The 144,179-nt window shown below is 44.8% G+C and overlaps 2 protein-coding genes, 2 long non-coding RNA genes and 3 pseudogenes across 4 annotated transcripts; 6 read left to right on the top strand and 1 right to left on the bottom strand.

Moving 5' to 3' along the window:
- Positions 1-21,647: 21,647 nt before the first annotated feature.
- Positions 21,648-23,979, top strand: LOC148341859 (uncharacterized). The gene has a single exon (XM_088283977.1). The coding sequence runs from the start codon at positions 22,030-22,032 to the stop codon at positions 23,977-23,979; it is 1,950 nt and encodes a 649-aa protein (XP_088140103.1). The 5' UTR covers positions 21,648-22,029.
- Positions 23,980-30,550: 6,571 nt separating this feature from the next.
- LOC148341860 (uncharacterized) lies at positions 30,551-36,171 on the top strand. The gene is made up of 9 exons (XM_088287969.1): positions 30,551-30,595; positions 31,143-31,354; positions 31,449-32,367; positions 32,452-32,621; positions 33,946-34,018; positions 34,249-34,308; positions 34,885-35,016; positions 35,209-35,283; positions 35,326-36,171. The coding sequence occupies exons 1-9, from the start codon at positions 30,551-30,553 to the stop codon at positions 36,169-36,171; spliced, it is 2,532 nt and encodes an 843-aa protein (XP_088144095.1).
- A 17-nt stretch (positions 36,172-36,188) lies between these two features.
- On the top strand, positions 36,189-36,816 carry LOC148341861 (uncharacterized). The gene is made up of 2 exons (XR_015842380.1): positions 36,189-36,380; positions 36,475-36,816. It is a non-coding gene; the product is annotated as an uncharacterized LOC148341861 (long non-coding RNA).
- A 22,181-nt stretch (positions 36,817-58,997) lies between these two features.
- On the bottom strand, positions 58,998-64,547 carry LOC148341862 (uncharacterized; annotated as a pseudogene).
- A 37,856-nt stretch (positions 64,548-102,403) lies between these two features.
- On the top strand, positions 102,404-110,599 carry LOC148341863 (uncharacterized; annotated as a pseudogene).
- Positions 110,600-111,229: 630 nt separating this feature from the next.
- Positions 111,230-112,474, top strand: LOC148341864 (uncharacterized; annotated as a pseudogene).
- A 533-nt stretch (positions 112,475-113,007) lies between these two features.
- Positions 113,008-113,816, top strand: LOC148341865 (uncharacterized). The gene is made up of 2 exons (XR_015842377.1): positions 113,008-113,304; positions 113,337-113,816. It is a non-coding gene; the product is annotated as an uncharacterized LOC148341865 (long non-coding RNA).
- Positions 113,817-144,179: the final 30,363 nt, after the last annotated feature.

Consider the following 144,179-nt stretch of genomic DNA (forward strand, 5'->3'; position numbering starts at 1 on the left):
TAATCCTTACCTCCCGGCTAATCCTCACCTCCTCCTCCCACCCTCCCCCTCTGTCTCGCCACGAAATAATAAAAAATTCATGTTCAGAAGAAGATTGGGCTGCCAGGATGGCCGAGTGATCTAAGGCGCCGCGTTCAGGACCCAGTCTCCCCAGGAGGCCTGGGTTCGAATCTCGAATTTCCCCATTGTGGGACTAATAAAGGGAATATTATTATATTATTAAAGAACTCTTAATACAGACATTTGACTCATTATTATTATTATTATTATTATTATTATTGATTACTGATTAATTTGATTAATTCCTTATTTATTTTCTTATTAATTCCTTATTTATTTTTAAATCTTATTTTGTGTTAAAAAATAAAAATAAAGACATTTGAGAAGATTAGATATTTTTAATTTTTTTCTTGCGGAAAACCTGATGCGGCCCAGCCTCACCCAGAGTCTGCCTCTAGTGGCCCCCAGGTAAATTTAGTTTGAGACCCCTGGCCTAGAACAACATTTGTTAACATTATGCTTTTCAGTTGTCTTTTTAATCGTAGTTAATGGAAAAGGTGTGAGAAGAAACTGTGCTTATGAAATCGGTGCCTTCCACAATCATCAATAAAATCACTTGTTCCATTTGCTCAAGTTGCCTTCATTATCCATCCATCCATCCATTATCCGCCGCTTATCCGGGTCGGGTTGCGGTGCAGCAGGGAAGCCCAGACTTCCCGCTCCCCAGCCACATCTTCCAGCTCTGCCGGAGGGATGCCCAGGCGTTCCCAGGCCAGCCGGGAGACGTAGTCTCTCCAGCGTGTCCTGGGTCGTCCTCTGGGCCTCCTGCCGGTGGGACATGCCCGGAACACCTCACCAGGGAGGCATCCAGGAGGCATCCTAAACAGATGCCCGAGCCACCTCATCTGGCTCCTCTCTACGTGGAGTGGGAGCGGCTCGACCATGAGACCCTCCCGGATGGCCGAGCTTCTCACCCTATCTCTAAGGTAGAGCCCAGACACCCTGCGGAGGAAACTCATTCCGGCCGCTTGTATCCGAGATCTTGTTCTTTCGGTCGCGACCCACAGCTCGTGACCATAGGTGAGGGTAGGAACGAAGATCGACCGGTAAATCAAGAGCTTCGCCTTTTGGCTCAGCTCCCTCTTCACCATGACAGACCGATACAGCGTCCGCATCACAGCGGCGGCTGCACCCATCCGCCTGTCGATCTCTCGCTCCATCCTCCCCTCACTCGTAAACAAGACCCCAAGATACTTAAACTCCTCCACTTGGGGCAGGATCTCCTCCCCAACCTGGGGAGGGCATTCCACCCTTTTCCGACTGAGAACCATGGTCTCAGATTTGGAGGCGCTGATCTTCATCCCAACCGCTTCACACTCAGCTGCGAACGGCTCCAATGAGAGTTGGCGATCACTGCTTGACGAAGCCAACAGTACCACATCATCTGCAAAAAGCAGAGATGAAATACTGAGTTCACCAAACCGGATCCCCTCATCGAAACGAATCCGACTTACTGCCGGCAATGCGGACCAAACTTTGACATCGGTGGTACAGGGACCCAACTGCCCGTATCAAGGAGCTCGGTACCCCGTACTCCCGAAGCACGCTCCACAGAACTCCCCGTGGGACACGGTTGAATGCCTTCTCCAAGTCCACGAAACACATGTAGACTGGTTGGGCAAACTCCCATGAACCCTCAAGGACCCCGTAGAGAGTGTAGAGCTGGTCCACTGTTTCACGGCCAGGATGAAAACCGCACTGCTCCTCTTGGATCTGAGCTTCAACCTCCCGACGGACCCTCCTCTCCAGTACCCCTGAGACCTTACCAGGGAGGCTGAGGAGTGTGATTCCTCTATAATTGGAACACACCCTCCGGTCCCCCTTCTTAAAAAGGGGGACCACCACCCCGGTCTGCCAATCCAGAGGCACTGTCCCCGATGTCCACACAATGTTGTAGAGGCGTGTCAACCATGACAGCCCCACAACATCCAGAGCCCTAAGGAACTCCGGGCGGATCTCATCCACCCCCGGGGCCTTTCCACCGAGGAGCTTGTTAACCACCTCGGTTACTTCAGCCCCTGAGATAGATGAGTCCACCACGGAGTCCTCAGGCTCTGCTTCCTCAATGGAAGGCGTGTCGGTACAATTGAGGAGGTCTTCGAAGTATTCTCCCCACCGACTCACAACGTCCCGAGTCGAGGTCAGCAGCACCCCATCTCCACTATAGTGTTGATGGTGCACTGCTTCCCTCTCCTGAGACGACGGATGGTGGACCAGAATTTCTTCGAAGCCGTCTGGAAGTCGTTTTCCATGGCCTCACCGAACTCCTCCCACGCCCGAGTTTTTGCTTCGGCAACCACCGAAGCTGTATTCCGCTTGGCCAGTCGGTACCTGTCAGCTGCCTCCGGAGTCCCACAGGCCAGAAAGGCCCGATAGGCCTCTTTCTTCAGCCTGACAGCATCCCTTACCGCCGGTGTCCACCAGCGCGTTCGGGGGTTGCCGCCATGACAGGCACTGACCACCTTATGTCCACAGCTTCCATCGGCTGCCTCAACAATGGAGGCACGAAACATGGTCCACTCATACTCAATGTCCCCCGCCTCCGCCGGTACGTTGTCAAAGTTCTGGTGGGAGTTGAAACTCTTTCTGACAGGGGATTCTGCCAAGCCTTCTCAGCAGACCCTCACAATACCCTTGGGTCTGCCGGGTCGGACCGGCATCGTACCCCAACCTCGGAGCCAACCCACCACCAGGTGGTGATCAGTTGACAGCTCCGCCCCTCTCTTCACCCGAGTGTCCAAAACATGCGGCCGCAAATCCGATGACACGACTACAAAGTCGATCATCTAACTGCGGCCTAGGGTGTCCTGGTGCCAAGTGCACATATGGACACCCTTATGCTTGAACATGGTGTTCGTTATCGACAATCCATGACGAGCACAGAAGTCTAGTAACAGAACACCGCTTGGGTTCAGATTGGGGGGGGCCATTCCTCCCAATCACGCCCTTCCAGGTCTCACTGTCATTACCCACGTGAGCATTGAAGTCCCCCAGCAGAACGAGGGAGTCTCCAGGGGGAACGCTCTCTAGCACACCCTCCAAAGACTCCAAGAAGGGTGGGTATTCTGAACTGCCGTTTGGTGCATAAGCACAAACAACAGTCAGCACCCGTCCCCCCACCTTAAGGCGGAGGGAGGCTACCCTCTCGTCCACCGGGGTGAACCCCAGTGTACAGGCGCCGAGCCGGGGGGCAATAAGTATGCCCACACCTGCTCGCCGTCTCTCACCTTGGGCAACTCCAGAGTGGAAGAGTTTCCAACCCCTCTCAAGAGGACTGGTACCAGAGCCTAAGCTGTGTGTGGAGGTGAGCCCGACTATATCTAGTCGGAATTTCTCTGCCTCGCACACCAGCTCAGGCTCCTTCCCCGCCAGAGAGGTGACATTCCATGTCCCAAGAGCTAGTTTCTGTAGTCGGGGATCAGAGCGCCAAGGTCCCTGCCTCTTGCCGCCGCCCGACTCACACTGCATCCGACCCCTTAGGCCCCTCCCATATCTATATTAGGCCATTTAAAAATACATGACTTTTTTTTTTATTTCAATGTAAATTTAAGCTTGCTTATGTAATACTACAATATTTATTAAATTATTTTAATATGCAAAATTATATCAATATTAATTTAAACCTTTTTATTTCACACTTGAATATTTCTTAACATATTTGTTCTTTTGAATTTGGATGCAATTTAAATCATTCCATCCATCCAGCCATTTTCTGCCGCTCATCCGGGGTCGGGTAATTGAATTAATTTAATACCTAAGTATTTTTTATATTTCAATATTTATTTCAAGATTAACTCTTCTCAATGTGTTCAATATTTATAAAATGTTTCTATATTTCTTATTAATTGCATTAAGTCTGTATTTTGGTTTCCAATTTTACATTTTAATATTTCCCGATTTCATTATATAAGCAATCCAAAGTATAAAAAATATAATATAGCATGAAAAAAGTATTTTGTATATTTGACAAAATTATAGTTTTTCCGAAGTGAGATTCTGCTTCGCAACAAACCCCAAACGCTTGATAGAGCTCAACCTAGAAAGAGAAACTGAGACTGCTTGCGTTTCTCTTTCTTGTTCTTTTTATAGTTCAACTTCTACATCTGTTTTTCACCTTTTCACACAGCGTAATGAAGGCCAGTTGAACAAGGGATTTTATTGATGATTGTCGAAGGCACCGATTTCATAAGCACCGTTTCTTCTCACACCTTTTCCATTAACTACGATTAAAAAGACAACTGAAAAGCATAATGTTAAAAAATGTTATTCCAGGCAAAGGCAATAAATTTTATTTACATGTTTGATGTAAACACCAAAACAAATCATCATCACTCAGACACAATTCACTGATCACATTGGCCTTGTGTCAATAAAAGAGCTTTGCAAAATTCAATTTCATCATATTTTATTGAAAATCACATTTACATCTTACCACAAAGAGTCGGATCTTTCATTTTTTTTTCTTTTTTTAATCTTCAAGGATCGCTGCAATTCTCGCCAGCACAATTGTGTCTCTCAGCTCCCTGTTTAGTGACAAATTTTTTAGAACAAACGCTGCAACTGAATGGCTTGTCTCCACTGTGTGTTCTTGTGTGGTTTCGTAAATGCGACTTTTGAGAGAAACTCTTGGCACAAACTGAGCAGGAAAAAGGTTTTTCTCCAGTGTGTGTTCTTGTGTGATCTGTTAAAATTGACTTTACATTAAAGCTTTTGCCACAAACTGAGCAGGAAAAGGGTTTTTCACCACTGTGTGTTCTTGTGTGTTCTGTTAAATATGTCTTTTTCGAGAAGCATTTTCCACAAACTGAGCAGGAAAAAGGTTTTTCACCACTGTGTGTTCTTGTGTGTTCTGTTAAATATGTCTTTTTCGAGAAGCTTTTGCCACAAACTGAGCAGGAAAAAGGTTTTTCTCCAGTGTGTGTTCTTGTGTGGATTGTTAAATGCGACTTACGCAGGAAGCTTTTGCCACAAAACGAGCAAGAAAAAGGTTTTTCACCACTGTGTGTTCTTGTGTGGCGTGTTAAATTAGACTTGTCAGAGAAACTCTTGCCACAAACTGAGCATGAAAAAGGTTTTTCTCCACTGTGCTTTCTTGTGTGATATGTTAAACCTGCCTTTTGAAAGAAGCATTTTCCACAAACAGAGCAAGAAAATGGTTTTTCACCACTGTGTGTTCTTGTGTGGCTTGTTAAATTAGACTTGTCAGAGTAACTCTTGCCACAAACTGAGCATGAAAAAGGTTTTTCTCCACTGTGTGTTCTTGTGTGGATTGTTAAATGAAACTTTCGAGAGAAGCGTTTGCCACAAACCGAGCAAGAAAATGGTTTTTCTCCACTGTGTGTTCTTGTGCCCAGTTTTAAAGACAGCTTTGAAGTTAATGAGTCAGTGTGACATGCCCTTTCACCTTTAGCTTGCCCATTATCATCATCATCGTCATGAGCGTCTGATAATGTGTCCTCATTATGTGCTGGCCCCCAGTGGTCTTCATCACCTTCTGTTGTCACGTGATGACTTGAGCTGCTGCTTGGAGGCTCCGCCCCTCTCTTGTCCTCACTCTGATCCTTGTTTTCATCGTCAGTCTTTATATGGACAACGTTCACTGGTGACTTGTTGATCTCCTCCTCCTCCTCCTTTTTGATGTGATTCCAGTCTGGCTCCTCTATCACAGAAAGGAGATCGTTTTCACTGACGTCTGCAGGACACAAAAAGACTAATTTGGTTTGGCCAAGTCAAACCTCAGGCGGCGACTTTGTCTTATATTGTTTCTACCCTGCTACCTTGACTTGTGCCTGCCGAACATGAATCAATGCGTGCGACCCCGATTTGGACCGGACCATGGGGGCATTTCAGAAAATTACGTCCTACGATGTAAACCTCCCTTTAGCACAGACATGTCCAAAGTCCGGCCCGGGGGCCAAATGCGGCCCGGGGTCAAACTTCATCTGGCCCGCAGTCTCTGTAATAAAATTAATACATTCTGGCCCGCACATATACAGTGCTTAGTTCGCTCTCTTCTTAATTGCTGTTCCTAATTTACCCACTAGAGGCAGTACCACTCTGCGACATCACCCCGGGTGACCTTTACCCCCAATTTCTAAAATGGCGACAATAAACAAAAAAAGGAAAGTTGACTGAGAGCAATATCAGTGCGCAAACAAAGTACGCATTAGATATGAAGTCTTTGGCTGAAGAGTTCACACGACGCTTTCGGGATTTTGCAGCTATTGAGAAGCATATCTCTCTTTTTTCATCACTTTTCTCCGTGGACACAGACAATGTTCCAGCCCAGCTGGAGCTCATTGAGCTGCAGTGTGACGCCGAGAGCCGCAGTCGGCACCGGCAACTTTCTCTCGACAACTTTTACCAACAGATGGATAAAGGCAGGTTTCGAGAGATTCGAGAGTTTGCTAGGAAAATGCTGAGCTTGTTTGGGTCGACGTATTTGTGTGAAAAGACATTCTCGGTTATGAACTTAAATCAGAGTCGCGTGAGGACACGGCTCACAGACTCTTATCTGCGAGACATCTTGCGCATCAATACCACTGCCTTTGAGCCAGACCTGGCCTTTGTGCTGCAGTCCAGATCTCAGTATCACCCGTCACATTAATGCAGGCAAGTCATTTGTCATTTAAATAACTGACTTAATTTTGTTTTGTTCAGTCACAAATTTAGACAAGTTGTCGGTTTTCATTCCAGAATAAAATGTTCATTCAACATTTATATTTGATGATATGTCATATATATCAAATTAGCCCTTGCACTTGTGAATAATCATTTCTGTAATTCAAAAATTCTGTGAACATTGAACTCCCATGATGAATAATTCATGTTCAAATATTATTTGCACTCAAGACTATAATTAGTTCTGTTTAAGAAAAAAAGTTAAGCAAATATTCAATTGCATGTGATGTTCATGTTTCAAATGAACCAAAATACATGTTTGATGGTTTAAATGAAAATAAAAAAGCAAATGTGAAACACAGAATCACTTGCTAAAATGTGTTTGAATATATTGTTCTTTATGTAGTTAATGTCAGCCGAGGTCGGCCCTCCCACATTTTACAACATCAAATCCGCCCCCTTTGCAAAAAGTTTGGACATCCCTGCTTTAGCAGCACAACTGTGATAAACGAGCATTTAAAAAGGAAGCACGTTGCGGCTGATGCCCGATTTCATTCCTGACATAGTCACAGACGTTTCTGGAAGCGAGCTGAAGTTAGCACACACAGGCTATTGTGTGCGTCTGATGGAACACCTGTTGTGGGACCCTAACTTATTAATGGGGGCCACTGGGGGCCATCGCAACATAATGACATCGATAAAATAGGAATCCTTCAAGCGAAATATGTTTACAAGTATTTCATTTTGCATTTATGGATAGTTTCATCGTGGGTACTTTTTGCTTTCATGATAATCTGGATACCTAAAAAAATTAAAGGGGCCCTGGCATCAGAGTCGCTATTTATTGTATGATTTACGTTTGGGGTTTTTTTTTACCCAAAATGACATTTATCCTGCGAGTAAGTTCCGACATTACCCTTTTTATTTTTATAAAATTTCTGTTTTGAAATAAATTTTAAAACAAAATTACGTTTGAAGAGTAAAAGTTCTTACACATAAGCATTAAGCAACAACACTTTCACTCTGACTTTCATGTTGACATATTTGAATAATGACTGTATATTTTAACGTTATCCAATATGTATTCAAATTCGACGAAGATACACCAAAATATTATGAGTTCACTGAATTATTTTGTAACCGCAATGATGCATAACAGCCAGACGGTGTCAGTAATGAGTAACAAAGTAACACAACACCTCCCACTGATACGTCATCATTGTCATTTGGATAAATTACCAGGAACTTTGAGTTGTGGGGGAGATGCAAACCACCTGGGCCACAGGAACTTTATTACCAGGAACTAAATGTTCCTGGGCTTGTTGGTAGAAAAGGGGGTTGTGACGTTCTCCCTTTTTAAGCCCATAGTAAGCCAAAGATGCAGATGCATTCCTTGCAGCATGCGCTTGTTCACTGATGAGATCCGTGCAACCCTGGATGGATGCCTTCAATGTATTTTAAATGTTTGGATGGGGTGAATCTACGCACATGTGCACAAAACTGTGCAGATCCACCGGAGGTTCATTGACTCTCACCCGACGAAGCCAGTACAAACTTAATAAATGAATAAGACCATTACGTTCTTGATTTTTTTTTAAAAACTTAATATTTTGTGTTTTATCCACTAACATTGATCAACCGCCATTGATGTATTCGCCGCAGTGTGCACATTTTTTAGAGTCAGGCAGAATTCCTTCCGGGAGAAATTGCTTGAACAAGATATAAATACCAGAAAATGTAAAATGTTCAATCAGTTCAAATTTTATTAAAAAAAATACATGGAGTTCACCCCCCCTATTGGTTGTTCTTTGGCATATATTTTCTGCACTGATTTCATTTGGCAAAAACAAATGTTCAGCAGACCTGCAAGTAAAAGGCAATATTTAAAAATAAAGCGGAAATAACCTTGGACGATTTCCCCAAACAACTTAATGTTGTGATGCATATGTTTAACGACAGAAAGTCGTTCTTTACAACGCAAATGAGAGTAAGACGTGTACAAACCTGCTTTGAGTGGCACTACACGAGGCTGGTTGCAAACTTCGTCCAGCAGTTGAAGATGTTGCTCGTACTCTTCTTTTATTCCACAAAGTTCCTCTTTGTACTTGGGTGTCGTTCTTTCACACATATTCAAATGATAATTCCCCAAAATCCGAACTTGATCGCTGCTTGGCGATGAGTCATGTGCCTCTTTTTGTTAGCGGCTATCTAGCTAACAAGCGAAGCTAACTAACGCCGAAAAGCATCAACGCGCGAAGATGAGGTTATCGGGACACAAAGACTTAATGAATTATATCGACGTCCTTTAGAGTAGCACTGAACATCCTGTGAAAAAATTACAGTCAGTTCCACACTAAACCAGAAGAATTTAGCGGTGGGATTTTTTGTTCCGGCGTGGACGGGTCGGTGGATGTGGTCGAAGTCCTTCGGAAGCTGCGCGCTTGTTAATGACGTCATGCTAAAGCACGTATTTTTCAAATATCTTTCTTTGCCTCTGTGTTTGTTTTTGACCCTGGCTGTTCTATTTTAATATATATTTTATATAATATTTTAATTCGGTTGATAAAAAAAAAAAAACGAAATTAACGCCACATTTGCGCGTCAGCTCTTACGTCACTTCCGCCGATGCCTCGAGAAGCCGCTGCTGCAACAGCAGTGGGACGTTTACGTTTCTCCTACCGAACTTGCAACAATGCTGTGGTTCACTCGGGCTGCAAGATTGTATGGATATAATGTCTGCATATACTAGCAGTGCTTCTCAATTATTTCACGCCGGCCTCTACCGAGAAGAAAAAGATTCGCTCCACCCCACCACCAATTTTTTTTCTGTCTTTGTATAGTGATGTTAGATTGTCAATAAAATATCCCTTAACTAAGCTAAATTGATAAGAAATATAATTTTGAGAATTATTATTGTGAGGATCTCGAAACTCAGTACTCTGTTGTGCAAATATTGATGAGATGATAAATATTTACTCAAACGTTTTTTGTAAAATCTTTATTCACAAAAGGAAAACCAAACACATTTATGAATACCAAAATCCATGCGATGCATCTAATTTGAAGTACTTAGCACCTGCCATGTCACTCAGGATTTTTTCACGCTTGGGAATCTGATAATGTTCTCTTATATGAAACAAATCAGTGCCTACCTTCTGCCAGGGAGTTGTGGGAAGGTCAGCTACCAGTATTGGCTTTTTGACTTGTTTGTGTTGATGTTTTTGGCAAACGTGGCATTTTTGAATCATTTCTTCTATGTCTTTGTTAATGCCCGTCCAGTAGATGGCTTCTCGTGCTCTTCTCTTACATTTCTCCACTCCCAGGTGTCCTTCGTGAAGACGCTGAAGCATGTCCTTGGGCATAGCTTGTGGAACTACAATCCTGTCCGTCCTCAGCAGGAGGCCGTCCGCCATGCACAACTCCGCTCTCATCGGGTAAAACTGAGGGCAGTTCCCTTTTGACCATCCATTGTTCATACATTGTGACACTTTGTTCAAGACTGACAGCATAGCGTCAGTAGCAGGAAGTGCGTCTGTGACCATGTTAATGTGAGCCTCAGCCTCCTCCGCCGTAACGCAGTCCTTGATGTCACTGTTAGGGTGCGACGCTCGGGATAACGCATCAGCAAGCACTATGTATTTTCCAGGCGTGTATATTAGCTCAAAATCATAGCGCTGCAATGTCATCATCATGCGTTGAATTCTGGGCGTCATGTCATTGAGATTTTTCTTCCTAATTGAAATCAGTGGCTTATGATCAGTCTCTGCTATGAACGTGGGCAGTCCATAAACATACGTGTGAAATTTGCCAAATCCAAACACAAAACCCAGTGACTCCTTTTCGATCTGAGCATAGCGTTTTTCAGTCTCTGACATTGACCTGGATGCATAGGCAACAGGTTGCCATGTGTCTCTCGCCTTTTGCAGCAGTACGGCACCTAGCCCATCTTTCGACGCTTCAGTGGAAATTTTGGTTGGTTTTGATGGATCAAAGTAGGCAAGGACTGGCTCAGCTGTCACAGTTCTCTTTAGATCTTGCCATTCTTCGTCATGTTTTGTTGTCCACTCAAAGACTACGTTGTGATGCAGCAGCTCTCTAAGGGACTTTGTCCTCGACGAGAGGTTTGGAATGAACTTGCCCAGGAAGTTTATCATCCCCATTGCTCGCAGAAGTCCTTTTTTTTCGGTTGGAGCTGGCATGTCCAGTATTGCTTGCACTTTGGTTCTGCCTGGCACCACTCCATCTGCCGTGAGCTTGTCTCCCAAGAATGTCAATTCTGTAACTCCAAACAGACATTTCTCTCGTTTTAGTTTAAGTCCATTCATTTGAACTCTTTGTAGCAGTTCCTCAAATCTCTCATTGTGTTCTTGTTCCGTGTTTCCCCAAACAACCAAATCATCAATGAACACACGGGTTCCTTCCAGACCTTCTATGATTGACTCCATAGCTCTGTGAAAGATCTCAGGCGCAGATTTTATGCCAAATGGCAGTCTCAGAAAACAGAAACGCCCAAATGGTGTGTTGAAGGTGGTGTACCTGCTGCTTTCGGTGTCCAGCTTCAGCTGCCAAAATCCATGCGATGCATCTCATTTGCTGAAGAACTTAGCACCTGCCATGTCACTCAGGATTTCTTCACGCTTGGGAATCTGATAATGTTCTCTTTTAATGTTCTCATTCAGATCTTTGGGGTCGAGGCAAACACGTAACTCTTGGGAGTTCCCCTTTTTAACACACGTGATGGAATTTTCTTCCACTTTCTCGCTGACTCTGATCGGTGTCATTCTGCTCAGTTCCTTTTTTAATCTATCTTTGAGAGGGGCTGGGACTCTTCTCGGGGGCATGTACTACAGGTTCAGCATCTTCCTTGAGCTGTATTTTATAAGTGTAAGGTAGCGTCCCTTGTCCTTTGAAGACAGAAAAGTATTTGTTCACTATACTCTTACTACCTTCACTCTTCAACATTTTGTTGTTCTTATTGACATCCTTGCTGTTGATTTGGTAAATTCTTTTTACCAGTCCAAGCTCTTCAGATGTCCTGTCTCCAAGGATTGACTCCAGTCCACTTGGCACAATTGTGAACGTTAATTTGTGTTGTCTTTCCTTTGCTGTCACTTTTAGCCTACAACATCTCTTTGTTTTTATTGGCTGATTGTCGTAGGTTTTCAATTTCACGGGCTTGTCTGTGACTCTTTCCGGTTTCTCTTCAAGTGATTTCAAGTCTTTTTCATTAATTTTGTTTGCTTTTGCTCCTGTGTCAATTTTAAAAGTAACTAGTGTCCCATTGACAGGCAGTGGTGCAATCCATTTATCTTCTTTTACTGCATTAACAGCATGCTCTGGGTCTCCTATAGTTTGTTGTTGCACATCGCTTTCGTCATATGACACGATTTTTGTGATGTCCTGTGCTTTTAATGTTTGGTGGAGTCTATGACTTGTCTTGCAGGGCTTGGGCAACTTTCTGGTTCTACGCCCAGGCACGCCCTGCAATTTCTGGCGCCGGCCCCTGTGCACCTGCAGCTCATCAGCAACAGCATAAAAGATCAGCGCAGCCAGGAGTCAGGCGCCGGATTATCCCGTTATACCCGTGGTACTTTGGCCGCAGTTGCACGACACAGAGTGGCATTGTTGGCGCTGTCCTTGGTGCTCGTAATAACTCCGTTCTCTTATGTGCTTCCTCAAGCCTTCTTCCTGCCCGCCCAAGCCCGTGACACCACCGCCTTCCCGAGAAGACCAGACCGCGTCTCTCACCTCATCGCCCGACCTGCGCCCTCCGGACCCGCTGCCTGCGCTTGCTTCCCGCCGCGTCTACCGCCCCCTCGCCTGCCCTGCAGAACTCCGGACCCGCTTCCGCACAAATAAAATCCCATCTCATATCCAGGTTGCTCTTGGGTTCCTTTTCTCTCTCCATTACGGTTCCTCAACCCGTGACAGAATAATCCGGCCAATACAATGGACCCAGCGACCCCGGATCCCCTCAAAGAAGCCCTATCTATCCAAGGTAGGCAGCTCGGCCGCCACGAAAAAATGTTTCACGAGCTTATGGAATCGGTCCAAAATCTACACCATAAGATCACGCACCTCTCCACCCAGGTCCTATCTCTCTCTCCCTCCACCCATCCTCCCGTAAACACTCCCCCGGTCCCTTCTGCTTCCGCAATGCCCGCTCTTGGCAGCAAGGAACCTTTTGTTCCTACTGCCGAGCCGTTTACCGGGGATCTAGGATCATGTAGTCAGTTTCTCCTGAATTCTTCGTTAGTTTTTGACTTACAACCGCTAAGCTACCCCTCTGATCGATCCAAAATAGCCTTTATGGTTAACCTGTTACGCGGAAGAGCCGCAAAATGGGCTACCGCGCTGTGGGAGGCGTCTTCGCCAGTGATGTCCTCTTATGCAGATTTTTGCCAGGAACTAAGGAGGGTTTTCGATCACCCAGTCAAAGGACGCGAAGCGACCCGCAGATTGCTAGCCCTTCGGCAGGGAACACAATCCGTAGCGGATTACTCCATCGAGTTTCGAATCCTGGCGAACGAGTGTGGATGGAACGAGCCCGCTCTGAGAGGTATTTTTGTGAATGGTTTGACCGAACGATTAAAGGATGAGCTGGCGGTCCGTGACGAGCCCACCTCCCTCGAGGAGTTGGTCTCACTATCCATAAAAATTGACAATCGGCTGAGAGTGAGAAGCGCAGAAAAATCGCGGAGGGGGGACGGAAAAGCCGTTCCGCCTGTCTATCATTCTGAGCCGTCATCACCCGGCCAATTTCTGCCCTCTGCTCGCCAGGAGGAGCCTATGCAACTGGGAAGGACTGGTCTGGACGCTCAGGAACGCCATAGACGTTTGACTAATCGCTTGTGTATTTATTGTGGAAACCCCGGACATTATCTTGCTGCCTGTCCATCTAGGCCAAAAGACGGGGCTTGCCAATGAAGGAGAGCACATTGGTGAGCCAAATTGCATCTCTTCCCCTCGCATGTCTGTTCCCTCCAGTATCTTATGGCAAAGCAAATCCTTCTCAATCCCTGTTTTAATCGACTCCGGAGCAGATGGCAACTTCATAGATCAAGCCCTGGCTAAACAGTTGGGGGTTTCTTGGGAACCCCTTACTTCCCCTCGAAGAGTGGTGGCCCTGGATGGACATCTCATTTCCTTGGTCTCCCAGCAAACTATACCATTTACACTCATCATCTCAGGTAACCACAGAGAAACCATTCAGCTGTACCTCATCAATTCACCCCATGTTCCCCTAGTGCTGGGGTTCCCCTGGCTCCAAAAACACAACCCCTCCATCGACTGGAGAAACTGCTCCATTACCAGCTGGAGTGTTTTTTGCCACTCGCAGTGCCTGTTGTCCGCTGACCCGGCTCCCCGATCTTCCCCTCCGGCTACGACTCCTCCGGATCTTTCCTCGGTGCCCTCCAACTATCATGACCTCTCCCGGGTGTTCAGTAAGGACCTCGCTCTCACCTTGCCTCCTCACCGCCCTTACGACTGCGCCATTGACTTTCTCCCTGGAGCTTCCCTCCCCACCAGCCGACTGTACAACATCTCTCGTCCAGAGAGGGATGCCATGGAGACGTACATTCGAGATTCCCTCGCCTCCGGTCTCATTCGGCCCTCTTCCTCACCCCTCGGGGCAGGATTCTTCTTCGTTAAGAAGAAAGATTCCTCACTCCGCCCCTGTATAGACTTCAAGGGCGTAAATGATATCACAGTTAAAAATAAGTCCTCGTTTCCACTCATCGATCCGTCATTTGAACCTCTCTGCGAGGCCCAGGTCTTCTCCAAACTGGATCTCAGAAACGCCTATCATTTGGTCCGGATTAAAGAGGGTGATGAGTGGAAAACGGCATTCAACACTCCCTTGGGTCATTTTGGCCTTTTGGCCTCACAAACGCCCCTGCGGTGTTCCAAGCCCTCATGAATGACATCCTGAGAGACATGTTGAACCGGTTTGTTTTTGTCTACCTAGATCAGGGGTGGGCAATTATTTTTTCCATGGGGCCACATAAGAAACATAAAATATTGTGGAGGGCCGGGCCAAAAGGCTGAACTCAATTCTGCATAATATTAATTGTATTTCTTTTTTAAAAAGCAGTAAATAGCACTGTTTTGACAAGCTGGCAAGAGTATATATTAAAGTTAAGCAATGAAACTAAATACCAAATAAACTGAAAAAATGAGGTTGCCTTACAAAAATTTATTCATTCAAATTTCTCAACACAATGGTAGACAAAATATTAACATTTTTTACTATTTGTGACTCATATTAGTAAACATATTCTGTCACATTCACTTCAAAACACATTTTGAGTTCCATATACTGTTGGATAGTTGTGTAAAGGTTCTGAGCATTTTAAAGACATCACAATATTGTCTTTTTGCACCAAACATTTAGCAAGATACAACATATTGACTGTCACTGAACTGTGATTTTGAGAAAAAGTGTCCCAGTTCATTGTTATCTGGTGCCTTACAGTAACATGCCTACATTTGTGGTCTAACTGCCTCATTTGGTGTTTCAATGTTCATTTTTCTTGTTCAGTGAGAACCAATCAGTCAGAACCAAGACTGGTCACTTCTGTGAGCTCCAGTCCCTTCATAGTTTCATAAAGAGAATTACTTCCCATATCTAAATTAGGCCATTTAAAAATACATGACTTTTTTAAAATTTATTTCAATGTATATTTAAGCTTGCTTATGTAATAATACAATATTTATTCAATTATTTTAATGTGTAAAATTATCAACAATTTAAACCTTTTTATTTCACACTTGAATGTTTCTTAACATATTTGTTCATTTGAATATGTATGTAATTTAAATTATTCCATCCATCCAGCCATTTTCTGCCACTCATCCAGGGTCGGGTTATTGAATTAATTTTTTAGTATTTTTTATAATTCAATATTTATTTCAAGATCAGGACTCTTCTCAATGAGTTCAATATTTATAAAATGTTTCTATATTTGTTATTAATTGAATTAAGTCTGTATGTGGTTTCCAATTTTAATATTTCCCTATTTCATTATATAACTAATCCAATGTATAAAAAATATAATATAGCATAAAAAAAAAATATTTGGTATATTTGACAAATGATTTAAGTTTTTCCGAAGTGAGATTCTGCTTAACAACAAACCCCAAACGCTTGATAGAGCTCAACCTAGAAAGTGTATTTAGCCAGTCAGAAATTTATTCAGAAAGTGTAATATTAAATGTATGTGAGGGCATATTTGAAGAGTTTGAGTTTTGTTCAATGGACCATTCATACACGAGCCAGCCTAACACAGCAAGTAAACCAGCGCTGACTCCAGTCGCCATCAAGTTGCCAACTCCTGACATTCCAAAACCTTTGAGAGAAACTGAGACTATTCGCGTTTCTCTTTCTTGTTCTTTTTATCGTTCAACTTCTACATCTGTTTTTCACCTTTTCACGCAGCGTAATGAAAGCCAGTTGAGCAAGTGGAACAAGTGATTTTATTGATGATTGTGGAAGGCAACGATTTCATAAGCACCGTTTCTTCTCACACCTTTTCCATTAAATTCGATTAAAAAGACAACTGAAAAGCATAACGTAAATAAATGTTATTCCAGGCAAAGGCAATTAATTTTATTTACATGTTTTATGTAAACACAAAAAAAAATCATCACTCAGACACATTGGTTATTCTGGCACTCATCCCATTGGCTTAATGTCAATAAAAGAGCTTTGCAAAATTACATTTTTCAAAATCACATTTACATCTTACCACAAAGAGTCAGTTCCTTCAGTTTTTTTTTTGTCCATTTTTTAAGCTCCAAGGGTTGCTGCAATTCTCGCCAGCACAATTGTGTCTCTCAGCACCCGTTTTAGAAAAGAATTTTTTAGCACAAACGCTGCAACTGAATGGCTTGTCTCCACTGTGCGTTCTTGTGTGGTTTCGTAAATGTGACTTTTCAGAGAAGCATTTCCCACAAACTGAGCAGGAAAAAGGTTTTTCTCCAGTGTGTGTTCTTGTGTGACTTGTTAAATATGATTTTAGAGAAAAGCTTTTACCACAAACCAAACAGGAAAATGGTTTTTCTCCAGTGTGTGATCTTGTGTGTTTCATTAAAATTGACTTTACAGAAAAGCTTTTGCCACAAACTGAGCAGGAAAAAGGTTTTTCTCCACTGTGTGTTCCTGTGTGTTTTATTAAATTTGACTTTGAAGAAAAGCTTTTCCCACAAACCAAACAGGAAAATGGTTTTTCTCCAGTGTGTGATCTTGTGTGATTTATTAAATCAGACTTTCGAGAGCAACTCTTGCCACAAACTGAGCAGGAAAAGGGGTGTTCTCCACTGTGATTTCTTGTGTGTTCTGTTAAACTTGCCTTTCGAGAGAAGCATTTTCCACAAACTGAGCATGAAAAAGGGTTTTCTCCAGTGTGTAATCGAGTATGTGTTTTTAAATTCCACTTCAAAGAAAAGTTTTTGCCACAAACTGAGCAAGAAAAAGGGTTTTCTCCAGTGTGTGTTCTTGAGTGAATTATTAAATGAGACCTTCGAGAGAAACTCTTGCCACAAACTGAGCAGGAAAAAGGTTTTTCTCCACTGTGTGTTCTTGCGTGGCTTGTTAAATGTGTCTTTTGAGAGAAGCTTTTTCCACAAACTGAGCATGAAAAAGGTTTTTCTCCAGTGTGTGTTCTTGTGTGATTTGTTAAAAATGACTTTACATTAAAGCTTTTGCCACAAACTGAGCAGGAAAAAGGTTTTTCTCCACTGTGCTTTCTTGCGTGCCTTGTTAAATGCGACTTTTGAGAGAAGTTTTTTCCACAAACTGAGCATGAAAAAGGTTTTTCTCCAGTGTGTGTTCTTGTGTGACTTGTTAAACTTGAATTTTGAGAGAAGCATTTTCCACAAATTGAGCAGGAAAAAGATTTTTCAACACTGTGTCTTCTTGTGTGGATTTTTAATTGAAACTTTTGAGAGAAACTCTTGCCACAAACTGAGCAGGAAAAAGGTTTTTCACCACTGTGTGTTTTTCTGTGCCCTTTTAAAGACAACTTTGAAGATAATGTGTCAGTGTGACATGCCCTTTCACCTTTGGCTTGCCCATCATCATCATAATCATCATTAGTATCATCATCATTGTCATGGGCGTCTGATAATGTGTCCTCATTATGTGCTTGTGATGGCCCCCAGTGGTCTTCATCACCTTCTGTTGTCATGTGATGACTTGAGCTGCTGCTTGCAAGCTCCGCCCCTCTGTTGTCAAGTCAAGTCAAGTCAATTTTATTTGTATAGCCCTTAATCACAGACAGTCTCAAAGGGCTTTACATAGCCACAATCGACATCCCCGATCTTAACCCCCAGGAGGGCAAGGAAACACTCACAAAACCTCATTAGGGGAAAAGTGAGAAACCTTGAGAAGGGACCACAGATGGGGGAATCCCCCTTCCAGGATGACCAGGCTGCAATGGATGCCAACTGGGCAACATTTGACACATACAATGATGCTATGCAATAATAGATGAGATAATATAAGAGTCAATTGAATGAAGTGCTGCAGGAAGATGACTTCAGTGGAGTGGGTCCTCATCCAGGGCCGTAATATCCATGGCAGCATATCCGAAGATGAGCCTTCGATCTTGTACCGGTCAGTTGGTGTAAATTCAGTACAGCCACTTCCAAGTGAATCGCCATCACCTAATTCGGGGAATTGGGAACAGAAAAGAAAGAACAGAAATAGCAAACAGGCCAACAAGTAGTTCAATGAAGTGCTGAAATATAAGGAAATCAGAAAAGGCGCTGCATGAAGACGACTTCGGCAGAGCAGGTCCCTTCCCGGTTCGTCAGTGCCGTAATCTTCAAAGCATGTCCCCATCACCTAATTCCCAAGCAGGGGAAGGAGGGGGCAGAAAAGAGAATAACCGGCAGTAAACAGGCCAACAAATAATTAAATTAGATGCTAAAAGTATATAAATAAATTGATCAAATGTCGCGCTGCAGGAAGACGACATCACTGGAACAGGTGCATGCCCAGTTGGTCAATGCCTTAAACTTCCTAGTGGGTCACCGTCACCTAATCCCCCAGCCGGGGGAAAAGGGGGCAGAAAAGAAAACAAAAGAAAAAAAGCGGCAGTAAACAGGCCAACAAATATTTCAGCTAAATGCACAAGAGTATAAATGCGTCTTTAATAGTGTTTTGAACATTTCTACTGAGGTGGCGCCTCTAATATCTGAGGGAAGTGCATTCCAAAGCATTGGTGCCCGAATAGAGAACGCTCTAGAACCTGCGGACTTCTTTTTGGCTCGCGGGATCACTAAAAGACCAGCATTTTGTGAGCGAAGGTTTCGGGACGGAACATATGGTACCACGAGGTCAACGAGATAGGAAGGTGCTAAGCCGTGCAATATTTTAAAAGTAAGTAGCAGAACTTTAAAATCACATCTTCCGAGGACCAGAAGCCAATGCAAATTGGCTAGTATCGGGGTAATATGATCAAACTTTCTCGTCCTCGTCTTTTAATACTAGACATGGGGAGACCCGAGAGCAAAACGTTACAATAGTCGAGGCGAGACGTAACAAACGCATGGATTAATCTCTAATCCTCTAATCTCGTTGCACACCTGAGTACAATGACAATAAAGGGATTTCTATTCTATTCTATTCTAAGATTTCCGCGTCACACGTTGATAGAATTGGGCGAATTTTAGCAATGTTACGCAGATGAATAAACACAGTTTGAGTAATATTTTTTATGTGCATTTGAAACGACATAGTTGCGTCAAATATAACGCCGAGATTTTTTGTTGAATCCTTTTGGGCAATATTATATTTATCGATACTCAGAGTGGTGTCTTTGAAAAGGTACCGATGACGCGCTGGTCCAATGATGAGCATCTCGGTTTTATCTGAGTTAAGACGCAAAAAATTGAAAGACATCCATTGTTTAATTTCGGCAAGACATTCCTCTAATTTATCGCAATCACGCGGATTCGTTATATCCAACGGCATGGATAATTGCGTATCATCAGCATAACAATGAAAACTAATGTTATATTTCCATATAATATCACCAACCAGTAGCATGTAGATGCTAAACAAGAGAGGTCCAAGTACCGATCCCTGCGGAACTCCACGTGATCTTACAAAGATCAGAAGTCGCATTGCCATGAATTACACGGTGCGTCCTCTCCGACAGATACGAATTAAACCAAGAAAGCGCTGAACCTGAAATGCCAACACACGTTTCAAGGCGTTTTAATAATATGTTATGCTCAACGGTATCAAAAGCGGCACTAAGATCGAGTAAGAGTGTTAGAATAATATTAAGAGGTTATTATACATTTGCCGTGATGCAGCTTATTTTAATATGTAGTGCATATAACATGTTGCAGTTTAATATAGTGAACTATGCTGAGTGTTTGCAGTGTGACGGGGTGATACAGGGAGACACCTCTACTGCAGGGAGGTGTCTGCAATTGGCGGGGCGGTGGCACTTCTTCAGAAGTGAGGTTGAAGTAAACAACATCTTGAAGAGCCCTGATAAGTTGGCATCGAAGTCTGAAGCAAGCAACTGGGTCCTGATAAAAGATGTTGACGTCAAAGTCAGCTGCGATCCATGGCGACACCCCAATGATAAACCGGACTGAACCAGCTTTTGAGAAGACGAACTGTACCACCCTTGAGTGTAATCTGATTCCCCGATGTTATAAAAGGGAATGTGTGAAAAGCATCGAGGAACGGGAGGGGAGATAAAGTTGTCAAATAAACTTTGTTTAACCTTTCTGTCTCCACAAGAGCTGTTTGTCTCTCCTTTTAGCTCACGAACACTATATGTCAAATTGGCGAACCTGACATACAATTGGTCCTTCAGAGCCGTGGACCCAACATACTGGAGGCGTCCAGGGGCGAAGCCGACGACCGAGGACAATCGTGGCCACAACAAGGATTTATTTTTTATTTTTTTCCAGGATTTCTTTTCTTTTTTTGTTTTTTGTTTATCTTTTTTTTATTATTTTTTTGGACCTGGTCCTCGACTTTGCTACTGGATGCTGAAAGTTGAAGGGCGGCTGCGGAGAGAGACGTTCAGCTCATCTTGGGTGAGTGTGTGAAGTCCGAATGTGATGAATGAGTGTGATAAATGTGGGCATTTGAAGGGGTACGTAGTTAAATTCTGCGTTAACAGGAGGGCGGACTCCTCTGCAAGTAAGTAGTTAAATTCCGTGGGGATATTGTGGGGACTAGACAGAGTAAGTCTTTAAAACTGTGTAAAACCGTAAGAATACTAGTCAATGTTACGTGAAGAGACAGAGATAGTCTATAAAACTGAGAGAGGATAACAGGGGTGTATCCTCCACGCGCGTTTGAAAGGGGAAAAAAGAGAAATAAGGGGAAAAAAGACGAGGGGAAAAAAAATAAATAAATAAAAAGGGAAAAATAGTGTGAATGTAAAAGGGTGCATGGAGGCTTGCAACCTCATTTTGGAACAGGAAATTTAACTGACAACTGTCTGGGAAGCAGAAGCTTGGGAATTACCTAAAACAGAGTAATTGTCAGCCTGTTCAGGGATTGGAGAACAGTTTAGGGAAAAATGGGGAAATCAAACAGTAAAAAAAGCTAGCAAAAACGATCCGAAACAACAATTGACGTGTAAGGACTAGAAATTTATAGAAAGCCAATGTCCGGAAAAAGTAAAACATTTAAACTCATGGATAACAAAATATAAATTCGCTGGTCAGCTTAGTACACAAAAAATAGTCGACTTACAAAATAAAACGAAGAGAAGAAAGAGAAAAAAAAAAGAGGTGAAGAAGCAGCTACCAAGCCATTCATAGGTGTGGCTGTGTGTGCGCTGATAGATAACGTTCTGCGAGGCAACATCCTTGCAGACATGTAACAACAAAGTCTTATGCAAGAGAAAATCTATGGCTAGAAAAAGGAGCTACTTTGACTAATGGCATATATGTCAGTTCAGATAAAAAAAAAAAAAAAAAAAACAATTCTTCCCAAAAATATTTTTCGCAATATTGACACATGTTGTCACACACATGTCAAACAGGAGGGATGGTATGGTAAGACAAACCAAACCAATTTTATACAACATATGGGTTTTAATTTTTTCTCAAAAGATTTTTTGAAGAGCCTGTATGATCTGTGCTCGACACAATTGTCAGGGAAACATAAGCCCAAAACGAGGACAGTTTCCCCAAGCAACATACACCTTGCGCATTGTAAGAAGGTCATCTCAACCGAGACACCCGGCAAGGGGAAGGTAGGCAAGCCTGGTGACTAGGTGGGGGCAGATCAATAGGATCTGAAAACATTTTAGGCCAGTGAAGAACTATAAGCCACCCTACCCTATTAGGGGTCTCTCGGCCGATATGACTTTCGCGTGGATAAAGTTTGAGATTTTGTGTTGTGCAGCCTTGGTTGCAGTGAAAGCTTTGTATACACCAACATATACACCGATAAATAATAATAATGGACATTCAACTAAAAATCTTAGGTTACCTGATAAGATGGACTTTACATCATGCGCTAGGAGCAACAGCATTGCTGACTCAGCAACAATGATTTGTTTGCCGACTAACAAGGTGACAACTGCTATTATACCATGGTCTGAAGTTAAATTGAGTGAAGCATCCGTTTTCAAAGTAGGACAACATGCGTATAGTGCGCAAAGTTATGGACGCCGGTACACATGGTACTTAACTGTGAGAACTAGAAGATGGGATGGACTGGTAGCAGAAACGGGACAAGACTGGTCTGACTGGACGACTGAAAAATGTGCAAAAACTTTGCGGAAGAAACTTTCATTAACACACGTAGCGATAGGAATTCAGTTAACTATTAACTCGACAAATTGGGGATGCGACAATAATCCGTGTGAAGAATTAGATTTAAGCCCATATTCTCAAGGGGTAGATCCTTATCATACTATTGTAATTTGTGTATCTACCATTTTAGAGAATCCCGTTGAGGCTACCCCTATAAAAAATATAGAGACCAAAACTTCGATGAAAAAACGATCTAAAACGGTGCTAAAATTTAAAGGAAAACTCTCTGTAGATGATCACTTTTTGGCTGTTACAGGAGTTACCCAATTAGGAAATAATTGGCTACTATTAATGGAATCAGCTGCTAAGACTGCAAATTCTAGTTGTGTTTCATGTATGGGCCCGAGACCATTGCTACGAGTAATTCCAGCAGCTCTTCCATCGACATGCCTTTTAGAAGTAATGACAAAATTGACGCCTAATGCGGATTGCATTGCTTGGAATGATGTCTACCCGGCTACGAAAGCAACGAAAGATAAGCCTATCTTTTCGACCGATGTGGCAGTGGCTAACTTTACTTGTGTTAATCTTACAGGAACACAAAATAGAGTGGGAGGCTTATCATCAGCGTGGTGCAAAACAACTCTGCTCCAATCAGGTACACTACTGCCACGCAGCGATGTGTGGTGGTGGTGTGGGGGTACTAAATTATTTGATTCATTAAAGGACGCAGTTGGAACTTGTGCATTGGTGTCACTTCTCTTACCAGTGTCTATTTTTCCATCCACAGCAGGGGACATTCAAAGAGCAGTTGAAGCCCACGAATCCCCCTATTATTACGCCAGGAAAAGACGAAGTGCTTCCTGGAGGGATGGTGATATGACCTATTTGGATGCAATTGGCCAACCAAGGGGCGTACCAGATGAGTATAAGTTGGTAAATCAAATCGCAGCGGGGTTCGAGTCCATTCTCCTTTGGATTACACCGAATAAGAATGTGGATCGAATAAACTACATACACTATAACGTGCAAAGATTGGGGAACTTCACTGAAGAAGGATTTATAGCTATTAAAGAACAATTGGCAGCAACATCACTCATGGCATTTCAAAACCGCATCGCGGTGGACATGCTGTTGGCAGAGAGAGGAGGGGTTTGCGCCGTGATTGGTGATCAGTGTTGTACTTTCATTCCTAACAACACTTCTCCGGAAGGGTCCCTCACAAGAGCCATTACAGGCTTGCGCGCCCTGAACCGAAAGCTGAAGGAACACTCAGGTGTGAGTACCTCTGCATGGGATGAGTGGTGGAACAAAACGTTTGGTAAATATAAAAATTTGGTATTTTCGGTAATGATTTCTATAACAATGTTCACCTCAATCCTTGTACTGTGTGGATGTTGTTGTATTCCCTGCATTCGCGTTTTGATTGTCCGACTTATCTCAACAGCTCTCGCTCCAACAAATTCCAAACTACAGGAAATATATCCTTTGATTGATTACAGAAGTGCTGGTGATGGAGGAGACAGTGATGACCAAGTTGATGACGACGACTGAATTTACCTGGGAGATACTATTCGTTAATCCAAAACGCTCAAATAAAAAAAATAAAAAAAAATAAATAAATAAAAAATAAAAATGCACAATTATTAACCATATAACTGTGTATATCATAAAGCCATCACAATTAACATTAGTTCGGAAAATATCCCCTTCTTAATCACAACTCAAAGGGATGATTCTATAAACATGCGAACCTTCAGAACACCCATGAACACGTCAACTATAATTTAGCTATTCTTTTTTAACTAACTAAGACAGTGATTCTCAAATAGTGGGGCGTGGTGCGATGCGAAGGGGGGCGCATGAATTGATGACAGTGCTCCACACAGCCAGTAGCTAATCATATCACAGCGGGGCGTGTCCTATTTTTCCACTTTTGTGCTGAACAGACTGCAGTTTTCACCCAGGAAATCCATTCAGCACGACATTAAAAAACGACAACGCCGTTCATTCTTCTCGTCTAACAAAAAGAAGCACACGAGTTATCGCTAAGCAGAGATCAAGTGCGGATTTGTTGAGATTGGCGTTTGAAAATGTGTGAAAGAACGACACCCAAGTACAAAGATAAGATAAGATAAGTTGTCCTTTATTAGTCCCACAATGGGGAAATTTGAGGTGTTACAGGAGTAAAGATATAGATCACACAGAGTCGGCGGCGTAATGTAGCCGTTAATGTATAACATTAGCAGCAGACATTCATAAAAAGCATGCAAATATACACAGTATAAACGTATCTAGTGTAAGGAAACACTCCTATTGCCTGTCCATTATACAGAGGGGGAAAACACTGTAATGATAAAAACTACTGAATGATTGGAAATACTGCAATGATAAAAATATTGCAATGATAAAAGTACTGCAATGGTAAAAGTACTGCAATGATAAAGTATACTGTAATGGTAAAAGTACTGTAATAGTAAAAGTACTGCAATGATAGAAAAATACTGTAATGATAAAAGTGATAAAAGTACTGTGATAGAAAAAGTACCGCAATGATAGGAATACTGCAATTATAAAAGTACTGCAAGGATAAAAGTACTGTAATAGTGAACATCCTGCAATGGTAGAAATACTGCAGAGATAGAAGTACAGTAATAAGAATACTGTAATATAAACAAAATACATCATTGGTCAATATTAAAGTACCCCTTGGGTGAAAGTGCAGTAGCGGTTTATATTGCATCCTAGGACTGCACAATTGCACTAATGCCCTCCTGTTTGTAGGCCTGACCCAATGTTCTTGTTAAAAAGTCTGACAGCAGTCGGCAGGAAGGAGCGGCGAAATCTCTCTTTGGTACAGCGAGGGTGTAAAAGTCTGTCACTGAAGGAGCTGTGGAGTGTTCTCAGAGTGTCATTGAGTGGGTGGGCTGGGTTGTCCAGCATTGATGACAGTTTTGCCGTCATCCTCCTGCCCCCCACTGAGTCCACAGAGTCCAGGGAGCAGCCCAGGACAGAGCTGGCCCTCCTCACTAGTTTGTCCAGTCTTTTTTTGTCCCGGCCCGAAATGCCTCCTGCCCAGGAGACCACTCCATAGAAGATGACTGAGGAAACCACCGAGTCATAGAAATTCCTGAGGAGTGTTCCCCAAACGCCAAAGGACCTCAACCTCCTGAGTAGGAAGAGTCTGCTCTGACCCTTCCTCCAGCTTGTCTCCCAATAAGGCGGGCTGTATGGTGTTGAAAGCACTTGAGAAATCAAGGAACATGATCCTCACCGTGCCCCCCGCCTTCTCCAGGTGGGAGAATGAAGTGTGGAGCAGGTAGATGATGGCATCATCCACACTGATGCCAGGCTGGTATGCGAACTGGAGTGGGTCCATTAAGGAGCTGACCAGGGGGCGCAGGAACTTTATTACCGGGAACAAAATGTTCCTGGCCTTGTTGGTAGAAAAGGGGGTTGTGGCGTACTCCCTTTTAAGCCCATAGTAAGCCAAAGATGCAGATGCATTCCTTGCAGCATGCGCTTGTTCACTGATGAGATCCGTGCAACCCTGGATGGATGCATTAAATGTATTTTAAATGTTTGGATGAAGTGAAACTATGCACACGTGCACAAAACAGTGCAGAGCCACCCGAGGTTCATTGACTCTCATACGACCAAGCCAGTACAAAGTTCATAAATGAAAAAGACCGATACGTACTTGACTTTAAAAAAAAACAAAAACTTAATATTTTGTGTTTTATTCACCAAAATTGATCGACCGTCATTGATGTTTTCGCCACAGTGTGCACATTTTGTAGAGGCAGGCAGAATTCCTTCCGGAAGGAATTGCTTGAACAAGATATAAAAACCAGAAAATGTAAAATGTTAAATAATCAGTTCAAATTTTATACTGGGAAAAAACACGGAGTTCACCCCCCACTATTGGTTATTCTTTGGCATACATTTTCTGCACTGATTTTATTTGGCATAAACAAATGTTTAGCAAACCGACAAGTAAAAGGCAATAATTAAAAATAAAACGGCAATAACCTTGAACGCATTTCCCCAAACAACTTAATATTGTGATGCATATTTTTAACGACAGAAAGTCGTTCTTTACAAAGCAAATGAGAGTAAAACGTGTACAAACCTGCTTTGAGTGGCACAACACGAGACTGGTTGCAAACTTCGTCCAGCAGTTGATGATGTTGCTCGTTCTCTTCTTTTATTCCACAAAGTTCCTCTTTGTACTTGGGTGTCGTTCTTTCACACATTTTCAAATGATAATTCCAAAAAATCCGCACTTGATCTCTGCTTGGCGATGAGTCATGTGCCTCTTTTTGTTAGCGGCTAGCTAGCTTACAAGCTAAGCTAACAAGCTAAGCTAACTGCACCGAAAAGTATCAACACGCGAAGATGAGTTGATCGGGACACAAAGACTTAATGAATTATGTCGACGTCCTTTAGAGGAGCACTAAGGATCGAGAGACCTCATTGTTGGGACAGAAAAGCGACTGTCCTCAGCGAAGCCGGACCGAGATCTTACATAGTAAAACAAAGCATGGACAAAGAGTGAGGAGGAACAGGAGGAGTCTTCTGAAGGTTCCCGAGGACTGTAAGAAATCTTCTGATACGGCTGAGGCTGCAAAGCAGGTGGATACATCGAAGGAGCACAGACCAAAACCACCAGCAATTTCTGGGATTACTGAACCTCTTCGAAGATCAACAAGAGTTAGACGACAACCGGACAGGCTGATTGAAAATGTTTAATGTTGTGTGATTGTTGCTAAAATTGTTGTAGAGCTGCTTGTTGTCATAAAAAATGGATAGATATTGTTAAGAAGTGAAAATAATTGATAACAAAACAAAATTATTATAATAATAATAAAAAATAATAAGAATGAAAAAAAAGCTTAGGCATTGTTGAACGTTTGAAAGGGAGATGTAATGATAGCAGTTATATCATTGGCCACTAGTTGGCAGTATTGCCCGATGTGTGTTTTGGTTACCAGACGAACAAGTGTGTCTGCACATTGACGAGAATGCAAGTCAGTAAATTAAGAGACACAAGCTTGCAGCATCACGTTGCCTGCGTGACTTCTGAAGATAGAAGACGGAACATTACAGTAATCATTTAAAAAAAACGTATAGTAACCATAAAATTATTTTAAAAAAACGTATCGTAAACATACTAAAGCTGTTGCTTTTTGTTATTTACAAAGAATTTTTGTTTAAAATTCCCCTGGCTCTTCTTTTTGTGTTTTCTATATTATGTACGTATTAGTAGCTTCCCACAACTCCCTGGCAGAAGGTAGGCACTGATTTTTTTCATATAAGAGAACATTATCAGATTCCCAAGCGTGAAAAAATCCTGAGTGACATGGCAGGTGCTAAGTACTTCAAATTAGATGCATCGCATGGATTTCTGTATTCATAAATGTGTTTGGTTTGCTTCTGTGAATAAAGATTTTTAAAAAAAACGTATTAGTAAATATTTATCATCTCATCATTATTTGCACAACAGAGTACTGAGTTTCGAGATCCTCTCAAAAAATAATTCTCAAAATTATATTTCTTAGCAATTTAGCTTAGTTAAGGGATATTTTATTGACAATCTAACATCAATCTACAAAGACAGAAAAAAAATTGGTGGTGGGGGGGGCGCGAATCTTTTTCTTCTTGGGAGGGGCGGGCGTGAAATAATTGAGAAGCACTGCTAGTATTTGCAGACATTATATTCATACAATCTCGCAGCCCGAGTGAAACACAGCTTTGTTGCAAGTTCGGGAGGAGAAACTTAAACGTCTCACTGCTGGAGCAGCAGCAGCTTCTCGAGGCAAAGGCGGAAGTGACGTCAGATCTTACGCGCCAATGTGGCGTTATTTTAGTTTTTTTTTTTTTATCAACCGAAATAAAATATTATATAGAATATATATTGAAATATAACAGCCAGGGGTAAAAACATACACAGAGGCAAAGAAATATATTTGAAAAACACGTGCTGAAAGCATGACGTCATAAGCAAGCGCGCAGCTTCCGAAGGACCTTGACCACATCCACCGACCCGTCCACACCGGAACAAAAACCGTCCACCGCTAAATTCTTCTGATTTAGTGTGGAACTGACTGTAAATTTCTCACAGAATGTCCAGTGCTACTCTAAAGGACTACGACATAATTAATTAAGTCTTTGTGTCCCGATAACTCATCTTCGCGCGTTGATGCTTTTCGGCGTAGTTAGCTTAGCTTGTTAGCTTGCTAGCCGCTAACGAAAAGAGGCACATGACTCATCGCCAAGCAGAGATCAAGGGCGGGTTTTTTGGAATTATCATTTGAAAATGTGTGCTAGAACGACACCCAAGTACAAAGAGGAACTTTGTGGAATAAAAGAAGAGAACGAGCAACATTTTCAACTGCTGGGCGAAGTTAACAAGCAGCCTCCTGTTGTGCTACACAAAGCAGGTTTGTACCCGTCTTACTCTCATTTGCTTTGGAAAGAACGACTTTCTATCGTTAGAAATATGCATCACAACATTAAGTTTTTGGGGGAAATCGTTCACGGTTATTGCCGTTTTATTTTTAAATATTGCCTTTTACTTGCCGGTTTGCTGAACATTTGTTTTTGCCAAATGAAATCAGTGCAGAAAATAAATGCCAAAGAATAACCATAAGTGGGGGGTCAACTCCGTGTTTTTTTTTCCCAGTTTAAAATTTGAACTGATTATTTAACATTTTACTTATTCAGGTTTTTAAATGTTGTTAAAGAAATTAAGTTTGTCATGTCATCATGTTTCAAAACTATGCTGCCAGATGTAGTGTATGTTTATATCCACTGTTGGAGTTGAGCCACCGAGAAAATGAGAAACATTTTGTAAATGAATCTTAAATGCCAAAGTTACTCCAATGCGTGATCGTTTTTTGTACTCAAGAAGAATAGGGTCAAATAAAGACTCAACAACAACTGAATAGAGTTCCAACATTTAGTTTCTTCAATTTCTGGCGTTCAGGAAATAGTACAAATACAGATATCTGGGCGGCTTTTTCTTAATCTGACGAGAAACTGTACTCAGACGAGTACAATCGAAAAATGTCGCGATGATCTCCTCCCAGCCTCACATTTTCTAGGTTTCCTATGTCAAGGGTCATGTAGATTGAATCGGTCGTCCTTGCTCCTTCCCCCGTCCACCTTCCACGTCCAAGGCTGACCTTCTCAGGCAGGCGGCAGTCTCTCCGTCTCTCCTGCTCACATTCCTCTGTAATCACGTCAGTGTACAGATTGTGTGGTGTATCTTTTCCCAGATCAAATTGTTATGTTTTTGGTGTTCTTGATAGCGTCCCTGTGACGTCCTCCCCGGATATGTTTGTATCTTCTATGGCCTATGTGGAGAATGTGTTTTATTGTATTTGTCCATGAAGTGCTATCTGGTTTGTCATCAGTTTGACCTGAGCAGACTGAATCTGTTTGTTCTGAATGAGAGTGTGGGTCATGAAAATACCATGTGTGCAATTTTGAGGTCTTACATTTAAACTTAGTCATATAAATTTAGCATATGAATGCATCAGTAAACACCATGACTACAATCCCAGTCAATCTTATCGATGCACTGTACTTCTACTTTCATTTGAGAATTTTTTTCCATCACCAATTCTGCCATGCTCGGCGACCTGTCCGGAGGGAAGCTGAGCCAGACCCACACATCAACAACAAAATATACCACATTTTTGGCGTCATAAACAGGATTCTTGCTCCATTGAGGGTCTCAGGGTGCTGGGGCGCAGGCGTTCAACAGCCGGCCGGCTGAACTTTCGGTGAGATGCTTTTAATCACAATGGGTGTTGTGCGCCTGTGTCCAAGCGGTCGGGGCTTTTGGGGTTGTTAAAGAGAGCTTGTGCGTGTGGGTCTGCTGGCTGATTGGTCATGGAAAATGTCCCTGTGTTAGTTTCAATTATTGTTTTAACAAGAGGCCTCTATAATGATTAAGACATTAAAATATGTCAAAGTAAACACACTATGAAAGAACATTAGAAAAAGTACAAAAAAAATAAATAAATTAAAAAAATTATGATAGGAACTAAGTAAATGGAGACTAGTGCGGGAGAAATGTGCAGAAGATTAAGAAAAGAAAGGTCTAGTGTTTAAAGAGATGAGAAATAAGAAGTGTACAATTATAGCTATCGACAACATAGTCGTGAATAAGCTCAGTTTGAGCACAGACCCTGGCCAGGGTGTAAATTTTAGCAGGACAATTATGAGCTAAAAATAGAAATAATGAAGAGAAGCGCGCTTCCACGTATCGTATTGGGCACTTTGTGGCATGGAACACAGTAAGGATCGAGGCGTACCGTTGTGTGGAGGGCCTGGGGCTGAGCCGACGGTTTCGCTGGTACGTAGCAAGAATAATGCATTAAGTCTGGGCCGGTTCGACTCCGCTGTTCAGATACGTACCCTGTGATTACTCATGTTCTGGTAAAGGCCACACAAAATCAAAAACCTGGCTACCATCTACTGTGGGACCAGGAAGTCAGGCAGCCCCCACGCAGGAGATAAGGGGTGATAGTTATCAACCAGTGCCAGTCCCTCCTTTGTAGAAAGAAATGCCCCTTCTAAAACCCAAATGTTATTGCATTAATATTCCGTTTTATCAGTTCAACTAACGCGTGTGCATCTTAGTGTGCATTGAAAGATGCAGCATAAAAAATGTTTAAAAATGTGGATAAGAACTAAAGCAAAATTAGAATGAGAAAGATAATGTGGGGGTTCGGGTTAGGGGGCCTGCCAAGCTTTTTCCCTTTTCCCTAGGTTCCGGCTGTTTTCCGCCAGGCACGCCTCCGACCGGAGAGGGCGTCGGCTCCTGCGCACCTGCTGCCCATCATCAGCAATCACCGCGGGGGTTTAAAGCTCAGCGCTGCCAGGAGCCAGACGCCGGATTATTCCGTGACCTACCTCGGTACCCGGTCCACGTCGACGTTCGCCTCGTGCACGTCCGCGCTTTGTGTTATGCAACCCGAGTTAACCATTGTCTTTCCTCGCTCTCCCTCCAGCCGCCCAGCGCCAGCCCGAGCCCGATCCTCCGCCGCCAGCCGCAAAGCCCCGGAGCGTCGATCGCACCTCGTACGCCCGTACGCCGCCTGCCTGCCCTTCTCAGCCCCCGCCGGCTCGCCGCCGCCTTCGCCTCCACGCCGCTCTCCGCGCCCGCGCTCCTCCCGCCACAGCGCCGGTGCACACTCAGCGCGCCGTCTCCGCTGCACCTCCGCGAGCGCACATCTCGCCACCCCGGCGAGCACCCCGGCGCTGACTCGCCGCTCCTCCACCTGTCCTCCTGCCCTGCTACCGGCACCCGTTCCTCTCCCCCCGAACCCTTCAATAAATCCTCCTCAACCATCCTCGCTTGCTCTTGGGTCCAGTTCTCCTTTCTCACGGTTCCCTGAACCGTTACAGAATAATCCGGCCCCAATGGACCCAGCGAGCTCGGATTCCCTCCAAGAGGCCCTCTCCCACCAAGGCAGACAGCTGGGAAGACACGAGAGGATGATGCAGGAGTTCATGGACTCCGTCCAGGCTCTCCACCACCAACTCGCGCTCCTTTCGAAGCAGGTCAGCTCTCTTCCCTCTGCTTCCGGCCTTCCGGAGGACACCTCCCCGGTCCCTTCTCCCCCTCCTCCGCCCGCCGTGTTCCCTCCGAGCGGCAGGGAACCCCATGTTCCCACGCCGGAGCCATTTTCCGGTGATCTGGGCTCTTGTAGCCACTTCATTTTGAGTACCTCGTTGGTGTTCGATCTCCAACCCCAAAGTTACCCGACCGATCGAGCTCGAATCGCCTACATGGTGAACCTGCTCCGCGGCCGCGCAGCGAAATGGGCTACCGCCTTGTGGGAGGCATCGGCACCGGCGATGGCCTCCTACCCCGATTTCTGTCTAGAGCTGCGGCGGGTGTTCGACCATCCCATCAAGGGACGCGAGGCCACCCGCCGATTGCTCGCACTCCGGCAGGGTTCCCGGTCCGCCGCCGACTTCTCGGTGGAATTCCGCATCCTCGCCCACGAGTGCGGGTGGAATGAGCCCGCACTCCGGGGAGTGTTCCTCGATGGTCTGACGGACCAGCTCAAGGACGAGCTGGCCGTCCGTGACGAGACCACCTCCCTCGAAGACCTCATCGCCCTGGCCATAAAGGTGGACAACCGGCTGCGGGAGCGGCAGTCTGATCGGACGCGAAGGTCGCCCCGTCCAACGGCACGCCCCGCCACGCCTCCCGCCGACTCCCGTCCTCGGCTTCCGGTCTCGCCTCCCGTCGGTCAGGAGGAGCCCATGCAGCTGGGGAGGACCCGCCTGGATCCCCAGGAACGCCAGAGGCGCCTCTCGAGCCAGCTATGCCTCTATTGTGGCAACCCCGGTCACTACATCGCCGATTGCCACGTGAAGCCAAAAGAGGGGGCGCCGCTGATCAGGAGTCCCGCGGCGAGCCATAACGTGTCAGCTACGGGCTCCTCTTCACGCATGTCCATCCCAGCCCGCCTCCTCTGGCAGACCCAATCCCTCTCGGTCGCCGTACTGGTGGACTCCGGAGCGGATGGAAACTTCCTGGACCTGGCTCTGGCTCGCCGGCTGGGTGTCCCCCTGGAGCCTCTCCCTTCCCCACGGCGCGTGGTGGCTCTGGATGGACGCCTCATCTCCCAGGTCTTCCATCAAACGGGACCCCTAACCCTTATTGTTTCCGGTAACCACCGGGAGACCATCCAGCTCCTCCTAATCCACTCGCCACAAGTCCCCCTGGTCCTGGGTTTCCCGTGGCTCCAGCTACACAACCCCGCGATAGACTGGAGGAGATGTGCAATCACCGGGTGGAGCGAGCTTTGCCACTCACAGTGCCTTCTGTCCGCCGACCCTGCTCCCCGATCGGTTCCTCGCTCCCCGGCTCCACCCGACCTGGCGTCCGTCCCCACGGACTACCATGACCTGGCCCAGGTTTTTTGCAAAGACCTCGCCCGCACCCTTCCTCCCCATCGGCCCTATGACTGCGCCATAGACCTCTTTCCCGGAGCTCCGCTGCCCAGCTCCCGGCTGTACAACATCTCCCGTCCCGAGAAGGAGGCCCTCGAGACCTACATCCGCGACTCCCTGGCGGCCGGTCTGATTCGGCCCTCTTCCTCGCCTCTGGGAGCGGGTTTCTTTTTTGTCAAGAAGAAAGACTCCTCCCTTCGCCCTTGCATTGACTTCAAGGCTCTCAACGGCATCACCGTCAAAAATAAGACCTCTCTGCCCCTCATTGACCCCTCGTTCGAGCCCCTCTGCGAAGCCCAGGTCTTCTCCAAGCTCGATCTCCGGAACGCCTACCATTTGGTCCGCATCCGCGAGGGCGATGAATGGAAGACGGCCTTCAATACCCCCCTTGGACATTTTGAGTATCTCGTCATGCCCTTCGGCCTCACCAACGCCCCCGCCGTCTTCCAAGCCCTCATGACTGACATTCTCCGGGACATGCTCAACCGTTTCGTTTTCATTTACCTGGATGACATCCTCATCTTCTCCCGATCCCTCGAGGACCATCGCCGCCACGTCCGTTCAGTACTCCAGCGCCTCCTGGAGAACCGTCTATTCGTCAAGCCTGAAAAGTGTGAGTTCCACGTACCATCGATCCACTTTTTGGGCTACGTCATCGCCCGGGGTCAACTCCAGCCGGACCCCGCCAAGATCCAGGCGGTGGTGGAGTGGCCTACTCCCACCACTCGCAAGGAACTACAACGCTTCCTGGGGTTCGCCAATTTCTATCGACGCTTCATCCGTAATTACAGCAAGGTTGCCAGCCCCCTCACGGCACTCACCTCCACCCTTACCCCCTTTCAGTGGACTCCAGCAGCGACACAAGCTTTTGGGCACCTCAAGGAAGCCTTCACCAGCGCCCCGGTCCTCAGACACCCCGATCCCGCACTCCAGTTCATTGTGGAGGTGGATGCCTCCGACACGGGGGCGGGAGCTGTTCTCTCCCAGCGGGATCCCGACACCCACAAAACTCATCCGTGCGCCTTCTTCTCCCGACGCCTGTCCCCCGCGGAGAAGAATTATGACGTCGGAAATCGGGAACTGCTGGCAGTCGTCTGGGCCCTCCAGGAGTGGCGACACTGGCTGGAGGGTACCGCCGTCCCCTTCCTCGTCTGGACCGACCATAAAAATCTGGCCTACCTGCAGGCGGCCAAGCGGATGAACCCCCGTCAAGCCCGTTGGCACCTTTTCTTAAGCCGATTCAATTTCACCCTTTCCTTCCGTCCCGGGTCGAACAACGGCAAGGCGGACGCCCTATCCCGGATGTTCGCTCCACCTGCCAGTCCGGAGATCACACAGACCATTCTCCCTTCCTCCTGTCTCCTGGGGGCGGCCTCCTGGGAGATCGAGCGCACGGTTCGCGAGGCGCAGAAGACCCAACCCGATCCCCGACCTGACCCCTCGGATCTCCTTTTCGTCCCCGATGCCGTACGCTCCCAGGTACTCCAGTGGGGGCACTCTTCCTCGCTCACCTGCCACCCAGGCGTCACGCGTACCCTTCGCTTTCTTCAAGCGCACTTCTGGTGGCCCAGTATGGCAAAAGACACACGGGAATTCGTGCTGGCCTGCTCGGTCTGCGCCCGCGGTAAGGCCTCACACTCGGCCCCGGCAGGTCTTCTCCACCCCCTGCCTATCCCGAGCCGCCCCTGGTCCCACATCGCTGTGGACTTCGTCACGGGCCTTCCTCCATCCAACGGACACACAGTCATCCTCACTATCATCGACCGCTTCTCCAAGAGCGTTCACTTCGTTCCCCTTCCCAAGCTACCCACCGCCTTGGAGACGGCCACGCTCCTGACACAACACGTCTTCCGGCTCCACGGCCTCCCGCAAGACATCGTCTCAGACCGGGGTCCACAGTTTTCATCCCAGGTATGAAAGGAATTCTGTAAGGCAGTGGGCGCCACAGCCAGCCTCTCGTCAGGTTACCACCCTCAGACCAACGGGCAGACCGAGCGGGCCAATCAGGATCTGGAGGCAGCGCTGCGGTGCGTGGTAGCCCGGAACCCCGAGACGTGGAGCGAGGCTCTCTCGTGGATCGAGTACGCCCACAATTCCCTCTCCTGCGCCTCGACAGGTATGTCCCCGTTCATGGCATGTCTTGGCTACCAGCCCCCCCTTTTTGCTGAGCAGGAGCGCGCAGTGGCAGTTCCCTCGGTGGAGGAACACATCCATCGGGCCAAGGGAGTCTGGGCGGAGGTGAAGGCTTCCCTCACCCGCTCGGCGCAACGCAACAAGCAGCTGGCGGACCGTCGTCGAACCCCGGCCCCAGACTACCAGCCCGGTCAACAAGTCTGGCTCTCGACCCGCGACCTTCCCCTCCAGACCGAGTCACGTAAGCTGTCCCCGCGATACATTGGTCCCTTCCCCATCACCAAGATCATTAACCCCTGTTCCGTCAGGCTCAAGCTCCCCGACTCCCTCAAGATTCACCCCACCTTTCACGTTTCTCTCCTCAAGCCGGTCTCTTCCAGCGTCCTAAGCCCTCCGACCATCTCCCCTCCACCCCCCCTGATGATCGACGACCACCCAGCCTTCACGGTCTCCAAAGTGTTGGACGTTAGACGTCGGGGGAGGGGGTTTCAGTTCCTCGTGGACTGGGAGGGGTACGGTCCGGAGGAACGTTCTTGGATCTCCCGCAAGCTTTTCATTGACGACTCCCCGATCCGGGAGTTTTACGCCACACACCCGGACAAACCAGGAAGGACGCCAGGAGGCGTCCGTTGAGGGGGGGGTACTGTGGGGGTTCGGGTTAGGGGGCCTGCCAAGCTTTTTCCCTTTTCCCTAGGTTCCGGCTGTTTTCCGCCAGGCACGCCTCCGACCGGAGAGGGCGTCGGCTCCTGCGCACCTGCTGCCCATCATCAGCAATCACCGCGGGGGTTTAAAGCTCAGCGCTGCCAGGAGCCAGACGCCGGATTATTCCGTGACCTACCTCGGTACCCGGTCCACGTCGACGTTCGCCTCGTGCACGTCCGCGCTTTGTGTTATGCAACCCGAGTTAACCATTGTCTTTCCTCGCTCTCCCTCCAGCCGCCCAGCGCCAGCCCGAGCCCGATCCTCCGCCGCCAGCCGCAAAGCCCCGGAGCGTCGATCGCACCTCGTACGCCCGTACGCCGCCTGCCTGCCCTTCTCAGCCCCCGCCGGCTCGCCGCCGCCTTCGCCTCCACGCCGCTCTCCGCGCCCGCGCTCCTCCCGCCACAGCGCCGGTGCACACTCAGCGCGCCGTCTCCGCTGCACCTCCGCGAGCGCACATCTCGCCACCCCGGCGAGCACCCCGGCGCTGACTCGCCGCTCCTCCACCTGTCCTCCTGCCCTGCTACCGGCACCCGTTCCTCTCCCCCCGAACCCTTCAATAAATCCTCCTCAACCATCCTCGCTTGCTCTTGGGTCCAGTTCTCCTTTCTCACGGTTCCCTGAACCGTTACAGATAATTGGCTACATAATCATTGGGGTGAAATTAATCTTCATTGCAAGAAGCAGTCATATAAATAGAGAAATCTAAGATCATAAAAGGATGAATGCATGTTCCGTGGAATGTGATTTGTCAACACGGAAAAGCCCTGAGTGATGAAAACGTTAAGATATGGTTCAGGAACAGGTCTCTTTGACGGCAAAAGTCTGACTATGGTAAACAATTGATAATTAGACCTCAATGAAGTGATTGTGCAGTTGAAAAAGTTCATATATTGACCGTGAAAAGCTAAAGTGAGAAACTAGGATTAACTATTTGGCAAACACTAGAACATATTCAGTCTCGAGGAAGACTGAACGCAGTAAAATTGCAATAAGAAGAACAATAAACCAGCCCAGAGTGTTACAATGTCCTGGAAACAAAAGTTTGGGATTGCCCTGAGGGTGAAATTCCTCTCTGAACTCCTCCTTTTTGCCCCCGGCAGCAACTCATAAAACAGGGAAACTGATAAAAGATACAATTTTGTTTAAACAGAACATGCAAGGTTAAAGGTCATGCAAAACGAAAAAAACCCCATCTAATGTTCCATACTTCAGTTTTGCGACCGATGTACTACGGTAATTCAATTAATGGAACGACATTTTGAGATGGAAATGACAGGAATGTCATGAATTATCATGTTATGAGGGGACTTTTGAGATACAGTAAATTGATTTAAATTAAATTACAAATTTTTAGTCTGCGGATATTCAACTTCAAAGAATACTGACTCATTGGTTGAGGAAAACGGGGTTTCATTAGTTAGTGAAAAAAGAATAGCTAAATTATAATTGACGTGTTCATGGGGATTGAATATGAATCATAAACGGAAGACAAAACCAATTGGCATTGGCATTTGTAAAATATGATGAGGGATTAAGTTGGTGAGCTCTTATGGGAGACGCGAATGGATTGAAGCTTCCGCCAGTGACCCGTCCAATAGTGTCACCACCACACAGCTGTGCCGGGTGGCCGTCCTCGAGGGCGTGCGCCTCCCAGTTACTGACATCATGCGAAACAGTCCGTCAATGAGAAACTGCTAATCAGTATGAGTAGAACCCCCGTTTTTGCATCGATGAAAGAAAATATTGTATTGTATGTAGAATAAGAATTGTTACACTTGCGGGTCCAGGGCGCCAAGAGTGCTAATTCACCGGGAACGGAAAAAAGAATATGGGGAAAAAAAATTAAATAAAACGGGGCGGAAGCAGCTAATGCAGCAGCCGACGCATGCAGCTCCCATTGCGTCTGCTCTTTCCGTTTCCGCTGCTCCTGGGCCAGGTTCTGGTGACGCAGTGCCACAGCAGGCTTGTTGTCCGCACCGGCCAGTCAACAAGGTCACGTAACAGAAGTAGGGGTGGTTATAGACGGGTTGTGAGTGGGACGTGCTTTTGCTGTGGGGTCACTGGGTGATGAGCGGTCCAAACCGAGCCACTTCCTGAAATGTGCCATCCTGTGGTCCAGCGCCATGCCTGTCACAAAGAGGTCCACTAGCACTGGGGCGCCACCGCTACCCGCTCCTCCGACAACGCTTCTATGGCTTCCAAACGCACAGTTGACGCCTCAACCCGATTGGGAACACATTCCACGATAGGGGTGCCCGCGGAGCCTTAGCATTCAACGACCGGCAGGTCTTGGCATTCCGGTGACGATTGATGGACAACAGTTTTTGATGGTGGAACAAGATATTCCAGGCTTTGCAAGCTCCTTCTGCATATCCCAGTGAGCAACAACACTGTTACGCTTGTAGGACTCTTGAGATTGGCTGAGTCACTGCCAAGGACCGAACCCGCACCTGTGAAACAAACACTGGAATTCGAGTGGGACTGAATTTCCAGAAGGGACTGAATTTGACTGCGCGTCCGCTGGGAGAAGCTTATGTTGTCCTCCGTTCCAGTCGACTGGGCAGCTCTGAGACCAGGGTCTCCATCCTCCCGCAGCTGGTACTTCCTGTTCCTGCTCTGGTCTGCGTGGTGGAGCCGCTTCCACCCCTTCAAACCACCAATTGGGCTTTTGCATTGAACACTGAGTTCTGATGATTTGGTTTGTCAGGATGCATTCACCCAATTTCGAGGGTCAGAAGTGCATCTTGCATTAGGATTATGTATTTGTGATGTCTACCGGTGCTGCCTCGCATGTGTGCCTTGCCCCAGAGCAGAGGAAACGCTATGAATTGTCTCTGTTCGCTGAGCCACAAATCACATTCACTATCGTGCGCATCATCATACTCAAGATTTCAGCCCATTGGTGAAGACTTTTGGTTAATTTCAGATGTAGAATACCCCATGTCACGAGCAGGGTGTGGTGTTTCAGCACCCATTCCGAATTCTTCTGTTTTCCGAATTTCTCGGCACTATGGTAGGCAGTGAATGGGTCACTCTGAAGCAAAAGCTTTGTTTGCGTCTCTGCCAGAGGGGTTGTGGACCCGGGGTCTGACTGATGTTGTGCTCTGCTCCACAGCTTCTGCAATTTGTTTTTGCTATATCTGCGAAAGTTTTTATTTTATTGTGAAAGAAATTAAGTTTGTCATGTCATCATGTTTCAAAACTATGCTTACGGGTTAATAGAAGGTCACAAAAACATGGACCTCTTAAACAGGAAAACGTGAGTTCAGTGGTAACAGAGTTGTGTCCATGCTGGCAGTTTAAGATAAGATAAGATTCCCTTTATTAGTCGCACAATGGGGAAATTCGAGATTCGAACCCAGGCCTCCTGGGGAGACTGGGACCGAAACGCGGCGCCTTAGACCACTCGGCCATCCTGGCAGCAGGAAGCCACAAAAACAGATGCACGTCTTGAACCGTGTTTGACAGGAAACCGTTTAGCTCGCATTTAACAGAAGTGTGACCCAAACATGTGTTGTAAGCTGAAACCGTTCGAACAACAGGAAGAGTGTGGATGGGTGTGATAAAGTCAAAGTGTTCATGTTTTTCCGTTCTTTATGAGTTTGCATATTCAAAATGCTTTGCTGTGCTTCAATAAAAGGCTGCACAGGAGCGGGAACGCTTTTCTCTTTGCCGGACTGCTCCTCGCAAGTGACAAAGACAATCTTGGCTGGATGATTCATTTGTGCAGGCTTGTCTCGTTTTTGACAAAAACTCTGACATATCATGTTCAAGCAATTCCTTATGGAATGATTCAACCGGACTCTAAAAACTGTGCACACTGCGGCAAAATGATCAATGGCGGGTGATGAATTTTAGTGGATAAACCACAAAGGATTAAGTTTTTTTAAGAAATCAAGTACGTATTGGTCTTATTTATGAAATTTTTACTGGCTCGGTCAATGAACCTCCGGTGGCCCTGCACTGTTTTGTGCACATGTGCGTAGTTTCACCCCATCCAAACATTTAAAATACATTGAATGCATCCATCCAGGGTTGCACGGATCTCATCAGTGAACAAGCGCATGCTGCAAGGAATGCATCTGCATCTTTGGCTTACTATGGGCTGTCAAGGGAGAATCGCCCCAATGTGGAGGAGCGTCTCACTCCTCGGCAAGTAGGAATTTGGACACGGACTCCAAACGGCAAGTTTCCGGCCAGGAGAGATGGAACCCCAGTGAACAAGTCTGATCTCTGAACCTCCAATTCTCCCCGGGCCTTTTATTGAGAATCATAAGTCACGTCGACATGTGCCGACACATTACAATTAATACAGAAATCAATACAGACTTACACAATCGTTTCAAAGGTACATGAATTCTCAAGGGCATGTTTATCCTTGGTCTGGCTGGTGTTTGTCCGGTCCACATCCGCCTCCCCTCATGTGTATTTAGAGTGGAGTTTGTTCGGTTGCCCTGACCTAAGTGGTCGCCTTAACCTAAGTGTGGTGATGTTTTTGTTAGTTCCCAGATTTGTTAGTTAATGAATGAACCAAGGTTAGTAACAATATTCCATATTATAGTGTTGTGTGGTGTTAGTCTTTATTCTTTTGTAATGTTGAATGATATTTAGACTTTGTGTGATATTAGAGTGTTGTGATATTAGACTGTGTGTGACATTAGGTTGTGTGTGACATTAGGTTTATTTCTGATTACATTCGATAACATGATTACTCTTATAATATTCTTCACATGGGCTTAAAAAGGGAGAACGTCACAACCCCCTTTTCCACCAACAAGTCCAGGAACATTTAGTTCCTGGTAATAAAGTTCCTGTGGCCCAGGTGGTTTGCATCTCGACTGCAACTCATAGTTCTTGATAATGTATGCAAAAGACAATGATGACGGAACAATGGGAGGTGTTGTGTTACTTTGTTACTCATTACTGACACCCTATGACTGTTATACATCATTGCGGTTACAAAATAATTCAGTGAACTCATAATATTTTGGTGTATCTTCGTCGAATTTGAATACATATTGGATAACTTTCAAATATACAGTCATTATTCAAATATGTCAACATGAAAGTCAGAGTGAAAGTGTTGTTGCTTAATGCTTATGTGTAAGAACTTTTACTCTTCAAACGTAATTTTGTTTTAAAATTTATTTCAAAACAGAAATTTTATAAAAATAAAAAGGGTAATGTCGGAACTTACTCGCAGGATAAGTATCATTTTGGGTAAAAAAAAAAACCCAAACGTAAATCATACAATAAATCACGACTCTGATTCCAGCGCCACTTTAATTCTTTTAGGGATCCAGATTATAATGGAAGCAAAAAGTACCCACGATGAAACTATCTATAAATGCAAAATGAAATACTTGTCAACATATTTCGCTTGAAGGATTCCTATTTTGTCAATGACATTATGTTGCGATGTCCCCCAGTGGTCTCCATCAATATGTTTGGGTCCCACAACAGGTGTTCCATCAGACGCACTCAATAGCCTGTGTGTGCTAACTTTGCTTAGCTTCCAGAAACGTCTGTGACTATGTCAGGAATTAAATCGGGCATCAGCCGCAACGTGCTTCCTATTTAAATGCTCTTTTATCACAGTTGTGCTGCTAAAGTTTAGCAGCACAACTGTGATAGCAGCTAAAGGAAGGTTTACATCGTAGGATGTAATTTTGTGAAATGCCCCCATGGTCCGGTCCAAATCGGGGTCGCACGCATTGATTCGTGTTCGGCAGGCACAAGTCAAGGTAGAACGGTAGAAAATAAGACAAAGTCGTCGCATGAGGTTTGACTTGACCAAACCAAATTTGTCTTTCTCCAGACGTCAGTGAAAACGGTCTCCGTTCTGTGAAAGAGGAGCCAGACTTGACTCACATCAAAAAGGAGGAGGAGGAGGAGGAGATCAACAAGTCACCAGTGAACGTTGTCCATATAAAGACTGATGATGAAAACAAGGATCAGCGTGAGGACAAGAGAGGGGCGGAGCCTCCAAGCAGCAGCTCAAGTCATCACGTGACAACAGAAGGTGATGAAGACCAATGGGGGCCATCACAAGCACAAAATGAGGACACATTATCAGACGCTCATGACGATGATGATGATAATGGGCAAGCTAAAGGTGAAAGGGCATGTCACACTGAATCATTAACTTCAAAGCTGTCTTTAAAACTGGGCACAAGAACACACAGTGGAGAAAAAACATTTTCTTGCTCGGTTTGTGGCAAAAGCTTCCTGCATAAGTCAACGTTAACAATCCACACAAGAACACACAGTGGAGAAAAACCTTTTTCTTGCTCGGTTTGTGGAAAATGCTTCTTTCAAAAGGCAGGTTTAACATATCACACAAGAAAGCACAGTGGAGAAAAACCTTTTTCATGCTCAGTTTGTGGCAAGAGTTTCTCTGACAAGTCTAATTTAACACGCCACACAAGAACACACAGTGGTGAAAAACCTTTTTCCTGCTCAGTTTGTGGCAAAAGCTTTAATGTAAAGTCAATTTTAACAGTTCACACAAGAACACACACTGGAGAAAAACCTTTTTCCTGCTCAGTTTGTGCCAAGAGTTTCTCTCAAAAGTCGCATTTACGAAACCACACAAGAACACACAGTGGGGACAAGCCATTCAGTTGCAGCGTTTGTTCTAAAAAATTTGTCACTAAACAGGGAGCTGAGAGACACGATTGTGCTGGCGAGAATTGCAGCGATCCTTGAAGATTAAAAAAAGAAAAAAAAATGAAAGAACCGACTCTTTGTGGTAAGATGTAAATGTGATTTTCAATAAAATATGATGAAATTGAATTTTGCAAAGCTCTTTTATTGACACAAGGCCAATGTGATTAGTGTCAGAATAAGCATCATGTCTGAGTGATGATTTGTTTTGGTGCTTACATCAAACATGGAAATAAAATTTATTGCCTTTGCCTGGAATAACATTTTTTAACATTATGCTTTTCAGTTGTCTTTTTAATCATACCTAATGGAAAAAGTGTGAGAAGAAACGGTGCTTATGAAATCGGTGCCTTCGACAATCATCAATAAAATCACTTGTTCCACTTGCTCAACTGGCCTTCATTACGCTGTGTGAAAAGGTGAAAAACTGATGTAGAAGTTGAACTATAAAAAACAAGGAAGAGAAACGCAAGCAGTCTCAGTTTCTCTTTCTAGGTTGAGCTCTATCAAGTGTTTGGGGTTTGTTGCTAAGCAGAATCTCACTGCGGAAAAACTGTCATTTTGTCAAATATACAAAATACTTTTTTCATGCTATATTATATTTTTTATACTTTGGATTGCTTATATAATGATATCGGGAAATATTGAAATGTAAAATTAGCAACGACATACAGACTTAATGCAATTAATAAGAAATATAGAAACATTTTATAAATATTGAACACATTGAGAAGAGTTAATCTTGAAATAAATATTGAAATATAAAAAATACTTAGGTATTAAATTAATTCAATTACCCGACCCCGGATGAGCGGCAGAAAATGGCTGGATGGATGGAATAATTTAAATTGCATACATATTCAAATGAACAAATATGTTAAGAAATATTCAAGAGTGAAATAAAAAGGTTTAGATTAATATTGATATAATTTCACATTAAAATAATTGAATAAATATTCTAATTCTAATTATTACATAAGCAATCTTAAATATACATTGAAATGAATTTCAAAAAAAGTTGTGTATTTTTAAATGGCCTAATTTAGATATGGGCAGTAATTCTCTTTATGAAACTATGAAGGGACTGGAGCTCACAGAAGTGACCAGTCTTGGTTCTGAAGTTCCGATGTAACCAGATACTGCCCTAAGAGAAAATAGGCCTGAGCATTGTTTATGGTGGGGGCAATTCTCTCGCCAGGTCAGTGACCTTCCAGGGTATGAGAGTAATTTAAGGTGGTCACGAGTAGACTGGTCGTATCAACGGGGAGACGCATCTGCTCTCCCTCTGGGGGACTTTTGGAGGGAAATCCCGAAGACTAGCGTGATGGGAATGCATATGCAACAAGGGAAAATTAGATATTCATGTCCTATTTGGGCATTCCGTAGAAGAAGGGAATGTCTGAGAGGGGGCTCACACGTTTTTGGGGAGACTTCTTTTGACATCAGCATGTGACGAGAAAAAAATCTTTTTCGAACCAGTTCTTTTCCATCACCAATCCAGCCTTGCTCGGCTGCCTCTCAGAAGGCAGCAAGGACCCACACTTCAAAGACAAAATATACTACATGTTGAAAGAAAAATAATACTCAAATATTGAAATAAGTATAGAATTGAATGAATAAGCAACAAAAAATATATACCTCCTGGAAAATATCATTATTTTCAACATTTGTCAAAGCACAACATTTCGATCAGATTGAGTTCTTGCTTGCACATTCTTCAACAATCGAAAATTTTTTACTTTTAATTTTTAAGTTACTTCAGTGCATTTCACACCTGAGCCTTCAGTGAAGTCCTACTTTCTCCTTCTTGAAGGAATCCCCATCAAAACACCATCATTTATGACACCACGGCTGGACAAATAATATCCAGAAACACACTTACGCACCACTGAGTGAGTGTAGACGCCAAATAGGGGTCAAATGTATGTGTGTATGACCTTTGTTGAGCACTGTGTGGCGCTCTGACTGATTATATAAAACGGAAGTGGAAGAAAGTGTGCTCAGGTACGGACTTAAAGGGCATACAGGTTTTTGACGGCTTGGGCGGAGCGTGTACAACTTTATGGATCGTGTTTTAGATTGATTTTAAGATTGACGATTGATAAATAAACCTTACCTTTTAACAAGCTACTCATGGACTCTTTGTTGAATAACATAGCAAAGCAATCACAGGTAACAAAGCCGCCAGCGCGTCAAGCCAAGCCAATCTAGGCGAACAAGCAGTCAATACCTCACTAGCCTACTAGTATACTGGCTAGTACACTGTCAAAAACCTGCCCAAACACAGACTGTGTTGGAGAAAACGACGGATCAGTTGGAGTAACGCAGACGGCGTGGGACGATCGGGGAAGCCGGTGTGTGGAGGAGCAGCCGGCGTTGATCGACTTCGCAACCAGACGTGATGGTTGCTAACATGGCTAATCCAGAGGAGTGCTGCTGACCACCAAGTGGATTGGAGCACCGACGCCATCGTGTGGATTTACAATTAAGGCGCCCAACGAGAGGTATATGTAGCGCTACACTGTCGATGGCCAATTGTGTGCACACTTAAAAAAATTAAAAAATCCAATGCATTGGTAACGCTGCGTGCGTTAAAATTACTTCGAACGTCGCGGTTCTACAAATTGCGCTGGATCACGTGACTCACTGACCAACCTTCGCGTGATCACCTGAGCTGAACTTTGCGTTGCGTTTACTGCCAGCACGTACAATGGAAGCCTGTGCAGCGGACATGGACACAAATAATGAAAATGAAGTACTTAATGATTCGGGAACTCAAAAACGTATTGTTAAATTAACAGAAAAGGGTTTGGTTGATAAACTTGAAAGGTTACAAAACAATAGGAAATGTAAACTTAACAATGTAAGTAAAATTAGAAGCGATTTGAATGCATTCATGTCTCATGGTGATAAAACCAAGGTGATAAATGGTCTTGATGAGTTGAAAGGGTTGTGTGTTGATGCTAAAAATGTACATGATTCAATGATGGGTTTGTTGTCTGTTGAAGAGGGTGAAAAGCACGAAATATGGTTTCAAGCCAAAATGATCCCAAACAATGAGTGTTTTTCAAGGGTCAATCTATGGCTTTCTCAAGGTTCAACACAAATACAAGAAATCATAAAAGAAACCGATAAAGGTTATGCTAATGATGAAATCTCTCCTGAAGATAGTGTGTCAAACGTGAGCAGCAGGGTTAGCAAAAAAAGTACCAAGTCCTCTGCTTCATCTGCTAAACTAAAGGCAGCAGCGGAAAGAGCTGCAGTGCTGGCTCGTGTGAAAATATTGGAACAACGACATGCTATTGAAGAAGAAGAAGCAAAACTAAGGAGAAGAATGGAGATGCTTAATTTGGAGGCGGAACTGGTGGCATTTGAAGCGCGGATGGACATTTATAATGCCATTGAAGAGGGCCAGTCTCAAGCGCAGTCAACTGTAAAGAAAAATGGAGCAATGAATGGACAAGGTTTAAACCCCACAGTCCAAGAGTTTAAACCTCATCATGATGATATGGAAACAGCACAACAAAAGGAGAGATTCAGGATGCCACAAATGGAAAACAAAACAACGAATGTGAGGCCAAAGAAATTGATTGCATCAAATATAAAGCAACAGCATAACCTCCTGGAACAAAGGAAATGGAACACAAATCAGGAGCACCCTTTGGTGGAGCAAGATGGAAAAGCAATGGAAGTAAAGGTACGGTCAACACAAAGTGATGCGCAAGCTCATTCATCAACCACTTCACAGGTTCCTGCAGACCTTTTGACCATTATGAGTAGACAAACTGAGATTACAGCAGCCTTAATGAACCAACAGCGTTCAATGACACTTCCACCAAGAGACATTCCAATATTTGATGGTGATCCATTGCACTACAGAACTTTCATTAAAGCATTTGAGCAAGGAGTGGAAAGTAAAGCAGCCGCAGCAGACAGTTTGTATTATTTGGAGCAATACACCCGAGGGCAACCTCAGGAACTTGTGCGAAGTTGTCAACACATGGCTTCAGATCGTGGTTATGCCGTGGCCAAGGCTTTGCTCCAGGATCATTTTGGAAATCCTTACAAAACGGCCACTGCATACATTAGTCAGGCTCTGTCATGGCAAGCAATAAAAACAGATGACACAAAGGCACTGCACAGTTACTCCTTTTTTCTACGCGGCTGCTGTAACATCATGGAGGAGCTGGAGTATGTGCAGGAACTGGACATGCCTGCGAACTTGAGGGCAATCTTGGCCAAGTTGCCCTATAAATTACGAGAACGTTGGCGTGGCAAGGCTCATGACATCATGGAATCGACAGGATACAGAGCTAGATTTGTTGACTTGGTACAGTTCATAGAGCGGCACGTAAGAATTCTTTCGGACCCCTTCTTTGGAGATCTGCATGATTACAGCCCTAACTCAACATCGATAAGTCAAGGCAGGTCATATGTGGGCAGTCGAGTGAAGGGGAACGTGGTGGCCAGTACCGTGACTGAGACAGATCCTCCCAAGGTTAAGCAGCCACACTCCTTCGAAGACTATGAAAATGGCCGTTGTGTTTTTTGCTCACTGGAACATTTGCCGGAAAATTGTAAGCAGTTTGGAAGAAAGAAACACACTGACAAGCTGTTTATTTTGAAGAGAAGAGGTTTATGTTTTGGCTGCCTTCGTCATGGACATATTAGCCGTGACTGTGATATGAGATTGAAATGCGACATTTGCAAGCAAAATCATCCAACAGTGTTGCACATAAATAGACAGGCAACTGCTCCTCAACAAGAGTTGGAAACACCAGAGCTTACTCCCATTTCTCACACGACTTGTGGACATACAGGGGCCGGCAATTGTCGCACCATGTTGTCAGTGCTGCCTGTTAAAGTAAAAGCTGCCAAAGGTGACTGTGTGATCTTAACATATGCATTCTTGGATCCAGGCAGCACCGGAACATTTTGTTCTGAACAACTGATGAATCGCTTGAACCTCTCTGGAAAGAGAACCCAAGTCCTGATACGAACAATGGGTCAAACAAAGATGAGTCATGCCTTTTCACTTTTTAATCTCGAGGTGGCCGGCCTGGAAAGCTCTCAGTTCCATCCACTGCCGGAAGTGCTTACACAGGCGCAAATGCCAGTCACTACAGACGATATGGTAACATCTCAAGACCTCCTTAAATGGCCGTATTTGTCAGGTATACAGGTACCGACCATTCAAGCCAAGGTTGACCTGTTGATCGGGATCAATGCACCCAAGCTATTGGAGCCATGGGAAGTTATTAATAGTCAAGGTAATGGTCCGTATGCTGTCAAAACTGCGCTCGGCTGGGTGGTTAATGGCCCACTGGATGGGAATAGTAGGATGGAAGCTTCTGTCGTATCTGTGAATAGAATTGGTGTCAGCAGGCTGGAGGAGCTGCTAATGAACCAGTATAATCATGATTTCTGCGAGAAGCACATGGAAAGCCAGGAAATGTCAAGAGAAGACCAGCAGTCTCGCAATATAATGGAAACATCTGCCAAGTTACAGGATGGAAAGTATACTATGAACTTACCTTTCAAGAAGAAAGATGTCTTCTTGCCAAACAATTTTGCTGTGGCCCAACAACGGTTACAAGAACAAGTACCTGATGATCAAAGAGACCTTGATTCAGGAAGAGTTTGGGATATTCCCCATCATGGTGTCCATCATCCCAGAAAGGGAACACTGCGTGTCGTGTCTGACTGCGGTGCCACGTTTAAAGGCTTGTCCCTGAATACGGAGCTGCTGCAAGGGCCCCTTCTCACAAGCACGTTGATGGGCGTCCTCATGAGGTTTAGACAACAGCCAACAGCCTTCATGGGAGACATTCAAGCTATGTTCCATCAAGTCCGTGTGCCAGAGGAGGATCGGGACTTTCTACGTTTTTTGTGGTGGCCTAATGGAGACACAACACAACAACCAGTGCCTTACAGAATGATGGTGCATTTATTTGGAGCCATCTCATCACCAAGTTGCGCAGCTTATGCTCTGAGAAGAATGGCTCAAGACAATCAGTCTAAGTGCCTACCGGTTGTTATAGAAGCTGTTCAACAGAACTTTTATGTTGATGATTGTCTGAAGAGCACAGCCACTGTCACAAAAGCTATCCAGCTGATACAGGGCCTCATTGCTCTCTGTCAACAAGGAGGCTTTGCCTTGGAAAAGTGGATTAGCAACAGTCGTGTTGTTTTGCAAGCCATCTCTGAAGAATGGAGAGTCAAAGAGCTGAAGATGTTGGATTTGGACAACGATAAGCTTCCAGTAGAAAGAGCGCTTGGTCTTCAGTGGTGTGTGGAGACGGATGCTTTCGTCTTTGGATCGGAAATAAAGCATCAGGCTCTGACCAGACGTGGGATGCTATCAGTCAACAGTTCTGTTTACGACCCATTGGGTTTCCTGGCGCCAGTGGCCCTTCAGGCCAAAAATAATGCAACAGGAGCTGTGTAGAAGGGGCGGTAGTTGGGATGATCCATTGCCACAAGACATTTTAAAGCGATGGAGAAGGTGGTTGGAGGACTTGGGCCAGCTAGCTACATTTAAAGTTGACCGGTGTATTAGACCAGCTGGGTTTGTAGCTGTAAAGCAGGCACAATTACATAATTTTTCTGACGCCAGCGAAGGAGGCTATGGAACTGTCACAGATGTGCGTTTAGTGAGCGACGAAAACCAAGTTCACGTATCCTTTCTCCTTGGCAAGGGTAGAGTAACACCCTTAAAGGTTGTGACTATTCCCCGACTTGAACTGTTTGCAGCTGTTCTTGTTGTGAAGATGGATGCTATGATCAAGGCTGAGCTTGGAATGCACCTTAATAGGTCTGTGTTTTGGACCGATAGCACATCCGTGCTGAAGTATGTTTGCAATGAAGATCGGCGATTTTATACAGTTGTTGCAAATCGAGTTGCCGTAATACGAGACTTGTCTGAGCCTGCACAATGGAGACATGTTGGTACAAGGGAGAATCCAGCTGATTATGTGTCGCGAGGTCTGAGTGTTTCTGACTTTTTGAAAAGCAGAAGATGGCTGGAAGGACCAGAATACCTGTGTAGGGAAGAGGATCAGTGGCCACAGACACTGCTGGATGTCTCTTTGGACGTGGAAGATAAAGAAGTCAGGAAGGAGGCAGCAGCTCATGCTGTCAGTGTGTGCACTCCTGTACCAACAGATCATCTGATCCTATTCTTCTCAGATTGGAGAAGGCTAAAAAGAGCAGCGTCTGGGTATTCAAAGTTGAAATCATGGTTGAAGGAAAAGTGCAAGGGGAACAAGCAGGTGCTTCCCTCAAGAAATGTCACCGTGTTATGTGATAAGCCCATCAGAAAGCCACAAAGACGCATTTTAGCATTAAAAGATTTACAAGATGCTGAAATTTCCATCATCCGTTACTGTCAGCATCAGAGGTTTAAGTTGGAAATAGAAGCTCTTGCAAAGGGTTCGAGTGTGAGCCGCCATAGCCCTATCTGTAAATTGGACCCTACCTTAGATGATGGGCTGCTAAGAGTTGGAGGTAGGCTAGGCAAAGGTGCAATGCCAGAGGAGGCCAAGCATCCAGTCATCCTTGGTAAAGGTCTGCATATTTCTAGCCAATTTGGATCAGGCAGCGATAACAGGACATCTTGCGCAAGTTGGAGTTAATTGGACTTTTAACCCACCTCCGTGCTCCCACTTTGGCGGCGTTTGAGAGAGGATGATTTGTTCAGTGAGAAGGGTCCTAAACTCTGTTTTACGTCAACAAACCTTGGATGATGATGGACTGGCAACAGTGTTATGTGAGGCAGAAGCTATCTTGAATGATAGACCAATCACCAAGCTGTCAGATGACCCCAATGACTTGGAACCACTCACGCCCAATCATATTCTCCTGTTACGAGGGAAGCCGTCAATTTTGCCTGGTGTCTTTTCGGCTGAGGACCAGTATGGGAAAAGGAGGTGGAAGCAAATCCAATTCCTTACTGATTTATTTTTGAAGAGATGGGTTCGTGAGTACTTGCCATTGCTTCAACAAAGACAGAAATGGAATGACAAGAAAAGGAACCTGGCTGTCGGAGACATTGTGACCATTATGGATCCATCTGCTCCACGGGGATCCTGGCTTCTAGGGAGAGTCTTGGAAGTTTATGCAGATGCACTTGGGTTAGTGAGATCCGTAAAATTGAGAACAAAATCCAATATAGTTGAAAGACCAATTTCCAAATTATGCTTAGTCTGTGAGACCTAATTTATTTAAAATGTTCGGGCGGGGGGGAATATATTTTAGGAATTGCCATGTTTGTGAACCATGTCAATTAGGGGCCGGTGTGTAGACGCCAAATAGGGGTCAAATGTGTGTGTGTATTACTTTTGTTGAGCACTGTGTGGAGCTCTGACTGATTATATAAAAGGGAAGAGGAAGAAGGTATGCCCAGGTACGGACTTAAAGGGCATACAGGTTTTTGACCGCTTGGGCGGAGCGTGTGCAACTTTATGGTGTTTTAGATTGATTTTAATATTGACGATTGATAAATAAACCTAACCTTTTAACAAGATACTCATGGACTCTTTGGTGAATAACATCGCAAAGCAATCACAGGTAGCAAAGCCGCCAGCGCGTCAAGCCAAGCCAATCTAAGCAAACAAACAGACAGTCAATACCTCACTAGCCTACTAGTATACTGGCTAGTACAACCTTTGAATAATATGTTTATTCGGTTGATATTTGCCCTTTTTGCAAACATGTCTGGACATATTCCCAGCGACATAAGTTTAAACATGGTATTGTGCATGCTTGGGGGGTTGTCCGGGCAAGACGCCGGCCATAGACACCCTTCAAGCCTGCAGCAGCCTCAAGGTGTTTCAAAAGATAGTGAGTGGCGGGCAACTGTCGACATCCGGTCGTCAGACCACTTGCCTTTTTTGTAAAATCTGCCTAGTCATGTTTGCATGTCTGGACATGTATTTGTTGGCTACATTTGGACAGTCAAACGCCGTCATTTATCCCGCCCCGGGCGAGAAAAATGAAGGGTGATGTCTCCACCCCTCCCGCCCCTCGCACCCTCCTATTTCCCTGTACGTCACAGCCTTCCTACTGCCGGCAGCCCCCATGTTTGTAGTCCTTTTTTGTAGTCCATACGCTGAGTAAAATAGCAACCAGCCTGGTTAAGAAATAGAATACAGCTAGGTTAAGAATATAGCACACAGCTAGGCAACCCCCATGTTTGTAGTTTATACAGGTAAGCAAAGAAATATTAGATATTAGAATATTATATATTATTATAGATATATATTATAGTATAAATATATATATAAATATATATATATATATATAATAAATAGCATATATATATATATATATATATATATATATATATATATATATATATATAGATATATAAAATAAATAGCATGCTGCTAAGAAACAGCGTACAGCTAAGAAATAGTATGTAGTTAGGTTAAGAAACAATATACATTTAGGTTAAGAAAATAGAATACAGCTAAGAAACAACATGCGTTTAGGTTAAGAAATAGCAGCTAAGCTAAGATATCATTAAGGTCGTTTTACCAATTATTTTTCCTTTCAAGGAGGAACATCATCTTGTCTGTAGACATCCCCAAGTCATCTTTGCAACAAGCTTCGACATGTTTTCACGTATTTCTTATCTATAGTTGGACAGACAGACGACCACCAAGTTGTGGTCGTGTGTGTAAGCATAAACAACACCGCCCGCCCCCCAGAATCACGCTTCTGTCAAAAATAAGCACATCCCCTACTATCATATCCCGACCCCAGTCTCAATACAGCCAAAGCCCAAGTCACGCTCTGCACAGACAAACCAATTTTTCCGGCTGAAGAGCCAGACCTACTCTAAAAATGAAGACGCTCAGAACAAGACGCCGCATGGTCATGGACATCACACCGAGAAGGGTGACAACCATCGTTGCACCTGATCAGGTTTCTAACAACATTGCAGAAATATCTTCAGGTAAACGTTGCAATTAATCTTTAACTATATAGCTATATAATATTTAATCATGGTATCTTTGTATTACAGATAGCGGTGTGGATGAACCTACATGCGACCATGACATGACTATGGTTGAAAACGTTGTTGGTGTAGAAACCCTGACAACTGCAAACATGGAACAGGTTGAGACCTCTACAAATGTAGACCAGGATGGACCCCCTACAAAAACAGGCGAGGACCAGACTGTGCCATCATACTCCTTGTGGATGGGGGGCCCAGGAATCTTACCAACCCCTGTTGTAGCCTCGTACAACACTGGCGAGCCATCATATTCAGGGTGGAGCCGTCCCGTTTCAATGACGCCGCCGTCGACACCTCCGATGACCCCCACCTCGTCGGCAGAATCTTCACAAAACGAGAAGGTACAACAGCCCAGTTGGTCCCACCAGGCTGAATCTCCACAAATCAAGGAGGTACGAGTACCTAGTTGGTCCGAACAAGAGTTCTCAAACCGTTCGCTTGAGCCCTCTAAGGTTCAGACCGTCAACGACCCTGACCCCGCACCTGCACCTATTTCCAAGGATGATGTACAACATATGTCATGGGTTGATCCTCCTAAGGGATGGGTTGATATGGATGTCGTAATAGTTGTTAAAGCGGCGATTCTTTACATGGTCAGACGCTTTTTGATAAAGTATCACAAAAAACGGGGTTGTTTGCATAGCTTGTTATGTACGGGCATATGCGGGGACAGCCCTTGAAGAGGGTTGGGTACAGTGGACCCCGGAAGTGGGTGTGTTTTGTGGTGACGTGGCGTTGTTGTGGTCCGTGATGGAAATAAAACGAGTCGATCATCACGTCGTAGTCTGAGAGTAATTCCGACACAACATTGGCGACGAGGATAATGGATTCCCTTCTAGCACCTCTTTCCCCGTTCCTCGCCCTCCCGGGAGACCCGCCAATTCCATGGGTACGTTGGCTGGAGTCTTTTGAAACGTTCATAACGGCCGCCGGGCTGGCAGACGCTAGCGACGCTCGGAGGAAAGCCCTTCTGATTCACTCGCTCGGTAGCGAAGGGCAGCGGATTTTTCGGACTCTCGGTGCCGCGCCTACATACGACAACTGTGTCAGGCTGCTAAAGGACCATTTTTCGGCCCCTCAGAATGTCATGCTACGGCGAATTGTTTTCCGCCAACGGAAGCAGCAGGCGGGCGAATCCGTTCATCACTACGTGGCTGATCTAAAAGGGCTAGCCAGCCTGTGTAAATTTGGTGTGCTGGAGGACGAGCTGATACGCGATCAGCTAGCGGAACACACTAATAACCCGAAGCTCAGGGAGAAGCTGCTGACGATGCCGGATGACCTTACTCTGTCCAAAGCAGTGGATTTAGCGTTTCACCTGGAGTCAGCAGCAGCGCTGACAGCTCAGCTGACGCCCGCCTCTAATTCCCTTTTCCCCAGACCAATGCAATTAGCTCAAACAGTGGCACCACATACGGACGCTCCAGACTCTGACTATGCTGATGACAACCTGGAAGTGAACTTTACAGCACGCCACGGTGCTACAGCACGCAAAGCCTGTAGTAACTGTGGCTCACCATCACATCAGAGGGGGGCCCCGAACTGCCCCGCTAAGGGACAGAAGTGTCAACGCTGTGGGAAGCAGAATCATTTCGCCCGCGTCTGTCGCTCTTCCTCTGCGTCAGGCAGCCAAGCTACACAACGTGTGCCGGGGAGGCCAGCGCCAACGATCATCCATACAGTAGCCACCGAAACCCGATCAGCTAAATGGTGTACAGTGGAGCTGGATGGGGCCTGCCTCCCACTGCTGGTGGATACGGGGGCTTCCAGGTCACTGTTGAATGCTACAACAGTCCGTCGTCTCTTCCCACACTGGACGCGCACTGGTAGCGCCGAGGATCTGTATGGCTATGGACACTCAAAGATTAAGATGGCTGGCACGATCACGGTGGCTGTTCGTTACGGGACGAAGACTCTTCCCGCATTCACCTTTCAAGTGTCTCGACAGGGGGCCAATCTCATGGGTTGGGATTTGTTTAGCGAGCTGGGTTTCGCCATCTTGGACAGTGTGGGAGGCACCATCCTTTCTGTCATCTCACCGTGGCGCCAGAACAGGCCAGATCTGTTCAGCGGTGTGGGCTGCCTCACCGCCTTCAACCATCAGCCTCTCCTCCGACCGGGGGTGCGCCCGGTGATTCAGCCCCTGCGCCGACTGCCCCTCGCCCTGCGCGACCAAGTAACTGCCGAGCTGCAGAAACTCTCCGATGCGGGCATCATAGAGCGCATTGATGCCTCTCCCTGGATCTCAAACCTGGTGGTGGCGAAGAGGAAGTCTGGGGGCCTGCGTCCGTGTGTTGACCTCAGAGCGGTGAATAAGGCAGTAGTCCCGGACCGCTACCCGCTACCCACGGTGGAGGAATTAGCAGCACAGTTCTACAACTCGTCCGTCTTCATGAAGCTGGATCTCCGCCAAGGCTACCTGCAGGTCCCTTTACACCCAGACAGCCGCAACCTGACAGCTTTCGTGACACACGATGGGGTGTTCCGCTACACCAGGATGCCCTTCGGCCTCAGCTCAGCCCTGAGCTGTTTTCAAAAAATTATGTCAACGATTTTCCTGGCATCCCGGGCGTGGTGGTCTTCTTGGATGACATTGTGGTCCATGGGGCGACACCAACCATCCATGACGGGCGACTGGCGAGGGTTTTGGAGGTCCTCAGCAGCCACGGCCTCACTCTGAACGAAGATAAGTGCACGTTTGCAGCCCCTGTCATCGAGTTTGTTGGGTTCCGGTTGTCCGCCGCGGGCCTCAGCCCGCTACAGTCCAATGTGGAGGCCGTCCTGCGCCTGGCAGAGCCGTCGTGTCCAGCCCAACTGTCGTCTTTTCTGGGGATGACGGCGTACTACTTGCGTTTCCTTCCCCGGTACTCTGAGACTACATCGCCGCTGCGCGAGCTCCTGAAACAGGACGCGGTCTGGCAGTGGACTCCGGCCTGCTCCGCAGCCGTCCGCCAACTCAAGACCCAGCTCACCTCACCACCGGTGCTGGCATTCTTCGACCTGGAGAGTCCGACATTCGTCACATGCGATGCGTCTAACACAGCAGTCGGGGCGGTGCTCTCCCAGATCCAAGGAGGCACGGAGCGCCCGGTGGCGTTCGCTTCTAGGTCACTCAACACGGCCGAACAGAAGTACTCAGTGGGCGAGCGCGAAGCGCTGGCCTGCGTCTGGGCGTGTGAGCGATGGCATATATATTTATACGGACGCCATTTCACTCTGAGAACCGACCACCAGGCTGTCACTGCCCTGCTCGCCACATCGGGATCGGGTCGCAAGCCGCTGAGGATCTACCGCTGGTCGGAGAGGCTCCAGCCATACGACTTCACCACTCTGTTCACTCCTGGCAAGGAAAACGTCGTGGCGGACCTGCTCTCTCGCGCCAACCCTGTCCCAGCACTCGATTCCCCAAACCCTGACCCAAAGTCCGACTCAAGCCGGGACGCGATGGAGTCCGAATTCATCCTCATGCTCCACGGCCCACTCCAGGCCTCTGTCTCCTTGGAGGACCTACAGATGGCGTCAGAGAAGGACCCTGCACTTTGCCAGCTCCGTACTTACATCCGGGAAGGGTGGCCTGCCAAGGTCCCGGAGCAGTTGGCACCCTTTCACAGGGTCCGGGATGAGTTGACCTGTTGGAACGGCGTCTGCGTGGCTCGGGGGTTGCGCACAGTCATTCCCAATGACCTCAGGCTACGTGTCCTGGCCATGGCACACGAGGGCCATCTGGGGATTGTCAAGGTGAAGTGCCGCTGCAGGGACCTGGTGTGGTGGCCTGGCATAGATCGTGATATAGAAACAATGGTAAAGGACTGCACAGCCTGCCTGGTTAGTGGGAAGACGGGACCACCGCCCACGCCACCCCTGCAGCCCTTGCAGTGGCCTGCCGCACCATGGGAACACATTCAGCTTGACATCGGCGGCGAGCTTCACGGTGTCCCGCACCATCAACGATTCCTCCTAGTGGCATATGACCTCCATTCGAAGTGGCCGGAGGTGGTTGCCACAGGGTCTGTCACAACTCGGGTGGTCATAGACTTTCTCTCATCTGTGTTTTCTCGGTGGGGCCATCCGAACGCTATCACCACGGATAACGGCCCACAGTTCGCTTCGGCGGAGTTTGCCGCCTTCCTGGAGGAGAAAGGGATCAGACACATCCGCACATCTTTTTACCATCCGGAAGCAAACGGAGGGGTCGAGCGTCTGAACCAGTCCTTAAAGAACGGGATCAGGGCTCACCTAGCAGATGGACTACAGTTTTCAGCTGCGCTGCTCCGCACCCTCCTCCACTACCGAGCAACGCCACACTCGACTACCGGCAGTTCCCCAGCGCTCCTGATGATAGGCCGGGAACTTCAGCTCCCTCTGAACCGGCTGCGGGCCCCAACGGTCACCACACCAGGGGCGACGCCCGGCTGCAGCGCCAGAGTCACGGAGATGCAGCGTCAGATGAAACGGCGGTTCGACAGGAGACGGAGGGTGAGGACACCTGCACTCACAACGGGGGACTGGGTCCGCATTCGCCGGCCTAACCGAGACCACAAACTACTCACATTCTGGTCCGCACCAATGCAGATCGCCATCCAACTCGGGCCGGCCACTTTCAAGCTCACTGACGGGTCACGGTGGCATGCCAGTCGCCTTCGGAAGGTGGCACCGCCCTCGAGCGCCGACGCAGGTTTGGAGGACACAGCATCCATGTTTGAGGACTGCACCTTCCCTGATGAACAGCGGCAGGATGCAGCCGGCCACCCACCTGAACAGCTGGAGGCCTGCCCTGGCCCAGAGGCCCACCCAACTCGTGTGCGGATGAAGCCGAGGCATTTGAGAGACTATGTTTTGGAGTAATGTCCGTTTCGAGTATCGCCGGTTGGTGACAGTATTTTGCATGCGTTGTGATGGGAGCCAGCATTGACTTCATCCGGTTCGTTTGGGTTTGATTCTTTTGATACATACGCTCCTCAAGCGTTTTTCAAAAGGGGGGGGTAAATGTTATGTACGGGCATATGCGGGGACAGCCCGTGAAGAGGGTTGGGTACAGTGGACCCCGGAAGTGGGTGTGTTTTGTGGTGACGTAGCGTTGTTGTGGTCCGTGATGGAAATAAAACGAGTCGATCATCACGTCGTAGTCTGAGAGTAATTCCGACACAACATAGCTATAAATACTTAGGGCATAATTATTATCTAAGACAGCAATATGAGCGCATCATGCCAATCCTTTGCGATAAAAAGTTTTTACCCTGTATTCACTACTTGTTAGATTTGTGTTCTGTAAAAACGGATAAAGAAACAGTCAAGCGAGTTGCAGAGATCTTAATGGTGGAGTTAGCACTAGTAAAGAACTTACCGGACCGCCTTACATTGGATGAGAACCTATGTCTTATGATATACCGTGATCAACTTGATGTTTTCGAAGAATATTTGATAGAAAATAATAACTTTGATTAAAAATGGGTAATGTGTTGAGAAAATTATCGATTTTTGGCTATAGAAGCCAAGGGTGGGCAGATATAATAAATAGAACAATTACATATAACCCCGATGATAAAGACCCTTTGATTGAAATTTTTTTATTGTTTATGCAAAAAGTGCGTGCCATGTCTTTGACAATTTTTCAGGAGCCGTGGGAATCGTTTGTGCAACATGTCATATTTTTGAATCGCTCGGGTTCGATCGACACGTTTCAAAATATTTTGGAAAATTGGGAAAATGAGATAAGTGTAGGACATGTACTTACCATACTCACGCTGTTTAACGATGTGATAAGATACCGTCTCCGTCATCAACAACCTGTGGATCTCGCGCACGAATTGAAGATGTTTGAAGATCTGTTAGAATCAAATGTTAATCCATCTGTTTTAACCCTGACCTATAGACTTTTTACGACTTAGAGAATCCTTATCATGTGTAACCATACTGAACCTTGTCATATTTTTGATTTTTCTTTCAATATAAAATGGATGTTTTAAAAAAAGAGGCTTTTGCGTCTGTGTGTTTAGACAAATAACAATGTGACGTTTGTCACTAAATCATAAACCGTCATGAGCGTTAAGCGTTGGTTGAAAAAATTGTACTACGATCCCCATTCAACCAGCCAGCTTTGAAGGTGCAGATCGCCTTCATTTACCTGCGAGGGAGAAAATGGGTCAAAAAGTGACGCGTCATAAAGTCAAGGATTTTTTTTTTATCATCGCAAGATGCATACACCTACGAAAATAGGAGCACAGAAAGGTTTAAAGGGAAGTCTCTGCTTTGAAGCTTGCCCCACAGAGTAATAAAATTGCACTTGGTAACAAATAAGTTACCGCAGAAGTCGGCCAGCCAGGATGAAATAGTTAAAGACAGAGAGTTTCCAGAGTTAACAAGGATCATTAAGCGTTCACTGTATCGCGTACCATCGCTATTTAGAATTTATTGTCATTGTGCCCGCAGGTGGTCAAAAGTAAAGACGGCTGCCGCCAGCACAAACGGCCCCCCAAAACCTTAAAATAATATTGAAGAGAGATAGAAAAAAAATCTGCCAATATGGAAATCCACTGGTGCCCGACTACGAGTCCATCATAAAACAGAAGCATTATTCGGTAAATAAATTAAGGTTGAATGATTTAGAAAAATAACATAAATTATGCTGCTTTATATTTTGATGTAAAATCTTAAGAGCTCCTTTCAGAGCGCATTCTCGCATTTAGTAAGAAGGATTGTGTACATTATTTAAGAATTGAGACATTAAGTGATAAAGACTGCGTAAACATCATTTAAGAAATAATAAAAGCCTCGTTCTTCTGAACTGTCAGTAAAACACCGGACTTAATAGCTCTCGGGTGGTGCTTTATGTTTAGTGGAAAACACCAAAATTTGTTTAATACCATTTATGCTTGCATACTCTTACGCTGATATATTGTGTTTTCAGTAAGTCGATGTCAGATACACAGAATGGAATGGTGTTTATCTACTTCTTTGAAAAGGTAAATATTTTACGAATCCGATAAGAAATGTAGCAATTTTTGTAATGTAAGCAAAGTCGAGTAAGTTTTGCTGCAGATATGACTTGACACCGATTTGACAGTCTTTTTCATCCTTAATCTACTTTTCTTTTTTTTTAAATTTGACTTGATGATTTATTATCCTGACAAAATTCTGACTAATAGCTACTGTTAACATCTTTGGCAGCGAGACTTCAGCAAACTATTAAAACAATAACAATCATATGCTTATTCTCTTCCTTTGTTTTTTGTTTCTTTTGTAGGAGACATGACTGTGATATATTAACAAAAAAGATGGCAGGAATTTGTTCATATTCATTTTTGTTTGTCTTGGCGTGTTTAATTTTTTTAAAAGGAAAACAGGCAACATAAAAGATAGCCGCATTTTCGCAAATAAACCTCATTCTCATTTTCTGTATTTTGATTATTTGAAAAATATCTCTCGGGTTGTTGGGTGCGTGTCTTGAATTTCACAATGTATTATTTACCGGTGATGCACGATAATATCACCATTGTTTTTAACACGCTGGCCATCGATCATGTGGTATTGGCATTAATTTCACAGTTTGCGACGTGACTTTTGACCGTAGGTCAGTCAAATGGTCCAGGCTGACTTTCTAGACACTGAGCATGAACTGTAAAATAGTCCCGCTTTTTCCATGTATTGTAAATGATTCACTTTGTGACTAGAGACATGTCAGAAAATAGTCAGAAATGTTTATCATTGTTTTCCAAAGTAAATGCCGGTGTTTGCCCGTCTTATTCTGAGTCACAAATCAGAGAAAATTAACTTTCGAGAGGCTGAAGTCAGGACTTGGGCAATTTGAATTTTAAGTAGTGTCTCTCAATGATTAACCGATTATCAAAATACTTAATATTTGATTCCAGATTAATTATAGCGGTCACTGAAGGTGTAGTGGTACACTCGACTCGACCGAGTTGTGTTTTTTACCCTTCACCTGTGCAAACCAGAACACTAAGAGCAGAGTTGTTGAACTTACATGTCCGTAGTTGAGGAACCCTTGTTTAATGGCAATTTGTTCTGCTTCCTCCCGACCTCCTGGTATGTGGACAGCTCATGTGTTGGTGTAGACCCTCTGACCCGTTGTTGGTTGCAAACTACACCAGTGTGAGCTTTCGGTTGCTCGCAGAGGGAGATGGTGGGCCCGCAGCCATGGGGTCTCCAGAAGCAGCACAGTTTACGAGTACTGCCCCTTTCCGCCAGGCTAGGACTGCCCGCGGTACTTGCCAGTGTATGGAGTGACAAAGACAGGAAAGGTCACAGCTTACCTGATGGAAAACACAGGGGGAAGGTGGAAGAATAAATACAAGAGTGCATAGTTACAAGTTTGAAAAGTAGCACGCAATAAAACGGTCGTCATCAGGCAAGAAAAGGTGCAACAATTGAATGATTAGGCTATCGTTAATGTCATGTCATTATCCTGTACAGGGTCGCGGGAGGGTGCTGGAGCCTATCCCCGCTGACTACGGGCGAAAAGCGCACAACACCCTAAGCTGGTTGCCAGCTAGTCACAGGACGGACATAGACACCGTCACTGAGTGGAAACTGAACCCACGCTGCCCACACAGCACACAACTCGGTCGAGTCTATCCATTAGTCACAAATAATTACAGTGGAACCTCGGTTCTCGAACGACTCTGAGTTCGAACAAATCGGAGTCCGAACAAAAAAATAGAGAAATTCTTGCTTCGCAGTTCGAACAAACATCAGAGTTCGAACGCCGGTATGACGCGTGAGTGCGTACGCGAGGGTGGGATGCTGAGCGGCGTACGGGTGTAGATCGCTCTCTTGCTCTCTTCGTGATCAACTGTTGTCGCGTGCGGACGTGCTGCGTTTTGCTCTCGCGTTTTATATAGGTGTACGAAGTGTTTTAGCCCCTAATCATGCCTCCAAAGAAAGTCAGTGCAAGCAGTAAAGGAATGGTTTCGGTGTTCGAACAATTCGCTTTTCGAACAGGGTTCAGGAACGGATTATGGTCGAGAACCGAGGTTCCACTGTATATTGAAATTAGAGGACACTGCAGGGAATGTCATGGCCATCTTGACATCAATTGCGACAGAGAGCCTGAACTCGACGGTCCAATGATGCTCAACTATTTACATCAAGAACATTGATGACTCTCATTACACTGGCAGCTCAAAGCGATTCCTGTCTGGGCAGTTGCATGTGAAGATAGCCAAGGAACTTGTTGAGGGCAGGATGGAACCACATGTATGGCGGGCACCGCAAGCAACAACACTAATGAACTTCGGAGATCCTGAGCCAAGCCACCTCCCAAATTTGGCCACCCTGCGCAAGGCAAAACAAGAGAGAAATGATTTGGCATTGGGTGATAAAAATCCAATTTTGTCGTTGCAGCTGTTAAAGTACAGTACACCTCACAGTGGGAGCATCAAAGACATTGGACTTGACAAATTCTTCTGTCATTACTGGAGTCAAACACAAATGCATGTGTACAAGACATTGTCAAAAAAAACCTCATCCAACTGTATGCTTTGATGCTACTGGCTCAGTAGTTAAGAAACTGGTGAGACCGAATGGCTCGTCCGGCCACATCTTCCTTTATCATGGTGTTCTGACGGGAAATAACAGCTGCAGTGTCCAGTGGTGCAGATGTTATCAGAGAAGCATGATGTTGGCGCTATCACAGGGTGGCTAAAAGAATGGATCCATGCAAGTGCACCGGTCCCAAAAGAAGCTGTAAGTGATTTCTCTCTCGCAATTCTTGGATCTCTGGTCAAAGCTTTTACCCCACATCCCGATTTGAAGAGCTACATTAATGAGTGCTTTAATGTCTTGCTTGGGAATCAGCATGCAAACCTGCCGCCATGCTTTGTCAGGGTAGATGTTGCACATTGCATCAAAATGATCTGCCAATGGGACTGCCTGAAAAATAAAAGACATCGTGTTAAAGAGTTTTATGTGAGATCATTATCACAACTACTCAAGTCACAATGTGTGGAACATTCAACAGAACTTCTACGTGCCATCACTATTGTGGCACTGAGTGAGTCCGAAGGTAATGACAGTTCTGCAACCCCTCTCCCATCAGAAAAGCGGAAGAAATATCTAAAAACACAAATTGCACAAGAAGACTGTATCAGCATGCCAGACACAGAGGTTCAGGCACAGGAACCCGTCGAGGCGCATCAACAGATCCACACTAATGCTCGACAGTGGGTGACAGAATTATGCGAGGAGAGCAGGTCACTTGCCATGGCTGAGGGAGACAGGGATAACACCCACTTCCTCCCTGAGATTATTCCCCACATCATCAGACTGGGAAGTTACTTACCACTCTGGACAGGAGTAATGAATGGTCCCTCTCTTCCGAAGCACCACCATCACTGCAAGTTCGGCAGCTGTTGAAGCAGAGTTTAAAAACATAAAAAATGGGCTTTTCAAGCATGAAAGCCTTCCCATTCGTGTCGACCGGTTTGTTGCTCGTCATCTTGCCTTCATTGACGGAAACATGCGGATTTCTGCTGCAAAACAAAAAAGAGAAAAGGCTGATGTAGGTGATGCTACGACTGTCTTAAGACCTGACGATGTCTCTACTTCCCAGAGTGGGGGAAAAAATGTAAAAAATTATGCTGACCTTGGTGATGAATCTGATGCTGCTGCAAACAATCTTCAAATTACCGAAGTTGAGAACTGGAGAGGCTTAGAAGTTCCACCCAAAAAAGGAAGATGAGTTCATATCTCTCTCCTTGTCCTGAGTGGCTGCATGTGGATTCATCCGTGGAACGTAAAAAAGTCAAGGTGCAATTGTTGAAAAATGGAAACCAACAACAGCCTGTTAAACTTTCCAAATTGAAAGTCGCTGTGCTCAACATTTGTGCATTTGATGCCGTGTTTGAGTGTCTTTCTTGCTCTTATTGTGACAGCTTTTCATTTGAAAAGGCTGTAAGCAGCAAGACCTGTGACAATCCATTCCTCCACTTGGTAAAAACCATCGCAACACGAGGTGTGACACAACACGTGTATTCCAAGAGGGCAGAACTCCTGAAAGAAATATTCAAGCCTGTCCACCTAACCTCTGGTGCTCTCCAAATAGATGCACAATGCCACATCTCGACAGTGATTGAGAGAGCCATGGGGAATCTTCCAAGTGTATACTTGAAAAAACAATGTTCCTCACCGTACTGCAGCCTAAGCACTCAAGTAATAAGGGAAGTTCCGCTTGTGTGTACCAACATTGCCGTCCTGCAGACCTGTGGCATGACTCATCTTCAGACTGCTGCTGAAGAAGGACTGAGCCTTCCTGACTCTACTTGCCTCCGACCAATCCAAAATGCATCTCAGTGTCCATCTACATTTAAAAAGCAAGACAACAGTACAGGAAAGGCTCTGTGTTCGGCGAATGTTTCCCACAGCTACAGTCTGGGAGAATGTTTGTGGATTGACACCGACCTCGGTACGAGTTGGACAGAAGTTGCCCTGCTTGAAATTCCCTCTAGTCTGGTGCTGCAAGAGAATATGTTTACTTTGAGAGCAGTCATAGGATTTCAAAGAGGCTTGACCCATGATTCTCTTGGACATTATGTGGCATACTGCAGGAGGGCTGCTTTTGCCTGGGAGATGCACAATGACCTGGAAAGTGGAGTGAAAGCAGCATCAGAAAGGACAAAGATCTTCCCACATGCTTTGTTCTTCACAAAGCAGTGATTGCTTAATTGTTGCAATGTAAATAGTTTGGTGTTTTGTTTGTTGCTGTTTGTTTTTACATATAAAGCTTTCTCTGCAGGCTCTCATCAATTACGCATGGACTGTTTTTATATTAATTCAGTTGTTCTCAAATGAGGGAATGCTACATCGAGGGGTGTGTTTATGTTGTTTTTATTTCAAAATAGATCAAGGGATATGTTTCGGCCTCACGTCTGCTATAATTTAAGAAATAATCACATAGCTTTAATGACTACTGATGAAATAAACAAGTGAGCAGCAGAACAACATATTAAAAGAAATAAGATCGAATTTAAAGTAATGGACAGCAGTGAAAACAGGAAGATTTTAAGATTATTGCATGCTAGCAAAAAAAAGCTACAACAGTGAGTGTGACATGTTTACCTGAAGTTCGTCCGGCAACAGTTGCTTTCCAGGATCATGAAGAATGTAAAATGCGCAGAAACATGCAAAACATCGGTTCATTCCAGGAACTAGTTTATAACCTGGAATTAATAACAAATACGAGTGATTCAAGTGATTAGCTGAACGCGGTAGCGCGATACGTAGCTCCTTGTTCGACAGCATCCAAAACAAAATAGACTGACGCCGGAGCGTTAGTGTTTGTGACGTCACCGCGTGAATTAAAACGTGTAATATCTATCGAACCGGAGCAACACAAACGAAACTTTTAACAGCACAAACAAGCACAAACGAAGCACAAACGAATGGCACCATTCCCGACTCATTTGGATGAAAGTGGGGGTCTGGGTGATGTCACCACTCGAAATAAAAAAGTGTCATATCTCTGGAACCAAAGCAGCACAAACGGAAATTTTAACAGCACAAACGAGCACAGATGCACTCTTAACTATTTCACCCTATTTTTGCAAGAAATGGAGGGCCAACTTCACGCTGATGGACTAGGCGCGCGCCGTTGACCAGTACGGTGTGATAGACTGGATCGTGCTAGTCTAAGGAGTTATATCAATGGAATTAGGCCTTAACTCATTGAGAAACTGGGTTTTTCGGGAAACTGTGTTTCCCCTGCGGATAGCACGGAAGTGTAAATTAAGGGTTCTCCGGTCCCTCTAAAACCGAATCGTGTTATTCAAGGAGTTATATAAATGCTATTAGGTCGTAACTCGTTTAAGAAACATGTTTTCTCGGTGCGGAAAACTGTCTCGTGTCCGAGATCTTACATTGTGGGGACAAAGGATGGACAAAGAGTGAGGGGGAACTGGAGGAGTCTTGTGAAGGTTCCCGAGGACTAGTGATGGGTCCAGCGACACTGAGGCGTCTATGCGTGCGCCGAGCTTCCAGGGAAAACCCGTGTCGGTGAGCGTACTGCTTTAAGAAAGTCACGTGACCACTACCGGAACCGTGTCGACACAGCGGTCGCGCACCAAACTGTGTTTATAAGGAAGCGTATCTGTCAACAGGATGCACGCTCAAAACAAGCATCGAGTTATTGGCGCGTTACTCTGCGTTAAATATCCGCAAGATGGAAGACGTCACTGGTAAACGCAAGTTTTCTGCCTTGTGCGCACTCAGAGGTGCAGCGCTATACGTCAGCAGGACACGTTGCACGTACGGAAGACCCGCTCTTATACTGGAAGTCCATGGAGGCAACGTTCCCTCATCTATTTCTATTAGCCACACAGGCGTTGTGCACACCGGCCTCTTCAGTGCCTTGTGGGAGGATCTTCTCAAAGGCGGGGGAAATTGCCTAAAAAAAAAAAAGATATAAATAGACTGAATAACAAAACGCTGGAGAAACTATTTTTTTTAATAAAAATCTTTAATTACAATGAGTCCATTGTTATTCACAACACTTTTACTTAGGCATTCAGACAGATGTTCACTTAATTTATCAACTGCGTCTCGAATATCAACGATTTTTTTATGAAAGTACGTATATGTAAAAATAATGTGAATGCAAATGCCTAATCAATGGAATTGGATAAAATTAGTTTGACAGATCAGAGTCTGATGACCCGGTCAAATTTTTCCTGCAAGTCCACCAGGTGTCAGTATTCAGCAACACAGTGTCAACACAGTGTCAATACAGTGTGTCACTGTGTCAAAACGATACAAGATGCCTCATCTACCCATCACTACCGAGGACTGCAAGAAATCTTCTGATAAGGCTGAGGCTGCAAAGCAGGCGGATACATCGAAGGAGCACAGACCTCAACCACCAGCAATTTCTGGGATTACTGAACCTCTTCGAAGATCAACAAGAGTTAGACGACAACCGGACAGGCTGATTGAAAATGTTTAATGTTGTGTTATTGTTCCTAAAATTGTTGTAGAGCTGCTTGTTGTCATAAAAATGTGTGGATATTGATAAGAAGTGAAAATAATTGATAACAAAACAAAATAATAATAATAATAATAATAATATTTTAAAAAATTAATTAAAAAAGTCATAGGCATTGTTTAACGTTTGAAAGGGAGATGTAATGATAGCAGTTATGTCATTAGTCACTAATTGGCAGTATTGCCTGACGTGTGTTTGGTTACCAGACGAACAAGTGTCTACGCACATAGACGAGAAGTCAATAAATAAAGAGGCACAAGCTTGCAGCATCACGTTACCTGCGTGACTTCTTAAGATAGAAGACAAAACTTTACAGTAACCATAAAAAAAAACGTATAGTCACCATAAAATTAAAAAAAAAAACGTATCGTAAACATACTAAAGCTGTTGCTTTATGTTATTTACAAAGAATTGGTGTTTAAAATCCCCCTCGCTCTTCTTTTTGTCATTTCTATATTATGTACGTATTAATAACTGTGTTTGGTTTGCTAATGTCAATAAAGTTTTTTTTTTTTTTACCAAAACGTGAAATAATTGAGAAGCACTGCTAGTATATGCAGACATTATATTCATAGAATCTTGCAGCCCGATTGAACCACAGCATTGTTGCAAGTTCGGTAGGAGAAACTTGAACGTCCCACTGCTGTTCCAGCAGCGGCTGCTCGGGGCATAGGCGGAAGTGACGTGGAAGCTGACTCGCCAATGGAGTGTTAATTTAGTTTTTTTTTTATCAACCGAATTAAAATATTATATAAAATACATATTAAAATAGAACAGCCAGGGTTAAAAAACAAACGCAGAGGCAAAGAAATATATTTGAAAAATACGTGCTTAAAGCATGACGTCATTAGAAAGCGCGCAGCTTCCGAAGGACCTCGACCACATGCACCGACCCGTCCACACCGAAATAAAAACAAACACCGCTAAATTCTTCTGATTTAGTGTGGAACTGGCTGTAATTTTCTCACAGAATGTCCAGTGCTACTCTAAAGGACTACGACATAATTTATTAAGTCTTTGTGTCCCGATAACTCATCTTCGCGCGTTGATGCTTTTCGGCGTAGTTAGCTTAGCTTGTTAGCTAGCTAGCCGCTAACGACTCATCGCCAAGCAGAGATCAAGTGCAGATTTTTTGGAGTTATCATTTGAAAATGTGTGAAAGAACGACACCCATGTACAAAGAGGAACTTTGTGGAATAAAAGAAGAGAACGAGCAACATCTTCAACTGCTGGACGAAGCTTGCAACCAGCCTCGTGTTGTGCCACTCAAAGCAGGTTTGTACACGTTTTACTCTCATTTGCTTTGTACGGAAGAGGATTAGGGCCATGAATGAATTTAAAGTCAGAATTCTGAGATTAAAGTGAGAATTCTGAGATTAAAGTCAGAATCCTTCCAATCTTTTTTTTTTTCTCATTCATGGCCCTAATCCTCTTCCGTAGCTCTGTAAAGAACGACATTGCATGCATCACAACATTAAGTTGTTTGGGGAATTGCGTTCAAGGTTATTGCCGTTTTAGTTTTAAATATTGCTTGTCGGTTTGCTAAACATTTGTTTATGCCAAATAAAATCAGTGCAGAAAATAAATGCCAAAGAATAACCAATAGTGGGGGGTGAACTCCATGTTTTCCCAGTATAAAATTTGAACTGATTATTTTACATTTTCAATTTTCTGGTTTTTATATCTTGTTTAAGCAATTCCTTACGGAAGGAATTCTGCCTAACTTACAAAATGTGCACACTGCGGCGAAAACATCAATGGCGGTTGATCAATTTTAGTGGATAAAACACAAAATATTAAGTTTTTTTTTTAAATCAAGTACGTATTGGTCTTATTTATTTATGAACTTTTTACTGGCTTGGTCGGGTGAGAGTCAATGAACCTCGGGTAGCCCTGCACAGTTTTGTGCACGTGTGCATAGTTTCACCTCAGCCAAACATTTAAAATACATTGAATGCATCCATCCAAGGTTGCACGGATCTCATCGGTGATCAAGCGCATGCTGCATCTTTGGCTTACTATGAGCTTAAAAGGGGATACCGTCACAACCCCCTTTTCTACCAACAAGCCCAGGAACATTTAGTTCCTGATAATAAAAGTTCCTGTGGCCCAGGTGGTTTGCATCTCCCCCGCAACTCATAGTTCCCGGTAATTTATGCAAATGAAAATGATGACGGAACAATGGGAGGTGTTGTGTTACTTTGTTACTCATTACTGACACCCTATGGCTGTTAAGCATCATTGCAGTTACAAAATAATTCAGGGAACTCTTGTAATATTATGGTGTATCTTAGTCTAATTTTAATACATATTGGATAAGTTTAAAATATACAGTCATTATTCAAATATGTCAACATGAAAGTGTTGTTGCTTAATTTATGTGTAGGGATTTTGATTCTTCACATGTAATTTTGTTTTAAAATTTATTTAGAAACAGAAATTTTATTTAAAAAAAAATCAAAAGGGGAATGTTGGAACGTACTAGCAGGCTAAATGTCATTTTGGGAAAAAAAACAAACAAAAAAAAAACAAACATAAATCATGCAATAAATAGTGACTATGATGCCAGGGCCCCTTTAATTCTTTTAGGCATACAGATTAGAATGGAAGCAAAAAGTACCCACGATGAAATTATCTCTAAATGCAAAATGAAAAATTTGTAAACATATTTCACTTGAAGGATTTCTATTCTATTAATGACATAATGTTGCGATGGCCCCCATCAATGTTAGGGTCCCACAACAGGTGTTCCATCAGACGCACACAATAGCCTGTGTGTGCTAATTTCAGCTCGCTTCCAGAAACGTCTGTGACTATGTCAGGAATTTAATCGGGCATCAGCCACAACGTGCTTCCTTTTTAAATGCTCGTTTATCACTGCTGTGCTGCTCGGAAAGGGAGGTTTACATCGTAGGACGTAATTTTGTGAAATGCCCCCATGGTCTGGTCCAAATCGGGGTCACACGCATTGCATGCATCACAACATTAATGCGGCAGGTACAAGTCAAGGTAGCACGGTAGAAACAATATAAGACAAAGTCGACGCACGAGGTTTGACTTGACCAAACCAAATGTATGTTTGTCTTTTTGTGTCCGACAGAGGTCAGTGAAAACTATCTCCGTTTTGTGAAAGAGGAGCCAGACTTGACTCACATCAAAAAGGAGGAGGAGGAGATCAACAAGTCACCACTGAACTTTGTCCCTATAAAGACTGAAGATGAAAACAAGGGTGAGAGTGAGGACAACAGAGGGGCGGAGCCTCCAAGCAGCAGTTCAAGTCATCACGTGACAACAGAAGGTGATGAAGACCACTGGGGGCCATCACAAGCACATAATGAGGACACATTATCCGACGCTCATGACAATGATGATGATACTAATGATGATGATGATGATGATGGGCAAGCCAAAGGTGAAAGGGCATGTCACACTGACTCATTAACTTCAAAGCTGTCTTTAAAACCGCACGCAAGAACACACAGTGGAGAAAAACTGTTTTCTTGCTCGGTTTGTGGCAAAAGCTTCCTGCATAAGTCAATGTTAACAATCCACACAAGAACACACAGTGGAGATAAACCTTTTTCATGCTCAGTTTGTGGAAAATGCTACTCCCAAAAGGGAAATTTAACAGAACACACAAGAACACACACTGGAGAAAAACCTTTTTCCTGCTCAGTTTGTGGCAAAAGCTTCTCTGGAAAGTCTAATTTAAGAAAACACACAACAACACATAGTGGAGAAAAACCTTTTTCTTGCTCAGTTTGTGGTAAAAGCTTTTCTCTAAAGTCACGATTAACAGAACATACAAAAACACACACTGCAGAACCTCTTTCTTGCTTAGTTTGTGGTAAAAGCTTCTCCCAAAAGCCTCATTTAACAAGCCACACAAGAGCACACAGTGGGGAAAAATCTTTTTACTGCTCAGTTTGTGGCAGAAGCTTCTCTCATAAGTCAACTTTAACAAAACATAGAAGAACTCACAGTGGAGAAAAACCGTTTTCCTGCTCAGTTTGTGGAAAATGCTTCTCTGCATAGTCAACGTTAACAAGCCACACAAGAACACACAGTGGAGAAAAACCTTTTTCCTGCTCAGTTTGTGGTAAATGCTTCTCTGAAAAGTCTAATTTAATTAAACACACAACAACACATGGTGGAGACAAGCCATTCAGTTGCAGTGTTTGTGCTAAGAAATTCGCCACTAAACGGCATGCTGAGAGACACGATTGTAATGGCGAGAATATAGGGCTGGACGATATGACCTGAAATCAATATTGCGATAAATTGAGCAATTTTACCTCTGTAATGATCGATGCACGATAAATTCCCCCTGAGGACCAAAATCAAAATAAATGCAGGAAGTGCATATTAACTGTTTTTTTTATTGACCAACTGGTACACATTACTTTCAATGAAAAATAACAGTACAAAAATCATTTGTATAAACATTCCAAATAGCTTGCTTTGCATGACTTGAACAATGTCACAAAGAACAGCAGAAAAGGGGTATCTCTCACAAAATCTTTTTCTGCAAATAGATTGTGCCGAGATGCTGTAATTCCATTTGCAAAGGCCTAGATATGTGTAAAGGTATCTTGTAAACAATATAAATAATGCCATGTGCAAAAGAGCTGGTCGCCTGTAAACAAAATGCTAAATAGAATGGAAAAAAATGTCAATCGAATGCCAGTGCCAAATAAACAAGTGTGCTTCATCAGGAAAATGCTGTCTCAAGTACGCTGGTGCGCGGTCGCCACTTGTCGTCTATGTCATGCACGGTCAGGCTCAAACAGGGATCCATGTTGCGACCCGACCACAAGTCGGATGTGGATGCAAAATGCTTGACATGTCTCCGCTCCCGTCCCGATGTAGTCCATATCGGGAAGTACGGTTTGCAACAAATATTTTCGTACCTCTCGTTGGCTACTTTCATGAGGCGTTTAAATCCTGTGCGCTCCACTGGAACTAGAGGAGCTAAATCTTTCGCTATGTGCGCGTCCACCTCTGAGACTCTCGTATGGTGTCGCCTCCGTTATGGGCTGTTGTCACTTGTCCAACCTTGCTTCTCACTTTGAACTTTTAGCACACATTGGTTGTGTTGGGGGTGGTGAAAAATAAAAGGTTGGACGCGCTGTTTCAGATGTTTACGACGCACTTTGTAGTTTGTGTTCTTTTGCTCAAACATCGTCTTTATGGAACCCAAAACATTTCCAAACGACAAATGTCGAATTTCTTTTCGGGACAAGCACAACAGGAACAACTTCAACTAACGTTACTTCGCGTGTCAGCCGCTTCGGGATTTGAATCGCCAGCTATGACCGTGTCGTCAGTTTTCTTTCTAGTTCAGCTGGGTGGAGTCACGTGACTAAAAAGACTATTCTTTTTTTTTTTAAACACCGAATTTACCGACATGGGCAAAATGATTGTATTAAATTTCAGGAACAGTAAATTTTCGGTTTATCGTCCAGCCCTACGAGAATAGCAGCGATCCTTGAAGCTTAAAAAAAAGGACAAAAAAAACCTGAAGGAACCGACTCTTTGTGGTAAGATGTAAATGTAATTTTGAATAAAAAATGCTAAATTAAATTTTGCAAAGCTTTTTTATTGTCATTAAGCCAATGTGATCAGTGCCAGAAGAACCATTGTGTTTGAGTGATGATGATTTTTTTTGTGATTTTACATCAAGATGTAAATAAAATTAATTGCCTTTGCCTGGAACAACATTTGTTAACGTTATGCTTTTCAGTTGTCTTTTTAAACGTACTTAATGTGTTAGAATAATATTTGGAGGTTATTATACATTTGCCATGACGCAACTTTATTTCAATACATGGTGCACATATCATGTTGAAAAGAAGGGCGGTGGCACTTCTTCAGAAGTGAGGATGAAGCAAGCAACATCGTGATGAGTCCTGATAAAGAAGTTGGCCTCAAAGTCTGAAGCAAGCAACATCGTGCTAGATCCTGATAAGAGATGCTGACGTCAAAGTCAGCTGCGACCCACGACGACACACCAATGATAAACCGGACCAAACCAGCTTTTGAGAAGACGAACTGTACCACCCTTTAATGTAATCTGATTTCTCGAAGTGTAATCTGATTCCTCGATGTTATAAAAGGGAATGTGTGAAAAGCATCGAGGAACAGAAGGGAGATGAAGTTGCCAAATAAACTTTGTTAACCTTTCTGTCTCCACTTGGGCTGCGTGTCTCTCTTTTCAGCTATGAACCCTATATGTCAAATTGGCGAACCTGACATAATGGAAAAGGTGTGAGAAGAAACTGTGCTTATGAAATTGGTGCCTTCCACAATCATCAATAAAATCACTTGTTCCACTTGCTCAACTGGCCTTCATTACGCCGTGAAAAGGTGAAAAACTGAACTAGAAGTTGAACTCTAAAAAGAACCAGACAGAGAAACGCAAATCGGCTCCGTTTCTCTCAAAGCTTTTGGAATGTCGGGAGTTGGCAACTTGATGGCGACTGAAGTCAACGTTTATTTGTCACCACGGAGGAGATGATCCGCATCACGCAGTTTTTTGCTGCTGCTGTCTGAATTGGACCCCGGAGGCCACCCGCCAGCGTTCCTGAATTTCACCGGCGGATCTTCAGCTATCCCACGTCTGACCCCAGATTGTTGTGGAATTTTCAGCAGTAAGGGAAGATCAATGAGATAGTCTGGAAAATAAATTGTCTTTTGGGTCAGTCTGCAGAGTGATCTCAGCTGGAGAAGTGCGTGGGAAGATACTGATGCACACAGGAAGATGAAGATTTATTTGACAGTAACTGTGTAATCTTAAAACAAAAAGATACTTTTTCTGCGTTGAGCCTACTTATCAGTCAAGGTCGTGTTGTTTTGGCTTCACAAAGAATCCTCTCGTACAAGAAGCGAAAGGCACTTTCTTCAAAAGCAGGTGGCCACAATAAATAACAAAAACCTGACTTGCAAAATAATTTTCCATAATATTAAGATTGAACAAAATAGTGACACAAATATTGAAAAAGTAAATACAGTCACGATTAAACATTGAATACTAAATTATTACTAAAACAGTTCAATGAATCTTGAAATAAATAATGAATCACCGTAGTTTAATGAATACTGAAACGAATAATGAAATATTTAAGTTAGTTAAGTTATAAGCACTGAAACCATTTTTTAAGACTCTAACATTTAAAGAATAAAACAGTGATGTATTTTAATTTAAAATTCGCAACCACGTCGCTGGCGAAAAACCCTGTAAAAAGGCAAATATGTTGACATAAAGTTTCACTTTATCATGTCAACTGTTAATAATAGGTATACATTTGGAATACTATCCAACCAACAACATGGTGTCAGATGTGAAAACAAAACCAGCAACAAAAGTAAAATTCAATACATCTCTCAAGTTCGTATTTGGGAACTAATATGTTTGTTCATGTGCATACGGTTTAAATCTTACGTTTTTTCTCTGTTTCGAAGAAGATAACAATGATTTGCATCGCAAATGACGACATCTGTCGGTGAGTTGGTGACAGTGCTCCACACAGCCAGCAGCCAATCATATCACAGCGGGGTGTGTCCTGTTCTTCGGCTATCGTGACGAACAGGAAATCCTTTCAGTGGGACGATGCCATCTTTCTTTCATCTCGTCGAACAAAGAGAAGCACACGATTTATCGCCAAGCAAAGACCAAGTGCGGATTTTTGGGAATTATCATTTGAAAATGTGTGCAAGAACGACACCTAAGTACAAAGAGGAACTTTGTGAAATAAAAGAAGAGAACGAGCAACATCTTCAACTGCTGGGCGAAGTTTGCAAGCAGCCTCGTGTTGTGCCACTCAAAGCAGGTTTGTACACGTTTTACTCTCATTTGCTTTGTAAAGAACGACTTTCTATCGTGAGAAATATGCATCACAACATTAAGTTGTTTGGGGAAATCGTTCAAGGTTATTGCCGTTTTATTTTTGAATATTGCCGTTTACTTGCAGGTCTGCTTAACATTTGTTGATGCCAAATGAAATCAGTGCAGAAAATAAATGCCAAAGAATAACCATAAGTGGGGGTTAAACTCCGTGTTTTTTTTCCAGTTTAAAATTTGAACTGATTATTTAACATTTTACATATTCCAGTTTTTATATGTTGTTAAAGAAATTAAGTTTGTCATGTCAGGTTTCAAAACTATGCTGGCAGATGTAGTGTATGTTTATATCCACTGTTGGAGTTGAGCCACCGAGAAAATGAGAAACATTTAGTAAATGAATCTTCAAAGCCAAACTTACTCCAATGCGTGTTCGTTTTTTGTACTCAAGAAGAAAAGGGCCAAATAAAGACTCAACAACAGCTGATTAGGGTTGCGATATTTTAGTTTCTTCGATTTCTGGAGTTCAGGGAATCGTGCAAATACAGATATCTGGGCGGCTTTTTCTTAATCTGACGAGAAACTGTACTCAGACGAGCACAATCGAAAAATGTCGCGCTGATCTCAATCCAGCCACTCATATTATAGATTTTCTATGTCAAGGGTCATGTAGGTTGAATCGGTCGTCCTTGCTCCCTCCCACGTTCCACGTCCAAGGCTGACCCTCTCAGGCAGGCGGCAGTCTCTCCGTCTCTCCTGCTCACATTCCCCTGTAATCTTGTCAGTGTACAGATTGTGTGGTGTATGTTTTCCCAGATCAAATTGTTGTGTTTTTGGTGTTCCTGATCGCGTCCCTGTGACGTCCTCCCCGGCCCAACTTGATATGTTTGTATCTTCTATGGCCTATGTGGAGAATGTGTTTTATTGTATTTGTCCATGAAGTGCTATCTGGTTTGTCATCAGTTTGACCTGAGCAGACTGAATCTGTTTGTTCTGAATGAGAGTGTGGGTCGTGAAAATACTATGTGTGCAATTTTGAGGTCTTACATTTAAACTTAGTCATATAAATTTAGCATATGAATGCATCAGTAAACACCATGACTACAATCCCAGTCAATCTTATCGATGCACTGCACTTCTACATACATTTGAAAAATGCTTTTTGTTTAATCAATGTTTAACATATTCAGTAAATATGAACCTGCTAAATTAAATAATTGACCTTCTGTCCCGTAAGTGTTTAAAATAATGCCAGCAATCGTAATACAATCCTTCAATATTCATGTCCGGTGTGGCCATTAGAAGGGAAGGCTGGAGAAAGGGTACACCTTTCCCTTTTTTCTTTTTGGGGAGACTTCTTTTGACATCAGCATGTGACGAGAATAAAATCTCTTTCTAACCAAAATGGCTGTGTCAGAGAATTTTTTTCCATCACCAATTTTGCCATGCTCGGCGACCTGTCCGGAGGGAAGCTGAGACAGACCCACACATCAACAACAAAATATACCCCATTTTTGGCATTTTGCTCCATCGAGGTTCTCGGGGTGCTGGGGCGCAGGCGTTCAACAGCCGGCCGGCTGAACTTTCGGTGAGATGCTTTTACTCACAATGGGTGTTGTGCGCCTGTGTCCAAGCGGTCGAGGCTTTTGGGGTCGTTAAAGAAAGCTTGTGCGTGTGGGTCTGCTGGCTGATTGGTAATGGAAAATGTCCCTGTGTTAGTTTCAATTATTGTTTAAACAAGAGGCCTCTATAATGATTAAGACATTAAAAGATGTCAAAGTAACCGCACTATGAAAGAACATTATAAAAAGTATAAATAAATGGACAAATGAAAAAAAATGATGATAGGAACTAAGTAAATGGGGACTTGTGCGGGAGAAATGTGCAGAAGATGAAGAAAAGAAAGGTCTAGTGGTTAAAGAGATGAGAAATAGGAATTGTAAAACTATAGCTATAGACAACATAGTCGTGAATAAGCTCAGTTTGAGCACAGACCCTGGCCAGGGTGTAAATTTTATCAGGAAAATTATGAGCTGGAAATAGAAATAATGAAGAGAAGCGCGCTTCCACGTATCATATTGGGCACTTTGTGGCATGGAACACAGTAAGGATCGAGGCGTACCGTTGTGTGGAGGCCCTGGAGCTGAGCCGACGGTTTCGCTGGTACGTAGCAAGAGTAATGCATTAAGTCTGGGCCGGTTCGACTCCGCTGTTCAGATACGTACACTGTGATTACTCGTGTTCTGGTCAAGGCCACACAAAATCAAAAACCTGGCTACCATCTACTTTGGGACCAGGAAGTCAGGCAGCCCCCACGCAGGAGATAAGTGGTTATAGTTATAAACCAGTGCCAGTCCCTCCTTTGTAGAAAGAAATGCCCCTTCTAAAACCCAAATGTGATTGCATTAATATTCAGTTTTATCAGTTCAACTAACGCGTGTGCGTCCTAGTATACATTGAAATTTGCAGCATAAAAAATATGTTTAAAATTTTGGATAATAACTAAAGCAAAATTAGAATGAGAAAGATAATTGGCTACATAATCATTGGGGTGAAATTAATCTTCATTGCAAGAAGGGGTCATTTAAATAGAGAAATCCAAGATCATAAAAGAATGAATGCATGTTCCGTGGAATGTGATTTGTCAACACGGAAAAGCCCTGAGTGATAAAAACGTTAACATATGGTTCAGGAGCAGGTCTCTTTGACGGCAAAAGTCTGACTATGGTAAACAATTGATAATTAGACCTCAATGAAGTGATTGTGCAGTTGAAAAAGTTCATATCTTGACTGTGCAAAGCTAAAGTGAGAAACTAGGATTAACTATTTGGCAAACACGAGAACGTATTCAGTCTCGAGGAAGACTGAACGCAGTAAAATTGCAATAAGAAGAACAATAAACCAGCCCAGAGTGTTACAATGTCCTGCAAACAAAAGTTTGGGATTGCCCCTGAGGGTGAAATTCCTCTCTGAACTCCTCCTTTGTGCCCCCGGCAGCAACTCATGAAACAGGGAAACTGATAAGAGATACAATTTTGTTGAAACAGAACATGTCATGTAAAACAAAAAAAACCCATCTAATGTTCCATACTTCAGTTTGGCGACGGATATACTACGGTAATTCAATTAATGGAACGACATTTTGAGATGGAAATGACAGGAATGTCATGAATTATCATGTTATGAGGGGACTTTTGATTTACAGTTAATTGATATAAATTAAATTAGAAATTTTTAGTCTGCGGATAATCCACTTCAAAGAATACTGACTCATTGGTTGAGGAAAACAGGGTTATATTAGCTAGTTAAAAAATAGCTAAATTATAGTTGACATGTTCATGGGGATTGAATATGAATCATGAACAGAAGACAAAACCAAATGGCATCGGCATTTGTAAAATATGATGAGGGATTAAGTTGGTGAGCTCTTATGGGAGACGGGGCGAGACTCGAATGGATTGAAGTGTCACCACCACTCAGCTGTGCCGGGTGGCCGTCCTCGAGGGCGTGCGCCTCCCAGTTACTGACATCATGCGGAACAGTCCGTCAATTAGAAACTGCTAATCAGTATGAGTAGAACCCCCGTTTTTTGCATCGATGAAAGAAAATATTGTATTGGATGTAGAAAAAGAATTGTTACACTCGTGAGTTCAGAGGGCCAAGAGTGCTAATTCACTGGGAAAGGAAAAAAGAATATGGGGGGGGAAAAAAATAAAATAAAAGCGGGGGGAAGCAGCTAATGCAGCAGCCGACGCATGCACCTCCCATTGCGTCTGCTCTTTCCGTTTCCGCTGCTCCTGGGCCAGGTTCTGGTGACGCAGTGCCCACAGCAGGCTTGTTGTCCGCACCTGCCGGTCAACAAGGTCACATAATAGAAGCTGCGGTGGTTATAGACATGGGTTGTGAGTGGGGCGTGCTCTTGCTGTGGGGTGTGGGGTCACTGGGTGATGAGCGGTCCAAACCGAGCCACTTCCTGAAATGTGCCATCCTGTGGTCCAGCGCCATGCCTGTCACAAAGAGCTCCACTAGCACGGGGGCACCACCGCTACCCCCTCCTCCGACAACGCTTCTATGTGTCATGATCCGCGTCGGGCATGACAGGGTTTTTGTTATTGTTTTCGTGTGCATGCGGTTTTGGTTATTGTTTGTGTTGTTATTTTCTCACCTCCCTGCCATGTGCACCTTGTTTATGTTTGATCAGCCGAGTAGGGGCGTTTCCCCTCAGCACCTCGCCCTCACCAAGCCACGCACCTGTTCCCTGTTACCCTCATCACGCACCTGTTTCCCATCTGCTCCCCTGATTACACGGACTATTTAAGCCTCCCAGACCCACTACTCAGTGTCGGGTCATTGCCGCAAGTTACGGACTGGCACGACCACGTTTCGCTCACGTTCATGTTCATGCTCTTGCTTTTGTTCCCCTCCTCGTTCTCGTTTGCCTTCCTCAGCCTTTTGCCTCGGTTTTGTTCCTCGCCCCTCTCGTCTGTTCGTCACGTTGGTTCTGTAGTTATTTTGCTCCCGTCCCGGTTGTCTTCCTTTGTTGAACCCCTTTAATAAACCCCCTGAACGACATCCATTCCCTGCCTCCTCGCCTTTTGGGTCCACCTTCCTCCTCGCCAAAAGGCGACCCTGACAGAATGACCCGACCAAAGAAGGACACAGCCGCCGCCGCTCGGACAACCACCCTCATCAGCCTGCCGACCAGCCCCGTGCCTCGTTTGTTTCTTCCCCCATGTGTCACGGTAACGACGACGACTACCCGCCTGTCATACCCCCTCACCTTATTATTGATTCTGATTACGAAGACGATTTTGAGCACCAAGCCTTTTCACCCCCTCACGATTCAAGTAAGTCCGGTTACGAGTATGATTTTGAGCACCTTGCCCCTCACATTTTTGTCGATCCAGATCACGACTATGATTTCGAATATATTTCCGCTCTCTTAGTCGCTCAGCGCAACGCAGAGTTATTTTTGAGCCGTCACCTTCCTCCCCCCGAACCATTTGAGTTTTTCGAGACCGTCTCCCACTCCACCTCGCGCGCTTCACGTCCTAAATCTCGCAAGTCACGGTCACGTCGCACACCGCGTTCACCATCGGTTTCGGCCCCTGATCACGTCCCCCAGGCATCTCCTAGCTCACGTTCACCAGCCCCGGTAACCTCGGTCCCTCGTGCCTCTCGTTCCCCTGATTCCCTATGGCGGCAGGCTGATAGGGATCAGGGCCCCCGGTTCGGCTGTGCCCGGACCGACTGCTGCGCTCGGCCCGCCGTCGCCTCCACGCCAGCTGCTGCGACCCACGTCGCCTCCACGCCAGCTGCAGCAACCCACGTCGCCTCCACGCCAGCTGCAGCAACCCACGTCGCCTCCACGCCAGCAGCAGTGACCCATGCAGCCCATACGTCAGCTGCACAGACCATGCCGCCTCCACACCAGCTGCCGCAACCCACGCCGCCTCCACATCAGCCGCAGCCTCCAGAGCCCCGCTCCGGCTCCTCGCCAGCGGTTGAGCCCCGTTCCGGCTCCTCGCCCGCTGCTGAGCCCCGTTCCGGCTCCTCGCCCGCTGCTGAGCTCCGTTCTTGCTCCTCGCCAGCTGCTGAGCTCCGTTCTGGCTCCCCGCCAGCGGCTGAGTCCCGTTTCGGTTTCTCGCCAGCGGCTGAGTCCCGTTCCGGTTTCTCGCCAGCTTCTGAGTCCCGTTCCGGTTTCTCGCCAGCTGCTGAGCCCCGTTCCGGCTCCCCGGAAGCGGCCGAGGCCCGTTCCGAATCCCCGCCGGCTGCCGAGCCCTGTCCCGGCTCCCCGCCGGCCGCCGAGCCCTGTCCCGGCTCCCCGCCGGCCGCCGAGCCCTGTCCCGGCTCCCCGCCGGCCGCCGAGCCCAGTCCCGGCTCCCCGCCGGCCGCCGAGCCCAGTCCCGGCTCCCCGCCGGCCGGCGAGCCCAGTCCCGGCTCCCCGCCGGCCGCCGAGCCCAGTCCCGGCTCCCCGCCGGCCGCCGAGCCCAGTCCCGGCTCCCCGCCGGCCGCCGAGCCCAGTCCCGGCTCCCCGCCGGCCGCCGAGCCAAGTCCCGGCTACCCGCCGGCCGCCGAGCCCAGTCCCGGCTCCCCGCCGGCCGCCGAGCCCAGTCCCGGCTCCCCGCCGGCCGCCGAGCCCAGTCCCGGCTCCCCGCCGGCCGCCGAGCCCTGTCCCGGCTCCCCGCCGGCCGCCGAGCCCTGTCCCGGCTCCACGCCGGCCGCCGAGCCCAGTCCCGGCTCCCCGCCGGCCGCCGAGCCCAGTCCCGGCTCCCCGCCGGCCGCCGAGCCCTGTCCCGGCTCCCCGCCGGCCGCCGAGCCCTGTCCCGGCTCCACGCCGGCCGCCGAGCCCAGTCCCGGCTCCCCGCCGGCCGCCGAGCCCAGTCCCGGCTCCCCGCCGGCCGCCGAGCCCAGTCCCGGCTCCCCGCCGGCCGCCGAGCCCAGTCCCGGCTCCCCGCCGGCCGCCGAGCCCAGTCCCGGCTCCACGCCGGCCGCCGAGCCCTGTCCCGGTTCCCCGCCGGCCGCCGAGCCCCGTACCGGCTCCCCGCCGGCCACCGAATCCCGTCCCGGCGCCTTGCTTGCGACCCCAGCTCCCGATCCAGCGGAGCACGTCGTGCGTCCGTCCCCAGTTCAAGTTCAGGCGGAGCACGTTGTGCGTCCGTCCCAGGTTCACGTTCAGGCGGAGCATGTTGTGCGTCCGTCCCAGGTTCACGTTCAGGGGGAGCACATCCTGCTCCCGACCCAAGTTCACGTTCAGGCCGATCACGCCGCGCTCCCGCCCCAAGTTCACGTTCACGCGGAGCCCGTCCGGCGTCCGTCCCAAGTTCTCGTTCGAGCGGAGCACGCCTTGCTTCCGCCCCAAGCTCACGTTTCGGCAGAACACGGCCCGCAGCCGTCACTCCCGGTCCCTGCATCCGTGGTGGACGACGAGCAGCCGCCTGCCGTATCTGCCTCAGCGGCGCCTGACGAAGCGCCGCCGCTCCCGGTTCCGGTGCCCGCGATGGACGACGGTCCGCCGCCGCGTCACGCCTCAGCCTCGGCGACGCACGACGACCCACCATCGCGCCCCGCTCTGGCCTCTGCAGCATCCGACGACCCGTCGCCACTGCTCGCCTTGGTCTCGGCAGCGCTCGACGACCCACGGTCGCTCCTGGTTCCTGCCTCGGCGGTGGACGACGACCCACCGCCGCTCCACGTTCTTGTCTCGGCAGGGTTCGACGACCAGCCGCCGATCCCGGTTCCGGTGCCCGCGATGGACGACGGTCCGCCGCCGCGTCACGCCTCAGCCTCGGCGACGCACGACGACCCACCATCGCGCCCCGCTCTGGCCTCTGCAGCATCCGACGACCCGTCGCCACTGCTCGCCTTGGTCTCGGCAGCGCTCGACGACCCACGGTCGCTCCTGGTTCCTGCCTCGGCGGTGGACGACGACCCACCGCCGCTCCACGTTCTTGTCTCGGCAGGGTTCGACGACCAGCCGCCGATCCCGGTTCCGGTGCCCGCGATGGACGACGGTCCGCCGCCGCGTCACGCCTCAGCCTCGGCGACGCACGACGACCCACCATCGCGCCCCGCTCTGGCCTCGGCAGCATCCGACGACCCGTCACCACTGCTCGCCTTGGTCCCGGCAGCGCTCGACGACCCACGGTCGCTCCTGGTTCCTGCCTCGGCGGTGGACGACGACCCACCGCCGCTCCACGTTCTTGTCTCTGCAGGGTTCGACGCCCAGCTGCCGGTCCACGTTCCTGTGTCGGCGGGGTTCGACGACCAGCCCCCGCTCCACGTTCCTGACTCGGCGGGGTTTGTCGACCAGCCGCCGCTCCACGTCCCTGTCTCTGCGACGCTCGACGACCAGCCGCCGCTCCACGTTCCTGTCTCGGCGGGGTTCGACGACCAGCCGCCGCTCCACGTTCCTGACTCGGCGGGGCTCGGCGACCAGCCGCCGCTCCACGTTCCTGCGTCGGCGACACTCGACGACTCGTCGCCCCTCCACGTTCCGGTCTCGGCTGCACCTGGTTCGTTACCCCTCCAAGTTCCTGCCCCTGCTGCTCCCGGGGCCCCACCGCCGCTTCTCGTCCCAGCCCCTTCAGCGGACTCCATGTGGCGTTCGGGTCGCCCGGGACGTCCGCCCGAATGGCCACGACTGGACTTGCGGGTTCGGCCACCCGAACGGCCGCCTGAATGGCCACGGAAGGACCCGCTGGTCTGGCCTCCCGGGCAGCCGCCAGACCGGCCTCGATCACGGGTCGCTGACCCACCTCCCGACCCCTTCCGCCCACCCTCGTTTTTGGACATGGTGTTCTTTTTGTTTTTTTTTTTCTTTTTGAGGACGTCTGGAATCCGTCCCTTGAGGGGGGGGGGTACTGTCATGATCCGCGTCGGGCATGACAGGGTTTTTGTTATTGTTTTCGTGTGCATGCGGTTTTGGTTATTGTTTGTGTTGTTATTTTCTCACCTCCCTGCCATGTGCTCGTTGTTTATGTTTGATCAGCCGAGTAGGGGCGTTTCCCCTCAGCACCTCGCCCTCACCAAGCCACGCACCTGTTCCCTGTTACCCTCATCACGCACCTGTTTCCCATCTGCTCCTCTGATTACTCGGACTATTTAAGCCTCCCAGACCCACTACTCAGTGTCGGGTCATTGCCGCAAGTTACGGACTGGCACGACCACGTTTCGCTCACGTTCATGTTCATGCTCTTGCTTTTGTTCCCCTCCTCGTTCTCGTTTGCCTTCCTCAGCCTTTTGCCTCGGTTATGTTCCTCGCCCCCCTCGTCTGTTCGTCACGTTGGTTCTGTAGTTATTTTGCTCCCGTCCCGGTTGTCTTCCTTTGTTGAACCCCTTTAATAAACCCCCTGAACGACATCCATTCCCTGCCTCCTCGCCTTTTGGGTCCACCTTCCTCCTCGCCAAAAGGCGACCCTGACACTATGGCTTCCAAACGCACAGTTGACGCCTCAACCCGATTGGGACCCCATTCCACGATAGGGGTGCCCGCGGAGCCTCAGCATTCAAGGACCGGCAGGTCTTGGCATTCCGGTGACGATTGATGGACAACAGTTTTTGATGGTGGAACAAGATATTCCACGCTTTGCAAGGTTCTTCTCCATATCCCAGTGAGCAACAACACTGTCACGCTTGTAGAACTCTTGAGATTGGCCGAGTCACTGCCATGGTCCGAACCTGCACTGAAACAAACACTGGAATTCGAGTGGGACTGAATTGCCAGAAGGGACTGAATTTGACTGTGCACATCCGCTGGGGGAAGCATATGTTGTCCTCCGTTCCAGTAGACTGGGCAGCTCTGAGACCAGGGTCTCCATCCTCCCGCAGCTGGTACGTCCTGTTCCTGCTCTGGTCTGCGCGGTGAAGCCGCCTCCACCCATTCAAACCACCAATTGGTCCTTTGCATTGAACACTGAGTTCTGATGATTTGGTTTGTCAGGATGCATTCACCCAATTTCGAGGGTCAGAAGTGCATCTTGTATTAGGATTATGTATTTGTGATGTCTACCGGTGCTGCCTCGCATGTGTGCCTTGCCCCAGAGCAGAGGAAACGCTATGAATTGTCTCTGTTCGCTGAGCCACAAATCACATTAACTATCGGTGCGCATCATCATACTAAAGATTTCGGCTCATTGGTGAAGACTTTTGGCAGAGTTAATTTCAGATGTTGAATACCCCATGTCACGAGCAGGGTGTGGTGTTTCAGCACCCATTCCGAATTCTTCTGTTACCTGTGCCCTGCTCTGTTTTGTGCATAGGTGCGTAGTTTCACCTCATCCAAACATTTAAAATACATTGAATGCATCCATCCAGGGTTGCACGGATCTCATCAGTGAACAAGCGCATGCCGCAAGGAATGCACCTGCATCTTTGGCTTACTTTGGGCTTAAAAAGGGAGAACGTCACAACCCCCTTTTCTACCAACAAACCCGGGAACATTTAGTTCTATCTCTAAATGCAAAATGAAATACTTGTAAGCATATTTTACTTGAGGGATTCCTATTTTATCGATGACATGATGTTGCGATGGCCCCCAGTGGCCCCCATTAATATGTTAGGGTCCCACAACAGGTGTTCCATCAGACGCACACAATAGCCTGTGTGTGCTAACTTCAGCTCGCTTCCAGAAACGTCTGTAACTATGTCAGGAATTAAATCGGGCATCAGCCGCAACGTGCTTCCTTTTTAAATGCTCGTTTATCACTGTTGTGCAGCTCGGAAAGGGAGGTTTACATCTTAGGACGTAGTTTTGTGAAATGCCCTCATGGTCCGGTCCAAATTGGGGTCGCACCACGCATTGCTCCGTGTTCGGCAGGCACAAGTCAATTTAGCACGGTAGAAACAATATAAGACAAAGTCGCCGCATGAGGTTTGACTTGACCGAACCAAATGTCTTTTTGTGTCCTGCAGACATCAGACAAAATGATCTCTGTTCTGTGAAAGAGGAGCCAGACTTGACTCACATCAAAGAGGAGGAGGAGGAGGAGGAGATCAACAAGTCACCACTGAACGTTGTCCCTATAAAAACTGAAGATGAAAACAAGGATGTGAGTGAGGACAACAGAGGGGCGGAGCCTCCAAGCAGCAGCTCAAGTCATCACGTGACAACAGAAGGTGATGAAGACTACTGGGGGCCATCACAAGCACATTATGAGGACACATTATCAGATGCTCATGATGATGATGATGATAATGAGCAAACTAAAGGTGAAAGGGCATGTCACACTGACTCATTATCTTCAAAGTTGTCTTTAAAAGGGCACAGAAAAACACACAGTGGTGAAAAACCTTTTTCCTGCTCAGTTTGTGGCAAGAGTTTCTCTCAAAAGTTTCAATTAAAAATCCACACAAGAACACACAGTGTTGAAAAATCTTTTTCCTGCTCAGTTTGTGGAAAAAGCTTCTCTAGAAAGTCAAATTTAACACGTCACACAAGAACACACAGTGGTGAAAAATCTTTTTCCTGCTCAGTTTGTGGAAAATGCTTCTCTCATAAGGCAAATTTAACAAGCCACACAAGAACACACAGTGGAGAAAAAACATTTTCTTGCTCGGTTTGTGGCAAATGCTTCTCTCGAAAGACTCATTTAGTAAGGCACATAAGAACACACAGTGGAGATAAACCTTTTTCCTGCTCAGTTTGTGGCAAGAGTTTCTCTCGAAAGTCGCATTTAACATGCCGCACAAGAACACACAGTGGTGAAACATCTTTTTCCTGCTCTGTTTGTGGAAAATGCTTCTCTCAAAAGGCAAATTTAACAGAACACGCAAGAACACACAGTGGAGAAAAACCTTTTTCTTGCTCAGTTTGTGGAAAAAGCTTCTCTAGAAAGTCGCATTTAACATGCCACACAAGAACACACAGTGGAGAAAAACCATTTTCCTGCTCGGTTTGTGGAAAATGCTTCTCTCAAAAGGGAGGTTTAACAAGCCACACAAGAAAGCACAGTGGAGAAAACCCTTTTTCATGCTCAGTTTGTGGAAAATGCTTCTCTCAAAAAGGAAATTTAACAGAACACACACTGGAGAAAAAACTTTTTCATGCTCAGTTTGTGGCAAGAGTTTCTCTCGAAAGTCACATTTACGAATCCACACAAGAACGCACAGGGGAGACAAGCCATTCAGTTTCAGCGTTTGTGCTAAAAGATTCTCCACTAAACAGCATGCTGAGAGACACAATTGTGCTGGTGAGAATCCTTGAAGATTAAAAAAAATTTTAAAAATGAAAGAACCGACTCTTTGTGGTAAGATGTAAATGTGATTTTCAATAAAATATGATGAAATTGAATTTTGCAAAGCTCTTTTATTGACACAAAGCCAATGTGATCAGTGCCAGAATAACCAATGTGTCTGAGTGATGATGAGTTTTTTTTTGTGTGTTTACATCAAACATGTAAATGAAATTAATTGCCTTTGCCTGGAACAGCATTTGTTAACATTATGCTTTTCAGTTGTCTTTTTAATTGTACCTAATGGAAAAAGTGTGAGAAGAAACTGTGCTTATGAAATCGGTGCCTTCCACAATCATCAATAAAATCACGTGTTCCACTTGCTCAACTGGCTTTCTTTACGCTGTGTGAAAAGGTGAAAAACGTAACTAGAAGTTGAACTATAAAAAGAACAAGAAAGAGAAACGCAAATAGTCTCAGTTTCTCTTAAAGGTTTTGTCAGGAGTTGGCAACCTGATGGCGCCTGGAGTCAGCGCTGGTTTTCTCGCTGTGTTTGGCTGTCTCGTATATGTATGGTCCATTGAACAAAACTCAAACTCTTCAAATATCCCCTCACATACATTTAATATTTCGCTTTCTGAATAAATTTCTGACTGGCTAAATACACTTTCTAGGTTGAGCTCCATCAAGCGTTTGGCGTTTGTTGCTAAGCAGAATCTCACTTCGGAAAAAACTATCATTTTGTCAAATATACCCAAAAAATTTTTCATGCTATATTATATTTTTTATACGTTGGATTATTTATATAATGAAATAGGGAAATATTAAAATTGGCAACCACATACAGACCTAATTTAATTAATAAGAAATATGGAAACATTTTATAAATATTGAGCTCATTGAGAAGAGTCCTAATATTGAAATAAATATTGAAATATAAAAAATACTTATATATTAAATTAATTCAATAACCCGACCCCGGATGAGCGGCAGAAAATGGCTGGATGGATGGAATAATTTAAATTGCATACATATTCAAATGAACAAATTTGTTAAGAAATATTCAAGTGTGAAATAAAAAGGTTTAAATTAATTGATATAATTTTGCATATTAAAATAATTGAATAAATATTGTAGTATTACATCAGCAAGCTTAAATATACATTGAAATAAAAAAAAGTCATGTATTTTTAAATGGCCTAATATAGATCTGGGAAGTAATTCTCTTTATGAAACTATGAAGGGACTGGAGGTCACAGAAGTGACCAGTCTTGGTGCTGAAGTTCCGATGTAACCAGATACTGCCCTGAGAGAAAATAGGCCTGAGCATTGTTTATGGTGGGGGCAATTCTCTCGCCAGGTCAGTGACCTTCCAGGGTATGGAAGTAATTTAAGGTGCCTTCAGTGAAGTCCTACTTTGTCCTACTTGAATGAATCCACATCAAAACACCATCATTTATGACACCACGGCTGGACAAATAATATCCAGAAACACACTTACGCACCACTGAGTGAGTGTTGGACGATATAGCTTCTCTTGAAAGGTCCGACTTGAAAATGTCCTTGCAAGTGTATCTGCAATTAAATCCACACTTTTCCCTCCTTCGGCCATTGTGGTTTAAAAAAAGCAAGAATATATTTCAGATTTTCGAACGGTCGCCAATTACGACTTTCGGGTGTGTTCATTCGGCATCGCGCCGCCCCCTCACAAGTGAGTATCCAATCACAAAACGCATTCATCACCCTCAGCATAAGGCCAGCGAGAAGGCTCACTGTAACCAACTCGTGATCTGATTGGCTATCGCAACCGTCTAACAAATATGAAAGCTCATTGACTTTGACAGAAGAGATGCTCGCACAATTGCATCTTAAGGCCTCGGAATGCATAATGCCCACTCCTGCTATTGTGAAACCTGCCTGGCAACACGAGCGAGCGGAATTCTGATTGGTACAACGCTCAGCTATAATATGACATCAATGCAACGATGATGATCATTTTTTTTTTCTATTGGTTATGTTTGGCCAGCTGAGAAGACCTTGAAGGCCCACCACTGAGTTACTTGATAGCCTAAATTAAACTTTACTTTCATCAATAGAGTTAAAGTTATGCTTTATTGTAGGCGTTATGTAATTAATAGTGAAGGATTGTATTACGATTGCTGCCATTATTTTAAACACTTATGGGACAGAAGGTCAATTATTTAATTTAGCAGGTTCACATTTATTGAATATGTTCAACATTGATTTAACAAAAAGCATTCATCAAATGAAAATAGAAGTACAGTGCATCGATAAGATTGACTGGGATTGTAATCATGTGTTTACTGATGCATTCATATGCGAAATTTATATGACTTCGTTTAAATGTAAGACCTCAAACTTGCACACATAGTATTTTCATGACCCACACTCTCATTCGGAACAAACAGATTCAGTCTTCTCAGGTCAAACTGATGACAAACCAGATCGCACTTCATGGAAAAATACGACAAAACACATTTTCCACTTAGGCCATAGAAGATAGAAACATATCAAGTTGGGCCGGGGAGGACGTCACCGGGACGCGATCAAGAACACCCCAAAAACATAATCTGATCTGGGAAAACATAGACCACACAATCTGTACACCGACGAGATTACAGGGGAAGGAGAGACGGAGAGACTGCCGCCTGCCTGAGAAGGTCAGCCTTGGACGTGGAACGTGGACGTGGGAGGGAGCAAGGACGACCAATTCAACCTACATGACCCTTGACATAGAAAACCTTTCAAATGTGAGGCTGGGCTGAGATCAGCGTGCCATTTTTCGATTGTACTCGTCCGAGTACAGTTTCTCGTCAGATACGATTTCCTCAACTCCAGAAATCGAAGAAACTAAAATATCGGAACTCTAATCAGCTGTTGTTGAGTCTTTATTTGACCCTATTCTCCTTGAGTACAAAAAACGAACACGCATTGGAGTAAGTTTGGCTTTTCAGGTTCATTTACGAAATATTTCTTGTTTTCTCGATGGCTCAACTCCAGCAGTTTTGGTGACCCCGACGTGATTTTCTCAAAAAGGGAGTCCTTGCGGCTATTTCTTCACACTCTACAATATTTCAGGCCTGGACAATCAGAACAAAGGTAGGGGAGAGCCTGTTTATTCAAAGGCTCCTGATTTGTTATATTGCAGAGTGGAAAGACGTGGCCGATTATTTTTAATTTTGTCAGTGTTTCTGGATATATTGTTTCTGGACTTCAGGAATGGTTGCATGCTTTGTATAGAATGTAGATTGCGCATGGATTACTAGTAATATTGGAAGCGTACGCAGGTGAAATAAGTAGGGGGCTCGGCCGGCAACAGAAATTAGCACCCGCAGTCAAAAAGGGGGACTCCTGCTCTGGCAGTCGAAGAAGGGGATGCACAGCTGACTATCAGAACGTGTGCACGGCGATCCCAAAAAAGTGACGCTCAGTATAGTTAGTATAGTATAGTATATAAGTGGACTGAGGCTGGGAAAGATTGGATCTTTCGGACCGCCATTATTTGTCGCTGCAGAGGCATACACGGTGGAGGGAAGTGCACAGCTGACGAGCTGATGGTCGCACTGCAACCTCAAAAAAGAGTGCGCAGTCACGGTAAAAGAGCGGGCAGTCACGGTATACGTGGTTGACCGAGGCGTGGAACGTTCCGGTTGCTGGAATATAGAATAGATTTTAAGGTGTTCCAATATTGTTGGAAGTTTCTTGCTTTCGGGGTGTTCCAATGTGGTTCACTTGCTCTTTTGTGTGTTTGTGCTGTTGTCTGTATGTTAATTGTGACATGTATTTGTTGTGCAATTGTCTATACGTTGTGTGTGTCCCGTGGCAATTTGTGGCCCTTGCTGTCCTGCGTTCTACTGGGTTGTTGTGTCTCATGTTTATAATTCCCGGGTCTATGTCTTATGATGCTCAATTGGTTTAATGTTAGGGGTGTGTAGGAGAAAGTAGAGTGTTAATGTCTGCTGAGTGATGATAAAAAGGAGAGAGTGGGGTTTGCGTCCCACACTCACAACAAAACATGCTTAAAGTAAGGTGTGGTGCATACAATATATCATGTGAAAGTTCAAGCGATCGTGTGAGTGAATGCAACCCTGAAGCAGAACAGAACACTTTGTAGACCGGGGCGGGACGCCGACGGCGGTCAGCGATCCGCCGATTGCGCTCGGCGGTGCAGGACAGGGCCGCCCTGGCCTCCCTCCAGACGCAATGCGCCCGCTTAAGATGGAACTGGATGGACGGAACCTCCACCACCCCCTCCTGGGATGGAAACAGCAGAGGCTGGTAGCCATAGGTGGTCATGAAGGGAGAGCGTTCCGTGGCAGACGAGACCAGCGTGTTGTGCGCATACTCCACCCATGGCAGATGGTCGGCCCACAAGGATGGCCGATCGAGACACATCCACCGCAGAGCAGCTTCCAGGTCCTGAATTGTCCTTTCAGACTGTCCATTGGACTAAGGGTGGTACCCGGATGACAGGCTTGACGTAGCCCCCAGGGACCGGCAGAATCGCTTCCACACCCGGGACACGAATTGTGGGCCTCGGTCGGACACCAAATCCGTCGGGATTCCGTGAAGCCTAAAAACATGAAGCACAAGCAGGTTGGCCGTCTCTAGGGCAGACGGAAGCTTAGGCAAGGCGACGAAGTGAGCAGACTTGGAGAAGCGATCCACAATGGTGAGTATGACGGAGTTGCCCCGAGAGGCAGGCAGACCCGTGACAAAGTCCAGGGCTATGTGTGACCAAGGTCGTGGAGGTATTGGCAAGGGGTGCAGAAGCCCCGCTGGAGGCTGATGCGATGCTTTACTCGATGCACAGATGAGCCCGAGGGTACGACGAACCCCGGGATGGCATGCCACCTTGGAGGATTGGCCCCACTTTAGTACTTCTGTGCGAAGTTGGGCCGGCACAAATAACCGGCCCACTGGGCACCCGGACGGGTTGTTGGCATCGTCCTGTGCCCCTTGGATTTGTTGCTCTATCTCCCACTGCAAGGATCCCACCAAGCAATGGTCTGGCACCACGCTGTCAGGTCCCGGCCTTTCCTCCACTGGATCATGGATGCGTGACAGGGCGTCCGGCTTGGTGTTTTTGGACCCAGGGAGATATGTTAAGGTGTAATTGTATCGGCTGAGGAGCAAGGACCAACGTGCTAGGCGAGGATTAAGTCTTTTTACAGTCCGGATGTATGAGAGATTCTTCTGGTCAGTGTACACGGTGAACGGTTCTATGGAGCCTTCTAGCCAGTGGCTCCATTCTTGAAGCGCGAGGACCACCGCCAACAGTTCCCGATTCTCCACATCGTAGTGGCCTCACTGAGCCGGCGGGATAAGAAGGCGCAGGGATGGAGTCTCTGGTCGACTGGAGAACGCTGAGATAGCACCGCCCCCACTCCTGAATCAGAAGCGTCCACCTCTACAACAAAAGGAAACTCAGGGTTAGGGTGACGCAATATAGGCGGGTTGGTGAAGGCTCGTTTGAGGCCACGGAACGCGGTTTCAGCCCTTTGATCCCAGATAAAGATTGTCTTGACGGATGTGAGATGAGTGAGGGGTATTGCTTGGTGACTGTAATTCTAAATAAAGCGGCGGTAAAAATTTGCGAAACCCAGGAAACGCTGCAGCTGTTTAGGGTTAGTGGGTGTCGGCCAATCTACCACAGCACGGGTCTTGGCCGGATCGGCCTAAATCTGCCCTTTCTTGATAATAAAGCCTAAGAACTGAACTGAATTCTTGTGGAACTCACACTTCTCCGCCTTGACGCACAACTTGTTTTCAAGTAAACGTTGCAAGATGGCCCGGACGTGTCGTTGGTGTTCTCCACGGAATTCCAGAAGATTAAAATGTCATCAAGAGAAACAAAACAACAGACGTTCAACATTTCTCTTAAGACGTCTGTCAGGGTCGCCGGTCGGCGAGGAGGGGGGTGGACCCAAAATGCGAGGAAGCAGGGATAAGGGTAACTTAAAGGGAATTTATTTACAAAAACAAAACCAAAAGGCAAACGAGGTACTAGGACAAACAAACGTGGCAGGGTGCAAAATAACAAAGTCGAACTAAACGTGACTAAACAGAACAAAAACCGAGGAACGAAGACAGTGACAAAAACTAGGGACAAGAGCGGGAGCAAGAGCGGGAGCGAAGCGAGAACATGAGCGTGAACAAGATCAGGGAGCGGTCGTGACAGTCCAAATGGAGCAATGTTCCGACGCTGAGCTGTCGGGATGAGGTGTTCAAATAGTCCAGTGATTAGGGGCGCAGATGGGAGTCAGGTGTGCGAGTCTAACGGGGAACAGATGCGTGGCTGGTGATGACGAGTGCTGAGGGGAAACGCTAACACAGCTGACAAAACAATAACAGAAACACATGGCAGGAAGGAGGGAAGAAAACAATAACAAAAACATTGACATGACCGACACGGGTCATGACAACGTCATTGATTAGGCTCTGAAAAACTGCGGGGGCATTGGTCAATCCGAAAGGCATTACCAAATATTCAAAATGCCTAAAGGACGTCTTGAAGGCTGTCTTCCATTTATCCCCCTCGCTTATTCTCACCAAATGGTAAGCACTTCGTAAATCTAATTTCGAAAACACTGTTGCTGATTGCAACGGAGCAAAAGCGGAGTCCAGCAACGCAAGTGGATAGCGATTTTTAACCGCGATGTGATATCGTTCAGACTCTTGTAGTCCACACAAGGGCGTAATGTCTTATCCTTCTTTTCTACAAAGAAAAATCCATATCCCACCGGGGATTTTGAAGGCTGAATCAATCCCACCGCAAGGGAGTTGGTGATATATTCTTTCATTGCTGTTTGCTCGGGCTGGGATACTTATACAGGCGAGCAGAAGGAAGGGTCGAGTTCGGAAGGAGCTCGACGGTGCAATCATATGGAAGGTGCGGGGGTTAGGATTGAGCCCTATCTTTTCTGAAAACGGAGCGGAGGTCATGATAAACTTCAGGAACATTATCTAAGCAAATAATTTCAAGTGGCGTGGCACGGGTACTTAGTCCTTCTTCCACTGAGCGTAAACAATGGGCATAACAATAAGGGCTCCAATTTTCAAAAGACAGCCTACCCCAATCTATTACCGGTTTGTGAGACCTCAACCAGGGTAACCCAAGAACAATCGGGGCTGCTCTGGAGGGCATGACAAAAAAAGGACCATTTCTCTACGTGGTTACTTGATAATTTTAAGGTTAACGTTTGCGTTACCCGTTTAATATCCGCCAGGAGTCGCCCGTCGAGATCGCAAACTCTCTCGGATTTTTCTAATTCTCTGACCGAGCAACCTAATTTAGCGACCAACCCGGGGTCAATGAAACAATCATCCGCTCCCGAATCAACGAGGGCACGAATGTGGATACTAGTACTTAGTCCAATAATTTCCCCGTCCATCTCAAGTCTTTTAGTGTCCCTAGGTCGTATGTCCATTTGTCCTCTGACCTCGAGGCTTGAGTTCCCCGGAGTCGGGGTGCTCGAGGTGGCGGATAGCCGACTTACAGAATTATCCTTGCTTCTGTGGTGGTGCCCGGCGTGAGGGTCGTGTCGGACATGAAGACACCCGGTGGCCCAGTAAGCCGCAGTAGAAGCAAGACCCCGACCTGAGCCATCGCTGTCGTTCCACCGCATCCAGCCGACCTCCTCCCAGCTGCATAGGTTCATCAGAAGCAAGAGGCACTAGGACCCGGGGGTGCACTGGCTCAGTGTGAAGCTGCTCTGCTCCTCTCTCTCGGGTTCTCTCTCTCAGGCGTTTGTCCAGACGGATCGCCAGGCTGATGAGCTCCTCCAGTGATGCCGTAACCTCGCGGACGGCGAGCTCATCCTTTAAAGCTGAGTTTATTCCTCGGCGGAACACGGTTCGTAAGGCACAGTCATCAAAACCACTTTCCGCCGTGCAAATGCGTAAAGAAATGGAATAGTCGGCCACCGATCAGCTGCCCTGAGTGCAATCTAACAGTTCACCTCCAGCCTCCTTTCCCTCAACTGTGTGATGGAATGCCCGCTGAAACTCAGCCAGGAAAGCAGGGAAAGAAGACCGGAGGTCTGGTCGGGCATTGCTCACAGCCATGGCCCAAGCACTAGCTTGGCCAGTCAAGAGACTCATCATAAATGCTACCTTGGTGCTGTCATGAACATTCAGGAGGGGCTCTTGATCAAAATTTAACCTACATTAATGAATAAACTCCCCACAAAGGCCAGGTTCCCCCCCATAATGGGAGGGGTGAGGTAAATTTGGCTCGCGACTGTGGTAGCCTGGCGGGAGAGCTCCGGTCGAAAAGGCAATCGGGTCGGAACCCGAGACAGTGCGTGACAGCAGGCTACCTATGCGGGCATCGAAATTCTCAAAACGGTGGGCCAGCTGGCCAACTGCGTTGCGGGGGTCCGCAAGCTCAGTCTCCTGCTGTCCCACCAATCGTCCTTGGCTGGCCTGAGCCTTGTAAATCTTCTCTGTGTCCGCAGAGTCCATGGTCGGAATATTTTGTTATGGAATTTTCCATCACAGCTGGAAAATAGGATCAGGACTCTTCAAGCGCAGACACAGAGATGAATTTTAACAAAGATATTTATTTTTACAAAAACAGGAACACTATATATATATAAAATCATACGCAATACCGACAAAGTGCAACTAAAGACACGAGTGGAAAAACTGACACCAGGGGAATAACGACGGGAACGAAAAAGGCTTGCAAAAGGCAAGGAACAAAATGAACAAAAATCGCTTACCACAGAAGGGCAAGGAAAACCAATTGATGAGCGAGCTCAACCGAGAAAATCAATAAAAGAAAACGGAAACACTAACAATGAACGGGAACAAGTTACACGGAATGCAATAACAAGGTCTCTAGAATTCACAACTTGGGACATGAGCAAGAGGAATATTCCGACGCTGAGTAGTCAGCGTGGAGTGTTTAAATAGTGCAGTAATCAATGACTTGACGAGTGACAGGTGCGTGGCTGGTGGGCGCGTCTCTCCAGCCATGACGACATGAACAGGAACAAGCGCTGGAAGGAAACGCCCCCACTCCAGCTGGGCAAACACAAAACAAAAACATGACAGGACAAAACGGACCATGACACAAAAGGATTAGGTTTTTGGGAAAGGTTTTACTTGAAACATTTTCTGATCATGTTTAAAGAAAGTCTTTAGAACAGGAGATGTCTCGCAATTGATGAGAGGTTTGCCAAGTATAAAGTTGGATTAAATAGTTTGGCAGCTGATTTATGAACTGATGTGTATCAAATGTAACAAAGGTGGACGACAGATGTTTTATGACTATGCGACACCAGCCCTGACATGACGACTTTTAAGGGCCAAGACAGCATTCCATAAATACCAGAATGCTAACGTCCACATCTATGAGCTGTTTGACGTCACAGGTGCAGGATCGTCAGCCACGTCCAGGAGGAACAGGAGAAACTACATCGCGGGGACTGAATGGGAAAAGCAAGAGACCCACAGTTGTAAATTTTGGCATACGCTGGCTAAATTGAGGCAAAATTAAGGTTCTGCCAGCACAAATCTCAGTGTAATCAACGCGGACGCGCTGAGGGAGGGGTCTTTGTGTGGAATTGGAAAGTACATTTTTGGTGAATGAAAGTGTGAAAGAAAAAGGGTTTGCATGTCTATGAGGTTTGAGAGAATGTTTAAGGGACGGGCCTCAGGAAAGAAACCTGATTGAGGGCACCGGCAAGCTCTAACAGCACGTAGGATGCAATGGACGGACAGGCCTGATCAACCTGAATCCCTATTGCACTCCCAAGTACTGATTTTCAAATTGCTATTGGAGGCAGATTGGACTAATTAAATTCAAGCATCAAGTGAATGATTGATTGACGTTAATACACAAAATTTATGCAAAACTGAAAGTGTCAGAATGGAGGTAATTTACCCCTTCTCGCTTGCAAGTGCCACTCCTCCAGTTCTCTCCACAGGTTTGAGGTGACATGTGACCTGTGTGACCAGAAGGCCAGAGAACGCTTCAAAAAGCGCCGCATCACGCCCATCCCGGAGGTTCTCCTCAACAAGGAAGGAGATATAAGATATTGTAATTTCGGGTCCACAAAAACAGATTAAGATATAGTTGTCGCTTTAGCCTGCTCATGTGCCTCGCAGGTTTTATGATTCACATTGGGTGCGCGACTAGATAACACACACCCAGTCCAGGATAGGGCAAAATTTTGGTGTATTGTTTAGACTTTTCCATAATATACGGCACCACAGCGGTGATACTTGAAGTTAATTTCAGTTAAGGGGGCGGTGGCGCTGTTTTTATGAAAAAAAATACTCATTTAACGCAGGCACGAGCATTTGGGATGCCGCGGTCCACCGTCCACTACATCATCCACCGGGTCACTGGGGAAGTGGTGGCTCTTCGCCACAGAGTCATCCACTTCCCCAACACTGCAGGAGACCTTCAGGCAGTGACCCAGGGATTTGCAGGGCTGGCGAGGCACCATGCATTTGCAAAAGTTGCTGGAGCAATAGATGGTTGTCATGTCCGAATCAAGCCTCCAAGTGACCTTGATGGTCACGACTTATCAGAACCGCGAGCTTTTCAGCAGCATAATTATGCAAGCTGTGTGTGACCATCAGAGTCGCTTTCTGGACATCTACATGGGCTGGCCTGGATCAGTCCATGACTCCAGGGTCCTCCGCCACAGCCCCCTTTACCAAAGAGGGTTGTATCCTCCTCCAGGGCACTTCATCTTGGCAGATGAAGGGTATCCGTGCCTCCAGCGACCACTCCCCCTCATCACTCCTTACAAGCGGCCGGTGCAGGGCGTGGGGGCCCGGCGCTTCAACGTTCATCATTCCAAAGGCACGCTCTATTATTGAGCGTGCCTTTGGAATGATGAAGGTGAGATTCCGGGCCATCTTTTTCCGCACCCTGGAGGTGCACCACACCTTTGGCACAAAATAATCTTTAACTGAATCATCAAAGAGCACAGCCACACAAACATGGCAAAATATGAGAAGATGGAAAAATAGATTCATATACAATGTAATGAATGGTTAATAAATCTATCCCATCTTTTGGAGTGACATGGCAGCCATCTATTGCCCCAACCATCCCTGCAAACCCCCACGTAACGGATGATGTAGTGGACACTGCAACCGGTATGATGCCCCACTTCAAGTCACGAGAGGAAGATCAGGACTCTTGCTCGTGCCCCATCCATGTCATGGGTCCTGGAAGAAAGGTTCCATCCATGCTCCAAATGAGTCCCTGCTCAGGCGAAAATTGGCAAAACAGCACTGACACACTCAGGTTTATCCTGCAACAGTTATGAACTGGGGAATGCTTTTTATTTTCTGTGAATAGTTACTGTGAGTTATGATGTACTAAATGTATGTCTTGTTTGTCCACCAGTTTTTCAAAAAATTAAGTTTGTAAGCAAAACAGACATGGTGGAGTCTTCATATTATTGTAAAGGTTTTGGTCTTTCACAAACCTGGGCTTTTTCACTTTTGTCTGAAGAAGCTGATCTCAAGATGTGACTGGGATACGAACTAGTTCATCTGTTTTGAAAGTACCCCGGTTTTTGTTTACTCTTAAATGAATGTTATCTAAATTTCAGTCTTGAACACCAAGCATATTTCACTCATTTTTTATTTTGATCAATCATTTTTTTCATTAAACTGAAAAACCTTTCAAATGTCTCCCTCCTCTCAGTTGCCCTTCCCTCCTCTGCCAACCTCTGTCTCTCCAATTCCTGTCTCCGCATTGCTAAATCGAGTCTGTAAAGTCTGATAATTTCATCCTCTGTCCTTCGCTTTCTCCCTCTCGGTCGTTGCTCCGGCTGTTGGCCTCGCTCTTCTTCTTCTACGACTTCTTCTTCCTCCTCCTCCTCCTCCTCCTCCTCTTGCGTCGCCCTGGCCTGACTTGGCCCTGGGAGTTCTTCAGGGATGGCCTGACTTGGCCCTGGTCTTTCCTCAGGGATGGAGGCAATTAGGACAGGGGGGGTGATGGACTCTGTCCGAGCACTCCATCCATAAGTTCGAACCAGGGCCAAGTATCGGCAGTAGCTCTCCCTGCCACCCTTCGCCAGTCCCTGGGTTTTTGCAATCCTTTATATGAAAAAAGATAAAACAATCATATCTTCATTTTCACACACAAGAAAAAAAATGTGGACTTCCATACTTTATACTTCATTTTTAAATTACCCCATTTTTTTTTGCCTGCAGGGGCGTCACTTTGCCCTGCAGCTCAAAGTTTTTTCACGATGGTCCTGTATTAAATAAATAAAAATGCATGCAAAAATAAAGGATGAAAAAAAGGATAAAAAAAGATGCAAACATTAGTCAGAAATCCTGGTGTTATGGGTAACATGCAGATTATATTATTCATTAATATCAGTAATTGGGGAGCACATTGCAGGAGGTACATGGAATTTATACAGGGCACATTCTGTGCTAGAATAAACAGTTAGCGCAAATCTAATTCAAACACAAATGGCTGATGAATGGAATAAAATTGCTATAGTGGGTCTCACCATTCTTATGCGTTTTCTTTTTGATATTTTGAGTTTAAATGGATGGAAATAAATAAGACAATAACCCGTCAAATATTTTTCCCGCTAGAAATTGTATTTTTGCCTCCATGCTGTGGCTGCGGAGAACTTGGCCCCTGTAAAGAGGCTGTCGTACTCCCCGCGCAGCTTGATCAGCCGCGCGGTCATCTCCTTGCTCCCTAAAACATAAGGAAAAGATTAAATAAAATAATGCTAACGTGCAGAAATAAGGCAATTGAAATGTTTCAGCCGTACCTCCTATGCAATAGTTCTTAGAGCTACCTTAGTTATATTTGGTCGATATCGCAACTAATAAAATTATCTTAATCTGGAGCTAATTATCCAAACATTTCTGCCCAATATTTCTCATGAGTGCTGTCTTAATATTACATATAAATAACTTATACTTGCATCTGAAAGTGCACTCCGAGGAGGCGGAACACGTGGCTTCGGTAGTTTGCATCTTGCGAGTGTAGAACGGCGTAGAGGAAGAGCGAGGATTTTAAGGCTGCGAAGGTTGCATTCTCGTAGCCTTCACTCAGGGCCCGTCTCCATGGAAACTCCATGGAAACGAGGACAGATTATAAGGCTAGTTCTCGGAGGCCGCGTGAATTTGGACACTTGCGTAAAGTGTATATATGCAGGGTTCGCGGTTAACTTTAAAAACTGCTTGCCCATAGGGCAAGTGTCACTAAAATTTGACTTGCCCGAGTGGCCAAATTACGTGCCCGACTTGGGCAAGTGACAATTTTTTTTCTCTAAGAATGAAATGTTTATGGTTGTAAAATGTGCGCCACAAATGTAAATAAACATATAATCTGATAAACATAAATTAATCTTGTTTTCATCATCAACCATGAAACCCAACTCACAACAGCATGTATCATCCTGTGCAGTTATTGAAAATGTTAATTGTAGTTCTAATAATTAAAATAAATTGGGAAAACGATATTACAGCAATCCAGATTATGAATTTTAAGTCCAGGAGAGCCTATTAATTGAGTAATCACATGAGTAAATTATGAGTGTGGGAAATTTGTGTATTCCTTTAAGACCAGTGCCTGTGTTGCTGCCTCCATAAGTTTCATAGCATAAACAGAACACAGTCACTGACACTATGTCAGGTCACATCATGGAGCTAATGAATTAACAACCAATAATCAAATATTACTCCCTCCCTTACTCGCAACTGAATTGTCTACTTAAAAATATTCGAGCTATTTTAGTCATGTCAGAGGAATCCGAAATGTTTGGATTTTAACGAACTCGTCGCTACTTGTAAACATGCGCAGAAGGTAAGAAAACCTCCGGCTGTCAATTTTCGGCCGAAATATCGTCGGTTTTTGTTGTGTTTTTCAAACTTCAAATGAGGATGCAACTACAGCGAGTTCCAATACTGCGGGATTTATTGACGTCCACTTCAACTCGACATTCACTGAACTAACTGATCCCCGTAGCGCCCGCCCATTGCCCCCGATAAGGCCAATGGACCATACCACAATATAAGGGGGTGTCTGGGTTAAACCATCACCATACAGTGCACACAAACGGATCACACCGCAGTTTTCGTCGAAATTAAAGATATTTTGCTGCTTTAAAAAATGCTTGCCCGGTCGGGCAAGTTGCCCATAATTTTACCTTGCCTGTGGCCAAATTTCACTTGCCCCGGGCAATCGGGAAGCGATTAACCGCGAACCCTGGTAACAGAAGTAGGGGTGGTTATAGAGATGGGTTGTGAGTGGGACGTGCTTTTGATGTGGGGTGTGGGGTAACTGGGTGATGGGCGGTCCAAACCGAGCCACTTCCTGAAATGTGCCATCCTGTGGTCCAGCGCCACGCCAGTCACAAAGAGGTCCACTAGCACGGGGGCGCCATCGCTACCCCCTCCTCCGACAACGCTTCTGTGGCTTCCAAATGCACACTTGACGCCTCAACCCGATTGGGACCACATTCCACGATAGGGGTGCCCGCGGAGCCTCAGCATTCAACGACCGGCAGGTCTTGGCATTCCGGTGACGATTGATGGACAACAGTTTTTGATGGTGGAACAAGATATTCCACGCTTTGCAAGCTCCCTCTGCATATCCCAATGAGCAACAATACTGTCACCCTTGTGGGACTCTTGAGATTGGCCAAGTCACTGCCGTGGACCGAACCCGCACCTGTGAAACAAACACTGGAATTCGAGTGGGACTGAATTTCCAGAAGGGACTGAATTGTGCACATCCGGCGGGGGAAGCATATGTTGTCCTCCGTTCCAGTCGACTGGGCAGCTCTGAGACCAGGGTCTCCATCCTCCCGCGGGTGGTACGTCCTGTTCCTGCTCTGGTCTGCGTAGTGTAGCCGCCTCCACCCATTCAAACCACCAATTGGTCCTTTGCATTGAACACTGAGTTATGATGATTTGGTTTGTCAGGATACATTCACCTAATTTCGAGGGTCAGAAGTGCGTCTTGCATTAGGATTATGTATTTGTGATGTCTACCGGTGCTGCCTTGCATGTGTGCCTTGCCCCAGAGCAGAGGAAACGGTATGAATTGTCTATGTTCGCTGAGCCACAAATCACATTAACTATGGGTGCGCATCATCATAGTCTAGATTTCGGCCCATTGGTGAAGACGGTTGGCAGAGTTAATTTCAGATGTAGAATACTCCATGTCACTAGCAGGGTGTGGTGTTTCAGCACCCATTACAAATTCTTCTCTTATGAATCATTTTCCGAATTTCTCGACACTATGGTAGACAGTGAATGGGTCACTCTGAAGCGAAAGCTCTGTTTGCGTCTCTGCCAGAGGGGGTTGTGGACCCGGGGTCTGACTGATGTTGTGCTCTGTTCCACAGCTTCTCCAATTTGTTTTTGCTATATCTGTGAAAGTTTTTATATTATCGTGAAAGAAATTAAGTTTGTCATGTCATCATGTTTCAAAACTATGCTTACGGGTTTATAGAAGGTCACAAAAACATGGACCTCTTAAACAGGAAAACGTTAGTTCAGTGGTAACAGAGTTGTGTCTATGCTGGCAGTTTAGCAGGAAGCCACAAAAACAGATGCACGTCTTGAACCGTGTTTGACAGGAAACCGTTCGCGTTTAACAGAAGTTTGACCCAAAAAATGTCTTGTAAGCTGAAACCGTTCGAACAACAGGAAGAGTGTGGACGGGTGTGATAAAGTCAAAGTATTCGTGTTTTTCCATTCTTTGAGTTTGCATATTCAAAATGCTTTGCTGTGCTTCAATAAAAGGCCGCACAGGAGCGGGAAAGCTTTTCTCTTTGGCGGACTGCTCCTCGCAAGTGACAAAGACAATCTTGGCTGGATGATTCATTTGTGCAGGCTTGTCTCGTTTTTGACAAAAACTCTGACATATCTTGTTCAAGCAATTCCTTATGGAATGATTCGACCTGACTCTCAAAACTGTGCACATTGCGGCAAAAAGATCAATGGCGGTTGATGAATTTTAGTGGATAAAGCACAAAGGATTCATTTTTCTTTTAAAAATCAAGTACGTATTGGTCTTATTTACGAAATTTTTACTGGCTCGGTCAATGAACCTCCGGTGGCTCTGCAGTGTTTTGTGCACGTGTGCATAGTTTCACCTCATCCAAACATTTAAAATACATTGAATGCATCCATCCAGGGTTGCACGGATCTCATCAGTGAACAAGCGCATACTGCAAGGAATGCATCTGCATCTTTGGCTTACTATGGGCTTAAAAAGGGAGAACGTCACAATGCCCTTTTCCACCAACAAGCCCAGGAACATTTAGTTCTATCTCTAAATCCAAAAAAAAAATACTTGTAAACATATTTCACTTGAAGGATTTGTATTCTATCAATGACATTATGTTGCGATGGCCCCCAGTGGTCTGCATCAATAAGTTAGGGTCCCACAACAGGTGTTCCATCAGACGCACACAATAGCCTGTGTGTGCTAACTTCAGCTCGCTTCCAGAAACGTCTGTGACTATGTCAGGAATGAAATCGGGCATCAGCCGCAACGTGCTTTCTTTTTAAAATGCTCGTTTATCACTGTTGTGCTGCTAGGAAAGGGAGGTTTACATCGTAGGACGTAATTTTGTGAAATGCCCCCATGGTCCGGTCCAAATCGGGGTCGCACGCATTGCTCCGTGTGCGGCAGTTACAAGTCAAGGTAGCACGGTAGAAACAATATCAGACAAAGTTGCAGCCTGATCTTTGACTTGACCAAACCAAATTTGTCTTTTTGTGTCCTGCAGACGTCAGACAAAATGATCTCCGTTCTGTGAAAGAGGAGCCAGACTTGACTCACATCAAAAAGGAGGAGGAGGAGGAGGAGATCAACAAGTCACCACTGAACGTTTTCCCTATAAAGAGTGAAGATGAAAACAAGGGTGAGCGTGAGGACAACAGAGGGGCGGAGCCTCCAAGCCACAGCTTTATTCATCACATGACAACAGAAGGTGATGCAAACCACTGGGGGCCATCACAAGCACATAGTGAGGACACATCATCAGATGCTCATGACAATGATACTAATGATGATGATGATGATGATGATGATGGGCAAGCCAAAGGTGAAAGGGCATGTCACACTGACAGTTGGGTATGTTCTCAGTGTGGGAAATCATCAACTTCAAAGTTGTCTTTAAAATGGCACACAAGAACACACAGTGGAGAAAAACCTTTTTTATGCTCAGTTTGTGGAAAATGCCTATCTGAAAAGTCACATTTACAAATCCACACAAGAACACACAGTGGGGAAAAACCCTTTTCATGCTCAGTTTGTGGCAAATGCTTCTCTCGAAAGTCTAATTTAGTAAGGCACACAAGAACGCTCAGTGGAGAAAAACCGTTTTCTTGCTCAGTTTGTGGAAAATGCTTCTCTCAAAAGGCACATTTAACAGAACACGCAAGAACACATAGTGGAGAAAAACCTTTTTCCTGCTCAGTTTGTGGAAAATGCTTCTCTGAAAAGTCACATTTACAAATCCACACAAGAACACACAGTGGAAAAAAACATTTTTCCTGCTCAGTTTGCGGTAAATGCTTCACTCAAAAGTCTCATTTTGTAATGCACACAAGAACACACAGTGTGGAAAAACCCTTTTCATGCTCCGTTTGTGGCAAATGCTTCTCTCGAAAGTCTCATTTCGTAAGGCACAAGAACGCACAGTGGAGAAAAACCGTTTTCTTGCTCAGTTTGTGGAAAATGCTTCTCTCAAAAGGCACATTTAACAGAACACGCAAGAACACAGTGGAGAAAAACCTTTTTCCTGCTCAGTTTGTGGAAAATGCTTCTCTGAAAAGTCACATTTACAAATCCACACAAGAACACACAGTGGAAAAAAACCTTTTTCCTGCTCAGTTTGCGGTAAATGCTTCACTCAAAAGTCTCATTTTGTAATGCACACAGTGGGGAAAAAACCCTTTTCATGCTCAGTTTGTGGCAAATGCTTCTCTCGAAAGTCTAATTTAGTAAGGCACACAAGAACGCACAGTGGAGAAAAACCGTTTTCTTGCTCAGTTTGTGGAAAATGCTTCTCTCAAAAGGCACATTTAACAGCGACGTAATTTTGTGAAACGCCCCCATGGTCCGGTCCAAGTTGGGGTCGCACGCTTTGCTCCGTATGCGGCAGGCACAAGTCAAGGTAGCATGGTAGAAACAATATAAGTCAAAGTCGCCGCATGAGGTTTGACTTGACCAAACCAAATGTGTGTTTGTCTTTTTGTGTCCTACAGACGTCAGACAAAACGATCTCCGTTCTGTGAAAGAGGAGCCAGACTTGACTCACATCAAAAAGGAGGAGGAGGAGGAGGAGATCAACAAGTCACCACTGAACGTTGTCCCTATCAAGACTGAAGTTGAAAACAAGGATGAGAGTGAGGACAACAGAGGGGCGGAGCCTACAAGCAGCAGCTCAAGTCATCACGTGACAACAGAAGGTGATGAAGACCCCTGGGGGCCAGCACATAATGAGGACACATTATCAGACGCTCATGACGATGATGATGAGGATGATGATGATGGGCAAGCCAAAGGTGAAAGGGCATGTCACACTGACTCATTCACTTCAAAGCTGTCTTTAAAAGGGCACAGAAAAACACACAGTGGTGAAACCCCTTTTTCCTGCTCGGTTTGTGGCAAAAGCTTCTCTCGAAAGTCTTATTTAGTAAGGCACACAAGAACGCACAGTGGAGAAAAACCTTTTTCTTGCTCAGTTTGTAGCAAAAGCTTCTCTCGAAAGTCTCATTTAGTAAGGCACACAAGAACGCACAGTGGAGAAAAATATTTTTCCTGCTCAGTTTGTGGAAAATGCTTCTCTCATAAGGCAAATTTAACAAGCCACACAAGAACACACACTGGAGAAAAACCATTTTCCTGCTTGGTTTGTGGTAAAAGCTTTTCTCTAAAATCAAGTTTAAAATACCACACAAGAATACACAGTGGAGAAAACCCTTTTTCCTGCTCAGTTTGTGGCAAGAGTTGCTCTCAAAAGTCTCATTTAATAATTCACACAAGAACACACACGGGAGAAAAACCATTTTCCTGCTTGGTTTGTGGTAAAAGCTTCTCTCAAAAGTTTGATTTAACAATCCACACAAGAACACACAGTGGAGAAAACCCTTTTTCCTGCTCAGTTTGTGGCAAGAGTTTCTCTCGAAAGTCTCATTTAACAAGGCACACAAGAACACACACTGGAGAAAAACCATTTTCCTGCTTGGTTTGTGGTAAAAGCTTTTCTCGAAAATCAAATTTAACAAGTCACACAAGAAAGCACAGTGGTGAAAAACCTTTTTCCTGCTCAGTTTGTGCCAAGAGGTTCTCTCAAAAGTCGTATTTACGACGCCACACAAGAACACACAGTGGAGACAAGCCATTCAGTTGCAGCGTTTGTGCTAAAAAATTCTCCACTAAACAGCATGCTGAAAGACACAATTGTGCTGGTGAGAATCCTTGAAGATTAAAAAAAGAAAAAAAATTAAAGAACCGACTCTTTGTGGTAAGATGTAAATTTTGATTTTGAATCAAATATGATATATTGAATTTTGCAAAGCTTTTTTATTGATGTGCCAGAAGAAGCAATGTGTCTGAGTGATGATGATTTGTTTTGGTGTTTACATCAAACATGTAAATAAAATTAATTGCCTTTGCCTGGAATAACATTTTTTAACATTATGCTTTTCAGTTGTCTTTTTAATCGTACCTAATGGAAAAGGTGTGAGAAGAAACAGTGCTTATGAAATCGTTGCCTTCCACAATCATCAATAAAATCACTTGTTCCACTTGCTCAACTGGCCTCCATTACGCAGTGTGAAAAGGTGAAAAACTGAACTAGAAGTTGAACTATAAAAAGAACAAGAAAGAGAAGCGTGAATAGTCTCAGTTTCTCTCAAAAGTTTTGGTATGTCAGGAGTTGGCAACTTGATGGCGACTGGAGTCAGTTCAAAAATCCTCGGGATAAATTACATACCAGTATTTTGGCGAATCAGATTTTCCCTGCGAAGAAAAGATACTTTTTAGAAAGTTTTGAAGATGCTACCAAAGACGCTCATGGGTATTTATTGGTGGATTTAAATCCTTCATGTCCAGAACAATATCGTTTGAGGACGGGTGTACTTCCGGATCAGTGGCCTACCGTCTACATCCCCAAAGGCTAACATGTCTAAGCTTTTAAAAACAAACGCTCCGCTCCTCAAGACCCTGTTTAAAGCCTCGACCAAGAAGCGTAAAGACATACTGACCAAGGGTCCGGCCTCTTTGATCAAGGTATTGTGCGAAATTGCTTTCAATCTGTTGAAAGGTCATATACCCCTTTCACCTGCACAGTTTAAGAAATTAGAAAAACAAAAGAAAATTATTAGACTATTGGCCCATAAAAAAACGAGCCTGAAGAAAAAACGCGCCGCTTTGACTCAAAGGGGTGGATTTATTCTTCCTCTGCTGGGGACTGTTGTACCCCTCCTAGGTAATCTTTTAGGAGGATTAATCAACAAAAACTAACCATCATGAGTTTGAAAGCAACTCAGAAGATTTTTCTTCTATCGCCTCAACAACTGGAACGACTGAAAAAACCCGAACCTACCATCAGACAAACGGCTGAACAGGCTTTGGATGTGAAGATGAAAGCCAATTTAGAAGATCGATCGTTAACCCAGCATGAAAAAACAAAGTATCAGTCTTAACTGCACCGTTATTTAACTCTTCTCAAACAAGGAGAAAAGGAAGAACGACCCCTGGCAATGACCCTACCGCTAACACCAGAAGTTTTGAACTCTTCAAAGAGCTCGGTTGTCGAAGTGCAAGACAAAAAGGTGGGGGATGAAACTGAGTCCTGGTTCGATATCCTGCAAAACGTTCCGACTCGTTATCGGAAAAACGCCAACTATGTTTTGAGAAAACTCGAGGACGCCCATAGAAGTTGGACCCCTCGTCACGAATTTATGTATCAAGATAAACCGATAAAAGGATCGCATATGACCGATTTACTCAGACAGATTACTGTGACGGGCAAAAACATCGCGACTCAAACACCCAGTGGCTGGAAGGAGTTTCTGCACACTCTATACGAACTCAATATTCCTGAAACCACCATCGTCAACCCCCACGCCCGCGATGAATTCAGAAGATTGAAACTCCGAGGGTCGTTAAGCTCTGATGATGGTGATATCGAGAAGAGGACAGCCATTAGGAAGAAGATGAGTAGAAGAAGAAGACCTGCTTCTGTAAAGTGGTTGGGTTATACCCCCTCATAAGTGTCAATGAAAAATCGGAAATGTTTATGTTTTTACATGTTTTATTCAATAAAAAACATTTTGAAATGATTACAGACAATGACATGTTTTAAATTTGTGAAAAGAACACGGCGCCTGTCCGGTACAAGGCTTTTCTACACACGTTTGATAATGTTTAACAAAAGTAGACACCATGGCGTTGTTCTGTAACACATCATCCTTGTAGCATGCTAGCACATCCTGATAACTCAACCCGCAACCACTATGGGTTAAATAATAGACGCAATGCTGTCCGCAGGTGATTGACAGCTCGTGTTGCAGACGTCTGTTATGGTACAAAATACGTCGGTGAAGTGAAATATGGTTTATTAATGTTGTTTTACCACATAAATGCTGCATAATAACCATTTTATACCTATATACATGCGTTAGTAGATGTCTGTGTTTATGTGTTATGAGAATTTGCACAAGCTGCATCTATGTGTTATGAGAATTTGCACAGGCTACATCTATGTGTTATGAGAATTTGCACAGGCTACATCTATGTGTTATGAGAATTTGCACAAGTTGTATCTATGTGTTATGAGAACGGGAATAATTGGAAAGGATTCGTACAGGGCCTAAGCACCAGGAATGTCTGACTCATGTGAAAAGGTGCAGTCGATAACGAAAAGGGAGTGAGGATTGGCAGAGGCCAAAGTTGTGCGAAGGGCCATGCGAACCATCAAAGCGCACTCGAACGGGAGGGGTTGGGATGAAATATTGGCTATAAGAATGTGACGAAGGCAAAACGAAAGTAGAGTCGGCTGAGGGTTTTACGCGCGGACGCCCAGCATCGTATTTTTTGCTCGCATTACTGAGGACGCCGGGGCTCTCCGTCCTTCCAGCACACGGTAATGAGATTTATGTATTGCATGTAATCTATGAGCTGAAATACAATTGTTGCTTGCTTGCTTGCTTGTACACTTTATACTGTGGGTTAAATAAAATGTGCCGCTTGTTTAACGCAGTGAAGTGTTTGTTGTCCATGTAAGTCGCCGACGATCCGCGATCCTGAAGTTAATAATAAGTCATAGCAATTGATCTGAGTTGTGACTATTATATTATTTGATACTGTAATTGATTGTAAGCAGTGTCTACTCAAGGGCTCACGCTTGTCTGATTGGACATAACAGACAGCTTAACCCATTGTAGCCTGGCTATTGGGCATCAGTCTCGCTACTAGTCACTCTTATTGATGCTGTAATTGATCATAAGCAGTATCAGGAATTGTTTCAAAACATTTATGGCGTTGTCGGCAGGATCTCGGGAAAACTGCGACTTGGACATGGCTTGTTGTTTGAGTTTGGATGAACCCGAGGGGGGTTTTGCTGACTGCGTCTCGGGAGTGCCGGGGTGGGACAGTCGTGCTGACTGCGTCTCGGGAGTGCCGGGGTGGGACAGTCGTGCTGACTGCGTCTCGGGAGTGCCGGGGTGGGACAGTCGTGAGTTTAGAGGACCCGAAGGGGGGTTTGCTGACTGCGTCTCGGGAGTGCCGGGGTGGGACAGTCGTGCTGACTGCGTCTCGGGAGTGCCGGGGTGGGACAGTCGTGCTGACTGCGTCTCGGGAGTGCCGGGGTGGGACAGTCGTGAGTTTAGAGGACCCGAAGGGGGGTTTGTTGACTGCGTCTCGGGAGTGCCGGGGTGGGACAGTCATGAGTTTAGAGAAATTGGGAAATTGTTGACGCGGAATGGTGGACGCCCTGGTCCGTGGGTTAACATGCCAGTGGGGGCCAGCCCGACGTCAGTTAAGGATTTACTGACTCAGGTGGTGGTCTGTAAAAGAGCGCCTTTGGGGGGTGTGCGGAAGATGATGTGGATTTGTGCAGAAGCATGGCGGGAGAAGAATAAGGCGTTAGACGCTGCTCTCCTCGCTGGTGCGCGTAAAGATCAAGAAATTCTAATGCAGAACAATAAGATCGAAGAACTAGAGAAGGAAATATCTAGATTAAATTCTGTGTTGGAAAAAACAATTGTGCATATTTCCAAGAAAGCACGAGCTAACCAGCGGAAAACTGATCGCCGCGTTGAAACGCAACAAATACGGGCGTTTACGAGAGATCTTGCGGGCGAATGGGAGCCGGAGGGCTGGGAAGGAGATATATGGGGGGATGGTGACGTTGAAGTAACAGCCCCTGCCACCGGGCAGTCCCTCTATCCAAAATTATCACATTTGCAAATAAAACCGATAGCACGCAGGCGTGAAGAGCAAAATGTGGTATTGCCTATTGTGGATGTCGAGCGGGATGCTAATGGGGTTGTCGTAGTGGACGCTGAAGGAAACCCCATTGTGCGGAGACAGGAGTTTCCTCAACCCGCACCGCGAGTAACTGTAACTAAGGAAGATTATTCACAGGACGAAATCACACAAATTTCCACCAAATATAAACAGCGTGGTGGGGAGCCCACTGACTCATGGATCAGACGTCTGTACGAGGAAGGTGCAGATGCAATTGGGCTGGATCAGGGGGACATACGCGCTATGTGGAGAGCGTTAATAGACGCGGGAGTCCCTCATTCGGAGATTGATGGACAATCAAACGAGTTTTTGATGGCCAGGTGCAGACAAAGAGGACTTAAAGTTAATTGTTTGCGCTTTGAAGAACGATCCGGTCGTTCTGAACTTGCAGAATTGGCAGGACTGCTTAAAGATATGATGAAACCAGCTGTGCCCTCTGGCCCTCCCGTGGAGGGGAACGGAGAGGAATGTTTGGAAAGCAGCAGTGAGGATGAAAGGTATGTTGCAGCCGTTCGAAGAGGAAAAAACAAAGGCAAGAGGTCTCAAGTCTTTGATCTCTTAGGATAGGATGAAGGTCAAGCCTTTGTTGCCAGCCAGTCAAAATTGTCAGAACGATGGAGTGTCGGTGATATTCGACCCCATGTAAAGCTAGCAATTTATTGGAATAATTCGGTTCAGTGTGTTTTGGCACTGGTTGACACAGGGGCGGAAGCCTCGTTGATTCAAGGAAATCCCAACAAAATGAAGGGCACCCTAGTCCCGTTACAAGGAATAGGGGGGCAAATTATAAATGGAAAGGCAGTAACTTTGCCTTTGAAAATTGGACACATGCCAATTCGGAAATATGAAGTGGTGGTTACACCCATCGCAGAATGGATAATTGGAATGGACATACTGGCTGGAATGACCTTGCACCTGAAAGGGCAGTAAAATCGCCCAGTTGGTAATAAAACCGTGCAATATGACAACAGTTCAGGAAATTCCTAAACCAGTGATAAGATCTGGACGAGGCTCAGGGGGCTTTGGCTCAACCGACAGGGCCGGAGCTAAGGTTTGGGTAAAACAAAACTCAGGGCCCCCCCGGGCTGCTGAGATAATTGCACAAGGAGACGACGCTACAGTGAGCGTCTTATTTGAAGGAGAAGAAAAATGTGTTATTTACGTGAAAACTAATCTGTGCCTTTCAATTGTAGGAACTAACTGTGTTCATTACAGCCGGTGTGGATGACGTGGTGGGAGTTGTTTGTGGGACGGGCCGGCAACGGATCAAGACGCCATGGCCGTTATCGAAGTCCGGTACGGTGGTGTCGGCTGCTTGGTCATCCTCTTCCTTAACCTTGGTGCCATCGTCCAACTCTCCTGGGAGCAAACGACCGGACGCCTTCTGTACCCCCGAATGCAGGGCCCGCTGTCATGGAATCTGACCGGCAGTGAGAGGGTCAAGGGGGTCAACGTGACCCAGGATGGAGTGACGTGTCCGGGGTGCGGGCTGTGTGCGGTGGCCAACCTCACCGCTGATGCAGTATTCTGGAGTCCTGGAAAAGAATCAACCCAATGGCTGTTTCGTAACGGAACTAGAATCTGGATCAAGTCCAGGGTGGAGCTGTGCGCAGTGAAACCAGGTACGATGGAAGGAGATGTCAAGAGCTTTTGGTTCAGAGCAGAGTGTGATCCGACCCGTCAAGGAAAGAACTGGACCAAATGACTCATCCCAGAGAAGGGGAGAGGCGTTAGTAAAGCGACCCCCTCCCCCACACACACATTACAAACACCCAGCTGGTACCTATAATTGATACATGTACACCCTTGGCACAATCAGCAATAACTACGAAAATGTATTGGAAAGTTGTATTCCCTGTTTTTCCCACGTGTGTTCGAAAGAAGAGAGAGTGTTAACACGACACCTTATTGGGGGGAACCGGAACGTTATTGGGGGTATCTAACACCATTGATAATGAAGTGACACGCTATAAATTAGCTGGGACCGGACAGGGAACTCATGATGCCCTACTAAAAGTAGGAATGTGGCTTCCTAATTCAATAGTGGGACAAAACGAAAATGCTAAACGGTGGCAAAATGTATTTAAATTTAGAATTAAATATGTGGAACGCCACTAGTGAAGTGTTAACCAATGTAACTAAACAGCTAAACTGGACCACATGTAGCATACAAAACCTACATGCGCAGACGCAAAAAGAGCGTTTCGTACAAGTAATGACTACAGGAAATTACCAGGAGTGGCGTAGTGTCTGGAATATATCCTCTGAGTTGTGGTGAACCCAAACACAAACCAGACCTTTAATACCGATCTTTGCGAAAACACTGATAAAGGACTAGCTTGTAAATTGCATCATGAATTTGTTAATCCTTCTTTAACCAACGTAAACTTCACCTTGTGCGATTGGTCGAGGGAACCTAGTAGGGACATTTTGTGGCAGGTGGGGCCGCATACCTCAGTGGGGAGACGGGACGTATTGGTTGACAAATTACACAGTTGCTAGCCGGTTTACGGCTGTATAATGGGAAGTGCTACGCACACCATGGCAAATCTCTTTGGAGCGTTTCAAATGCGCATTGGAACGATCCACTGAGGTAAAGAAATTGATAAAGTCACATGCGTCCAATGTTTCCCAACTGATGGTATCGACATTGCATGCTGCTAAAATCATTCAGCAACAGTCTGCTCATCATTGGTGGGACATATTTTCAGGCTTGTCACAAACTGCTAGGGCAACGTTGCTTCCACCAATGATTTTGGTTTTAATAGCTATCGCTTTGACTACGCTATGCAATATTGGAATTTGTGTTTATGTTCGACGAATTCGATTAGAAGTAGAAAAAGAAATATATCATTGCATGGAACCATGAGAATAAAAATTGAAACTGTCAATTCTTGGTATAACCGTTATGTGTGTGAACTAACTTTAAATTTAGAAGAAGAAGGGCATATCTTTGAATATGTCCGCCGGATTGGAAATGAATATACCAGGCGAGAAATCCATTGTACCACGCACATAGACATGTTGACTCATGTGGTGGTAAATGTTTTACAGGATCATCATTGGTTTTGCTTTGCTCACTCATATAATGTACCATGGTTTCAGTGGATATTGGATAATTGGGAACAATACGTTAACGGGTTAATAAATTAGTGGAACCTGTTTACATCAATTGGTGGTAAAACACCAGGAGTGGAATGAAGTGAAATATGGTTTATTAATGTTGTTTTACCACATAAATGCTGCATAATAACCATTTTATACCTATATACACGCGTTAGTAGATGTCTGTGTTTATGTGTTATGAGAATTTGCACAAGCTGCATCTATGTGTTATGAGAATTTGCACAGGCTACATCTATGTGTTATGAGAATTTGCACAGGCTACATCTATGTGTTATGAGAATTTGCACAAGTTGTATCTATGTGTTATGAGAACGGGAATAATTGGAAAGGATTCGTACAGGGCCTAAGCACCAGGAATGTCTGACTCATGTGAAAAGGTGCAGTCGATAACGAAAAGGGAGTGAGGATTGGCAGAGGCCAAAGTTGTGCGAAGGGCCATGCGAACCATCAAAGCGCACTCGAACGGGAGGGGTTGGGATGAAATATTGGCTATAAGAATGTGACGAAGGCAAAACGAAAGTAGAGTCGGCTGAGGGTTTTACGCGCGGACGCCCAGCATCGTATTTTTTGCTCGCATTACTGAGGACGCCGGGGCTCTCCGTCCTTCCAGCACACGGTAATGAGATTTATGTCTTGCATGTAATCTATGAGCTGAAATACAATTGTTGCTTGCTTGCTTGCTTGTACACTTTATACTGTGGGTTAAATAAAATGTGCCGCTTGTTTAACGCAGTGAAGTGTTTGTTGTCCATGTAAGTCGCCGACGATCCGCGATCCTGAAGTTAATAATAAGTCATAGCAATTGATCATGAGTTGTGACTATTATATTATTTGATACTGTAATTGATTGTAAGCAGTGTCTACTCAAGGGCTCACGCTTGTCTGATTGGACATAACAGACAGCTTAACCCATTGTAGCCTGGCTATTGGGCATCAGTCTCGCTACTAGTCACTCTTATTGATGCTGTAATTGATCATAAGCAGTATCAGGAATTGTTTCAAAACAGTCGGGAATGTTTTTTCAAAAATGAGTTTATGGTTTGCGGATAATATTGAAATTCCGGGGGAATTCCAAAGGCATCAAAAAAAGTACTCGTTCCATCTTTTTCCAGCGTGAGAGCTAGCCAATGCTCTCCAGGTAGGTTGCGAGGATGTGTGTTGACGATGTAGAAGATTGGTGGGGTAGGTTGCAGCGAATTTATTTCATCCGAAGCGTAAACGCCTCCAAATAAACGCCCTTGTAGACGTTTCATGAGTTTCTCCAGCTCTCTCCCGTTCATCAGTAATAATCCACTAAGACTTGTCGTTTTGAATTAATTTCCACGATGGAATCGTAGCAGGCGTACACAATAAGGGTGGTTGTGTGTGGGAGTGGGACTCTGAATCTCATCTCTAACCTCAAACTCCCGTTGGAGACGGGTGCGAGAGCTCCCGAATCATCGTTGGGGTTTAAGTTAAAAACATAGAGCGCGTATCCGCCTGAAAAGTCCTCGCGGTTCATACAAAGAGGTAAATCTTTCAAATGTCTTCCTGTCGCTGTAAACAAGTTATGAAGCTCTCGAACCGCGTTTTCCGCATTAAATTGGGGTTGGAAGGTGTTAAAGAAATTTAAGTTTGTATGTTCATCTGTTAGTTTTGTTGTTTAGTTTGTCATCTTATCAAGTTTCAAACTATAACTAATCTTACAGGCCCCCTTTGTTGCACATGCATTCGTATCTTTCTGGCCTCTAATTAAACTTTCGACAGCTACGGGTGCCAGGTACGGCCTCCTCGCGAATGTGACTCCCCAACGCCAGAACCCTTTTCTGTAAACACCTCCCTTGGGGTGTTGATGACCTCTTAGACCCTTAGCAGATAAAGTGAGACTCACTCGCTCTTAAGGCTGTAACTTATGCATTTAGGGAGGTCCAACACAAGGCTTGGTATTTCTAAAGCAACAATATCGTCATGGCCATAAAATAAGTTGAACATGTTAAGCCTTGTGAAAATACACTACACAGGTCAAATGAAGTTCAGAGTGAACATGCTCCCTTTTGCTGTTAGAATAAGCAGAAGTATGAACAAAAGGTGTCTTGTAAGCTGAAACCGTTAGAATAGGCAGGAAGAGGGTGGGCAAGTGGGATGGAGTCAAATGTCAAGTTTTCCATTCTGTATGTATTGCATATTCAAATTGCTTATGCTGATGCAAATAAAAACCATGTGTGCAGTCGAACACGCTGGCTTCGCCTCGGAGTTCGAGGGCTGCCCCGCGCGTAAATGACAGACAATCTTGGCTGGTTGATTCATTTGTTCAGGCTTGTTTTGATAGAAACATCCTTAACAGTCTGGTAACCAAACACACGTCAGGCAATACTGCCAACTACTGACTAATGATATAACTGCTATCATTACAGTTACTTTACGTTTGAAATCAAACCACTTCGTCGTGATGACGTCAGACATTTCCCTGTTCCTTTTATTTTATGTTTAAATACTTAATGGTTGCAATACAACATTTCTGTTCATTGCTGCTGGCTCTCCACCCAAACGCAGTTAAAGTGAGACTTCTGTTTAACGTCGAGCGTACATCGAAACAATTAATTTTAGCAATTAGCGCGCTTAGCACCTCCTTGCTCACCTCCTCGTTTAGCACGGTACTTGTTAGTGGAGTCGTTTATTTTCCATCACGTAGCTTGTTGCTGCTGCTGTGTATGGACTTACATATAGTTCAAACAAAGTCCGTTTTGCTGCGGCGCAAGATAGCATAGCGCAGGGCGTTTAAGAAGCGGAAAGAAATCCCCTCCGGGACAACGAGCGACAGGGCGACAATCTTTTATATGTTAACATTTCAAATCCATGTGACCATGAGCGCACGTCCAGCACAAACATTAACCTGGCTGTGCTGAACGTGCGCTCCCTTTTAAACAAAACTTTTATCATAAACGACCTGATTTTAGACAACAACCTTGAAGGTATTCTTTTATCTGAGACATGGCTAGGTACAGATGCTCCAGTTGCTCTCACCGAGGCTTGCCCACCAAATTTGAATTTTTTATTTTCGACCAGAGACTGTAAAAGAGGAGGCGGGACTGCGTCAATTATAAAAACTTCCCTTATCTCAAAGGAAACTATTTTTAACAGGTATTTATTTATCTTTTGAACACCATGCCTTTGTTTTTAGCAGTCCTTCTATTCTCTGTGTCACACTTTATCTACCTCCTCATCACTCTACTTCTTTTATGAGTGAGTTTTCAGAGTTCTTATCGATTTTACATTCCACTTATAACAGAATTTTAATAACTGGCGATTTTAATGTGCACGTTGACAATATCTCGGACTCACTGTCCAGAGAATTTTTAAACCTTTTTAACTATTTTGAATTTAAACAGCATGTCGCACAGCCAACTCACAACAGAGGACACACCCTGGACCTGGTCATGACCAAATATTATGTCAACAACTCAAATCCTACAATAAAACAGTCAAACTGGCAAGAATGTCTTACTTCTCAAATCTCATTACAATTAGTAAAAACAACCCTAGGTATCTCTTCTCCACCTTTGATCTTTTAACCAGCTCTGATATTAAAAAGTCCTCACAGACAGCGACAGACGCTCTCTGTGAGGACTTTGCAGACCACTTCAGAAGTAAAATCGATGACATAAGATCCAGTCTTTTAGCTCATCAAAATGTAACTTCTATTAACACTGGACAGTCATTTTTACCAGAGGAAACACTGGAAAGTTTTGCCCTGGTTGATGCAAGGACACTTGGTCGAGTTTTCTCCCAGGTAAATCAAACAACCTGCCTTTTAGATCCAATTCCCACATCACTTTTAAAAGCTTTTTAGGGATTTTTTTGAGGAACAGATTTTAAATATAGTCAATTGCTCTCTTCAGACGGGTGTCTTCCCCACTGCGTTTAAAACGGCGGTGGTGAAGCCCCTTCTGAAGAAGAGCAATTCAGAGCCCAGTGTTTTAAATAATTACAGACCTGTATCCAACTTACCGTTTTGAAGTAAGATTTTAGAAAAAAATGTTTTTCTACAGTTATATTATTTTTTTAAATACAAATAATGTTTTAGAGAAATTTCAATCTGGTTTTAGAATGAACCACAGTACAGAGGCAGCTCTTTTAAGGATTCTAAATGATTTCAGGTGTTTTGCAGATGCAAAAAAACTCACAGTTTTGGTGCTACTGGATTTAAGTGCCGCGTTTGACACAGTAGATCACATTTTATTAAATAGACTTAAAAACCTAGTGGGCATCTCTGGTACTGCTTTTAACTGGTTTTATTCCTATCTCAGACAGACGTTTCTTTGTAAGTATGGATACCTGTTCCGCCAAAACCCATGAAATTGAATGTGGGGTTCCCCAAGGTTCAATTTTAGGCCCAATACTTTTTAATCTGTACATGCTTCCTCTTGGGGATGTCATGAGGCGACACGCATCAGCTTCCACAGCTACGCTGATGACACACGGCTGTATATTGCCGTGTCTCCGGATGACACAAAGCCTATCGATACCCTTTTAAATTGCATTTTAGATGTTAAGTCATGGATGGCAGAGAATTTCCTACAGCTCAATCAGGACAAAACAGAGGTTTTAGTTATTGGTCCTGAAGGTCAGAGAGAAAAACTCATCACAATTTGTGAAGAACCTGGGCGTCTTTTTTGACTCTGAGCTCAGTTTTATTCCTCATATTTAAAATGTAACCAAGATTGGTTTTTATCACCTGAAGAATATAGCCAGAGTCCGCCCGTTTCTCTCTCAGGCTAACACGGAGGTGCTGATGCATGCTTTTATTTCCTGCCGCCTAGATTACTGTAATGCCCTGCTCTCTGGTCTTCCCAAAAAGAGTATTTCTAGTCTACAACTACTTCAGAATTCAGCCGCACGGGTGCTGAGGAGGACCACAACGTGCTTGTGAGAAGGGGCCCTTGCAGCAGCTCCGTATTCAGGGACAAGCCCTTAAACGTGGCACCACAGTCAAACACGACACGCAGTGTTCCCTTTCTGGGATGATGGACACCATGATGGGGAATATACCAAACTCTTCCTGAATCAAGGTCTCTTTGATCGTCAGGTACTTGTTCTGCATAATTGCAAGTGATTACATTAGTCATGGACTTCACATATTCTTGATGGAGTTGCTGATCAAACTTAAATTTCTTCTTCAGACCTTGTAACCGTTGCTGGGCCACAGCAAAATTGTTTGGTAAGAAGACATCTTTCTTCTTGAAAGGTAAGTTCATAGTATACTTTCCATCCTGTAACTTGGCAGATGTTTGGGTCCTTGCTGCCTTCCGGAGAGGCAGCCGAGCAAGGCTGGATTGGTGATGGAAAAGAACTGGTTCGAAAAAGATTTTATTCTCGTCACATGCTGATGTCAAAAGAAGTCTCCCCAAAAACGTGCGAGCCCCCTCTCAGACATTCCCTTCTTATAGGGAATGCCCAAATAGGACATGAATATCTAATTTTCCCTTGTTGCATATGCATTCCCATCCCGCTAGTCTTTGGGATTTCCCTCCAAAAGTCCCCCAGAGGGAGAACAGATGCGTCTCCCCTTTGATACGACCAGTCTACTCGTGACCACCTTAAATTACTCTCATACCCTGGAAGGTCACCGACCTGGCGAGAGAATTGCCCCCACCATTAACAATGCTCAGGCCTATTTTCTCTCAGGGCAGTATCTGGTTACATCGGAACTTCAGAACCAAGACTGGTCACTTCTGTGAGCTCCAGTCCCTTCATAGTTACATAAAGAGAATTACTTCCCATATCTATATTAGGCCATTTAAAAATACACAACTTTTTTTTTCATTTATTTCAATTTATATTTAAGCTTGCTTATGTAATACTACAATATTTATTTTAATGTTAAATTATATCAATATTAATTTGAACCTTTTTATTTCACACTTGAATATTTCTGAACATATTTGTTCTTTTGAAAATGTGTGCAATTTAAATTATTCCATCCATCCAGCCATTTTCTGCCGCTCATCCGGGGTCGGGTTATTGAATTAATTTAATACATAAGTATTTTTTATATTTCAATAATTATTTCAATATTAGGACTCTTCTCAATGAGTTCAATATTTATAAAATGTTTCTATATTTATTATTAATTGAATTAAGTCTGTATGTGGTTGCCAATTTTAATATTTCCCTATTTCATTATATAACTAATCCAACGTATAAAAAGCATAATATAGCATGAACAAAAATATTTGGTATATTTGACAAAATGATAGTTTTTTTCCAAAGTGAGATTCTGCTTAGCAACAAACCCCAAACGCTTGATAGAGCTCAACCTAGAAAGAAAGAAATTTATTCAGAAAGCGCAATATTAAATGTATGTGAGGGGATATTTGAAGAGTTTGAGTTTTGTTCAATGGACCATTCATATACGAGCCAGCCAAACACAGCGAGAAAACCAGCGCTGACTCCAGTTGCCATCGAGTTGCCAACTCCTGACAAAACCTTTAAGAGAAACTGAGACTATTTCCGTTTCTCTTTCTGGTTCTTTTTATAGTTCAACTTCTAGTTCAGTTTTTCACCTTTTCACAGCGTAATGAAAGCCAGTTGAGCAAGTGGAACAAGTGATTTTATTGATGACTGTGGAAGGCACCGATATCATCAGCACCGTTTCTTCTCACACCTTTTCCATTAAGTACGATTAAAAAGACAACTGAAAAGCAAAATGTTCACAAATATTTGTTCCAGGCAGAGGCAATTTATTTTATTTACATGTTTGATATGAACACACAAAAAGATTAATCATCACTCAGACACGTTGCTTCTTCTGGCAATGATCACATTGGCTTAGTGTCAGTAAAAAAGCTTCTCAAAATTCAATATATCATATTTTATTCAAAATCAAAATTTACATCTTACCACAAAGAGTCAGTTCCTTCAGTTTTTTGTTTTATTTTTTTTAAGCTTCAAGGATCGCTGCAATTCTCGCCAGCACAATTGTGTCTCTCAGTTCCCTGTTTAGTGAAGAATTTTTTAGAACAAACGCTGCAACTGAGTGGCTTGTCTCCACTGTGTGTTCTTGTGTGGCTTCGTAAAACCGACTTTCGAGAGAACCTCTTGCCACAAACTGAGCAGGAAAAAGCTTTTTCTCCAGTGTGTGTTCTTGTGTGACAAGTTAAATTTGACTTTACAGAGAAGCGTCTCCCACAAACTGAGCAGGAAAAAGCTTTTTCTCCACTGTGTGTTCTTGTGTGTTGTGTTAAATGTCCCTTTTCAGAGAATCCTTTGCCACAAACTGAGCATGAAAAAGGCTTCTCTCCACTGTGTGTTCTTGCGTGCCTTGTTAAATCAAACTTTTGATAGAAGCTTTTGCCACAAACTGAGCAAGAAAAAGTTTTTTCTTCACTGTGCATTCTTGCGTGCCTTGTTAAATCAAACTTTTGATAGAAGCTTTTGCCACAAACTGAGCAAGAAAAAGTTTTTTCTTCACTGTGTGTTCTTGCATGGCTTGTTAAATGTGCCTTTTGAGAGAAGCTTTTTCCACAAACTGAGCATGAAAAAGGTTTTTCTCCACTATGTGTTGTTGTGTGTTTTCTTAAATTAGACTTTCCAGAAAAGCTTTTGCCACAAACTGAGCAGGAAAAAGTTTTTTCTCCAGTGTGTGTTCTTGTGTGTTCTGTTAAATTTCCCTTTTGGGAGAAGCATTTTCCACAAACTGAGCAAGAAAAAGGTTTTTCACCACTGTGTGTTCTTGTGTGGCTTGTTAAATTTGATTTTAGAGAAAAACTTTTACCACAAAACAAGCAGCAAAAAGGTTTATCTCCGCTGTGTGTTCTTGTGTGCGGTTTTAACGACAGCTTTGAAGTGAATGAGTCAGTGTGACATGCCCTTTCACCTTTGGCTTGCCCATCATCATCATCATCGTGTGATAATGTGTCCTCATTTTGTGCTTGTGATGGCCCCCAGTGGTCTTCATCACCTTCTGTTGTCACGTGATGACTTGAGCTGCTGCTTGGAGGCTCCGCCCCTCTGTTGTCCTCACTCTCATCCTTGTTTTCATCTTCAGTCTTTATAGGGACAACGTTCAGTGGTGACTTGTTGATCTCCTCCTCCTCCTCCTTTTTGATATGAGTCAAGTCTGGCTCCTCTTTCACAGAACGGAGATAGTATTCACTGACGTCTGCAGGGCACAAAAAGACACACACATTTGGTTTGGTCAAGTCAAAGCTCATGCGGCGACTTTGTCTTATATTGTTTCTACCGTGCTACCTTGACTTGTGCCTGCCGCACACGGAGCAATGCGTGCGGCACCAACTTTGACCGGACCATGGGGGCATTTCACAAAATTACATCCTACGATGTGTAAACCTCCCTTTCGCAGCACAACCGTGATAAACGAGCATTTAAAAAGTAAGCACATTGCGGCTGGTGCCCGAGTTCATTCCTGACATAGTCACAGACGTTTCTGGAATATGTATTCTAATTCAACTAAGATACACCATAATATTTTAAGAGTTCACTGAATCATTTTGGAACTGCAATGATGGTTAACAGCCATAGGGTGTCAGTAATGACTAACAAAGTAACACAAGACCTCCCACTGATACATCATGATTGTCATTTGGATAAATTACCAGGAACTATGAGTTGTGGGGGTGATGCAAACCACCTGGGCCACAGGAACTTTATTACCAGGAACTAAATGTTCCTGGACTTGTTGGTGGAAAAGGGGGTTGTGACGTTCTCCCTTTTTAAGCCCATAGTAAGCCAAAGATGCAGATGCATTCCTTGCAGCATGCGCTTGTTCACTGATGAGATCCGTGCAACCCTGGATGGATGCATTCAATGTATTTTAAATGTTTGGATGAGGTGAAACAATGCACCTGTGCACAAAACAGTGCAGGGCCACACGAGGTTCTTTGACTCTCACCCGACCAAGACAGTACAAAGTTAATAAATAAGACCAATACGTACTTTTTTTTTTTTTTTTAAACTTAATATTTTGTGTTTTATTCACTAAAATTCATCGACCGCCATTGATGTTTTCGCCGCAGTGTGCACATTTTTTAGAGTCAGGCAGAATTCCTTCCCTAAGTCATTGCTTGAACAAGATATAAAAACCAGAAAATTGAAAATGTAAAATAATCAGTTCAAATTTTATACTGGGAAAACATGGAGTTCCCCCCCCCCACTATTGGTTATTCTTTGGCATTTATTTTCTGCACTGATTTAATTTGGCATAAACAAATGTTCAGCAAACCGGCAAGTAAAAGGCAATATTTAAAAATAAAGCGGCAATAACCTTGAACGATTTCCCCAAACAACTTAATGTTGTGATGCATATTTCTAACGATAGAAAGTCGTTCTTTTCAAAGTAAATGAGAGTAAGACGTGTACAAACCTGCTTTGAGTGGCACAACACGAAGCTGCTTGCAACCTTCGCCCAGCAGTTGAAGATGTTGCTCGTTCTCTTCTTTTATTCCACAAAGTTCCTCTTCGTACTTGGGTGTCGTTCTTGCACACATTTTCAAATGATAATTCCCAAAAATCCGCACTTGATCTCTGCTTGGCGATGAGTCATGTGCCTCTTTTTGTTAGCGGCTAGCTAGCTAACAAGCTAAGCTAACTACGCCGAAAAGCATCAACGCGCGAAGATGAGGTTATCGGGACACAAAGACTTAATGAATTATGTCGTAGTCCTTTAGAGTAGAACTGGACATCCTATGAAAAAATTACAGTCAGTTCCACACTAAATCAGAAGAATTTAGCGGTGGGTGTTTTTATTCCGGTGTGGACGGGGTCCTTCGGAAGCTGCGCGCTTGCTTATGACGTCATGATTTAAGCACGTATTTTTCAAATATATTTCTTTGCCTCTGTGTTTGTTTTTACACCTGATGGTTCTCCTTTAATATATATTCTATGTAATATTTTAATTTGGTTGATAAAAAAAAAATGTAACAAAATAATTAAAATAACGCCACAAAAGCGAGTCAGCTCCGACGTCACTTCCGCCTTTGCCCCGAGAAGCCTTTCCTGCTCCAGCAGTGGGACGTTTACGTTTCTCCTACCGAACTTGCAACAATGCTGTGGTTCACTCGGGCTGCAAGATTGTATGAATATAATGTCTGCATATGCTAGCAGTGTTTAAGTGGGGTTTTCTAAGAAAAATACAAGTCCAGTTTCTTTGCTCTGACCCAACTTAGCCAGCGTTTATTTCCAACAACGTGTTCCTCGAATGCCCTGCAGTCATAACAACAGGCTGACACACTTCCAACTGCCCTGCAGTGCCCCCTACTAGTGCACCTGATAACACAGCATACCATATTGTTACATCCTTTCTCTTTTTGGAAAGCTTGTCCTTTAAATTGGACCTGGTGCTGAACACACATTAACACACACAAGGAAGAAAAAAACATTACAATGTGAACAATGCTGAGACAACAGTTTTTTTTTTTCTCAGTGACAGATGCAATTTCAACATCCCAAACAAAACAGTGCTCCTCTGTTAGGAAGAATCCCACCCTTTTTTTTTTTTTCACAATTACAATTACCCTTAAAAATAAGAATCCCCAAAGCATGTGATTAAGTAGTAAAGTCCTTGTACCGCTGCGGCTTGTGAATAACTCTCCCACTCCTAGTTGTCATCGGCCTATCGCTATCGGACGGAGCGGCTGGCTGAGGTTGTATTGGACTCGCTTGGGTGTTTGGTGGATCCTCAGCCTCCATGTCTATTGGCCTCACATGTGGATCTCCCAGAGCGTGCCTGAGGTGTCTACGGTTCCTTCTCAGAACAGCACCTGAATCCAATTCAATGTCATAGGATCTGCAATCAACAGTTTTTCACTCTGCCCAACCTCCACTTAGTGTGGAGGTGAAAAGGCTGAACCCTAACACAATCGCCAGGTTTTAATGCATCGAGATCCCTAGCAGAGCGGTTGTAATAAGCACACTGGCGGAATTGATTTTTCAGCAGCACTGGCCCTGCTCTAATCACTTTGGGCCGAAGAAGGCTGGGCTTGACTGGGAGCAGTGTCCTTGTACGGCGGCTCAGCAGTCTTTGCGCCGGGCTTGAGTCTAGTCCTTGTGACGGTGTATTGCGGTGATCCAATAACGCAAGATATGGGTCCTGCCCAGCCGCTTTAGCCTTTTGCAAAAGTCTTTTTGCTGTCTTCACGGCAGACTCTGCTTTGCCGTTACTCTGAGGGTAACCTGGAGATGATGTCTTGTGCTCGAACTCCCACAGCCGACTGAACCTGTGGAAATCCTCCGATGAGTATTGAGGTCCATTATCTGAAATTACAGTGCTGGGAATGCCATATCTAGCAAAGTGGGCTTTCAGTTTCTTTATCACCGTGGCAGATTTAGTGTCAGGCAAAAAGTCTATTTCCCAATAATTCGAGTAATAGTCCACTGTCACATATGTAGTTCTTGTCCTCTAACTGAAAAATGTCGACGCCCACCTTTGCCCATGGCCTGTTTGGCAAATCATGTGGGTTGAGTGTTTCCTTCTGTTGTCTGTCATCTACTGACCTGCAGATGTCACAACGAGCGATGTGTGCTGTAATATGGTCATTCATGCCAATCCAGAAAACGCATTCTCTGGCTCTCCTCAGACATCCTCCAACACCTAGATGAGATGAATGCAGACGGCTGGTGATGTCCTTCTGGAGTGCGGTAGGGATAACAGCACGTTCACCTTTAAAAACAATGCCATATTGGTGACTCAGCTCCCCTTGAAACGAATAGTATGGCCTGATCTCCGGCGGTATTGATCTTCTGTCTGATGGCCATCCCTGTTGCATCATCTTAATGAGAGTTTGAAGCGTTCTATCTTCTTCCGTAGCTACTCTAATCCTGCTCAGGCTGTCACTGGAGATAGGGAGGTGCTGTACCATGTTAACAGTTTCTATGTCAGCCTCAACAGAGCCCAGGGGTGAGCATTCTGGGAGATATGCTCTACTCAACGTGTCTGCAGTAACATGTCCCTGCCAGGAACGTACACTACAGTCAAATCATATTTCTGAATGCGCAGCATCATTCTTTGGAGTCTCTTTGGAGCACTCAACAGAGGTTTCCTCACAATTGTCTCGAGCGGCTTATGATCGGATTGGACAGTGACCTTACGCCCATACGTGAACTGATGAAATTTCTCTCCACTGAAAACCATGGCTAAAAACTCTTTCTCAATCTGAGCATAGCCACGTTCCGTCTGCGTGAGTGCTCTGCTTGCAAAAGCAATGGGCTTGCCTTTCTGCATTAGTGCTGCCCCCAAACCAGTGTCCGATGCATCGCATTGCACCACTAAATCCTCCTCAGGGCAGTAATACTTCAGGACAGGAGCACCGGCAATCATCATTTCAAGTTTCGCAAAAGCCGTTTCATGTTGCTCCATCCATTCCCATTCAACATCTTTGTGTGTCAACTGTCTCAGTACCTCACATTGGTCTGAAAGCTTGGGGCAAAATTTCGCCAGATAGTTTACCATGCCCAACAGTCTTTGCACTGCCTTGACGTCTGTGGGCCTCGGCATGTGCTCAATGGCACGGACCTTGTCCGGGTCTACTTTCAGTCCACCTGCTGTGAGCCTGTGTCCAATGTAATTGCACTCAGCCTGTCTCAGTTTGAACTTGTCTGGATTCAATTTAATGTTCTTTTGTTTACATCTGTCCAGAAACTGTCTCAACTTTGCATCATGGTCTCTTATCGCATCTTCCTGTCTCTCACCCTGGCCTGTAATAAGCACATCGTCAGCAATGATATACAGACCAGGCAGTCCATCCAATGCTTGATTCAATTTCCTCTGGAAAACCTCAGGTGCCGGACTAATCCCCATGGGCATCCGGAGCCATCTGTAGCGCCCAAATGGGGTGGAGAATGTGGTCAGGTAGCTGGACTTCTCTTCAAGTTTGACATGCCAGAAACCACTTTTAACATCACACACTGTGAACAGTCTAGCTTTAGACAAGTCTGGGAGTACATCTTCAATAGTTGCCAATGGGAAGTGACTGCGCTTGAGAGCCTTGTTCAAGGGCTTTGGATCAATGCATATTCTTGGTCTGCCATTTTGTTTTTGTACTACCACCATGCTGCTGATCCAATCGGTGCTACAGTCCACTGGTGCGATAATACCTCTGCGCTCAAGGTCTTGAAGCTCCTCCTTCAGTGGCTTCAGCATAGCAACAGGCACACGTCGCTTTGGCAGCTGTACTGGTTTGACACTTTTGTCCACTTCTATTGTGTACTCTCCTTCCAGACACCCATCTCCTGAGAATACATCTGCAAAGTCCATCTTAATCTGTTCAAATGTCCACTCTCCTTTTGTCTCTTTCTCTGTTGTCACAATACTGTCCATTGCCATGATATTTTCATAATGCACCTTGATAAGCTTCATAGCCTCACTGGCTCTTTTTCCTATAAGTGGGACAGTGCAGTCCTCATCCACTACTTGGAACTCTAGCCGATACAGTTTCTGGTTTCTTGGGTTCCTCAGCTTAACTTTACACTTGCCCAGTGGTTTCACCTTGCTACCATTATACATCACTAGTACTGACGTCGTCTCATCCAGTCTCGCATCCGTGTTCAGCAGGTTAACGGGTAATACGTTACATGTAGCGCCGCAATCAATTTGGAACTTTACCATATTTTTCCCCAAGAGCATGCCTGCAAACAGCTTTGTGTCACTGTCCTTGTTAGAGCTTATGGTATTCACATTTTCAAGTTTTGTCACCTCTCTAACACACAGAATGTCCTCATATTCACTTTCAAAGTCCTCTACACAGTGAATCGACGTCTTTCGCTTGACTTCCGTGCGAGCTTTACATTTTGCCGCAAAATGGTTGTCCGAACCACACTTTTTGCATTTCTTGCCAAAAGCCGGACATTTGTATTTGCTCCTCTCGTGCGTCCTACCACAGTACTTGCAATCCACCATGTTGTCTTTCTCTCCTTGCTGCTGGCGTGAAGCTCCGTGGACGACATGAACTTCCTCCACTTGTCCAGCAATGGTCCTGCAATTTTCCCGGGACAGCTCCGCTGCTCTGCACAGCTGAAGGCAAGCATCCAAAGTCAAAGCCTTTTCCCTCAGTAATCTTTCCCGCATGTTGGCGTCACAAATGCCGCACACGATTCTGTCTCGAATGAGGGAGTCTCTCAAGTTGGCAAAGTTACATGTCTTAGCAAGCAGCTTCAATTCGGTAACATAGTTGTCAATAGACTCACTGGGTCCTTGGTTCCTCGTGAAAAATTTGTACCTCTCCACCCTTTCATTCACCGCTGGACTGCAATAGGTGTCGAATTTCTCAATCATGTCTTCCAACGTCCACTCCGCCTGCGCTGTGTCCCCCATGAGCGTATCGAGCAGCACCCTGCCGCCCTCGCCGACCAGGTACCTGAAGAGCCGCACCCGCCTCTTCTCGTCATCCTCGGCAACAGTTAATCCAACATAAAGTTGAAACTCGTCCCTCCACGCCTTCCACGTTTTGGACAAATGGCTGGAGTCCAAACACAACGTTTGTGGCGCTTTCAGCCCGTCCATGCTCGGAGCTTGCCTGGCGATGCTAACCTCCGCTAATCGTTAGCGTCTTGTCGTCTCCTCGGTGGAAACAAGGATTTACCAAAAAAATCCGGCAAAATCCCACCACTGCCACCATGTTTAAGTGGGGTTTTCTAAGAAAAGATACAAGTCCAGTTTCTTTGCTCTGACCCAACTTGGCCAGCGTTTATTTCCAACAACGTGTTCCTCGAATGCCCTGCAGTCATAACAACAGGCTTACACACATCCAACTGCCCTGCAGTGCCCCCTACTGATGTACCTGATAACACAGCATACCATATTGTTACGCTGGTAACTTTCCTACTGCGTAAGTGGTCAGTGAATGCACCTCGAGTCCGACGCAGAACGCGAGTGACTTTATTTATTTTTTTATTCTTTTGCTACTCTTGACGCGGCTATCGATGGTTATAAAAAATAAACAAATCAGTCAATTGGAATACAATTACGTGTTCTCTAACAGGATTCCACCTATCTGTATTTTGCCACTTAATTTGATCTCGCTGGAAACACGATATAGCCCACTTCACTCATCCTCTCCCCTTTCCATCGTGTTTTGATCACTTAAATTCCCGTATGGTAGCTTCATTGATTGCAAAATTTCTTTGGTCTAACGAATGCAAATGCAGGGAATTTCCCCCCGATTTCGGCGCAGTCAAACGCTTACTTTACGTGTTAAATTGTAGCGAATGGTGTGCGGAAAACAACACCGACGAAGACTACCACTTTTATGGAAACCCTAGTTTAAATGAAAGCAAATCAAAAACACAAACTCATACATTCTTCGTGCCTTTCAATGAAAACAACCGTAGTAACATCGCGCCGCCTTCAGTCAATGCGTGCGCGCAGGGGATACAGATTTTGGCAGGGGGGGAAGTACTTTGGCACGACACCGGTATGACGCGTGAGTGCGCACGCGAGGGTGGGATGCTGAGCGGCCAATTGATCAATTGTTGTCACGTGCGGACGTGCTACGTGCTGCGAAGTATTTTAGCCCCTAATCATGCCTCCTAAGAAGGTCAGTGCAAGCAACAAAGCTGCTAGTAGCGAAAAAAGATAAACAGTGCGTACAACTATTGCATTTAATTCGGTGTTGGAACAAATCGCTTTTCAAACAGGGTTCTGGAACGGATTATGGTCGAGAACCGAAGTTCCACTGTATTTGGCGTCTACAATGTAAATGTGATTTTCATTAAAATATGATGAAATTGAATTTTGCAAAGATCTTTTATTGACACTAAGCCAATGTGATCCGTGCCAGAAGAACCATTGTCTCTGAGTGATGATGAGTTTTTTTGTGTGTTAACATCAAACATTATAAATGAAATTAATTGCCTTTGTGTGGAATAACATTTGTTAACGTTATGCTTTTCAGTTGTCTTTTTAATCGTACTTAATGGAAAAGGTGTGAGAAGAAACGGTGCTTATGAAATCGGTGCCTTCCACAATCATCAATAAAATCACTTGTTCCACTTGCTCAACTGGCCTTTACTACGCTGTGTAAAAAAGTGAAAAACAGATCTCAAAGTTGAACTAAAAAAAGAACCAGAAAGAGAAACGCGAATGATCTCAGTTTCTCTCAAAGTTTTTGGAATGGCAGGAGTGTAGCCACACCGGTCCAGCAAAAAGGCCACGATTCAGACTGATATCCAGATTTTCCTTTTTTATTTCTCCTTTTCCTCTGACGGCGTTCGGAAATTCCGGAGCCCCTTAGGGGACATGGAAGAAAAAAAAACAACTTTGCATTCCCTCGCAAAATCTTTGCTTTCCCTTGCAAAGATAGTGAATGTTCGTTTATTTATTTTTTTAATACGTGTTTATGTACTTCCGGGTCAGTTTGGCTTGCCTAGCCTCTGATGCGCGGCTGTTCGAGAGACGACAGTACGTCAGATGCGGCAATAACCTTAGAGGGTGACTTGGAATGTTTCTTGCGGTCAAGAGATGTCCCTCACGGTGACATTCTGCACATGAAAAGCAACAAGGTACATACAATTAACTCAAACGCGCATGTCAAACTCAAGGCCCGGGGGCCAGATCTGGCCCGCAACCTCATTTTATGTGGCCCGCAAAGGGCAAATCATCTGCATCAACTTCCTGTTTCTATCATATTTTCTTCACTTTTAACAACACTGAGATATGAGATATTGCCATTTATTTGTTAGCAGTCCTCCCCTTTTAAAATAAATGGAAAAATTGTTGAACAATTACTTAGGAGCTTCTGATTTCAAAACTGGCTTTCCATTCAATTTATATGGGTTCACAGTCATACCGGCCCTCTGAGGGAAACCACAACTACAATGTGGCCCGTCCACAAAAATGAGTTTGACACCCCTGCTCTAACGAAATAACCTTAATAATAGCAATATGGGTCCCTACTGTTAATGTTTTTGCATAATACTAGCGTGCAAACTGTTCACCTTTTGAGTGGCTAGAAAAGTATTGCTTTTCTGTTTTCAATTTGTAGTTCATTTAAATCCTGTTATTGCATTCAAATTACTGTGAAGTGTAACGTTAAATATTTTTCTAAATATTTTTGTACAACGCAACTTTAGTTTCGTTATGAAGCAGCGTAGTTCGTACCCGGAAATGACGTCATCAAATCGGAAGTCGCGGAAGCAGGAAGTATAATAATAGATCACCAATAAGAGAGAAATGTGATGATAATGAAGTCCAATCGAGCACAATCTGCATACATCTTTTGCCTTTGGTAGCATCGTGGGTACGTACAAGTTTATGTTATTAACATTGACTATTACTCTAACTATCCTGAGATTGCGCAACTCACCAGCACCACTGCACAGTCCATTATTGTGCACATGAAAGGGTTCTTTGCAAGACACGGAATTCCGCAGTGTGTTGTGAGTGACAACGGTCCGCAATTTGACTGTGGAGAATTTCAACAGTTTGCAAAGCAATATGGATTCACTTCAAGCCCTTTATACCCACAAGCAAATGGCCAGGCTGAGAAGGGAGTGCAAATCATCAAGAGACTGCTAAGGAAGGCCAAGGATGATGCATCTGATCCTTACCTTGCCCTATTGAGTTACAGAGCTGCACCTCTGGAGTGTGGAGCTTCGCCTGCTGAGCTACTCATGTGCCGTAAGCTTCGCACCACGCTTCCACAAATACCACAAGGACAGGACAACAACATTTGGATTGAAAATAAGAGAATGCTCAAACTCAAACAGAAAATTGCTTATGACAGAGCTACAAAACATCTGGAACCTCTTTCTGAGAAAGACACTGTAAGGATTGAGGGACCTAATTGTTGGGACAGAAAAGTGACTGTCCTTATCGAAGCCTGACCGAGATCTTACATTGTGGAAACAAAGCATGGACAAAGAGTGAGGAGGAACAGGAGGAGTCTTCTGAAGGTTCCCGGGAATTGTAAGAAATCTTCTGATGCGGCTGAGGCTGCAAAGCAGGTGGATACATCGAAGGAGCACAGACCTCAACCACCAGCAATTTCTGGGATTACTGAACCTCTTCGAAGATCAACAAGAGTTAGACGACAACCGGACAGGCTGATTGAAAATGTTTAATGTTGTGTTATTGTTGCTAAAATTGTTGTAGAGCTTCTTGTTGTCATAAATAATGGATAGATATTGATAAGAAGTGAAAATAATTGATAACAAAACAAAATTATAATAATAATAATAATAATAAATAATAATAATGAAAAAAAGGCATAGGCATTGTTTAACGTTTGAAAGGGAGATGTAATGATAGCAGTTATATCATTGGCCACTAGTTGGCAGTATTGCCCGATGTGTGTTTTGGTTACCAGACGAACAAGTGTGTCTGCACATAGACGAGAATGCAAGTCAGTAAATTAAGAGACACAAGCTTGCAGCATCACGTTGCCTGCGTGACTTCTTAAGATAGAAGACGGAACATTACAGTAACCATTAAAAAAAACGTATAGTAACCATAAAATTATTTTTTAAAAAACGTATCGTAAAATACTAAAGCTGTTGCTTTTTGTTATTTACAAAGAATTTTTGTTTAAAATCCCCCTGGCTCTTCTTTTTGTCTTTTCTCTATTATGTACGTATTAGTAGCTGACCTTCCCACAACTCCCTGGCAGAAGGTAGGCACTGATTTTTTTTCATATAAGAGAACATTATCAGTTTCCCAAGCGTGAAGAAGTCCTGAGTGACATGGCAGGTGCTAAGTACTTCAAATTAGATACATCGCATGGATTTTGGTATTAATAACTGTGTTTGGTTTGCTTTTGTGAATAAAGATTTTACAAAAAACGTATGAGTAAATATTTATCATCTCATCAATATTTGTACAACAGAGTACTGAGTTTCGAGATCCTCACAATAATAATTCTCAAAATTATATTTCTTAGCAATTTAGCTTAGTTAAGGGATATTTTATTGACAATCTAACATCACTATACAAAGACAGAAAAAAATGGTGGTGGGGGGGCGCGAATCTTTTTCTTCTTGGTAGGGGCGGGCGTGAAATAGTTGAGAAGCACTACTAGTCTATGCAGACATTATATTCATACAATCTCGCAGCCCGAGTGAAACACAGCATTGTTGCAAGTTCGGGAGGAGAAACTTAAACGTCCCACTGCTCTTGCAGCAGCGGCTTCTCGGGGCAAATGCAGAAGTGACGTCAGAGTTTACTCGCCAATGTGGCGTTATTTTAGTTATTTTGTTAATTTTTTTTTATCAACCGAATTAAAATATTATATAAAATATATATTAAAATAGAACAGACATGGGTAAAAACAAACACAGAGGCAAATAAATATATTTGAAAAATACGTGCTTAAAGCATGACGTCATAAGCAAGCGCGCAGCTTCCGAAGGACCTCGACCACATCCACACCGGAACAAAAACAGTCCACCGCTAAATTCTTCTGATTTATTGTGGAACTGACTGTAAATTTCTCACAGAATGTCCAGTGCGCCTCTAAAGGACGTCGACATAATTCATTAAGTCTTTGTGTCCCGATAACATCATCTTCGCGCGTTGATGCTTTTCGGCGTAGTTAGCTTAGCTTGTTAGCTTGCTAGCCGCTAACGAAAAGAGGCACATGACTCATCGCCAAGCAGAGATCAAGTGCGGGTTTTTTGGAATTATCATTTGAAAATGTGTGAAAGAACGACACCCAAGTACAAAGAGGAACTTTGTGTAATAAAAGAAGAGAACGAGCAACATCTTCAACTGCTGGGCGAAGTTAACAAGCAGCCTCCTGTTGTGCTACACAAAGCAGGTTTGTACCCGTCTTACTCTCATTTGCTTTGGAAAGAACGACTTTCTATCGTTAAAAATATACATAACAACATTAAGTTTTTGGGGGAAATCGTTCAAGGTTATTGCCGTTTTATTTTTAAATATTGCCTTTTACTATCCGGTTCGCTGAACATTTGTTTATGGCAAATGAAATCAGTGCAGAAATTAAATGCCAATAACCATTAGCGGGGGGTAAACTCCGTGTTTTTTTTTCTCAGTTTAAAATTTGAACTGATTATTTAACATTTTACTTATTCCGGTTTTTAAATGTTGTTAAAGAAATTAAGTTTGTCATGTCATCATGTTTCAAAACTATGCTGACAGATGTAGTGTACTTTTATATCCACTGTTGGAGTTGAGCCACCGAGAAAATGAGAAACATTTAGTAAATGAATCTTAAAAGCTAAACTTACTCCAATGCGTGTTCGTTTTTTGTACTCAAGAAGAATAGGGTCAAATAAAGACTTGACAACAACTGAATAGAGTTCCAATATTTAGTTTCTTCAATTTCTGGCGTTCAGGAAATAGTACAAATACAGAGATCTGGGCGGCTTTTTCTTAATCTGACGAGAAACTGTACTCAGACGAGTACTATCGAAAAATGGCGCGCTGATCTCAGCCCAGCCTCACATTTTATAGGAGGTTTTTTATGTCAAGGGTCATGTAGGTTGAATCTGTCGTCCTTGCTCCTTCCCCCGGCCCGGTCCAGGTCCAAGGCTGACCTTCTCAGGCAGTCTCTCCGTCTCTCCTGCTCACATTCCCCTGCAATCTCGTCAGTGTACAGATTGTGTGGTGTATGTTTTCCCAGATCAGATTATATTTTTGGGTCTTCTTGATAGCATCGCTGTGACGTCCTCCCCGGCCCAACTTGATATGTTTGTATCTTCTATGGCCTATGTGGAGAATGTGCTTTGAAGTATTTGTCCATGAAGTGCTATCTGGGGTGTCATCAGTTTGACCTGATGTCAGGTTTAAAAAGGTCCTGACGCCTTCATTAGACTGAATTAAATGCAAAGAACCAGAGGAATAACCAGGGAAGGTTTTGTCTTTTCTCCATCGCGATGGGAGGAGAAGCCAGGAGGTGAAGTAGGCGTCTTGCTAGTTCAATCTCCCGTACTCTCACTGACTTCTTCGCCCATCCCTCTGGACTTTATTCAGAGAAAAACGATACCTATGGAAAGTGAAACTTAAAACAAGCGTGTGGGTGTGCGCATGTGTGCTGAAGCAATGATGTGCGTGTCTGTGAGTGTGTGTGTGTAATTATCATTGATACAAATAGTGTATAAAAAACATGATTAAAAATACACAAACTATTTACATACTCTCACACCTGAGCAGACTGAATTTGTTTGTTCTGAATGAGAGTGTGGGTCATGAAAATACTATGTGTGTAATTTTGAGGTCTTACATTTAAACTAAGTCATATCAATTTAGCATATGAATGCATCAGTAAACACCATGACTACAATCCCAGTCAATCTTATCGATGCACTGTACTTCTACATTCATTTGATAAATGCTTTTTGTTTAATCAATGTCGAACATATTCAGTAAATATGAACCTGCTCAATTAAATAATTGACCTTCTGTCCCGTAAGTGTTTAAAATAATGCCAGCAATCGTAATACAAACCTTCAATATTCATGTCCGGTGTGGCCATTCCCTATAAGAAGGGAAGGCCAGAGAGAGGGGACACCTTTCCCTTTTTGCTTTTTGGGGAGACTTCTTTTGACATCAGCACGTGACAAAAATAACCAAAATGGCTGTGTCAGAGAATTTTTTTCCATCACCAATTCTGCCATGCTCGGCGACCTGTCCGGAGGGAAGCTGAGCCAGACCCACACATCAACAACAAAATATACCACATTTTTGGCGTCACAAAGAGGATTCTTGCTCCATTGAGGGTCTCAGGGTGCTGGGGCGCAGGCGTTCAACAGCCGGCTGGCTGAACTTTCGGTGAGATGCTTTTACTCACAATGGGTGTTGTGCGCCTGTGTCCAAGCGGTCGGGGCTTTTGGGGTCGTTAAAGAGAGCTTGTGCGTGTGGGTCTGCTGGCTGGTTGGTCATGGAAAATGTCCCTGTGTTAGTTTCAATTATAGTTTTAACAAGAGGCCAATATCATGACTGATTAAGACATTAAAAGATGTCAAAGTAACCGCACTGTGAAAGAACATACGCAAAAGTATTAAAAAATAAATAAATAAATGAAAAAAAATAATGCTAGGAACTATGTAAATGGGGACTAGCGCGGGAGAAATGTGCAGAAGATTAAGAAAAGAAAGGTCTAGTGGTTAAAGAGATGAGAACTAAGAAGTGTAAAACTATAGCTATAGACAACATAGTCGTGAATAAGCTCAGTTTGAGCACAGACCCTGGCCACGGTGTAAATTTTAGCAGGAAAATTATGAGCTGAAAATAGAAATAATGAAGAGAAACGCGCTTCCACGTATCGTATTGGGCACTTTGTGGCATGGAACACAGTAAGGATCGAGGCGTACCGTTGTGTGGAGGGCCCGACGGTTTCGCTGGTACGTAGCAAGAGATACGCTGTTCAGATACGTACCCTGTGATTACTCGTGTTCTGGTCGGATAATTCTGTCAGGGTCTTGCCAGCGAAACGCTGGGAAGAAGGTGGCAGGACTCTCCAAACGCGGACACAGGAAAATCAGTTTAACAAAGAGTGTTTATTGATTCACAATAGTGGAAGTCCAATCATCAATTAAGGCAAATATATCTATCTTAGCATTACATCCGTCGATAAATCAGGAGAAAACACAAAGCGCTGGCGGAGAAAAGCTAACACCAGGAAGGAGATAAACGACGGAACGAAAAGCGCTTGCACCGGCAAGGAAAAGGAAAAACGATCAACATAAATAGCTTGCCAAAAGGGCAAGAGGGAAAACCAATTGGAGAAAACGAGGAACAAAAAGAGACAGAGCAATAGCTGGCAAAACGTGGAACACAAATAGATCCAAGAGCAAAAATACATGAACAAGAGAACAATCGATACCAGGGTCATGAACGTGAGCAGTGCAGGAAAATTATCCGACGCCGGGCAGTCAGTGTAGGTGGCTTAAATAGTGTGTGTAATTAGTCAGTGGATGGATGTCAGGTGCGGCGCCGGTGGGCTGGTCTCCCGCTCGTGATGACGCGGGCGGAGTCGGTCGGAGGAGGAGACGCCCCTGCTCAGCTGAGAAACATAAACAAAAGTGCACATGGCAGGGAGGTGACGAAAACAACAACAAAACAGGCGTGACCGGCACGGGTCACGACAACCGGGGGAAGCAGTTAATCCAGCAGCCGACGCATGCAGCTCCCATTGCGTCTGCTCTTTCCATTTCCGCTGCTCCTGGGCCAGGTTCTGGTGACGCAGTGCCACAGCAGGCTTGTTGTCCGCACCTGCCGGTCAACAAGGTCACATAATAGAAGCTGCGGTGGTTATAGACATGGGTTGTGAGTGGGGCGTGCTCTTGCTGTGGGTTGTGGGGTCACTGGGTGATGAGCGGTCCAAACCGAGCCACTTCCTGAAATGTACCATCCTGTGGTCCAGCGCCATGCCAGTCACAAAGAGCTCCACTAGCACGGGGGCGCCATCGCTACGCCCTCCTCCGACAACGCTTCTATGGCTTCCAAATGCACACTTGACGCACGATTGATGGACAACAGTTTATGATGGTGGAACAAGATATTCCACGCTTTGCAAGCTTCTTCTCCATATCCCAGTGAGCAACAACACTGTTACGCTTGTAGGACTCTTGAGATTGGCCGAGTCACTGCCATGGTCCGAACCCGCACCTGTGAAACACTGGAATTCGAGTGGGACTGAATTTCCAGAAGGGACTGAATTTGACTGTGCACTTCCGCCGGGGGAAGCATATGTTGTCCTCCGTTCCAGCAGATTAGGCAGCTCTGAGACCAGGGTGGTGTTTCAGCACCCATTACGAATTCCTCTGTTATGGAACATTTTCCGAATTTCTCAGCACTGTGGTAGACAATGAATTGGTCACTCTGAAGCGAAAGCTCTGTTTGCGTCTCTGCCAGAGGGGTCGTGGACCCGGGGTCTCACTGACGTTGTGCTCTGCACCACAGCGTCTCCAATTTGTTTTTGCTATATCTGCGCCTTCCCCATTTGACAGAGTTAATGCCGGCACACCTTGGGGGCAAAGGGGGGCATTCCGGCCATAATGGCTGGGATGAGGACTGCACTGCTCTTGGTGCCCTCCACATCCTGGAATGGACTCTTTCCTGTGGAAAATGGATTTCATTGGCATCTCTGGTGCTCAATTTTTGTGTGGAGTGTGTCTGCTTGTTGTATTTCAGGTGAAGTGTAGATGGAGTTGGATGCAGACTGGAATCTCACTTGGAGCAAGCGACGAGGAGGACTCCTTTGAGGGTCATAAGATGTGGACATGATCATCTGAAACAATAGTGTTTGCAAGAGCTCTTCGGTGACGAGGGCTTGGCAGCTCTCGAGCGACACGATGTCATCGGATTCTCTTGCTGGAGCATGGCGTCAACTATGTTTTTGCATATCATTTGACTCGTGTTTGTGTTTTGTATGTTAATGTGTCTTGTCCTATCATGCTTTTATTACGCTGTGGATTTATTCTGTTCTGTAACGGTGTTCCTTCATCCTACTTGCCTTGTGGATGCAGGTTCACTAGAAAGTGTTAGCAAGGATCTCCCTCTTTTCCCCCACTCTTTCGAAGGGGGTTGGGGGGGGGGTTCACCCGAGGTTTGGAGAAGCTTTGATGCCTCCATATGGACTGCACTGGAAATTGTTAGTCTGACTGCCGGTTTGCTTAAAGATCTATCATTGCGGGGGGATCTCCTTCGTGACCGAGGTGGTTGATTTGGGATTTTTTGGAATTATTGCTGGATTTATGTGTGGTCCTGCAGGAGGTGTTAGAGTGACACCAGGGAGCAATTTGGCCATACACTTAGTTTTCCTAGTTAAACTACCCTTATGTAGCATGCCTTGAGCATGATTTAGGTTTTAGTCAATTAGGTTTCCCAAATTTTAGACAATGGATTCATATAAAAGGTTGGAATGGGATTTTTGGTGACATGCTGGTGTCGTTTTTGCTTTATCAGGACAAGATTGCCTCGAGGGGGGGGAAATATGTAGTGTTTTTTTTTTATTCACTCTTATGAACATTTTAGTAATTCTCTTTAACTATGAGGGGATTGGAGACTAAAGAAGTGACCAGTTTTGGTTTTGAAATTCCAATGTGAACGAGATGGTGTCCAGGAGGACAAAAGGCTTGACCAGCTCTAGGTGTGGAGCCCTCGAGGTGATAGAAGCAGTCAAGATGGCACCGGAAGGCCACTTCAAAGAGCAACCACATCTGCTCTCGCCGTAGGGAGCTTTGAGGGCAAAATCGAAGACTAGTACAATGAGAATGCATATGCAACAAGGTAAAGTTAGACATTCATGTCCGGTTTGGCCATTCCCGATAAGAAGGAAAGTGAGGGGACACCCTTTCCCTTTTCTCTTTTTTGGGGAGACTTCTTTTGACATCAGCATGTGACGAGAATAAAATCTCTTTCGAACCAAAATGGCTGTGTCAGAGAGGTTCTTACCATCACCAATTCTGTCATGCCCAGCGACCTGTGCGGAGGGAAGCTGAGCCAGACCCACACATCAACAACTAAATATACCACACAGGTTAATAGAAGGTCACAAAAACATGGACCTCTTAAACAGGAAAACGTTAGTTCAGTGGTAACAGAGTTGTGTCTATGCTGGCAGTTTAGCAGGAAGCCACAAAAACAGATGAACGTCTTGAACCGTGTTTGACAGGAAACCGTTTAGCTCGCATTTAACAGAATTGTGACCCAAACATGTCTTGTAAGCTGAAACCGTTCGAACAACAGGAAGAGTGTGGACGGGTGTGATCAAGTCAAAGTGTTCATGTTTTTCCATTCTTTATGGGTTGTCATATACAAATTTGCTTTGATGTGCTTTAATAAAACGCCGCACAGGAGCGGGAAAGCTTTTCTCTTTGCCGGACTGCTCCTCGCAAGTGACAAAGACAATCTTGGCTGGGTGATTCATTTATGAAGGCGTGTCTCGTTTTTGAAAACTTCTTTGACAAATCTTGTTCAAGCAATTCCTTATGGAATGATTCAATCTGACTCTAAAAACTGTACACACTGGGGCAAAATGATCAATGGCGGTTGATGAATTTTCGTGGATATAACACAAAGGATTACGATTTTTAAAAAATCAAGTACGTGTTGGTCTTATTTATGAAAATTTTACTGGCTCGGTCAATGAACCTCGGGTGGCCCTGCACAGTTTTGTGCACATGTGCATAGTTTCACCTCATCCAAACATTTAAAATACATTTAATGCATCCATCCAGGGTTGCACGGATCTCATCAGTGAACAAGCGCATGCTGCAAGGAATGCATCTGCATCTTTGGCTTACTATGGGTTTAAAAAGGGAGAATGTCACAACCCCCTGTTCTACCAGGGCCCCTTTAATTCTTTCAGGAATCCAGATTATAATGGAACCAAAAAGTACCCACGATGAAACTACAGTGGAACCTCGGTTCTCGGCCATAATCCGTTCCAGAACCCTGTTCGAAAAGCGAATTGTTCGAACACCGAAACCATTCCTTTGCTGCTTGCACTGACTTTCTTTGGAGGCATGATTAGGGGCTAAAACACTTCGTACACCTATATAAAACGCGAGAGCAAAACGCAGCACGTCCGCACGCGACAACAGTTGGTCACGAAGAGAGCAAGAGAGCGATCTACACCCGTACGCCGCTCAGCATCCCACCCTCGCGTGCGCACTCACGCGTCGTACCGGCGTTCGAACTCCGAGGTTTGTTTGAACTGCGAAGCAAGAATTTCTCTTTTTTTTGTTCGAACTCCGATTTGTTCGACCTCAGCGTCGTTCGAGAACCGAGGTTCCACTGTATCTCTGAATGCAAAATGAAAAACTTGTAAAGATATTTCACTTGAACAATTCCTATTTTATCAATGACATTATGTTGCGATGGCCCCCAGTGGTCTGCATCAATATGTTAGGGTCCCACAACAGGTGTTCCATCAGACGCACACAAAAGCCTGTGTGTGCTAACTTCAGCTCGCTTCCAGTAACGTCTGTGACTCTGTCAGGAATGAAATCGGGCATCAGCCGCAACATGCTTCCTTTTTAAATGCTCGTTTATCACCGTTGTGCTGCGAAAGGAGGTTTACATCGTAGGACGGAATTTTGTGAAATGCCCCCATGGTCCGGTCCAAGTTGGGGTCGCACGCATTGCTCCGTGTGCGGCGGGCACAAGTCAAGGTAGCATGGTAGAAACAATATAAGACAAAGTCGCCGCCTGACCTTTGACTTGGCCAAACCAAATTAGTCTTTTTGTGTCCTGCAGACGTCAGTGAAAACAATCTCCGTTCTGTGAAAGAGGAGCCAGACTTGACTCGCATCAAAGAGGAGGAGGAGGAGGAGGAGATCAACAAGTCACCAGTGAACGTTCTCCCTATAAAGACTGAAGATGAAAACAAGGATGTGAGTGAGGACAACAGAGGGGCGGAGCCTACAAGCAGCAGTTCAAGTCATCACGTGACAACAGAAGGTGATGAAGACCACTGGGGGCCATCACAAGCACATAATGAGGACACATTATCAGACGCTCATGACGATGATGACGATGATGGGCAAGCCAAAGGTGAAAGGGCACGTCACACTGATTCATTAACTTCAAAGTTGTCTTTAAAACCACACACAAGAACACACAGTGGAGAAAAAACATTTTCATGCTCATTTTGTCGCAAAAGCTTCTCACAAAAGGCACAATTTACAAGGCACACAAGAACACACAGTGGAGAGAAGCCTTTTTCATGCTCGGTTTGTGGCAAAAGCTTTTCTTTAAAGTCATATTTAATAAAACACACAACAATACACAGTGGAGAAAAACATTTTTCCTGCTCAGTTTGCGGAAAAAGTTTCTCTCAAAAGTCACATTTAACAGAACACACAAGAACACACAGTGGAGAGAAGCCTTTTTCCTGCTCAGTTTGTGGCAAAAGCTTTTCTTTAAAGTCATATTTAAGAAAACACACAACAATACACAGTGGAGAAAAACCTTTTTCCTGCTCAGTTTGTAGGAAAAGTTTCTCTCAAAAGTCACGATTAACAGAACATACAAGAACACACAGTGGTGAAAAACCTTTTTCCTGCTCAATTTGTGGAAATAATTTCTATCGTAAGTCGCATTTAATAAAACACACAACAATACATAGTGGAGAAAAACCTTTTTCCTGCTCAGTTTGTGGAAAATGCTTCTCTCAAAAGTATAATTTAACAAGCCACTTAAGAAGACACAGTGGAGAAAAGCCTTTTTCCTGCTCAGTTTGTGGCAAAAGCTTCTCTGGAAAGTTTAATTTAATAGAACACACAACAACACACAGTGGAGAAAAACCCTTTTCATGCTCAGTTTGTGGCAAAAGCTTCTCTGGAAAGTCAACTTTAACAAAACATAAAAGAATACACAGTGGTGAAAAACCTTTTTCCTGCTCAGTTTGTAGGAAAGGTTTCACTCAAAAATCAACTTTAACAAATCATAGAAGAACACACGGTGGCGAAAAGCCATTCAGTTGCAGTGTTTGTGCTAAAAAATTCTTCACTAAACAGGGTGCTGAGAGTCACAATTGTGCTGGTGAGAATTGCAGCAATCCTTGAAGCTTAAAAAAAAAAACGGAAGGAATTGACTCTTTGTGGTAAGATGTAAATGTGATTTTGAATAAAATATGAAAAATTTAATTTTGCAAAGCTTTTTTATTGACATTAAGCCAATGTGATCAGTGCCAGAATAACCATTGTCTCTGAGTGATGATGAGTTGTTTTGTTTTTATATCAAACATTATCAATGAAATTAATTGCCTTTGCCTGGAACAACATTTGTTAACGTTATGCTTTTCAATTGTCTTTTTAATCCTAATGGAAAATGTGTGAGAAGAAACTGTGCTTATGAAATCGGTGCCTTCCACAATCATCAATAAAATCACTTGTTCCACTTGCTCAACTGGCCTTCATTACGCTGTGTGAAAAGGTGAAAACCTGAACAAGAAGTTGAACTATAAAAAGAACCAGAAAGAGAAACGCAAGTAGTCTCAGTTTCTCTCAAAGGATTTGGAATGTCAGGAGTTGGCAACTTGATGGTGACTGGAGTCAACGTTTATTTGTCACCACGGAGGAGATGATCCGCATCACGCAGTTCGTTGCTGCTGCTGTCTGAATTTGCGTCCTGAATTTCACCGGCAGATCTTCAGCTATCCCACGTCTGACCCCAAATTGTTGTGGAATTTTCAGCAGTAAGGGAAGATCAATGAGATAGTCTGGAAAATAAATTGTCTTTTGGGTCAGTCTGCAGAGTGATCTCGGTGGGAGAAGTGCGTGGGAAGATACTGATGCACACAGGAAGATGAAGATTTATTTGACAGTGGAATCTTAAAACAGAGATATTTTTTCTGCATTGAGCATACTTTTCAGTCAAAGTCGTGTTGTACAAGAAGCGAAAGGCACTTTCTCAAAAGCAGGTGGCCACAATAAATAACAAAAACCTTACTTGCTAAATAGTTTTCCATAACATTAAGATTGAACAAAATATTGACATGAATATTTAAAAAGAAACGATTAAACGTTGAATACTAAATTATTACTAAAACAGTTGAATGAATTTTGAAATAATAGTGAATAGGCGTAGTTTAATGAATACTGAGACGAATAATGAAATATTTCAGTGCTTATATCAACACTGAAATCATTTTTAACACTCTGATATTTAGATATTTAGATAATGAAACAGTGACGTATTTTAATTTAAAATTCGCAACAACGTCGCTGGCGAAAAACCCTGTAAAAAGGCAAAGGTGCAAACATGTTGACATAAAGTATCACTTTATCATGTCAACTCTTAATAATAGGGAAATACATTTGGAATACTGTCCAGCCGACGACATGGTGTCAGATGTTTTCACAAAGCCAGCAACAAAAGTTAAATTCAATACATCTGTAAAGTTCATATTTGGGAACTAAAATGTTTGGTCAAATGCATACGGTTTAAATCTTTTGTTTTTTCTTTTTTCAAATCGTACGTTTTTCCAATGTTTAGAAAAAGATAACAATGATTTGCATCGCAAATGGCGACATCTGTCGGTGAGCGGTGACAGTGCTCCACATGGCCAGCAGCCAATCATATCACAGCGGGGTGTGTCCTGTTCTTCGGATTTCGTGCGGAACAGACTGCAGTTTTCACGCAGGAAATCCATTCAGCGCTACTTTAAAAATCGACGCCATCTTTAATTCGTCTCGTCGAACAAAGAGAAGCTCACGAGTTATCGCCAAGCAGAGATCAAGTGCGGATTTGTTGGGATTGGCGTTTGAAAATGTGTGCAAGAACGACACCCAAGTACAAAGAGGAACTTTGTGGAATAAAAGAAGAGAACAAGCAACATCTTCAACTGCTGGATGAAGTTAGCAAGCAGCCTCGTGTTGTGCCACTCAAAGCAGGTTTGTACACGTCTTACTCTCATTTGCTTTGTAAAGAACGACTTTCTATCGTTAAAAATATGCATCACAACATTAAGTTGTTTGGGGAAATGCGTTCAAGGTCAATTGCCTCTCTCATGTCTTGAATAGACATTAATGTTTCACAAGTTTAAGTCAAAGATTTTGAATTTGTTCACCTTTCCTCCTAAGCAAGTATATTATTTTTGTTCTCTTGGTGCCGTTGGAATTTAACTCTAAGACTGTAGCATAACTTTTACCAAATTATTCGAATTAATTATCTGATTCCATTAATGATTAACCAAACATGACCGACATTCATCCAACAATTATGCGCGCTCGTTTTGAGAGAAAGATGACCAGGAAGCCGGCAACTTCACACAGGAGCCGATTTATTCCTCACAGGAGATCTAGTACAAAAGCCCTCTCAACACAGTTCTGCGCGCCTCTGTACCCAACAGAAGACAAAGTTTTGTTACCTCTTTTGGATTTCACCTGGACGGGTAGTATTGATAACACATAGTCCTGTTTACTGGTCCCAGTCAAGCCACTGTGGATTGAATTGACACCACAGCACCGTCTCTGACACTTTCTAAATCAACATCGGCCAGTGTTGAACTTATTTGCTTCGTTTGGGAATAAATATGCAACAAGGTAGGGTGCTTCTTATTGCATACTCTACACACCAAACGTCTTTTGCATTCTCTGCTTCTGTGCCCAATGCACAAACAACCAAAGCACATTCCTTTTTCCCTCAAAAAAGACATATTTTCGACTTGCGTCTTTTTATCCAATAGAAGGCAAACATCCAA

This window comes from Idiotropiscis lumnitzeri, chromosome 2 (assembly GCF_059441095.1).
Source record: "Idiotropiscis lumnitzeri isolate Australia: NSW breed Sydney's pygmy pipehorse chromosome 2, RoL_Ilum_1.0, whole genome shotgun sequence".
In the NCBI taxonomy this organism is placed as follows: Eukaryota; Metazoa; Chordata; class Actinopteri; order Syngnathiformes; family Syngnathidae; genus Idiotropiscis; species Idiotropiscis lumnitzeri.

Coding starts and splice junctions, on each gene's coding strand:
- LOC148341859 (XM_088283977.1), top strand. CDS start 22,030: ATGACTTTCGCGTGGATAAAGTTTGAGATTTTGTGTTGTGCAGCCTTG.
- LOC148341860 (XM_088287969.1), top strand. CDS start 30,551: ATGAGAAATAAGAAGTGTACAATTATAGCTATCGACAACATAGTC. Junction 30,596..31,142: donor TAGCTATCGACAACATAGTC/GTGAATAAGCTC, acceptor AAGCAAAATTAG/AATGAGAAAGATAATGTGGG. Junction 34,309..34,884: donor AAGCCTTCACCAGCGCCCCG/GTCCTCAGACAC, acceptor GTACGCTCCCAG/GTACTCCAGTGGGGGCACTC.